Here is a 133,808-nt window from a genome sequence, read left to right as displayed (position 1 = left end):
GAGGCGAGCAGCTGGACAGCACGGCACCTCTGGTCCATCAGGCAACGGCAAGGTGCCAAGGGCTGTCCCGCTCCTCCGTTGGAACAGCTCCAACAGCTTGCTCACACCAGGGAGAAACCAGCCATCTCTAACCCTGCTTTGAACGAAAAGAGCTGAAAATTCCCCCCCAGGGAGCTCTAGGACCAGATAGCTCCAGCTGCTGCTTCTTCAGCCAAAGTTGACCAGATCTCACCCCCTTCCACCTCCAATTTACAGCACCCCACAAAACCCACCCAGGCATCTTGGTAGCCTGAGTTAAATGAGAGAATAAGAAGGTTTGGTTCTGTGCAGATGTCCTGGTTTTGTCTGGGACAGAATTAGTATCTCCTTTTAGCAGCTAGAAGAGCTCTGTGTTGTGGTGTTAGTCTGGGACTCCTTATGAGAAGAACGTTGATAGCGCACTGATGTTTATAGTTGGTGCTGAGACCTCAAGGACCTCTCAGCTTCCCGTGTTTTGCCAGTGTGCAGGAGCACGACAGGCTGGGGGAGAGCATGACCAGGACAAAGGGTCCACAACTCTCCCTGTGATTCAAACTTAGATTTAGGATTGAGGGCCAAATTGGCCAACGAAGCATTCCGTATCACGCAATGTCCAGCATCGTGCAATGCCCAGCATATAGATGAAGGTTGACAGAGAAGAAGAGCTTTTGCTCTTCCAGGAACTCTCTTCCAAGGGCTCTCTCGGAGTGCTCTCTCTCTCTCCTTCTCTTTTTGGGCCTCTTGCTCATCCAGGATTGTGGCGTTGGGACTTATCTGTTTTGGGATCGCTTGCCAGGACAGGACAGGCGTTAGTCACTGGGTGGTGAGCAATTATACTGAGCATCACTTGTTTGTATCTATTATTATACATATATGTATATATTAATATTTTGTTGTAATTATTACTTTTAATTTTATATTATTATTATTAATAAATCATTCTTATCTCAACCCATGGGTCTCCTTCCCTTTTCCTCTTTAATTATCTTCCCCATTCCCTGGGGTGGGGGAGGTTGAGCAAGTGGCTGTGTGGCATTTAGGTGCCAGCTGGGCTAAATCACGACAGCAGAAGAGTATGGAGAGCTGGGGTTCCTGCACACCAAGATCTCTGCAGTCCTTGGCCACGTCCCAGGAGGAGAGATGAGTTGTAGGGAGCTGCTGGCACATCCACTTCTGGAGAACTGCAGGCCTTGAGAGTACCAGCTGCTGAACATCCCCAGGTGAAACCTACAGGAGATGTGATTTGGTGCCACTGGTTTTCTTTCCAGCAGAGGACAAAGGGCTGAGGTTCTGTAAGCACTGTAACTGCCGTTGCAACACCCAAGATGAGCATCTCTCATGTGCTGCAAAACCCTGAGCAGTGCACTCATGAGACACCTCTGTACCAGACCCTGGCACCAACCTAAACAGCATCCAATACCTCACGGAATAATCCCAACTGCACCAAACATCACAGGTATCTGTCTCTGTGTATCTATCATTGTGTGTACATGTATAACCATATATAACTACATATGAACATTATACAAAAATCAGCTCCTAACAGGAAACTCCAGACAGGGAAAACGGTCTGGGCAGTATGAACTATACGAACGAAAGCAAATGCAAAATCCCTGTTTAGATACTGAAATTGAAACGTTTTGCCAGAGAAGCCAGTCTTGAATTTATCAGCCTCTTCTTGGACAAACTCTGAAGAAGCAGGAGACAATCACACCAGGACTGTCGCATCTCTCTCGACCCTGGTGCTTGAGCCAGTTCTCCTTGCAGGCAAAGAGCACCTGTAATTTGTGAGCTGCGCTTCCACGGCTACAACAGCAATTGCACGACAGCCTCTTCCTCCCCCTCTCCAGTTAACCAGAGTTTCTCACGTGGGGTTTTGTTTTGCAGGAGAAGACCAAGGCCTACCTCTGTCTTGTTCTCCTCTCTTCCAGTGGCAGCTCTATTTTTGGGGAACCTACAGCAGCAGCGGGATCTGCAGTGCTCCACCAGGCAGCAGAGAAAAGCACGCCGTGCTGGAAGTAGAGCAAAAGTAGAGCACAAACTCCCTTGTGATCCTGCCAGCGTTCCCTTGTCCGCCTCTACCTGTTTGGGTTGCTGAGAAGAAACCAGAGCCTATTATCAGGCTTGCTTCTTTGTCAGGTGTTCCTTTGATGTAAATTCAACCACGATCAAATGTGCTGATCGCAGCGAACAGCCGAGGAGTAGCAAACATGCAAACTGCTCGGTGACCTGCAGAGATTAGAGCAACCCAGGCTGTAGACAAATCGGGAAGATTAAACACAAACGAGCTCAGAAGTCTTGGGAGAAGTACCCAGGGAGACAAAAATAAGCAACACAGACAGAAAATAAGAGAATGAGGCAGACCAAAGATTGAACAGACCCTACTAGTGCATAAATCAAAGTCTTTCCCTGGCCTCCCAACGCTCCCGCTTTACCCTAATGCTTCTGCTCCGCGGAATTCGGCGCTAGACTCACTACAGGGAAGCAAGCTGAGAGAAACCCTTAATGCATCTTTGCTATATTCTGCCTGTCACATTGTTGTCGCTGCAGAACCAACTCAGCCTTTACAGAGGAAAAAACAGGCTTCCCTCTCCCCTCCTTTCCTTTTTTTTTTGTCCTTTTTTCTTTCTTTTTTAAAAACTTCCGGAGAGCTGCTGACCGGAGTTCCTTGCAATCAGAACCACCCTGCTAATCTCAGTGTCTGCAGAGTCCACCTTCCTTTACAGCCCTGCAAATTCAAGGAAAGCCTACCTGGAGCTAATGCACTATTGACATCTGTCTTCCAGCAGCGTCCCTTCCCCAAGTGCAGAAGATCAGGAGGCTTTGCAAGGCCAGAAAAATCACCTGCCCATATACAACATGATGCAATTCCATGGCTTTCCAGCTTCCCCTCTCGCTTTATGCTGGAGACACACGTGCTAAGGTACGGTCTGGAGTCCCTCACATGCCTCATGCTGTTCGAACACACCACAAATACGTGCCTGCAGCACAACAGCACTTCGAAAGGTTTCTTTTAAAATTTGGAGAGTAGGGCTATTATTTTAAAGGTGGAAATATTTAATTCGGGCAGCGTTACTTAATTTTTCAGCTGTTGCCAGTAGTGACGTCACCCTGCAAGCTCTCAGATTTGAGGACCATTGCTGATTTAGGGACCACTTAGCAGTATGATGGGTGGCAGAAGGGTATTAGACACCCAAATTGATGGAGAAAACAACAGAGCACCTGAGAAAGAAGTACTTTTTCTACTAACCAACCTTTCTGTAGCTAAATGAGACGTGCTGCCTTACTGCAGGCATATTTATCTTCCAAACCCCACAGCTGTAGCCAGCATTTTCTGTATCCCTCAAAAAATTAACTTCTCTAGCAGCAACGCTGGGAAATCTGTAAAATTCCTCCCGTAAACATGCTAAAATTCCCCTTGCCACTGCACATCACTGCTCTTTCCACCATCGCTTGTAAACCATGGCAGCAACATTGTGTTCGCACCTGCGAAACAAGACCGAATTTTCAACCCTGCTGATCAGAAGTGGCGGAATCAGCCTAAGATGTCAGCGAGGCAGATTTCTGCACAGAAGGCCTATGATTTGCTAATGAGATCTCAGCTGTGATCCTCCCCACTCCCATCTCCCAGATCCAAACACACTTCAGAGATCAGAACACTCAGAAGCGGGTTGGCAGCAAGTCCTTGGACTACCCTAACGCTGCGGTGCCACTAGGCTGGCCTGGGCAGTGCTAAACCTCACCTGTGCTAGTTAGGCTCTAGTCTAAGCGTGCATCAGTCCAACTCTGGTCTGACTATTTTTTTCCTGGGGGTTCAGTGCTATTTTCCAGCATGTATAAATGACACAACACAACCCAACGTGCAACACTCCAGCTTAGCAAAGCCACCATCCACATGTGGTTTACAGGAAAAACTGCAAGGGGAGAAGCATGCATTTTGGAAGGTGAAGGCAAATGTCATCTCATCTTTCTTGCCATGACTGAAGTAAGGTCTGCAAGTCCTGTGCCCACGGTCCCTATATGCAGGACCCCCGACTGCTTGGCAGAACTGCTCGTGAAGGCCAAGGGGAACTAGAGAATTAATAGCATCTGAGGGGCTGACCCCATCCAAAACCTGCTCAACTCAGAGGTTTAACCTGAGCAGGGCTCAATTAGAAAATCCAGATTTCCTTCCTACATCCACTCCCAGTCTCAGGGGAAGGCGGCTTTCACGAAGAGATGGGAATCCAAGTGTGCACACTGCAATGTTTCAGCGGTTTTCTGAGACAGGCTAACCTCCAAAGCACCAACATTGCACTGCATGAATGAAACACTGGGAATAGGAGCCTGTGCCAGCTGCAACGGTCCTACAAGCTGGAAAAGACCAAACTCCCTACCTCTTTGGTCCTGGACTGGGAGAGAATTGGCTCAGGCCACCTCCTGAATGAAAGAGCAGCTCTCCTAATGACTGAGCTCATACTGCCAGCCTGCTAAGGAGCTGCATTGATTTGAAACCTAAAGGACAGCTGTTTGTTCCTCCCTTTCCACCCTGCTTCTTCCTCCCCAGCCAAAGGAGGAGGAAAGTTGCCAGAACAGCCTTCATCTAGGTGGACAAGGGTAGAAAGAAAAGGAGAGGACACCCTTCAAAACAGAAAGGAGGGGAAATTGTACCCTTAAAGAGCACAAAGCAGCGATACAACTGCTCATTTTGCCATTGTCAGAGGAAGGCAGCTCAGTCCAAGAGAAAGTGGAATAACCTGCAATAGTCCCAACAGCTGCAAAACACCCGTCACCAGCTGCATGTTGATTCTTAACTCGCTTCAGCATTAACTAAACGACAAAAGGCTTTAGTGCTCCTAATGAAAACACAGTCCCTGCACTCTGTAAAATCACACAGCCATGGAAAAAAAGCCTTTTTGGGAGCAGAATTGGTGCGCAAAAAGGTGTCAGAATCAAGTTGCTGAGATTGGGACAAAACGATCGATGGGTTTGGGGCCGGGGAAGGAAAGGGAGGGTTTGAAGGTGTGTCTGTGGCAGGGACGCCTCATCTCTGCTTTCCATTTGGTTTCCAAACAGCCACGCTACCGTATTTGTGCTAAGGCTCCCTGCAGTTTAAAAGCCAAAATGTGATCAGAAAAGGCCTTATGGACCCTGAGTCAGCCTTTGCACTTCTGAAAGAGCCTGTTAGATACTTTCTACTCTTCTCTGAACTCCTATGGAAGCTCCTCCAGACTCTTCTGAGGCTGCTGTGAGGAGCTGAGAGGCCTTAGGAAGAGATCCAGCAAAACTTGTTGCCTCGTCTTCTGTAAATTCTTTGGACTTGTGAACACAAAGGAGTAAGGAAATCAGCAGTCCAACTACTCGTGGAGCATACGTTCACTTCTTCTTTACAGGCAGTCTCCTCACACCTTTCTTTTCCCCAGTTGAAAAAGACCTGAAAAAACAGCTCCAACCACAGAAAAAAATTACAATTCAGTCAGTATCACAGCTCTGCAGACCTGAGTGACAGCCCGAGGGGACAGCAGAATTGACACTAGACGGAGCCATGACCACACATGTGTCTTCTGCACATCCCACTGTATATCCTCAGACCATACAGCTGTCCACTGACTTTGGAAAAGCACACTGAGATGAAGTTGTATGGCAGGAGCAGCAGGACTGCCCTCCCTTCTCCTGTGTCACCATGGCCAAGTCTTGTCACTATTCCCAGAGTAGATCCTGACTAGCATGTTCTTTTGGATATTTATATGAACAGGCTGTAGTTAACAATTAGAAATATTACCAGGACTAGCACTGGAGAAGCCTATTTGTCTGTTTCTTTTACTACTAGAGTTGGACTCTGTTACAGATAAATTTCCCAAATTTATGACAAGGTGCTATCATGATGCCACTAGAAGTGGTAGAGGTGGGATGGGAAGGCTTGTTCTCCCCAAGCTACAAGTCTAAAAGTGGAGTCCACCAGAGTGGTCTTTAGGGTTTGTACCACAGCAAGGTTTGCCGTGCTCTCAGTATTATGATGCAAGGTCACAGCTACCTGAGGTGTGCTGGAGAAGTCCTTTTCCTATGAGGCATCCTCCTGAGCAGCTGGAGGCCAGTCAACAGATTAAGGTCTGATCCAAAGAACTTGCTTGTCTCTCCTTGTGTAATGCCTTCTGAAGACCAGCTCAGGCGAGGCAACACTTCCTGCCATTTATAAGATTAAGGCTGTCTTGAAAACCACACCTGGCTTCAGTAAGCTGCCCACACTGCGGTTCTTCGCTGAGGGAAACAAACACCAAGTGTTTTATCGCTCAAAGATTTAAAAAACAATCGAGACACGTTTCACTGGAAAAGCAGAGACAAAGGCACAGAGAAGGCTGCTGAGCTGAGCTGAAACCGTCCCTCTGCTTCCCCTCCCTCCCCATTTAATAACTTCATTGCTTTAAATATGAGAGGCAAGGCTCACACGACAACAACAATCCTAGCTGGAAACCCACTTGTATTACAAGGGGATTTGCTTGCTGGACCCTGTGTCAACCACGCAAACGCTCGCAGCACGGGACTGCGTGTGCATGCGTACTAACAAAGCCCTGACGGTCCACCCCTAACGAGTAAGGATCAGTCACAACAGCTGAACTGCCAGCATTGGCACAGGTGCAGCAGGTCAGCAGCAAGTGCCACCTTGGTCACCCAGGCAGTGAGGACACAGGTAGAAGGCCAGCAGAGCACCTCAGGGCATGTTGCCTGAGAGGGTCAGCTTCATTTTGATGCCTTAGTTCAGTTTATTGCACGCATGGGTACATATTCTAAACGTAGAAAACTATGCCAAAAAGATCATTAAGCACGGGGAAAACCATACCAGAAGGATCATTAAGTCTGCTTAGGCAAACATTCAAAACCATCTATGACACCTTAATTTGACTCTCCTTTGAATCAGTCTAGTTAGAGAGTCTCATTACTCTGTTTTCCACAGGACTGCAGTGTCTTTTAGGTCAATGGGAAGTATTTTTTTGCCCCTTCACATTCTACAAGTAGTCCCGAGCCCTATTCAAGGCACACAATCCAGTTCCTATATGGAGTAGAACATTAGGAATCTCTGCAGATATCTGCCCTAATGTTAGGTGGGTACGGTCCTGAAAAAGATCAGTGGACCTGCAGAGGAGGATTCAGAGCCCCTAAACTAGGACCATGCTCGTCTTTGGTGACGATACACTGAATCCAGACGTAAGACAGTGTCCTATGCCTTCCAGATGCGTGTGATACTTGTATCAGCTGAGTCCTCCTCAGATAGCGCTGCCCAAGTACAAAGAGGAGCACGGCCTTTCAAACAGAGCTGATCTTTGCAGCCCTGCGGTAACGCAGGGATAACGACACACATTACAGGTTTAAGAACAGGTTGACCGGACGAAAACCAAAGCTCCAGCAGTTTCAGATGCTTAGCACATGCACCTGAGCCCTGGTGTCTCAGAGCCCTGATTGCGTACGAAACAAGCAAAGCTCCTCACTGCTTAAGCTCCATCCTGGAGAAATTAGCATTTCTGCACATCCCAATCAGGCAACTCACTCTGGGCACCACATGACAGAAACGCCCAAGTGACCTCCTGCAAAAACGCTGGCATGGCCAGCTGCTTCCAGCCAGGAGAGCATCGCTCTCCTCTCTGCCTTCTCTGCAGCTTCCACATAAGGCATGTCCTTTCTTCATCTAGCTCAAGAGCTGTAGGAAGCAGGGGCCCTGCAGAGAAGAGTTTCACTGCACTATGTCGATTCAGAGAATAAATCTGCTCAGGACACGAGGCAAGGACTGGGTGAAGACAGGATGATCCGTAAGTAACGACTGTTACATTGCAGATGCATGACAGGACTGAAGCTGCAGTTCCAAATCACGGCAGCGGAGCTTAGCTTTCGAGGATTTGATTTGATACCTACAGTCTGGATTTATGATGTACCTCGTTATTTAAAAATAATTTTTAAAAAAGGTCTTCTAACATCTGGACTTGTATCAATGCTAAAACAGGCACCAGCAGCTGCATTTAAACCCCTTACGTCTGCAGTCCAGCTCTCTACCAAAAATAATTGATGGCAACAGCGGGCTGCTGCAACGCATGCCACTTTAAACTCACCTGATGGCTTTGGCACGTTTTCTCTGCAGTATAGTAACAGAGAGGCTTGGGTCTCTGAGGCTCAGTTCCAGATTTTGGAGAAAAGCAGCCAGTGGACACAGTGTGTGTGCCTGTAATCCATCCCAGGCTTTCTCTCCTCTCCAAATGCCCCTGCTCCTCATGCTTATATCCCACTTTCTCCACCACCTGCTCCTCCTATAGCTATCCCAGCTGCCTACACTCCCAGTCCTGCTTCACCTTCTTATTCCCCCTACTCAGAGCTTCTCCTGAGCTCTTGCTTTACATTTTCTTCCAGCTCCTTCTCATCCTGTTTTAGGTGCATCCTGTCCTATGAGGACAGGCTGAAAGAGTTGGGGCTGTTCAGCCTGGAGAAGAGGAGGCTCCGGGGTGACCTTATAGCGGTCTTCCAGTACCTCAAGGGGGCCTACAGGAAAGATGGGGAGAGGCTGTTCAGGATGGCCAGTTATGATAGGACAAGGGGTAATGGTTTTAAAATAGAGAGAGGTAGGTTCAGGTTGGATATTAGGAAAAAGTTTTTTACTATGAGAGTGGTAGAACACTGGAACAGGTTGCCCAGAGAGGTGGTGGATGCTCCATCCCTGGAGACGTTCAAGGCCAGGTTGGACAAGGCCCTGAGCAACCTGATCTAGTAGGAGATATCCCTGTTCCTTGCAGGGGGGTTGGACTAGATGACCTTTGAAGGTCCCTTCCAGCCCTAACCATTCTATGATTCTATGATTCTATGAAATTGAATGCATTGTTTCTCCCCGTCTCCTTTCATGCTCCAGGTTCACCTAAAGGAGCAGACCAAGCTGCTTGCTGCCTTTGGTGGCTGTGCTCTTCAGCACACAGACCAGATTATGAAAAACTTCTCGCTTTTGTAGCAGACACTCCTAGCAGGTGTCATGCAATTATTAGATGCCATATGCTTTTATAAATTATATTCAAGCATATTTTGCAACTATCCTGTATTTTCAGGCTGCTCTGAAATTCAAAAGATAATTGTGCAGAGGTACAGAGCTGGCACAAGAGAGTTACACCAGTTGGGCCAAGGCTGATCCATCTTACATGCACTCAGGTAAGTCTCCCTCGCGTCCTGTTGTCCTGGTTTTGGCTGGGACAGTTAGTTTTTCTTTTTAATAGTTACAAGAGCTCTGTGTTTTGGATTTAGTATGGGATTTGCTAGGAGAAGAATGCTGATAACACACTGATGTTTATAGTTGGTGCTGAGACATCAAGGACCTTGCCATCTTGTTGTGCCGTCAGAGGCACAACAGGCTGGTGAGGAGCAAGGCCAGGACAAATAACCCACAACTTCTAATGTATGATTTGGACTTATTCTTAGGATTGAAGGCCAAACTGGCCAATGGAGTATTCCATGTCATGCAACATCATGCCCAGTATATATATGAGGGTTGACTGGGAAGTTGGATTTGGTTCATTCTGTCTTCTGGACCTCAAGCTCTCAATCTCTTGGGAGTTCTATCTCTCTCTTGCTCTCTTTTCAGGCCTCTTGCTCACCCAGGATTGCAGTGTTGGGACTTAACTATTTTGGGACTGCTTGCCACCAGGTGGCAAGCAATTACACTGTGCATCACTTCTTTGCATATATTATTACCCTTATATATATATTTATATATTGTTATTATTATATTATCATTTTTACTTTTAATTTTGTGTTATCAAATTGTTCTTATCTCAACCCATGAGCCTCCTTCCCTTTTCCACTTTAATTTGCTTCCCCATTCCCCAGGGAGTGGGGGAGGCTGAACGAGGGGTTGCATGACGTTTAGTTGCCAGCTGGGTTAAACCACACCACCTATGAAGACTACTGGACTATAAAGACTACTAAATATTCAGCCCGAGTGCAGCAGTCTTGCAGTCCCACAACAAAACTTTCCACATGCCGATTTCATTAGCAGGTAAAATTCTGTACCACCACCCAGTGTGATGAAGGGTTAACTTCAGTACACGCTAATTGCATTTGAGGGCATCTACGTACATTATTTGTGAGCTTTATTTTCAGCATCTCAAAATGAATCTGTCAAGCTAAGGATATTCTGAGAAGGTCTTAACATTCCAAGTGCTGTGGGAAGTACCGCACTGCTAACACCTGCAGCAGGTGGTAATGCTTCTTATAAGTCAGCGCTGAGTCGCCGAGCATCAGAGTGTGGTCTTTTGGATAACACGAGCAGAGCCCAGCTCTTCTTAGCAGTCATTCAGGGGCCTGCAGCTCGCTTCACAGTGGGAGTTCTGGACTTTGCTTCATGGCCACGTTCCAACTCAGGCAATCGCATCTGAGCCGCGTGTCCTCTGCTGCTTCTGTCGGACGAGCGCAGAAGCGCCTCGCTATTCACTGGCACTAGTTCTCCAGCGAACGTGATTCACGTTGACATGTCTGATGACAATGCACAGCAACACGTATGTGCAGAAAGTATCAATTACCATCCTGCCCATAAACTTACTGGCAAGATCAAACTAGATAAGGCATGCCGTGTCAACGGGAACAGCATGGAAGGACAACCCTGACGCAGTGGGATCTGCTAGACAAAACTTTCTGCATAAGGAACAAAGCCGCCTGTACAGACAGGAGGAGAGAGCAGAGAAGCCTGCCTGTCCGTCTCACAATTGAGAAGAAGGATGGTGGCTCAAGCTAGGAGACAAAAAGCAATGCTACTGTTTAAGGCAAGCAGCATCCACCTCAAAAGGCTGAATTTAGATCAAAGACTTATGTCTTTTAGCAGCATGAAAGTCTGTGGGATGTAATTTTCTTAATTTTTTTTGTGAGGGCAGAAAGAACATAAAAACCCCACAAATATACTGTAGATAGTGCCAGGTTTCACAAAGTTTTAGATTGGTACATCAGTCACAATCGAAATTTCCTTTTCCCCCTCCCCCACCTACGGCGGGCCACCAGTACTGCACTCAGAGACTGGAAGACAAATGGGCAGCTGCCTCTAGAGGCAATTGTGAGAAGACTAAAGATCAACTTGCAGCTGGCACTTCCACCCCCACCTCTCCTTAATACTTCAGTCCACTCGCTGCCAGACAAGGATCATGAGTCAGCTCCTAAACATATTCGCCTTGAAACAATAGCTGTAGCTCTCTGCCGCAGCTATACCACTCCTCCGGCTCCGAGGGACACGCCGGTTCTGAGAACAAAAGGACCGATCCCAACCTACGGCAGCCCAACGCCAGAACTGAGCAATATAATAAGCATGCCCTAAGGAATACCACGCTAAACCTGTGAGATTAGTAAAGCTAATTTTGACATGAAACAGGCACGAAGTCGGTGCTGTAACAAAAAATCTGCGGAAGAAGCCCAAGTGTTTTTGGGGATACACAGTAAAGCAGCTGGGTTTTGCATAAAGCTTTTCAGCTACAACAAGGTGCAGCTTGTAGCACAGCATTGTATACTGCAGCGCTAATTGGAGGGCGAAGGAGCCCGTTTAGCCCTCACAAATCAGCTTTATCACAACCACAGGAGCAGCTCCCTCAATTGTGAGTGGTCACCACTCACCCAAACTCCTGCGTTCGCAAAGGTGGAACTCCAGCACTCATCTCGAGGACATTTCAAGAGGACTTCCTACAAGGAAAAAAAAAGCTCCCTTTTGCAAGGACGACATTTCAGCTTACCAGCTAATCACACCAAACTCAAACTAACTTTTCTCATCCAACTGCTGTCAGACGATAAAGAATTCAAAGAAAAGGTAAGAAAAGGCATTGGAGATTTCTCAGAACTAGATGTTAACTGACGAGTTGGTGGTGACTACCGAACACATAAGGAGCTATACACATAGTAAAGGTCAGACCTGGAGAGTCTATGCCCACGAAAAGCACCCTTAAACACCAGCACCCAGAGCATGCCTGACCTGCAGACTGTCCACCCATACTCTCTGAAGCGATGTTGCTGAGCGACAGTGCAAGCTAACATGTTAGGCAATTAAAAATGTACACGTAGCATTTGTTTAATTTCTAGTGAAGAAATAGGCAAAACTAGTTGTCCTTTCTCACCTCACCATAATTTGTGTATCTTACAGCTGAGTATTGCTAATTACCTTGAAGAAGTCTCTAACCCAAAACACCAACGTGTCTTCAGCCGCGCTGCTCTGCAAGCCAGAAGGCAAGTTGGAGACAGAAGTAAAAGACTACATCATAACACATTCAAAGAGACAGGACAATTAAAGAAAAGCCTGCTTCTCCTTCTGCAGGACCCTGACAGGTGTGTTTTGTGGGACTGTGCAGTACAAATCAGAAAGTTCTACTGTTAATGCCACGCATCGATTTTACCATCAACAGAAAGGTGAATGATGTACGCATTCTGTATAAAAAGATCGCAGACTACATACACACGTATCTTTTAAATTATTTTATTTTGTGTAAGCTAAAAGAAAATTTACACACTTAAATCTCAAAAGACCTTGGGCATGCACATTGACCTTTTTAGAGGTTCTTCTACATAGCTCTCTTTTTTCCATAGGAATTCCCAGACATTTACAACCCATAGTTTTTTACTGTATATACAGCCTAAAACCATAGCAATCTATGATTATGTCATTTTACACTGTGCAAAAATCAAACAGGAATAGTGGTACAACAGAACATAAAAAAAATTTTCAACAGGTAAATTTCATTGTAAGACATTCATATAGTTTTGGTCCTTCTTTTCCAAATCAAACTGATTAAAAGCAGACAACCTTCTAGTGATCAAAAAAAAAAAAAAAAAAATCAAGTGTTTAGACAGTGATCCATAACTGGAACAAGAAGTTACTGACAGCATACCTTTCAAAAGGCTATATAGTGACAGAGCTGTACTATTGAAGTTTAAGAACATAAAAATTGATCAGCCAACCAAAGAGGGGGAGAGGATGGGGGAGGAGAAAAAGAAAAACACATCTTAAGCTTGTTAAAACACAAAAAAGAAATTATTGCGTTTTAAAGAAACAACAATAACTGAAAACCCGCAAAGGGACTAAGTAACCTTTTGGGTTTTCCCAGCAACATGTATTTTAATATATGCAGGAAAGAAAAAAAACTGCTCAACGCAATCTGAAAACTTTTAAGGGGGACTTCACAGATTGTGAAGATTGAAGTTTTCATTATGTGTTTCTAGGATTATTTTTTATTTTTTTTAACTTTTTAAAGTTTTGTAAGAAGGACACCACCAGTGTATTTCACAAAGACATAAATGTATACACCCCAGCACAACAAAAAGAATAGATCTTCAAAAAGATTTACCCCCAATTATTTACATTTTTCTCTAATATAAATTTAGGACTCCAGTATGTAAATAAATATACATTACTATGTATACCTTTCTAGTGCTGCTTACCAACAAATCATCTGAACTCGATTTTTTTTTTTAATTAAAGCAAGATTGCTTTTTACGACCCACAGAGGGGGGAAAAAAAAAAAATCAATAGAAAACGTCCAATTCACATCACTTTAGTCTACCTTTTCTTGGCAGCTTGTTGAAGGTGTTAATGTGGCTGGGAACATCAACACCTTGGCATGCATGAACGTTAAGTCAGGAAGGCTAGAAATCACCTTGGCAGCCTCTTCACTAAGATGTTCTTCCTTTTTAGGCTTCCTGTTGAGAAGAAAAGAACAAAGTGCATTAATCCAGTACCTGATATCCCTTGGATCACTGAAAGAACCACTGATTGAAGCAATGTTCTCGCAGTTTGTCTCCCATTGACAGGCCCTTCTGTAAGCTACTCGAAGGTAGTCTAATCTTACAATACCTACCTGCCTACCAACAAAACATTAACGTAGAGAGTCAGTAAAATGTTCCTGAATATTGTTGCAATAAGGAAAAAAAAAAAGATTTCTTATTCAGCTGCTAAGTTCTATATTTTTTTCTTTTTTGGAAGGTTCCAGTGTGCCATTCTGGGACTACTCACTTGAAGAAACAGCCATGCCCGTATTCTAGGTACAAGACAATAGGAGCATTAGTTCTAAACTACCTAAATCCAGTATAATCTTTCAAAATAAAATGGGACAATCTTGAAAGGATATTAAGAAGTTCCTAAATTATTTCTTAATACTTTTAAAAGAAAAAGAAGGTATTTATGCTGTGTTTCCGACATGACCGTACTCAGATTCTACATCACACCGTTCCACATTGTGATCCACAAACCCTTTTTCCCCCTCTAGGGCTCATCGGCAGCAAAAGGTGGCTCACAACTTGTAGCTACTTGCTTTGAAGTGCAGTAGTACGTGTAGCCATAATGATACGTACGGCAGTCTGGGAATCGCTGGCGTTTACTTTGCCTTTTGCATTATTCACAAGAATTACTGAGTGCAAATGAACACAGAGATCTGAATCCCACATCGTTTGATTCTCACTATTAAGCAAGAAACTCATTTTTCCGAAGTAATATGACGACTGGCTCAGACTACTACAGAAGACCCCTCCTCCTCTGCCCAAACACACATAACTTTACAGATGTCTGGCTTATCTTGGAGAATGCTGCTTATTACTAGAAAAATGGAGTATTCCATCAAACGTTATTCCTGTTCCAAAAAAGCACCTGCTGCACCCTGTAACAACATTAGAAATTCTAGCTAAATAAGCTTCCCTATCTTTTGGGCGAAAAGCTGAGTCAGAAGGCTTGAACCAAATAAACTGCCTTTCCCTAGAACACTTCAGAAACGTCCTTTCTACATCTCATTTTAGCTATGAACTTTAAACCGAGCCCATGAGAGGGCAATCACCACTCTGATCACGAAGCAGCATGTACTTATGTTTTCTTTTGTCAGCACCCATCAGGATTGTTTCCTGAACCGATCAGAGATCAGGGGAAAGCAAGGGGCTACATGTTGGCTTCGGCAGCAGTCTTGGAATTTCTTAGCTAGGAGACGAAAAGAAAGAGCTGGAGTCAAACTCATCCTTGACATCACTGATCACGGTGTTGATGCTGAACTATCACTTTTGTTTGCTACTTGAAATCTCCACTTGATGAAAGATCTCTAGATGAGGCAGCCTAGATACTAAATCTGACTTTCCTTCACTAGAATAGCAATATTTTCTTTTCTCTGCTGCAGTGGAATTTCATGAGCTACTGACTAGGCAGATTACCAAATTCTGGAGGATAAACAAAGCTGTGTGCTGGATTTATTGAAGGAAGAAGCAGAGAGCCAATATGCGCCTCCTTCTCTAACAACTTCGCAGTCAGCTCTGTTTGCACTCGAAGGACTATCTCTGAGCTGTTGAAATGCGGTTGTCACCCACCACTGTATTATCAGTATCTGGTGCCACTATTAGTAATCACTTACCACAAGCCTCTTAAAGGTACAAACTCCTGGTGATCAAGGACTTACAGCTAACAAAGGAGTGTTTGACAGAGGAAGCCAGAGGAAGAGGGCTGACTCAGAGATCTGCATTAAAAGGAGTTCCTGTAATTGTTAATCAGGCACCGAGATGGAGCTCACACTCTCCTTGCTATTTATATGCCTCTTCCTCCTCTGCTCAACTGTGGCATGCTAAGAAATGCCACTGCTGGGTCCCAGAGGCAGCGCTGCGATTTTTGGGTGGTCATACGCAGGACCTTTCTTGCAGGACAACACTATTGCTCTCGCTGTACCAGCTGGTCTCTGCAACATCATCACAGAGCATGCACACCAGTGAGCGCAGCCAGATGTGAATCTCACCCAAATACTGAACGTTCCCTTTCTGGCTGGAAGCCCTTTGCAATAATTTATCTACGTAATGTGCTCTGTAAAAAGTATCTATAAAGGACAAGCTAACACACTTACACAGCAAACTTTTGACTATGTCCAGGTTACTGCTATAGATACGGTCACTTGTGAATGAGGCTCAAAAACTTTTTTTAAATCATCTCAGTGCAGAGAGGGATGAGACAGTCTACAGTCTCCATTCCTCAATGGAGAGCAGCAGGTTCCTCTGGAAGACAATAAAACTGGACACTACAAGTACCCTTTCTGGGTAACAGTCATCACCTTCGGTAGCAAATACCACCAGGGCAAACCCTAAAGAATTACTTGCTAACTCTCTAAACTTAAAAGACAAAGTAGCATTGTCATTGCAGATTGTTTTTACCCTTAGAACTTACCGAACTGCCTAATAACTGTGATGCCTTTTGATAGAGGCAAGAGGAATAACCATATCAGGTCCATTAATTTCAATCACCACTTTTGCTGAAGATGTTCCCGCTGTCAAGAGATTGTTTTGCTAAACCTTGGTCTATTCATGCACTCTTAATTTCTAGCTGCTGTGGCTTACAGAACAGACACCCAAGTGGATTGTCAGTGGCAGTTGTACTATGTCTGTCTGCCTGCTTTGGAACCAGAACTTTTGATTACTAAACCATTAAAGGACCCAGCCCTGTCTCAAAACAGGGTCTCTGCTTTTTCAGGTATTAAAACTACCTTTTGCAGAACACATTGTCCCCATCCATCTCTTTCCTTGCACTAAGCTACAGGTCCTCCCAAGACAGAGGGGATGCCCTTACCCAAGCAAATAATTGCAAATCTCTCTACCTGTTGTCAAGAAGTTTCCTTTTCAAAAGGCATGTTAACACTAAGCTGGAAGAAATTAGCCAAACTGACAGGCAGGAAAGTTGTTGGAAGAAAATTTAGCAAGAAATAGGAAATGCTTTGTCAATGCGTCACTGACACCTCACTCTTCTGTTTTGTGTTCCAACCCCTTCCTGCAGCACTCAAGCCTTTCAGGGCTTCAGTCAGCTCTCATGTTTGCAAAGGGTTTTGTGGATAGCACCAGCAAGGTCAGGCTCTAGTAGCAACAACGAGTTGTGAAACGCACTTTAAAAATCGCTCTGTAATTAAGAGCTAGCCTGCTCCATCCAACACTGCCCACAAGGAGTATTTCCAGTTTAAATGAGGGTTTCAGCCGTTTCTTGGAAAGGTATCAGTGCCCTGCTTTCCTTCAAAAAGACAGCAGATAAACTTTTGATCTCTGCCAGCTCTATGGAACTGGGCAAGACTGCAGAATCTCTGTCTCTCGGTGGAATGCTGCATGGATCCCTGACCTTCAACGCTTATTGCTGCCGTCGAGGTTTCAAGCTCGAGCTGTGGGGGAAGCTTCCCCTTCTGTCTCAACACTTTCTTTCTGAGAAACTGACTTTCCAGCTTCAAGAGATGGGTTTGCAAGCAAAAGATGGGGCTATTTCAGACGAAGACGAGTCTTCACATGGCTTCCTACAGTTGAAAAACGGTATTTTCACTCTAGACTTCATCCTCAAAGATCCTGAGTTCAGACAAGTTACAGACATGGGACAGCCTTAGCACAACTGAAGTTGATGCTGGCCACATCTTCCCTGATCAGCTGTCATGAACGGCTAACAGTCCATATTGCCAGGCTGGTGCATGAATGTCATCCTTGTTGAGCCGGCTGTACCCAGCCACTCCTATTTTAAACTCTCCAGTTAAGAAAGAATAAAAAAAAAAGTCAAAATAAAAACAATTTCACTAGAAAAAGCTAACATACTGCAAACATATTTTGCATACTGCTGAGATAAGACCTTCTCATATCTCTGAAGGTTTCTAGCTTGAAAAAACAGAAAAATAGACTGTTTTTCTTTTGGAGAGCATAAAATAAAAAAATTTGAAATATTTAAAATTCAGAGTTGACAGAAACATACAAAATGTATTGAACACAGAAAACAGCTGCTTTAAAACAGCTAATCCTTATGTGTGCCTGAACTTCATGGTCAAGTCTGAGGTCCCCAGCCTCTTCTTACAGACTGATATATTGCTACAGCACACATCTAGAACCTCTTCCTATCAGTAAGCAATGCTCTCCAGAACAGGGGAAGAACTCTGACATCTGGTTAAAGAGCTTTAACAGCACAAGTAAGAGCTTTCAAGGGCACAGTGGAAGCACCGGAAAAAACCCAAACCTCTCAAATCAAAAAACAACAATACAGAAAAATGAAGTAGACTCAAAGTAGACTCCCTTGTTCCTTTGTCAAGGAAAAGTAAGCTAAGACATCATGAGGCAAGCAAGCAGGTACAAACCTATGAGTGGAGATAAAACAATTTCTGAAGATACACTTGGAGTTTGTACATCCTGCTGTGAATTTGTGGTTACTTTTATATTAGACTTAGACTATATTACAAAAGTATTTCAACTGTAACTATATTTTCTAATTAGTGAATATGAAACTTTCCCACTAGTGTATCTTCAGAAAGAGTATATGGGCTTCACAGATAGAAAAATAGGCAATCCAAAAATCAGCACTGAAGTGTGGAGTTCCCTCTACTGGTTCTCCCTTGAAATTTCATAGTTTGTTGGTCTATTCAGTGTTCACTTTGAACATTTTCACTGCAGGAAAACTAGCAAAATCATTTTCTTAACGGAAGACACTGTTTCAAAAGAGCTCTTGAAAACTACGGTTTTAGTAACTTTAAGAAAGCCAGCTATGTTCATCACTATATTTGCCACAACTCTCGTCAACCATGCCTCCTCTCCAAGCGCTATGCTGCAAGGAAACACATACATTTAGTTTTAGAGTGCTGAATAAACCCTAAAGCTCACTTATGAGTTACGTTACTATCTGTTAGTTGCAAAGCAACTAATACTTGTCGCATGTTGAGGCATGCACTTCCTCAACAATAGAAACAATTTCATTTGGTAAGAATCACTCAGCGATTCTTTAATGGGCACAGACATTAATTACATGTTAAGACAGTCCAGGATCCTACTGCTAAGATACACAATTTAAAAAATAAACCCAATCAATATAAGCTTCTAAGTGGAGAGACTATCCTGTACCCATGCAACAGGCCAGACTTCAAGGAAGACATCTGACCTCTAAAGCCTTTTGCATAGACTCTACCCTTAAAAAAAAAGACCCCAAAAACACAGAACAACATCACATGAGCTCGGTGAAACAGAAAGGACATGCTAAACCAACTACACGCTTGTTCCTTCACTTGTAACAGCAAAATGAATCTGGTGTTTGGCCACTGAAGTTTCGACAGGTGCTGGAAATAGATGAGAAGGGACAAATATTGTCATAATTATTAGCCAGTTTTATCATTTTACTTGTGGAGCATTCTGTACCTATAAATTACACAGAGGACTGAGGAGAGTCTTCTGTCAAAGTCCTCAGCTGCTGAACTGCACAGTTCAGTTTACCCTTCCGTTCCTGGAGGTCAGCTCTGTTCTCCAGTTCCGTCTTTGGCTCTAGCTTTTCAACTTATGTCCTGGTGATCTTTTTCTTTCAGATAATGAACTGCTTCCCTTCTTATTTTAGAGTTCTATGATAATTTGAAATATGAACTACAGTACTATGAATTCCGTATTGTGCTGGTTTAGGCTGGGATAGAGTTGATTTTCCTCATAGTAGCTAGTATGGGGCTGTGTTTTGGATTTGTGCAGAAAAAAACATTGATAACAGATGTTTTCATTACTGCTGAGCAGTGCTTACACAGTGTCAAGGTCTTTTCTGTTTCTCACCCCACCCCACCAGCGAGGAGGCTGAGGATGCACAAAAGTTGGGAGGGGACACAGGTGACTCCAACTGACCAAAGGGATGTTCCATACCATATGATGTCATGCTTAGCATATAAAGCTCGTGAGAAGAAGGGGGGGACGTTAGGGGTGGCGTTTGTCTCCAAGTTACCGCTGGCTTGGAGAACATCTGCCTGACGATGGGCAGCAGGGAATGAATTCCTTGTTTTGCTTTGCTTGCATGCACAGCTTTTGCTTTACCTATTAAACTGTCTTCATCCCAGCCCACGAGTTTTCTCACTTTCACCCTTTCGATTCTCTCCTCCATCCCACTAAGAGAGGAGTGGGTGACAACTGGTGCTCAGTTGCCGGCTGGGGTTAAACGGCGACAGTCCTTTTTGGCACCCATCGTGGGGCTTGAAGGGATCAAGATAATGACAGACTTGTTTGGAATGTGCTAGATCAAATTTATAGCTGTTATTGCTGTTTAGCTACGAGGCTCCCATACTTGCCATAGGGCTTGCTTGCCTTACTGTATGTTAGAGTCCAGTGCTCGTTAGTGGCTGCTTTGTGCTCTTGCTGCTTGCTGCAGTGCTGTACTGCTTATCGTCTTACTCTGCTGTGCCTGGTCACGCTTTGATAACAGCAACGGCGACGTGTGTGGGCTGGCAGATGGCCAGAGCATCGCTTCTGTTTCTGTGCTGCTCTACTGGACAGGCTGCAACTCCAGTGTGAACTCAAGTCGAAGGGACTGTGGTCTGCGGATGAGTCCATGCAGGGATAGGACACCCCAAAGTGTCTGTGGATAAGCCCATGCCCAAAGCAGGCACATCTTGACATAACCATGTGGCCATGGTTATGTCTGTGCCGCAGCAGGTATACCTCTGAAAGGACTGTGGCCCATGGAGTAAGTCCCTGCTGGAGGAGGTACACCTTGAAGCCATCTGTGGCTGTGCATCAGGTCACGCTGGAACACACCAAAGCGTGTGGGCATGGATAAGCCCATGACAAAGCAGGTACACCCCTGGCGGGACTGTGGCCATGGGTAATGCCATGTTGGAGCAGGTTTACTTCTGAAGGGACTATGTCTGTGGGCAAGGCCATGCTGGAGCAGGTGTATCTCTGAAGGTATTGTGGCCCATGGAGAAGGCCATGCTGGAATAGGTGCACCTCAAAGTGACTGTGGCTGTAGGTTAAGTCTATGCTATAGCAGTTATACCCCTGAAGGGACCGTGGCTCATAGATAAGGCTCCTCTTGGAGCAGGTACACCCCTAAGAGACTGCAGTCTGTAGCTAAATCCAAGCCAGAGCAGAGTCAAGTGGAGGAGCCCATTGCAATGTTAAACCCTATGGTCTGGTTCAAAGGGACCAGAGGTTGAGATTATAATGGAAATACCTCGAAATTGTTGTAATCCATGATTTGAGTTGCATGTTATAGGAATTCCTATAGCAGGAACCACTTGAACCAATGGAGGACAAGCCCTACAAGAAGCAGTGCAAGTGCAGCAGTGACCCGACCTGAGCTGGCTTTGGTGTTCAGTAACTCCACAGAACACACCACCTCTCCTGTCCTGAGTGACCACCATAACAGATGAAGCCCAAAGTCATGGACCAAATGAACTCAGTGAACGTTTTACAGATATTTTCCTGTAAAATGTCTGTTCACGTTTTTTCCAAATTAACCGTTAGGCATGATGGAGCCTTGCTTTCCTGGAGATGGCTGAACATCTGCCTGCCAATGGGAAATAGGGAATGAATCCCTCATTTTCCTTTGCTTGAGTGCGCAACTTTTGCTTTATCTAATAAACTGTCTTTATCTCAACCCACAAATTTTCTTACTTTTACCCTTCTGATTCTTCCCCCCATCCCACCCAGAAGAGTGAGTGAGCAGCTGGGAGGTGCTTAGTTGCTGGCTGGGGTTGAACCACAACACATATTTAAATTTTAATTATTAAATTTAAGCCTTTTTATCATTGAAGAACTTCTGACCTAAAGTAGCACACACATCCACTCCTCACATTTCATGCCACCCTTAGAAAAAGAAGAAAAAAAGCACAACGAAGAGTATTTACCTTGTGGACGTGCTTGCCTTCTCCACTGTGGACATGAGCCTTGCAAACGCATCAGTCACTCTGTTGCTCGCGTTGGAAGTTTCCAGTTTTGAGGTTGTCAATTCATATAACTCAGGATCCACACCTTATAGTATAAAACGATAATCAGTGATGGTTGGAGGCAAGCATAGCCATAATTACCCACAGACCAACTTACTAGAGACTATTTTCTGTAAACATCTGAATCATTCATAATTTCAAGATACATGAAAAGAACATGACAGAACATGTCTGCGTTTTTGAAACATTGTCCTCTCTCTCCACCCTTTTTCAGTAGTTTTTATGGCTGTACCAGAAAACACACACACATTGGTTCAAGTCTGGCATAGGAGGTCTCAGTCTAAGAGTAAACAAAACAAATTTGATTTACCTTTTAGAGTGAAACACCTGCAAAAACATCAGCTGTGTTAAAATGGATTGTTTCAATTACACCCAACTGTTTGTGTTAAAAGAACACGGCATGTTAACAGGGACCAAGACTTTAACAGGAGATTACATATGACACTGGCATGCATTAGTGCATTCAGTATCTTGCTTTTCACAAAAGCTTGTGTTAAAAATTTTTTAAGTGAGGAAAAGCAGCTTTTATGATACATACAAGTGGAGTGGTATTAAAAAAACCTTACATGCTAATGTGTATAATGCTACCAAAACTTTTAGTCCATATTCCCTTTTCATCTTTCAAGTATTTATAAAGCATCAAGTATCTGGATGTTTCAGCCTTGATTTCTTAGCTTCAGATATCTTAAGTCAGATGTTACATTTTGACATCACATACGTTGCTAATGGAGCACAAATGTTATCAGCAGAGATCACTCTGAAAACAATGGAAACCTGCATCCAAAAAAATGCATATGTATGGATGCAATTCTAACTGTTTAATATCAAGCATCATATCTCAGTAGAAAGTAGCTCTAGAATTTCTAGATATTAAGTATGTTTTCTTTAAAAAAAAGTCTCTAGGAATTAGAATTATCAAAATAAATCATGAGGAAAGACTGTTACAACATATGTTGTTGCTCAGAAGCATTTTAAATTGGTGATATTCCTCTAGTTAGTTTCAGCTATTTTACACTTCGAGGGTCTAAATGAAGTACGCATACATGCCATCCACAATTATAAATATTTTTCAAAAACAGTATAAAATTTTTGTACAGAAGCATTGTGTTTTATAGACACCTGTGTTCTAAACAAGTGTAACTGCAAATACTTGGACACGATGGTCCCATGTAGCTACCTAACATAAAACCAGCATTTATAAACTGAAGTGCTGATGATTTTACCCAGTTTACTTGCCTGGATCAATACACTTTTAGAAGTACTCCTGAAGTACTGAAAGATTACTAAATTATTTTTTTTTAAATGCCTGTGCCTATTGTCCTGCCTTTTCCACCCAGTAACTGCAGTACTACATGCACAAATGGATGAGGTTAATAATCCTCATGCCTGCTTTGCATGAGCTCTCCCAAGGCAGCGTCTTGACCGTCTGTCATTTGTGCACGAGTTAAGTACCCTTTCATTGTTAGGGAACTAAGCTGACCAAAAAGTAAAATTAGGAAAATCATCTGGTTAAGCTGCAGGAGCTGGGGTGGGGGTGGGGGGAGATTTCCTCCATTTAATATGAGTTGACTAAAATTCTTTCAATCTAGATTTTTTAAGTCTGGATTTTGAAAGTTAATTTCATCCAGTTTCATGCAAAACATCAAAATATGTACTGTCCTGAGACCAGCATACCAAGACTTTAAGTATTGTCAGATGTTTACAGAACCTGGAAATAGGAAAAAGCCCAGCTATTCCATAAAATATTTGCTTTCAAAAAGGGAGAGGAAGACTCAAAGAAATACACTTTGACTTGCAGAAGCCTGCGAAATCCCATTAAGGTACAAATTGTAAAACTAATTGAAACAAGGAGTCCTTTGACATGCAACTCTGCAACAAATGTTAAATGCAATCTCATAAATTATATCATTTAGATATTCACATTTATGGTCCTGAATTCATTTTCATTGTAGTGCAATGTCACTACTCAATTTACCGTTGTTTAGGCACCTCTTACTCTGCTACGTTTATGTTAAACTATGCACATGGAAAATAAAACCATATACTAAATCTGTGGGAACATACGAGAAACGAGTAACTCCCTGTTCATGACATAAAATGCAAATTTTAATAAAAAGTGGTTTTGGCTGCTGATGAAATCAGACTGAGAATACAGCGTAGGTCCGTAGTATGTAAAATTAAGGTCTTCAGAGAAAGAACAAACTTCTATTAGTGATAAAAGTTTCTTCTCTAAACCAAAAGATCTAATAATTTGTCTTTCAATTATTTTAGTTAGTTTTAAGAGTTGCATATTCTCCATTTTATTCCAATGATTAGAGAATATTTAAGGAAAGCACTGCAAAACCTTAATGAGATATTGAAGGAGAGTTAGCCAACCAAATCCCACACAAAGCTCCTAAACACACACACAAAAACACACGAGCTGCAAGCCAAGAAACAAATGACTTTCCCAGAAACAAGTCAGGAGGAAAGAAAAGCCAAAACCAAAAATAGGCACTATAGGGCATACCAGGGAAGGTGATAATACCTGTAACTCGATGAAACAACAACATAAAAAACCAAACAAAAATAAAGGGAATAAAAGGGTAATAAGAGTATCCCTCCAGTAATCACTTCAAGTGTGCACACCATCAAGACACAAGAACATACCCGACTGCACGAGCAGTACATGTACCGGGTACTGACGATTTATGTTGATAGACCCGCACACATTTACACAAGAATCTGCAAGACTCAAGCATCTTGAATTTGCTATCTATCATTTCCATGACAAACCTGCCACCTTTCATCTGATAATGGCATTTTTCAAGAGCAGAACAAAAATACGTTTGGAATGAGACATCATAAAATTGCCTTCGGTGATCAGATTCGCAAAACTAAAAAAGCAGGTTTTTAAAAACAAAAAAATACAAAAACAATTATAAGCACTTCTTTTAAATGTGGGAAAACCCCAAACCTCTGAAAAATTGATTTTTAAAACTAAAATCACTAGAAGCAAAAAAAAAAACCCTTCCTACAAAGAAAGTGATTATCATGGCTTCAGGCATTATATTGAAAGAATATCTGATTTATCCGCTTAACGTATGCACTGGGATAAATCCCCAAATTGTTCCCTTAAATTCCTGCAGAAATTTACTCAAAGCGTAGGTTTTCACAAGCTCGCGTAAAATACTCAGAGCACGTCAAAACCATGCGATAAATGAATTCCATTACTCTCACGTATTATTCAATGGAGAGAGTGGTGTTTTAGTCTCCTTTTAAGGGCGTAAGTTGCAGATAAAGTGTTTTGGTTTTATAATTAACATTCGTGAACTTCTAGTGTCCCACAAACATGCAACTATCCTTGTTTTCCATTACGAATGTTGTTAAAACACTTTTTTCTCTTCATCATTAAGATCAGTAGTTCATACAAAGGAAAAATTTACAACCTCCTGGTAGCGGCAAACACCAGCGGGGTTGTGATGTGTTAAATCCCATAACTTTACATTCACACATAACTTCCAAATAACATCATAATCCTACAATTTGGAGACGCTTATTCAGAAGAAAGGACAAGCCTCATTTTTTGGGAATCATCACATCTACAGCATTTTTCAAATTTTCTTAGGTGCTTACAAAAGTTATCTTTCAAAATTTCTCATCTGAAACAAGTGTTTTAACTTCTGATTTGCAAGAGCATAAGAGCCATTCATTCCTCCAGCACGTGACAAGTACAGAACTGACAGTACCTTGTAAATACTTCGCGCTTGATACAAAACATCAGAAAAACAGAACGCGGATTAAAGGAAAAATGCAGTAGAAAGACACTTTAGAGAAACGCAACGAGAAATTTCTCCTTGTTTATAGGAAAGTCAAGTGATGTGCTCATGCTTTTAGTAAGTCGTTACAATATAACAGTTGTGGTTTTAACACTCTGCTGACCTGGGATTGTGGTGGTGCTGCTAGAGCTACTGTCATCCACGGGCCCAAAGAAATCAAGGTTCAGAAGAGTGGAACCTCCACTAGCTTGAAATTCAGTGACCGTGTTGGTAGGCAGCCATATAGAAGGTAAGCCAAGGGAGGGGTTTATGTGTAAAAAGGGGTAAGACACACACTTGAACATGCAAGTTATAATTAGTACTCAGTACGCAATTTAAAAATTGACATGAAAACAATGCTTACAGTATTAGTTTGTACCTTCTAAAATGTTAACAACTTAATTCAGTGCACATTTCCTCATGTACAATGCAGCAAGGAAATCAACACTAGGAACTTTAAAATAGATATATTTATTTCAATCTAAAAAATGAAAGAGAATCAGCACGACCCAGAGAGAAAGATGTGATCGGTTAAAGGGAAACAATATATAGGTCAATTGATAGTCAGAACATAGCAGGCTTTTTCTCCCCTCACTGAAATTGAAAGCCATTTTTTCATCAGGAAGACTTAGCAGATCCCCAAATAGCAAAGAACCAAAAAAACTTTAAAGATTTATTTAGCAGCTTTAAGCTATTATCATTATCTTAAAGCAGTGTGAACACAGGGTAACAAATGCCACTCTCATATCCAGTTCCTCACCAGTAAATTATACTGTTCCCCTTTAGTACTAAAGCAGAAATCAAACCAAGATACATTTTAAAGAAGTTGTTTGTTAAAAAGAAAGCATGATGATTGACTGAAGTAGTAAGACACCAGACAACAGCACAAGGGTCCATCCAGGCTTTCCTTCGGCACCATGATATCACTATCCAAACTCTTAACATCCTACATGTTCTGGAACAGCGTCGTGAGGCAACGCCAGCGCAGTAAGAGATGCAGTTTACTCTCGCCTGCTTTTGAACAACTTCTGTGTCATGAATTAATTGCTATCAGCAGGCTCCTCATAAAGGTATCAGTTTCTTTGCAGGTTTCTAGTCTGTCAAACAAGTTTCCAGAACTTGTTTTGTTTCCTTCGCATGCACTTACATTTCTGAGACTGGAAGCGGTGGCACAACTCACTTTGCTATTAAAATAGACATAGGTGAAGGGTCTTTTATGCCATATAACTATATACATTTACAGATACAAATAAGCCTGTAGCTACCTCTTTAATTTAATATATTAGATGTAATTAGCTCTTGAGTGTAAGCAAAAGTGTTAAGAGATGAAGCCACATTTTTGAAATATAAAATTATCTTTAAATCTGAAAACTTTCAGCTCAAGAAGTGTATCTTTTGCAAACAGTTTATGGATAAAACATTGTGCTTTGAAGTAGCCACTATACACAAGTTTGGCATTCAAAGGACATCTAAAGAGATAGTTCATTGGTGAAAAATACTTTAAAGTAGTAAAATTTGTCGATCTAAAATGTTCATTTGTTCAGAGTTTCATTATAATCTGCAGTTATGTATATAATGAAGTGCTAATATTGCCACTGTGTCATTAGCATATGGCAGGAACCTAAAATAATACTTAACTTGGTATTTTTCAGACTACGTAATACTTCACGAAGGGGCACAGTTAATCAGAAAGAAAGCCTGAATTTCCAAAGTTAGGAGTAAGAAATAAATATTATATATATTTATATATATATGTGTGTGTGTATATATTTAAAAAAAATAAATCAGCAGATAGATGTTTGTCTGAACTTTGTAGCTTTCTTATCTCTAGCTCTGGTGCTAGAGGCTCTACGGAGAGACGTACCATCTAAAGGGTTAGTAAGGCCACTGCTACTCCAGTCAAACTGGACAGGTGGTAGAGATTCCTAGAGTTGAAAAGTCAGAAATCAGATTTTATAGTCAGTTCAGGTTACAACAATGCAAAGCAGTTCAAATAACAGATTCTTTAGTGTCTAAATACTAAAAAGACAACTAAATGAGCAAGTCCCAACTTTTGGGAGGCGTATATTTTCATAATATGCACTAAAGATTCAAAGCAGATTTGTTCTACCGCAGGAAGTCTCATTAAATTCCGAACAGTAAGATTAGGTAACTTCTAACAGGATTTGCAAATTAACTAAAACATATGAATCGGATAAAAAACCTTAAGGCATAGTTGAAAGTTAAACTACTATTGCTTTCACAAAAGATCAGGCATTTTGCATAAAAAATTATGTATACACAACTATAGGGCAAGTTTAGAACAGGGTTATTAGTGAAAGCTCTCTGCATATCCATTCTTTGTCCCGATTATATATAAAATCAGTTATTTACCATCAAATAGCCCATGATTCTTTTGGTTTGTTTTGCTTTTGAGAGACATAATCCCTACATGTGAGGAACAAACTATCAACACTCTCCCCACTCCACCCCTTTTAAAAAAAAAAAATTAAACCTTTGACTTATTATCCTTTAACAATTAACTCATTCCAATATATAAACAAACCATTGGTAACAATGCTTGAACAAGAGAAGCATGGAAATGTTGACACCTGGGAGCCCATCCTTGCCTTTTCATTTCCTCTTGTTAAATCTTTTACACACACACAGGCAAATCAAGCGAGCAGCAGGGACGATGCTTTACAGGGAAAGTGTGTTCAGGTGCAGCGTAACTCCTAAGTGCTGTCCTGTATTCTCAGGACACAAACTGATGGGATGGTATCAGAAACGTCTGAAATAAGTTGTTCTTTCTACTTCTGTGCATTCCATTTCCACTTTCTCTCCACTGAAGTCAACTGTTAAGAAGTGCTGGGAAAGCATGTGCCCTCAACTTTAACAGAACAATCACACTAATGGAAGAAAAGCAATGGAAGTTCTCTGCAGCGTTATTCAAAAACGCGTCACTAGTTGTCAAGCTCCCAGTGGCTGAGACATACCTTCTCTTTGCTTTGCAGAAAATCAGGCTTTAATTTTTTTTTTTTTTTTACTTTCAACTATGCAACGCTGAAAAAATATGCAGATTCACAAATCAAGACTAGCAACCTGAGCTAGCTTTGTACAATTAAGCTAACTGTAAGAGACTTTTGCTAGGTGATAGATGTTTTCAGAAAGAAAAATGAAGGGAGCTAGAGATTTTGGTATTTACTTCTAGTATGTGCCTTGCCTAGGAAAGTCTTTCCTACCCAGTGACTTGAAAATATTTCCAGTACTGAGCAAAACTAGAATGCTATTCACTCCATGGATCTTTAAGGAGCTGCTGCTACACTTTTTACTCTGCTTTGGTAATGAAATTACTGGCATTGAAATAATTTTCATGGAAACAATGTTAGCAGTGTGGAAGCTACACCTGATGAAGTAATCATCACTATAATCAGTAGGCCGGTTTAAAGTCTGTCACATCTAAAATACACTAACATCAAAAGGAGTTTGGAAAAAAAAAAAAGTTGGTGAGTATGACAATTTAGTAGCTTTCTGCCCTGAGGAAAATGAACTCAAGTTGAAACAAAAGTGGCTTCCTACCAACTCTCATTTACCAAGGAAAACACCCACTACATTTTGTGTCAAAAGACTGAGTCAGAACTGATGAGTGTGACAGAACTGCATGGAAAAAGCAGTACCAATGGCTGCCTAAGCTTTTCCCTTTAATGATGACTTGATTCTCAAATTTGCCAAGGAAAGGACAAAGGATGCGATGAATTATGACTTCAACCACTTACAGAAGAGGAGAGTGGCAAGTAAAGAAGACCCCAGCTATACAGGATGCTGGCAAGACCTGGTCTACACAACAGCAAACGAAGTGAAAGGAGAGGGCAGAGGCAAAAGCCAATTATCCAGAAAGAAAGTTCTCTGTTTCTAGTGACCTCGGCCCTAAGAAAACTCACTATATTGGGACACCTGAACAGAGCACTGAGATCAGACAATGGGAACATGCCCTGTAAATGGGAATATAATGTTTTGTCTTTCAGAGATTACAAGGTTACTAGACTACTGCACTTACAACCATTATTTTGATAACATGCTTTAAGGAAAAGCACCCAGTCCAGAAGAATATTGAGAATCAGGGCAAACTGCTCTCACTCCTTCCTCCATCTTAGATTACAGAAATGAAAAAGTATACTCAGCTGTCAGAGTACTACTCTGAATGTCAAGGAAGTGAGAAAGAAGAAACTAAAATGCCTGCTGGTTTTACTGCATCGTATTTCACTTTGATAAAAGTGAGAGATGTTTTCACACAGTAATTTTAGAATGGTATTATGTAAGAGCTTTTATAATCCAAAGGAGTAAAATGTAAATGTTTGTCTCTGCCAATAATTACCCAAGGAAAATTAAACAAAGGAAAAAAAAAAGGAAATATTTTGCTGTCTTAAAGCTGGGGGAGAAAAATAGAAGGGCTTGTAATACAAATATAATATCAATATTTAGATAGATCCTACAAATGAGCATCATAAACATTTCAGAAAAAGGTTTACAAGGAAGCAGTTAATACATTTCCTTGTGTGTATTCATTGGCAAAACTACAACAGTTCTGAAAACTATTCTTCTCGGACACCACCTTTAAGTGACTGTTGGATCTGATAGAATAGCAAGTTCTGTGACATCTCTTACCTGCAAATCTTTCTTACTCTACCAACAAAGCTACATATATTCTTGGATCTTTCTCATATGTATAACTGGAGAGCAGTTCCATGATGGGGCCTTTGGCTGGTGGCCTATTGGGTAGCTTGCACCTGTCATTGTTAGAAGTCCTGATGGTCCCTCATGTAATTAAAAGTGTTTTTGAAGACTGTCACCTCATGGGGTTTAATTAAGGTTCAGTTCCTAATAGCCAGCAAGTGTAAGATACCTATTTCTATTATAACCTGATCTCTGATTCAGTGGCTTACATGCATGCAGATGTGCTGTAATGGGCATCCACAGAAAAGAATTACTGGTAATTTTCTTCTAGAAAAGTCTGGGTCACTGCAGATTTCTACTCCAATATAAAACTTCCTATGCAAAACTAGGCAGGTAAGAAATCCCAAAGTTATCCTGTAAGCTGGGACAAAGCTACAACTAAACTCTACCGAAGAAACATAGTTCCAAACAGAGAGGATGTTTTGAAGCAACAGTGAAAGAACAGAAATATCTAGATAACTTTTTGCAAGAAAGTCAAAGAGAATCAGGTAAATAAACTTTAAAACAACGTTAATCAGAGAAGAAGATCAAATCAAGAGAAAGCAGACAACGTGAAGTCCAGACAGCAACCTTTTTAACAAGCACTGGAATATATTTTAATTGCACTGCCTGAAGACGTGACCATGGTGTAGATGCCCACTATAGGAGATGGAGAAGGGAACTGTCTCAGGTGGCCTAATTGAGCAGCCATTCTCTTACACCTGATGTGCCTCGATAGAGCCTTTTACTTCAGACGTGTAAAATCTTCGAGACACCATGCTTAGACAAAGGCAATTAGGGGATTATTTCATATTCTGTTTACTGCCTTACAGTTACGAGCACAGAAGAACATAGAAATAAAGTCCCCAATTGTCAAAATAAGCAACAGATCTAAGAAGAACTTAGACACTACCTTCAAACATAAACCAGAACAAGTCTACAAAAGTCATCTTTATACAAAAAAATACTGGGTTAGATCAGTCAGTAACTTAACTTGCTTGAGAGGAGAAATCATAATGTCAAAAATCTGTCCTTACAGCTTAAATGGCTTAGATGGGAATTTGTCCACTGTATTTCCACAGCTTAACCAACCCATTGAGATCCTCTGCAGCAAATGAGGCCAAGACATAGAGTTTATATAATAACTAGGAAAAATTATTGCAGCTCATTTGCTGCTTTTTTCCTCATTCTTTTGATTTCTAATGCTCTCTATTTTAAATCTCTGCATACTTTCCTCTGTTCGCCTACAACCAAAAAACTAGGGAGGCATTTCCATGGGTTTTTTATCAATGTTCTTCCCACTCTTGCTTTCGTATCATCACGGTCTTTCTCCCAAAATGTTATTCCCTCAGCAGGAAGTCATAAACACATACAGGCACTGATCTGTACACAAGTCCCATAAATGCCAGGCTTTCAAAGGAGAACTCTCCTCTTTTCCTCAAGCACAGAATAAGAATCTGTTAATCAGAGCCTCTCTTTCCAACAAAAGAGACCGTATTATGAAGTTTCTGAATATAAGAATGACCCACCATTATCACCATCTGAAAATAAGGGCTTTAGAAGTTATAACTAAATAATTACACATTAACGGGTAAGCTTAAAGATACCTGAATTGTTGCACCTAAATTACGTGTGTTTAGAATAAGGAGTTTCAGGGTCCATTAAAATTGTCTATATTTCCATTGCATATTTATCAATGTTTATAGCACAGTTCCTAATGAAATGATTAGCAAAGTTTGGGCACATCATCTTAATATCACGACAATCTGGAATACTCCTAAGAGGCAGTTTGCACAATGTGAAGTGAAGCTGGATTTTCCCCAGAAACAAACAGAAGCCACCAAACATTAAGAGAAGATGAGGCCAAGAAAGCAACAAGGTCTCTGAGGTTGAGAATTGATTGTTCATGCCCTGAAACTTCCGAATGTCACTTAACTGTGACCTCTTAGTATTCGTAACAGTTAGAGCTCCAACTCATCTCTTCCCCAAAGGCTTATTCTAGTTATTTATCTTTTTTGAAAAAAAAAAAAAAATAACCTAAGGCCAGTAGTACAGACAGAGAGCATAGAAGCTTCTTGCATATATGCATGGACTACAACTACTGAACTGAGATGGTCTTGTCAGAACAAGCTATGGGACAAGATTATCAAACTGTGACAAGTAATGGGGAATTCTGCCACAGGAGTACCCAAAAGTACAAAATATTCATAATTAGAGAGAATAAAAAAGTAAGTAGGGGTTCTTATTTTCAGCACTAGGGCTGCCAGGCAACTGAGAGAATGGCACATCAGAGTTGCTGCTACACCCTACACTATAGGTTTTCACTATAGTGAAATTTTCCTACTTTGTTCATACACAGAAAACACACAAGTGATTTCTTCAGCTCAGACTGGCTGCAATAATCATCAGTTACCTTTTCTAATATCCAGTTCAGCTGCTCTATTCCACTATAGTATTCGTGAGAATCAGTATTGGAAGTATCACCAAATAGGTATATTCCTATACAAAACAACCTCAGTTCTGAGTCCACTGACATACTGCTACTCCAGAATGGAAAAAGTTTTCTCCTCTGGTACAAGCATGTCACAGTTAGAGCTCTGCACTGTGGCAGAGCAAAGAATGCAAAGAAATCACTACACTCAGAAGTAAAGTTATATGTAACACAAGGATGATTCATTCTGGAACACCTTTAATCAGAAGTTATAAGCAGAAAAGGTGACAAAAGATGCTGGCAGATTAAACAAGATCTGTGCTAAGGAAGGACAAAGTTGACTCTCTCTGAATACATGCTGAACACCACCGTGGTGCCATCGAAAATTAAATGTCTCTATCTCCCATTAGCTAGTTGCCAATCAGACACATTGCAACACACGTGGCATTTAAGTGGTTTTCTAATTTCAGAATATCAAAACAACAACAACCACCACAACAGCAACGCAGAATTCACAGAATTCAAAAGCTCACTCCTAAACTCCTCTAAACTCATTTTGTATCAGGCTTGAAAGACAGAGAATCCAGTGAAGCAACTTTGAGCTGTTCAACAGATAATCTTTCAATAAAATCTGGCATCGAGGGCCAGCAGAATTCACACACTCGAAAAGTCAGGAACTTATGCTAGTAATGATTGTATCCAGAATCTCTTTCCAGACAGCTGGGCTGCTTTTTGTGCTATCTCTGAAGGAGATAGGAAAGAGAAAAAGGAAAAGAGTAAGAATAGTATACATGTAATTATGATAATTCAGACAAAAACAAGAACTAACCAACAGGTGGAATGATCTCCTACAATAAGCTTCAGAAAAAGTAAAGATGAAGAGCCTTAGCCTGAGCAAGAAAAAGTCTAAAGTTACATCCAAAATTTATGGAAGTAACTGTCCACTGCCTTTTAAAGCAACTTGCTGCATAGCAGTAAATATCATCATGATTCTTAAACGCTGGCCACCAACTGCTACAGTCTTATCGTAGGGACTCCCATCCAGTCACACATGAAGAAGTAGATCCAAGAGCAGGACTTCAGTCTGACACAAGGAACACCTACCCTTTACATACTGGTGTCTTTGAACACACCATCTAGATACATTGAACATGAAGGAAGAGGCAAGGCGTCCCATTGTTTCCCCCATTCTTTCTTTTTCTCTTTTTCCTCCTCTCTATTTTTTACCTGGAACTGATCAGATGTACATGTGTTCATCTCTGGTGATACAGGAGGCGTCTGTCCTATTGAAGCTATTTTTTCTGCTGCAGATATTGGTTTCAAAGGTTCCTTGGTAGGCTCTAACATACCCTAAATAAAGAAATAAAAATCACAAAAGATCACATGCACTCACAGAGACACACAAAGGTAAAAACCACACTACTTGGTCCTCAACTAGAGGCTTAGGGGTAACCATACACCTCTGGGATACTTCCTGTGAAGGGGCAGAAACAGATGGGGCAGGGGAGAGAATCATCCTGGTTCCTTAGGCCTAAAAAACATTTAAAAGCCAATAACAGAAAACCAAGCTGCAGCTTGCTTTCAACTTTCAGTAATGTAATTTAAGCTAGAGGAAACAGTTACTTGATAAGGCGACATAATCTCTTCAGTTGTGTGCAGACTATTCCAGAAACATCAAACGCCCCATGACAAAAAGTACAAGTGCATTCATTCCATTTCAACAATTAAGTAATTCAGAAGAAATAAGTCAAATTATTAGTTTGTAGAATGATATCAAGAATAGTAGCAACTGACATGGAAATAAATGCATTTAAAAAAAAATAAAAAAAAATAAACCCACATTTTTAATTCTACACAAACTGTTAACAGCTAAACAGTACCATGAAAAATGTCTGAAATATCTGATGTTCCTGAATAAAACTGAGGGTGAGAAACATCTATAGAAAGACAAAAATTTGCACTGAGACATGCAAACCATCTCAGAACAATGAGGTATGAAAGAAAGAAAACCCTCAAATAAAACCATCGAACTTGTTAGTAACATATTTTAGTATAATTTCAGGAAATCAGTCACCAAGATCAGCTGTCCCGCAGATGTTTCTACAACTTGTTAGAGGAGCCTGGAATTTAACCACCAGTTAAATCAATTCTTGTGGACAGCAAAGAAACACATGAAGCAGGGTGGCAAAAGAAAGCCACTTTTACTCCTACCATCATCCCTATCCACAAGTATATAAACAATTTAGAAGATAATTAATCAGCAACAACAATCTGTTGCAAAAAATAACTGCACGTGTTACATACAAACATAATTTTATTTTGCTCACAAATATGTTACAGGAGGAAAACAGCAACTGCTACGAGATGTTTTACCTCTCTATCAGAACACCATGGTTACATCCAAAGAAGCGCATGAGCTGACCTTGATGCACTAGAAAACAACAGCTCTAGAAACTGACTGTAGAAGTCACCCTACAAAATTAACCTACAGATTAAATTGGTTTAATATATACCAAAGATATATTAATCCTTTTATATTCAATTTGTGAATGACTATACAGAAGTGTATATATACACACATATAGAGAGAGGTTTCCAGAAAAAAAAAACAACATTATTTGTTCTGCTCAGACGAGCAAATCTTATCTTCTGAATGTTTTTACTACTGCTGACCTTGCACAGAGTCCGAAACATCAAATAGGAATTACAGAGTATTGGCTTAAATGAAAACAGTTGACTTTAGACTGAAGGAAACCCAAGTAACCTAGTGTAGCACAGAAATCTAAATTATGCTTACTGGTTTTATTTAGCACTTGGGGCAACACAACAATACTGGCTACACAACACTTCTGGAATGCATAAATAGCTTAATATATAAATATAAGTCCTTTATTAATATGTCAGTAACACTGCAAAGCATAACCATGCATTTCTCTTGATCTAGGGGTACCGAGATGCACTCAGTGATTAATAAACAGTCTGTCAGAAATAGTTTCACAAAGAAGAATGCTCAAGAGAGCTGAGAAAACTTCCTACACACATTTAATGGAATACCGTAACTATCTAGCTGTTCTTAACCTTCCTTTGAAGCATCTGGTCTTAGCACCAGGGTTTCCCAAAACATCAATTCACTTCAGCAGATGTGATTAATTTTCATGTTCCTTTGTCATTTTGACAGCTATTTAATCATCTAGTTTCTCATGTCGAGTTTTAGTTGACATTTTCACATCTAAACTTTATATTTGATAGTTAAAATTCAACAAGAACTTTTTATTGCTGCATGAACATTAAACTGTTACTTGGATAAATTTTACCTTTTTCATAAAATGTCTCAAACTGAGCTTAGACTGGCTAGCCCTCACCTTGGCAGATAAATAGTTTGCTCTATGAAATAAGTAAATCAATACTTTCTTCATTTAAAATCAATTAAAATACCTGCTTGCACACATCACAAAAATTGTTTGATGATCCTTTTCTAGCATTTCGAGCGATGCCTAAGCCTTAACTGTACTTGTAAAAATATCTTTCAACATACTTGGTGCTCCATGTCATTTAATATATTTCATTCCATAGTGTTGTTGGAACTATAACAAAAAATAACACTAAAAAAAGCTTACCAGTCCTGCTGCATACATGGGTACTATAACAGGCTGTTTCTTGTTGCCTGTGAAGAGCTGACAAAACAACAAGAAAAAGAATTTACGTAAGAGTTTGCACCATTGATGATAATATTTCTTTCAATGTGATGTAACTTGTATAAGATTAATATCAAAGAATAAATACTTTGTTAAATGTAAACACGACAGTTAAAAACTAATGCAACTTCTACTATTAACAGGACCTATAAGAGGTTAAGCTGTCAGATGGTCTGTCATGAAAAGCCGTGTTCAGCGCAGCTATGCAATTAAGAGACAAGCATTCATACAGAAAGGCTTCCACCTGATTCCACATTTAAAGCAGCTCTACTATTTAGAAAGCAAGTTTTACTGACAGACTCACAATATTTCTTGTGTCGATTCCCAAGGAGCACAAAAGCTTTTTGTTGCTGTGGGAGCCACCCCACTGGTATCTCAGTCCATATGCATCATGGATATCCTGCAGCTCTGTCCACACATCCATCAGTTCCCTATACAACCCATCATAAATCAAGTTATCAACAGGAATAAGAGCTTAGCAGCCTTCAATATTTATTCCAGTTTTTAATGCAAGCGACTTATATGTTCCAATTAAACTTACGCCCAAGCACAACACCCAGAGGAACTAAAACTGCACAGTGTTCTCAGAACAATTATAGTTCAGACTTATTATTGGAAAATGATGTCCACAGCAGACAGGACAAGGCCTACTTAGACTTCATCATCATATGAATAAATAGAGCAATTAATATCAACTGTAACTAATACGACATATGCTGATTAACTCCAGAGACATCACTTAAAAGAAGATTATATGCTGCTGACTAAGTTGATATGCTAAGTGAAATAGTCCTGGTATATGTAGTCACTGAAAACAAATATTCTGCTAGATAGTTAATTTTTACTCAACAGTTTTTCACAACGCTTGAAGCAAACAACTCATTTTGAATTACTGCTATATGTTTTAACTTCCCAAAGACAACAAGCTTCTACTTCATTTTAAGTTTGTTGCATTGTGGCTTCTTACCCAGTATTTGCTAAGGTCTCCTCAGTTGTTATCTGCTTTTCACCTGCTTCCAACAAATCATTCAAGGAACTTATTTCTTCTTCAATTTCGAGAACAGGTATGGAAGGAAAACAGACTTCAAATATTCGTTCCAGACGACTTAGCAATGTTGTCTAGATCAAAGAGAAAATATTTTCGTCAAGTTTCGCTAACTGCTTTAAAGAAAAGAAGTCCAAAATTATAAAAATAAGTTAAGATGGAAACCAATACGTAGCTAATACAAAGTTTCACTTACCACAAAAACATACAGCTGTCAGAGGATCACAAGGCTTTTTATAAACACCAAGTACAGGCTGCTAGCTACTGAGAAACAGTAAGGATCTTGCCCTCTGCAAAGTGAGTTCTTACAAAAGAGTTCAGAACAGTTCTTACCAGAGTCACTCTTTGTTATAAACGAGCAGAAAACATGCGCAGTATTATGCTATATTTACCTAAGATGTGTTGAAGTCTCCAAATCCACGCATCCTAAGAGTTTTACTGAACACATTTTTTCAGCAAGCTCGGTACTGAACAGTATCATTTCATCTAATGATGATGCACTTCAATTCAAACTTGAGACATTATGTTGATTCAGAAGACAGCTTCGCTTCTCGTAAGATGCATGCAGTTAGAGGTCTCACAAAAATTAGTCTGATGGGCAACATGCTCATGGTGTGATAACAACTTTGAAAATGGTTAAGGAAAAACTATTTATAATCCAAAGACTTCACACTTCCTAAAAAAACTGTTAGTACCAATGACTCAGATGTAGGAAAACTCCAATCCCCAGCTTCATTTGCTACGGTTCATGTGATAGCCAGGTATAATGCAGAAGAGCCAAGACTAAGGCATTTAAACCTATCATTTGTCAAAAAGTATTTATGAGATTTGTTTGGTACTTCTCCAGACCAAAAAACTAACAAAGAAAAAGAATTACTTAATGCCTTAATTTCTTGCCTCGAAACCTATGTGTGTGTCTTTACACGTCAGAGGTGGTTTAATTTAAATAGAATTACTTTCCTCCAAGCAATTTTCCTTTCCTCCCATTCATGATTCAGACAGTCAATGCCAAACGCTGCGATTCTGCAGGGGTTAAAATCCAACCTTGGGAATGGTTCTATCCTAGTCAAATAACTTTAAAAAAAAACAGCAAAAAATCCCCACTAAATTTTATTTTAGCTGAACAAGGAGCCAGCTAGATAGCAGCACTGTGTGCACAACCACAACTTTATCTACGTTACTCTTGTCTGACCTTCTTTCTGCTGTCTTACATTAAAAACTCACACCAAAAGCATGTAAATGCAAACACTCAGAAGTTTTGCGGAAGGGCTGCAGATCTATATTCCCTGCTTTTGTTGAGACCAGGCAGGATTTCCTGCTTGTCACAATAGTTGCAACTGTGTCTTGATGTCACCATCACTTCGGTGTCCCTTGGGAGAAAGGAAACTTCAGCATCTGAGGAAGGCAGACAAGGTTCTTAAGTTTCATAACACAGCAAAGGTTGTCTGCTTTTCTCTCCACCAGTGCCACCATCACTGCTGTTGGGCAGGATAAGGTCTCAGCAATACAAACAGCACATATTGGTACTAATGGCTTCCAGGCATTTTAATTCCAGAGTATGCACTGGAGAATGCTCCCATTCTTGCCACTTGGGCATTGACAGCTGGATTTAATATTTTAAAAAACCCAAACATACCCAAACCCTCAAACAACCTCCTGTCCCACTGAAAACAATAACAACAACAATTTTTTTTTAAACAAGCTTAGTATGCTTTCTTCTTTTTAAGTTCTGCCTTCGCATTTCTCTGTTGTATTTCCATATAGCCTCGAATTTCAACTTTCTTATAGCTCTATGAACTGTCTCAGACATCAGACGTACCACTGACACAGAATATATGTTTTTTTCCCCCCACTTCAACTCATTAACAACAGATAACTGGCAATCTCTTAACATTTACTAAAAAGGACCAATTGCAAGGTATGCTAAAAAAATGAAATTAAAGCTTTTTTTTTTTTTTTCCCTCAATGTACTTGTTTGTAACAATAGCACCTGAATCTCTCTTCTTGCTAGAGGAAGGAGACAAGTCTGGCACAAAAGGAACGCTTCTATCCTTCTAGTTCATGGTTCTTCAACAGCTGCCTTTCCAATGCTCTGCTGGACCACAGGCAGGGCATCAGCCAGCAGCTCCAACACCCGCTTTTCTACTCAGGATATGGAAAAGAAACCGAGTAGGCGAAAATCCCAGGACCATCCCACAGTGTGTGGTAGCATAGCTATGCCAGCAGAGCCCTCCTGTGGAGATGCAGCATATTCCAGCAGCAATGCTGAATTTACTAACATAAACCTCAAACAGAGGGTTTTTTGTTACAACTGAAATGATTTAAGATTCAGAGAAGCAAGACTGATAGGTGGAAGTTACATATTTTAATTAGACCAACCAATACAGTTGGGACAATTCTTTATGTGCCAGAATATCTGCTTCACAATTATAACAGTTATCTACAACATTTCTCATTTGAATTTTTATCTGAAAGTTTGCCTTGTCTCAATTAAGCAAACCACTGACCATGTACATCAGCAACAATGATACAGGAAATGTAACACAGAGGCAAACACCATGTAATCAGAATATCTTGATTCTGTATTGGAGTCAGGATGATGAGGCAGGAAAACTAGCAACCAAGTCTGTTCAGTCTATTCTCGCTACTCAGCTGCTAACTGCAAAAAAGCAGGAAAATTAACTTGCTTAGAACATCAGCTCTTCAGTTTTGCTACCTGTGAAAGAAATGCCTGACAGAGACAGCCACCAGGTTCAGTTATTTGCAAAGCATAACATCAAAATGCCATACTTACTATATTATCAAAGGATCTGAATTACACAGCATACCTGACTCCTTTTTTTTTTTTCTTTTCCTCTTCATTATCTCACTGGTATATTCTGACTATAATGAGTCATGTTCTACAGTATATCATTCTCCTTTTAATCATGGTTTAATACCTAATCATTTTGGCCAAGCAGTAAGTTACAATACTTGTCACTCTACTTGTAGGCTGTTTTGTGTTTGTTGACCAGAACTAAGATACTAATTTACATTTTTAGGAAGTAAAACTTCCTAAAAACCCCTATGTTTCAGCATACAAAAACATGCTCTACTCAAGTTTTAAAACTTAACTTTGCCTACAATATCTCATTTGCCCTTATCTTACACAGACGGGTCATGCTTACTTTATTTCTGTAATACAGCCAGAATACATATGCCCAGTGAAAAAGAAGAGACAAATGAAAGGCATTGAATCATGAAAACAGCAAGGCATCACGTTTCTTGAAAAGAATCAACATTTGAGAACATGCTAGTGACTAAGAATATGCTTGCTTAGGTAACAAAAGAATTAACCCAAAGTCTTTAAGAACCAAGCAGCTTCTCAGTCAGCAACCAATTTCAAATCTGAGCTTAAGAATTGTGCCGAAATTTCAGGAACAGTTTAATTATAGCATTCTTTACACTTCCTTTCATCCTTTCTAAAGTTCCAGAAATGCTTAGCCTTTATTTATATATGATAGAGAAGAACCGTTTCCATAGCAAACCAGAGTAATTAATTCTGTGTATGCAAACGGACACAGGGACGAGCTTACAGACACACATCTCCCAGGCAGTGGCAATGTCCCCAAAGGAAGCAGATGAACTTATTCTTCTAATTGGTAACGAAATCCTGTGGTCACAGCTCCCAGGTATAAAGGGCATGACCAAGACTCTGAAATTAGTGGAAACATCCGTCTTCTAAAAACTTCAATCTATCGTTTGGACAAAATGGACCGTTAGAAAGTATTACTTCTGTCATACACAACAGTGGCATGTCTTTCAGGATGAAAAACCTTGGGGAAAAAAAAAAGGCAGCAAACAAAACAAGAACTTTTCATGTTACTGAAAATATTTGATACCTGAGTGTTCTGCACTGCTATTTGAGAAGAGCAATTCTTAAAGGCACATACTGAAGATGTGAAAGGCAGCTACAGCTGCCACTTTAAAAATTAACCATGATTCTCCAGTGACAAACTCAAAGCCCCATAGTTTCTAGGGAAGCATAAAAGTTCTTGATAAAAGCTTAACATACATGGTAATCATCACCTGAAAATACAAAAATATCACAGACAAAACGAAGACCTAAGAATAAATAAAACTAGTGTAATAGTTAAGACTTGAATATCTAAATATTCTCAATAATTTATCTAGATGATATAAAAACATAAGAGCATATGAAGGATCCAAGATGCTAAATGTATAATTTAGGAAAGGAATAAAGTCCATATGGACATGATCAGCTTCTAGTTAGAATTCAGAAGCCGAGTGAAAGCTCTCAAAAGAGAGCAGAACAAAGCTCAGTGGCCAGAAGCCAAGAAAAGAAATGATTAACTAGACAGATTTTATTTATTTATTTTAAATCATGAACTCACTGTTCCAGAGAGTGCCTAACACAGGTATTTATGAGCATTTTAACAAAATAAAGCAGAGGTTAAACAAGAAACTCCCTTTGCTGGGTTTTCTAAACACCAAACCATATTTTCCAGCAACACCTTTGCCTGTGTGGAGCCAAGTCACCGTATGCTTCTGTACCTTCACCATGAGTGGGGTTTTGGTGGGGTTTTTTGTTTGTATGTTGGTTTGGGCTTTTTTTTGTTTGTTTCATTAATTGGTTTGTTTGGGTGTTTTTTTTTCCTTTAAGAGCTAAACTATATGACTGTGCACATAGGGGAGCTGAGAAACTTTTCAATGGATACAACTACTATGGGGAACACACTAATGAACTTCAGTGGGTCTCAAAATCTTTTGGTTTCCAGCATGAAGAAACAAATGTGAACAGTTAACTAAATGCACATAAACAAATCACTAAGTTCCTACTTAAACGTAGATTCCCTTTGGAAAGGTTTACGGACTGCATAAACTAAGAATCAGTTTGCATTCCACATAGCAACAGCTTTATTTCTTTCTCTGCTGTGCAGGCTCTGCTTAGCAAACAGAGCACCTTCCCAGAAGCGATGGGGGAAGAGCTGGAGGCAGAAAAACTCCGAGTAAATAGGAGAAGCAAAGCTTACAAAGAACACCAGTTTAACATCTCATGATCCAAACGTGATGGCTTTTCTTCCCTTTCCCACCACACCCCCTCTCCCAAAAAAGCAGTTATATTTAGGATGGTGACATACATTTCCTAGAGGTAAAAAAGTGAATTGTTTCATTTTTATTCCGGAGGCAATTTATAACGGAAACACTGGTCCTAAACTGAGACTTACAAGCCAGCAAGAGGATACTATGTAGTTAGGCAATCAAGTATTATGCCACAAGAGTTAAAAATCCTCACCAATGAGAAATGAAGAGTAAAAATTTTTACAATAATTTAAAGAGGTATAAGACCATGATAGTTCTAAATATCCCCAAAAACATTTTTAAACAGTAAACTATAAAGATCTTGAGCTCGGCTGCAAAGCAAATCTGAAAATTTAGTGGCTTAAGAAGGAAGAACAGGACTTCTACGGTCTTTTCACTACCTGATACGGTTACAAACCACTGGGAAGCCCACTGTAGAAACGTGAAGTTGCCTCCCTCCTTGCTGGAAGGCTCATACATTTATTCTCCCTCAGCTGAAGAATGTACCAAATCTTGCATCTTCCATGCAGGCAAAGTGAAGTTTAACAGCTAATTTTCTAGACTACATAAAACTTACTTCCCATTTCAGTCAGTCATGTGATTATTATCTAGTGGTGGTGTACTAACTTCTCAGTCAGGCTTTGAAAGGAAGTATAGGAGACGAAACTTTTGTGTATGAAATTAAAAGTAATTTTGTTCTGTGATATATAAGCAGAAATTACAAAACAACTCCCTCTCAAACTACTTTCTTTTGCAAGATCCCCTTAGCCAGCCTGTTCTGAAATACAGGAATTATGGACTACTTTTAATGGTCTGGTTTTTACTGCTATTCAGCTGCACATACTTAAGAATTGTGCTATGGACTTTAAAAAAAACCTTTTCCAGACAGATATACTGACACTGCAAGTTGTTATCCAACTGTGTGAACTTAAATTAAGATAGTGTTGGCTAAATTATCTCAGTGAAGTGGGAGGTTGAAGTCTTTGGTCATAATTACTTTTTTCCCCAAGAGGATGACTTCGTTCACTACCCAAGACAAAGTACTCTCTAAGTGACAGTGATCCATGGTTTTCTTTGTCTTGATGCATACTTGTGGCTTAGTAACTGCACATCACTCACACTGATGAACCTGAAGAGGTAGAGCCTGTGAGCACAGGCTCTCTCACAAGTGGAGGACCTGAAACCCCACTCGGAAGACTGTTCAGGTTTCCCTTTCTCCCTTTCCAGGATTTGTTAGCTCTCAGCTAAATCAGGTAAGAGTTTTGGCCTTCCAACCAAGCCATCACTCATCTCCTCCTCTGCTAGAGATGCCTATACTCCTTCAACAGAGCTCGGCACAGCCCTATTACCCACCCACACGATTACCACAGGTAATAGCAAAGTACAAGAGCAGTTAAGTCCTATATATATTCTTAATGCACAATACAGCAGAGTAATCCCCTCAGCTGACTAACGTGCAACACTGTCTCATGGAAAAAGCTGTGCTACAAGCCTGACATTCCTTATAAACATAACTTAGTAGCATGCTATGTGATCACATAAAGGGCATTAATGCATATGGTACAGTGCAGGTTCACTCAAAACCTGTTAGGTCCAACAGTTCACCCACAACTACGTTCTAAATCAGTTTTAATGAACACAAAGGCGGATCTGTTTCTAATGCAAACCTGCAGCTATACTGAAACCAACTATTACATTTTTCAGCTGAAGACAGACATTAAATGATTAAGGTATACAATACTATTAATATGGGTTCAAATAATAGTCTGTGTATCTGTGTCCATCAGCCTTTGAAACTGGAACCTTTTCTAAGGGGTTACAAATTCTTTCAGCAGTTTTAACTGACTACCATATATCATGCCCTTTTTCTTCTCCCCTCCACACAGCACTACTAAATGGAAGAGGTCAGCATGTTACAAATACTACATTGCAGATCGTGTGCAGGATCCAGAGAGCCTTAGACCAAAGGCAGAGAAAAGACATAATGACCTTTTTGCCACTACATGTCACTATATAAGTTCACTTTTGTGACCTTTTCCCCTTAAGTTCTTCTTTTATACTCTGTATTTTGTAAGAAAAACTAGATTAATTAGTTGAAGTCAAGCAAAGCCTAACCTCTAATTAAACATTATACCAAATCCACAATCTTTAAAATAGTTTTCCTGACATATATCTTATGATATATGTCAGGAAACACTCAGAGAGAACAAAATTTTGCTGTCACTTTCACATCCAGAACACACAAACTAAGGAAACAGAAAGGAAAACATGCAAAGACCATTGGCAAGGGACCATGTGCTACTGGTAAATAACCTTCCTTTCATGTTGCATTCTGGATGGACGCGGAAATGATGTATGCAGCAATTTCCATTTAAACAGTAATGCTGCTGTTTAAGTATATACAAAAGCAGAAAAGCAAAGAGTAAAGAATTAAATTAGAGTCATTCAGTTTAGACATCATTCAAAATTATTTCACTACCACATTACAGTGACTCTCCTAGCCTCAACATTACAGATACCTCTGGTATCTTGTAAATGATCCCAGTTCACCTTTAGCCTGTGCTCAGGTCTCAATTTTCACATCTATCTCAAGTGTCTAACACACACAGTATTTCTCTCTTGCAGAGCCTGCCCCATTTAAGTTAGTACAGCAAGCGCTTTTTAAACCTGCCAGCAATACATTGATGCAAGTGATCTACTCCTCCCTATCTTTCTTCAGTCAGGGCAATAAAAACAACAACTTTGTTCACCTACCTCTCCCTAGCTTTATTTGGCATGCAAGCGTTTCTGCTTTTGCCTCAAACAGCTCCAGAACTCAGCTTTAATACATGCTTTAAAATGCTGTATTTCGTGGTTTGACCTCAGTGACAACCTCTTAAGGGAAAGTAGGGAAGTCGATCAAAATCTGAATTTAATTTATTAAGATTCTGCACTCAAAGTACAGGGACTGTCTGCTGGCTCACGTTAACTTGAATAACGTCAATGCTTCTAAAAGCAACTTGCTAAACTGTGGCTCAATGGATTAAAACTATAATTACTACTTCAGATTAAAACAAAGCATTTTTTTTAAATATAAAAAGTTTTCAATAGGTCCTTCCAAATCTTAAAGCACTTTACAGAATACAAAGTAAGTTCCGAAAATGTGTAACTATTGTTTCAAGAGTTAACTGAAAAAAAAAATTGTAGCAACTAACAGTCATTGCAAGGCTAAGGAAAGTATTGCAACACAGAAAAGGTATCCAGCTCAACTTCCTCTACAGCTTGTTTGTGTAAAACATTCTGAGCTGTACTTCCTCACTGGCAGGGGAGGTAGAACATCACTTTACATCCGAACAGTCACAACTGGCTGTAGTATAAAGAGAAGGAATGGAAAAAACATTTAAGTCTTAAACTTGCTTTACAATCTACCAAACTACTGTACAACTCCATGACATTATCACCGAAGAACTGCTGTAACCTGGTTTCATCTTTTGTTAAGGCAGACATGGGGAGGAGGGAAAAAAATCAATTACAGAACCTCTGAAGGTTCTGCTTTTATCAACATCTACATTCAGAAGTGTTTTCTATTGAAATTTCACCATAAAGTTGTGGAAAATTGTTAGTAAACAAATGTTTGAAATATTCAAACTATCCCTTAATAGCATGATTAACTAGAAAAACGGCTAATTAAACCAAATAATCTCCCCACCCCATTTCTTTGTCAAATTCTGGACAGTCTTTCAAGTGGCAACAGGAACAATTTAGATTAATGGCACTAATGACCTTAGTACTCTCCAATTTTATAGGTGAATGACCAACAGAACACGTAACAATAGATTCGTGCTTTCAACTTGAGAAATGGACCCACACATTCAGGTGACGACAAGCAAGGCTTTGCACAGATACAAAAACACACTTGCAGGTTCACTTGTGAGCCTTTTTTCGGCTCGTGAAGCCACTTTGAAATTTGCTGTGCTAGTCATTGCACAAAACAGCAAGAAGGAAGTGTCAGGAGCTGAGGCTCACACGTTTTAACGTGACAAGAAATCAGCACCAAGTCCCAAAAGCTCCATTGCATTTGCTGATGCTTGCAAGTCTCCAGCAGGTACAACCGTCTTCTGAAAAGCCATTTCATCCATCACTAGTAGTAAATGGAAATAGGCAGAGCTGTCACCAAGTCTACGCAAGGTCCTGGAAGGAGGGACTTACCTAATTTCCTTTTATTGCCAGAGAAGAGCCAAACCTTTTAGACATATTACCACTAACACCCTTCATTGCTGGTGTTGCTGCATGCTTCAAAAGACAGAGCATATTCTGAACTACTCACATGGGATGAAACCATTAAAAAGAACCACTGAAGAGAATCTTAAACTCAAATTGTTCTGCATTTTGTAAAGTAATATTAAAAAAATATCTTTGTATAAACAGGTACAGATCTCAGAGATGGCTGGTGAAAGACCTAGGAAGGAATTAGTTAGGAATTAATACATACTTAGCGACTAAGGTGGAAAAACCTAGGGGGTAAGAAATAAGCCTATTTACTTCACCCTCTCCAAAACTCCTAATTAGAAACAGCAGTAGCTTTAAGAAATCATCAGTCCTATATTTATGATGTTGCTATAACGTAAAGCTTCCTACAATTAATGTACAACAGAGACTTATTTTTAAATAACTTTTAAGTGGTTAACTTGCCAGGAGTTGGAATACCAGGGACATAACTCCACAGGTCACATTTTATCATGTTCTCTGCTCTAAGCAAATGAGTGTAGCTATTTACAAATCAAGTCATTATTTTAAATCAGAGTTTGAAATCATGATAGAGAATGGTGACAAAAAATTTTGGGAACCAGTAATCTCAGCTTCCAGCCACACCACTACTTCAGGAAAAGGCAACATCAGAGCACCCCTCCACCCAAGGCAGTAAACTATGAAGCAAAGGAAGAACTATCACAGGCTCTGAAACGTTTATGATGGCTTATTCCTTTGATCAGTTTATGTAAAGGACCACAAAATAATCATCAAAACAAATACATACAAGTTCCAGCATACCCTGCTCGTTTTCCTGCAGGAAGTAACACCGCAAAAGATACAAGATGCAAACACAGCACACTATTTCATACCAGCCCGTCTCACCCATCAGACTAAATCTCTCCTACAAGACAAACAAGGACTATCCAAACATTTGTTGTGTGCAGAAACAAGAACCAGGAAAAGCTGTATGCACAAGAGCAGAACAACACTGAACAAATAAAATCAAAAACGCCCTTACTTGAACTGAAGGTGCTGGCTCTTGAGATTGCTTACTGGTAGTTCCTTGGGAAGATGCTAAAGCAAAACTGTCTGTCTTTTGTAATATTGGACCATCAATCCTGGCAGATGCATCTGTCCTATGTGACTGCCACGTCTCTTTTCTGTGATGAGATTCACCAGCTTGCTCATCTCCAAAGGCAGCCCAAGAACAGCTGCCTTTTTGTTCATCTTCAAAAGCATTCCAGTCTGTAGCCTGGTTACAACCTGCTGAACTGAAGTCCGCAAAGTCGTCAGAGTCCTGAAAAGCAACACCCTCATCTTGAGGTTTTGGCACTGAATCAAAGTCTCCGAATTCACTATCATCACCATTTTCTACCTCAGTAGTATGTTGGAAGTCTAAGCCTGAAGTTTTACCGGTAGTGTCACATTCTAAAGTATCAGCAGTCTGATTTAGTTCAGCTTGATCCAACCTTGCTGGCTGCTGAGAAACAGTACTTGTGTCCCTGAATTCACCAAATTCATCATTAGGTTCCCTAATACATGCAGGCTGTTTGGAAGTTTCTTCTAAATCTACAGCATGTATAGATTCTTGAGTGTTAACGAAGGTGGGAGATGCACTGCTGACTGAACCAAAATCACCAAAATCGTCGTCCTGTGTGTCACTGCAAGCTACAACTTCAGTACTACTTCCACCATTCTTAAGATCTGGAGAATCACTCAATTTTTCCCCCGTAAGATCGCTGCTTAGACTTTGGATCTTATCAACCTTGATATCCTCTGTTCCCAAAGAGTCACCAGGTCTAGTAAAATCTTTGTCATTCTCTGTGCCGTGTTGTCTTCTCCTCCCACTGGGCCCTCCATTTTCAGTAGTGCATATTGAACTTCCAGTTGTTTGAGACGTACTAGAAATTGCAAATTCATTATCTTCCAGTGCTGAGGGACCCTGTTCACAACTAATTTCTGAAATGCAAACTTCCTCTTCTATACAAGCTACTCTGTTTATTCTGTTGTTCTCCTGAATGCTCAGAGAGTCTCTTTCATTAAGAACACTGTGTATTGTAGGTCCTGTTCCCTCTAAATGGAGTGGTTTTTTGTTTGAGAAAGTAGCAAAATCTGCAAAGTCTTCACCTGAGCTAGGCATTGAGTTCAAATTTTTCTCAGTACTATGAGCGCTAACAGTTTTCAGTCCCTTTGAGTCACCAATACCGTCTAGATCTTCTGTTCCCTGAGGACTTGCAGGGTCCAATGCTGCAAATCCGTTTGTTAGAATCTCTAGACATGGAAGTTTCTCACCATTACAAGCATCTATTTGCTCACCCTGGCTCTCAACTGCTACACCAGTTCGAACACGAGAAGAAAAACCCTCCAATTTCCCAGAGTTGTCTCTTTGTTCCCCTCTTTCATTGACATCTTCTAAAGCAGTACCTGAAGTTCTAAACTTAGATTTTTCTTTGCTGGTACTAGTAGCTGACGTATCAGAAAGTTCCTTAGCAAGAGTAGGAAGCTCTGCAATGCAGTCTTTATCTTTAACATTTTTAACAGATGTGAAAGTTGCAATGCCAGCTACATTGTCAGAATAATCATGAAGTGGGATGAAATGATTTGTGGGTATAAACTCCTCCTTTGGATGACTGTAGTCCGGTGTATCAAAATCAGCAAAAGCTACACCAGCAGTGCTTACACTAGAAAACCCTCCAAATTCTCCAAATTCATCCTCGTCATCCTCATCAGCTCCATTGTCTAGTGGTGGAGGGGATGAGGAGTACATTCGAATAATGTCTGGTTCCATTGTTTAGTTCCACTTCAAAGTTAATGTATTTCTGTAAAAGAGAAAAAAGCAATTAGAATTTAGCTAACTTTTGTCGTCTTCCGTATTTTTTTATTTATTGTTTCACATTTTATCTTAGAAGTGTGTGTAAGTCAATGTCCATATTAGATACAAGAAAGAAACATTTCCCAAACCCAAATTCTATTCTCTTGTTTTAGAAGTCACAAAGAATCTCCTGGGGATAGGCCCAGTCTCTTGTAAACCACTACACGATCATATTCTCAGCAGACCGTGCTGAAACGCCAGAACATGAAACACATTTGTCTTGAGCTGTTGTGCAACATACCAACACAACTAAATTGAGTTTTAACCCATCAGTTCTCTACTTCCTGTCACCAGCAATTCATAAAACAGCCAATGACCCTGGTCCGTCTTTTCCCACGCTCATTAGTGCACTCGGCTGACTGTGCAACAGAAATTAAGCCACTTGATGGACCACGCCTCAACAGTCACGTACTTAAGGCACCTTCAGGCAGCAGCTCTGAAGACTCCAAAAGATGCTTCCTTAAGCTCTGAAACAGTGAAGAAATGGAGGAAGGAACTGCTGTTACAATCACCAGCTATGATCTGCTGCTCTACTAAAGTTTCTTTCTACCAACTCATGGATTTCTGCTAGGTCTCTCTGTTCTTAGGATTTCACAACTGCGAGCTAACGTGCACCGTCTCCGCAGCCTGCTTTTATCTTAAAAACTGCCAGTTGGAAAATGTCATTATGAGCACCAGCAAAGCCTAGAGCAAAAGAAACTTCTCCATCAAAGCTTATTCTCAAAAGCAGAATGCAGCAAGATTATCCTTAAAATAGTTAAATGTAAATCACTAAGTCAGAGGGGGGAAAAAAAAAAGTATTCCCATGGCCTAGACAGAAACAGATTAAGGACTCCATCTTAACATTGCAAGCAAGGTATAGGTGGAAAATCTTCTTTCATAAAGAGTGATCTTGATTTTTTTCAATATTGTGTGTAATTAATGAAACAATAACTACTACTATTTATAGATTCACAACTGTACACATCACTTGACTAGATCATACCTTAGAGCCCCTTAAAGGGAAAGCTATGACCAAGCTCCTTCCATTTCAAATGACACTTGCCATGAATAAACTGTAACAACACACTACGCATTATCTACAGAAAAAGAATGGAAACAACCTACACATATTAGCAAATACTTGAATTTCTAACCACCATAATAAATGCAGACTTTACAACACTAGTTCTGAAACACAGATAAAACATGATCCTTACCTCCAACATCTTTAGCAAACAACTTTGTACATGCATGTACACAGCAGCTCAAAAAAGGGTGTAAGAACTGCAGAGCTTCATTTATTGTTGCTAAGCACAACATACCACAGCACTTGAGCCAAACAACTCTTGGTATCTGCCAGGAAGGTCTGGCATCTTTAAGGTGACTAATACACCCACAATTTTTTTTAAAGGCTATTTTGCAGTTAAAAAAACACCATCATGCTCATCAGATGAAACCATGAAGTAATTTGTAACATCACACACAAACTGAAGAAGACTGCAAACCAATTTTGTTTAGAATAAAGAATAAGTTGTCAACAAGCTCCCACATAGGCTTACTCAGCACCAGCTGCTTAACAAGGTATTTGAGAGAAGCGCTTCACTCTCTTATCTTAGAGGCCTCATCTCTCAAGAGCACTCTCCCTTTTACATCAAGGGCTGGCAATTGCAGTTCCATGTCATACAAGAATGCAAAGATCCTTTCCAAGATGTCTGTAGAGTGTGACTTTGAGTTCTCGCTGAGACGACTCCAACCTGTTTACCTTCCAAGCTTCTGGGTTTTCAATCCACTAAATATGATACCAGCATTTCTTCTTCATAACCATGAGAGCAGCCATTCCTTCTTTATATCCAAATTTCCATCATCTACTGGGGTCAACTATCAATGCTAAGATTAAACACCTAGTGTCTTCAAAATACAATGGCTTTCTGAATGTTTTGCTGCAGAGGAAGATCCATATGCTACACACAAAGACATGCCCTTGTAGGTAAAAGTGCTGGTTGTTCTTTTGTAGAAAAAAAGACCGGTTAGGTAGACATTGGTATATATTAACTATGCTTATCTTGAGGCACCTTATCTCAGGGATAGCACTATTTAAAGCTATTGGAGAGCTGGTTAAACAGCGAATGGCCCTGTGTCTGGAATTCACGACTCCTAGGGTCATGAATCAGTAGCGTTTTAGTAACATATGACATTTATGAAAAATTACAGAGAAAATCACATCAATTGGGATGGGACTCACTCTCCCCTCAACAATTCCTGGAAAGGGGAAAGGAATTTTTGGTTTCTTCTTTCAAATAAAAAGAAAAAGGGTGGGTTTATTTGGTTATAACAAATCAACCCTTGTAACTCAATTCGAGTTCACATGTCTCCAGATGAATCTCAGCAGACAGTAGCATAAATTTGTTATTAAACCTCCTGAAATTTAACAGGAGTTGTTACACCTGTTTGGAAAATTCAGTTGACACTATATTTATCATCTTACCCCACAGGATAGAAGCTGAAGAGACTGTAAAGACAAGAAACTATTTCTTGAAACAAACAAAAAAACCCTCAATAATATTTCAAGGACAGCACTGACTGGATATAAACCTTTATCATCCCAGAAGAAAAAGGAGCTTGAACAGAAATAATGAAATGGCTGGAAAAAAGGAAGGTGAAAACAAGAGTCCTACAAAAAACACCCCTAAATGGCTTCTGGGGAACAATATTGGAGAGTGGGATAAGCAGCTCCTTGACCAAGACCAAATACTATGATTGAAGCCACTGCAAACTCAACAGTAATTTTATCACATGATTAGATGTTCTATTTCTTATTAAGCAGAGATGTACAAGCCCTCTAAAACACATCTCTAAAGCCATATATAAAGAAAAGATTTTAAAATAGAAAATGACAGTTCTACAGCCTGTTGATTTACACTGGAAAGAAAAAAAAACATATAAGTAAACTCGTAGAAATTCAAAGCAGAAACCCAAATAAAATCCCTAAATATTTCAATTACTCTCAAACAGGCAGCCTATAAAACATCACATGCTTAAGGAAGCCAAATGCTTGTGTGGTGACACAACTTAAAGCTAGGAAGCTAACACGTTTGATTTTGAAACCAAGATAAGACCACAAGACCCAGTCTTGAAGCTTTCAGTGCACCACAAGAAGTAACAACGTAAGTTTAAAGCCAAAGGTTTTTATATGTATATATATAAAAATACAGCTATATATCAGATCTTTCTCATTTTGAAACAGTTTTAGAATAATCAAGTCACACAAGCAATTATATTTAAGTAAAAAGGAGACAAATCCAGGTAGACCAGCCTCCACTTTCCCAGAAACCTCATTTTTCTCGATGAGAAGTCATGAGATGGAGATTGACAAGCAGAAGACAGAAGCAACCTCAATTGTCTCCAGTTGGCAAATATATGAACTTTGCAGCTCAGTTCATAGATCTGTACTTAGACAATATTAAAGTATAGTTTTGCTGGTTCACTAGTAAAGCAAATTCACATTGTGCTCCTACAGCTTAAAGTTTTCTAAAATCTTGAGCAGTACTTCGATCAGCTGCCACTCTTTTTCTTGGATAAGAAGCTCTGCGAGCTCAGTGGCCTACCTAGACTCCATAGCTTTATGGAAAGGAATTAGACGCAGGATGATGTTGATGAGCTCCTAATTTCTGCATGATACAGGCCAATATTACTGAAACTACATAAAAAAAATTGCAGTCGTCATGACTCAGACTAAATAATAAAAAGTTCACTTTATCTTTAAGCTGTAGCTCAAAGAGATATCCTAACACTATGAATCAGAGGCCTTGAAAAAAACTTCTGAATCTTCCCATTAGAAAAAAAAAATTGTATTGGTTTCACCAAAAGCATGTGTATGTGGTTTTTATTTGAAAATCTTTTTAGATTTATAGGCTTACATAAGTTGCTTTTCACTTGAGTTATTTGAACTATCACATCCAGCTCTGTATTAGTAACTGCTCCACCACTTGACATCGGAAGATCTCATGCAAGAAACACTGACAAAGATTAATTCTTAACCTGCACTAGACATATTTCCATATATTATCCATCATAACAACTCCACCCATATTTTTGTTGACCATTTACTATATTATCCCAAACTCATTTAAAAATATATCATAAGAGAGTTGAGAAAATCCTTAGGGGCGAGGGTGATCTAAAAATATCCCAAGATGCAGCATTCAGAAAATAAACTGAATAATCAAGAATCACAGTCCAAGGGAGTTTACCCACAAGACTCCTTTTCTTTCCAGTTAACTTAAAAAAAGGAAGGCAAAGAATAAGAACAGTAGGGACAAGCACAGGACAAAGATAACATGAAGAGGCTGCATGGGGGGTGAAGCAGACTGTCAAAGTCCAAACACGTAGGAAGATCTCTGATCATCCAGAAATCCTCTCTCCTGCAATTTCTGCCATAGAGAAGAAAAAGCTTCCTTCAGTTTTTCATTTCAAAGCACTTAAAACATCACAGGGATCATTTACACAGCAGCAGCCCAGTAGCACAATACTCTGCTCCAGATGTGTTTCAGTAACAGTTGCCAAAACAGGATCTGCAAGGAACATTAATTGTGCATTTAAAAATCTGATCGTAGGTTTGATTGTCTGCTACACGTTTAATTAGTTTAACCCATAAGAACCAACTGCATAATCAATTGCATGGACTTGCATATAATTTTTTTTAAATGTCAGTTATTTCCTATGATGTTACAGATGCATTTTAAAAGTCAAAGTTTAAGAGCTCCAAAAAGTATGAATCTGTATTGTATGAGTATAAAGTTGTTACGTTAACACAATATAATTGTTGTTACGTTAGCATAATTTAATTGCAGTTTACAGAACTCAAAAGAATATCATATGAAAAGTGAAACAGAAGGAAAAAAGTCATACCAGTACTCCTCCTCCCTCTGACTAATTAGTGATAATTTTTTTTTTTTTTTAAATTGGGCATAATCCCGATTCTCCTTGCAAAATCAAAAACAGCATGGCAATTTCCAGCCCTGATGTGGTTTTCTTCAGAATGAATTTCATTATGATCCCCTTTCTTGACTTTCAAAAGTGTTCCACCTGCCAACCATAAACTATTGAATCAAATTCATTATCGTCCACCGGAACATTAACATGGTGAAAACCCGCAGGTCTGACACAACAACAACTTTGTTCATTAATTCATTTAGTTAATCCCTGCTTTGTCTGGCATCTCAAATAGGGGCTAAGAGCTGGAACTGTGGCTTCATCTTTTGTAGTACTTTATGTGAAACTCAGACATATTCTTGGTCATGACAGTAGGCTGTGTAATTTTGTAAACCCGGTATTTCAAGTGATTAACTCAAAACGTGACTTAACTCACAAAGCAGAATTTGAATAAATCTATGACCGATATGCAGATTATTTATCTTCCCTGTATTTTTGAGGGAATTGGCTCCCAAATAAGAAAGTCGGCTACAAAGTTAACGTGCACTTTTGCACCCATTTGTTTATTTAAAGGTTCTTGAAACATGCAAATCTTAAACAAATAGAAAGCATTGATTTTTCAGCACACTATATACTGAGGATTCTGCTTTGAGGGAAATTGTAACAGTTTTTACTAGCGCATAGAAGAGCAGCTACTTCCACGATTTTTAACACGCAACAACCAGGTTTCTGGCAGCAGACCTTATACCTTGAAGTGAAGAATCTGAAAGAGTTTAAGTGTTCATGTTTAGACTGGATTATTTTAGCCACAATGACAGGTTTACGTTGATAAGTGTCAGAAAGTTTTTCTGAATCACAATAGTTTATAATATTAGATTGGTGATGGATTTCCATCAATTCCTCATGACATGCAGTTGCCCAAGGTTTTCCAGAAAAAAAAAACTTAAAAAAATTGCATTCTCTTTCAGACGTCGTTTTCTGCAAACAGGTTTCAAAACAAAAACAAACCAAAAATATCCAGCTGAAAACATGAGTTTCTTGCTTTCCTTATATTTACTGATATTTGTTTGTGAAATGAAAGACCACTGCTAGAGTCAGGATATAAATGAAATTCATCAACACACTTAAAGTACATATTGACATTTTACTTTAAAGAAAAAAAAAACCCAACACATTGCTGGTTAATTTGGTCAGATTCAATTCTGTTACTGCAGCTCTTTGTTTAAGCCTTTTTCTAAGGTCACAAGCATTTAAGACTGTACCTCAGGTTAATTTGAAACACTCCAAAGAAGAGAGAAACAGAAATTGGTAATACTGGAAAAAGATGAGTTTTGAGAGGGCAAGACTTCATAAAGGTAAATGCATACTCTTTTATCTCAAGACACTAATCAGGTTTCTAAACCATTTACTATCAAACCAGGGTATCTTCTTATTCCCTGCATTAAACAGGGAAAAATATCTGCTTTCCTCATACACAGATCACATCCCTGTTCATTACCTTTTTGTAGAATAATAGTAACAGTCTAACAAAGACACGGCAGCAAAGAGAGCAATGTAATTACAACACACAAAAGGCAGGTATAAATAGTTCCTTCTCTGTGTATCTTCTAAGGCAAAACTTGAAATAGCATGTTTGGCTCTTACATAAGACCTAGAAAACTAGGAGGCCACAGACCAAGAGTATCTCTAAAGAAATATCCGAGACATGTAAATTGAAAAGCAGAAACTGCTCGGAGAGCAGAACATTCCCTTTAACTTCAGATGAATACTGGCAAAGCAATGGATAACCTCTCAACTGCGGATTATTCTGAAAGCACAGCCGAGTTAAGCAACCCATCACTTGAAGCACAAAGAAAACAAAATAATCAGAAATGGCATGATCAAGATCTCCACGACAGAAACGACATTACTGAAATGTCCTACAGTAAAAGCCTTGCGATGCCAAGGAGATGGATTCGAGTCATTAGCTGCTAGCATCTGATCTTTCCAAGAACATTTACCTCTTCTACTGCAAGGGAATTCCTCAAGCAGATACCAAAAATACTGCAGCAAGGATCAGATTTAGATTTCTCATTACAGCAAAATGTTGCCTTCCAGTAGGAAAATCTGTCCTCTTCTAACTTTACCTTTTCATTGGATTATGAACAATGAAAAATGGATTTACACTCTTTCTGCATCTGAGAATTTATTTCTAGAAGAGCCGTTGTAAACAAGGAGAGCTTGTCTACTAAACCAGCATTCCTACAACCCAAATCCACTCTGGAAAGAGTGACTATCCAGGCTGAAGTCAATATGTTCTTAAATTGCTTTAATAAGCTTACTTTTATTTTTGGAATAAGCTACCAGCAAACAAAATACAGCAAGAAAATGTTTACTTCATAAAGCCTCCAAGAAATCAATGTTTTCGATTTTGAACCTAATGCTGTTACAGCCAGAAGGTCCATTACCCAAAGCAGGAGTTTCAGAGCACTTTTTTTACTCTTGGACATGTATGAGTTGAGGAAAACAATGTTCTCCAGTTCCAATAAGGCAAGCATATCTTAACCTTATTTCTCATTACCTGACATTTGGAATTAATCAATACCACTGTACATTACTGTGGTTTCAACAAACACCGAATATGCTAGACACCTTCTATTAGAAAGTGCTGCATGTAAAATGAATAATAAAGTAACAAAACTCAGGAGACTTCCATCAGGATTCAGGCACTTATCTTGGGCAGCTCATTCTTCCGGTCCTCCTGCTCTCCCTAGGCCAGCAGTAAACACTAGGCATCTTCAGACAATCCAGCCTATAACAAGATCCAAACCTCTTTGACAGTGCTCCTCTTCCTCTCATCACTGACAACACAGGAAGACTAAGTTAGGTGGCACAAACATGAACTTTAAACAGATCTGGGATATAGATTTCTTCCTTTAAATCTTGATAGATGATACGAAGAAGAATCAAACACAAACTTTCGCAGTTGTGCTGTTTCACTTCTCCCTATTTCATTTTGGCTCAGCTGTGGAATCGGAGGAACATTTGAAAAATATTAATCTAAGCGTTGTGTTAGTTCATGAAACTTTTTTTAACCAAGAGTAGCATCACTTCCCCAAAACCAAAACACTAGGTTATTTTTATAAAGTTACTATAAGTAAAAAAATTTAATGTTTCAAATCAAAATCTACTGACTTGCTTTAACAGCTGCAGATAAAGACACTGTCTGTACCTAAACCTGTAAACAGCGGGGAAAACATTGCAAGAACAAGCACGTTTTTAATTCACATAGGCAAACACATCTGGCTGGGAACGTCAATCAGGTTTAAAATCTAGCTCTGTGGGAACACAATATTTGTGTCCAATGTACAGCACACATCCATACAATGTGTAAAGACAGATGTCGTCAGTAACACATAACTGGGATGGTTTCATTCTTCCCATTTCTTAAATTCCTTTTAAAACAGTGTTCAACTCAGGGAGAAAATTTATTTCTGGATGTTACCCTGAAATATGTTAGCTGGGAACCTGCTCTAAATTAAGATTTAAAATTAAGATGATGGATTAAAATTTGATTTAAAATTAAGATGATCCAAATTAAGATGATGGATTAGAAAGTATTAAAAAGAGACTACCTAAGGTCAACTGTTCTCAGACATTTATTTACTGAACAGTATGTTCTCCATCACATATAAACCCTTCAAACTTCACAGTGACTACAGTAAAGAGCAGATTACAACTTCCCAGAGGTTGCACAACTGCATTCTTACGTGAAAGGTTCTCTCACAGCTTGGCAGAGGAAATACAGTCGCATAGGGAGAACAACCATCCGTCTTCCTTCCATTACTGCACACTTTTGCTTATTTTTAAGTGAACAAGTATTTTCTTCAACATGCAGAGAATAAGTAGGTGGGGGGGGAGGGGAAAGGCAAATAAATATCTGACAGAAGCAAGTTAAACACAATTGGCAAGAACAGGCTTACATTATTCATCATTTATCCCACCTACAGACATTATCTCATATTAAAAACAGAATACAATACAAGAGCCACCTTATACTCCAAAGTATAAAAATCTATTTTCCATCACTTTTCAATAGACATATGAACTTGAGGTTTGACATTTCCTTCCCTCTGGTACGTACTTTCGAACGTACGAAAGTGAAGACAAGATTCGCCCTTCCTTGTGGTTCTTCCAAAACAAGACTCTTGGACTTGAAAAATCCTAATTTGCCTTTCAGAAGCAGACTCATTACATCATCTTGCAATGGGTACCAATATAGAAACATTCCTTGTTGTATCAATCCAAAATTTTAATCGTCAAAGACATTAGCATGGAAGAAAGTCTACTGGAAATGAGACTGTCAGTTTTCAAACAAGACACCTTTCAAGGCCTTTTTTTTTGTGTGCACAGGAGCAGCTTACATAGTGCGTATTCTGCACAAAGAAAAAAAAAAAAACAAAACAGACAAAAATTCTGAAACCCAGCAATGAGTAGGATCTAAGACAGTTCTCTGAAGAGGACTATCCAGAAAAGTTGAGTGTTTTGAATCCCCACGAAAAGGTTAGCATGTCTTTGCACTGAAAGGTTCACAAAGAGGTAGTTTAAATTGTCAAACAGTACAATAGCACAGAAAGGACTGAACGTTTTGTCAAAAAAGATAGAGTATCTGAAAGAAGATCATGCTGCCACGTATAGTGAAAACAACCAGATTCAGCATCAGTTTTCTTTACCTCTGGGTTTCCAACTGATACCACTACAGAGCTGCAAGGAGAGCTCTATGAATATTTCAAGAGGAAAGGGCAAAGAGTTGACAGAAGTCCGTCTAAGCTGCTCTATTATTTCCACTGAAAAGACTTATCTTTCACAAAGTCCTTAAAATTTCAAAACATTGTTTTATGTAAACAGGGTGTTAAAATGCATGCATTAACTTAGTAGCTTACTAAAGCAATATTTAAGTATAAATGGAAGACACGCTGTCTTCATCAATGGAAACATGTAACACAAATATGATTCCGTGTGTATAACTGAACTTTATAGACTGTTAAATCCTTTGCTAAACAAAACCATGATCTGAGCAAAAATGAAACAAAAAGAAAATAGCAATAATAATAAAAAAACAAACGGACAGCACCAACTGATCTATCGAGGCCAAGATCCTTCAACTGCTTACTTATAAACAAATTAAGGAAGTAAAAAGAAGAGGTCATACTTTCACATGACCTTAGAAGGTCACACAATATGTACTTTATGCAAACATCACGTGCAATGGAAACACCACAGCCACATTAGCTTTTCTGAAGTCCCTTTACTTTACCATGAATTAGTATTCTTAAGTTTAAATTCTCATATCCTCAGATTTATGCTATTTATTGTCACCAATATGAAAGGAATGTTTCAAAAAAAAAGACAAACCCAAAACCAACCCACAATCCCTCAGTAGCCACAGGCACTTCGCCTTTCTCCTGTCTCTCCCAATTAATACTACGTTCCTCTAGGAACAGCTCTAACTCCAGGAAGAGGAACTGCTACCTACACACCAGCTGTATCGAGCACGCATACAAACTTCTGCATGTGCTGACAATACAACCTAACATCTTTATGCTCAAAGTAGGCTAATTGGTTTTCCAAGCCTAGTTCATATGTCCAGAGAATATAACAAGGAAGAAATACTTTTAATTTCGTTCAACCTCCAAGGACCAGCCCAGTTAAAAAGCAACATCCATCAAATTCACTTTACTATGAACTCAACAGCTGCAGAAGTCAGTTCTAACGAAGCACATCACGCTGTACACCGTGCGCGAGAACAAAACTTCTACGACCAGCGCAGTACAGCCCGTCAATGATGCTTCTTCTACGCGCTCTCTTCATTTATCAACAGAGGGTTGCTTTCAAAGGAGCGTCAAACTTCTGAAGGTCTCAATTTCTGCGCTAAAGCTGAAGGGAAGGGGCTGTCACCATCAAGAAGCCAACTTACTTACGCTTTGAAGGAATCCCAAGGTTTAACCCTTGGTTTAAGGAATGGTCTTCTCTAAGGAAAAAAGCATGTGTTCATTCATCAGGCAGCTACATATAACAGCAAACTGAAGTGTCAGGACCTAATAAGCATTTCAGCAATTGTCTCATTTTAGAATGGTGTCACTTCTAAAAAACAATAAAGTAAAAACACAACTTTGCTTCAGCACGTCATCTTTAGATGTATTTAGCAACTGACACGCTTTAAGGCCCTTAAAACAGACAGCTTATCGAGAAAAACCGAACACACAGGGCAGCTTAACTCCCTGCGCCCTTACACCGAGCCCCCTCCTCCAGCTGCGGCCGCGCCGAACCCCGCAAACGCGCGGGGCGCTCGCCCCGGCCCGGCTGCCGCCCCACCCGGAGCCGCTACGGGAAACCCCCCGCTGCGAGGCGCGGCGTACCGGGGTGGGGGGGGTCATAACCCTCAGGGCCCGCCACCGGGGAACACCGCCGCCCGGCTCCCAGGCCGGCCCTGACGCGGCCCGCTCCCTCACTCCCGCCGCAGCGGGACGAGCCGCGGGAGAGCGCTCCAGCCCGGGGAGCGCCGCGGGGCTTCCCCCCGCCGCCCAGCCCTCCTGCCCGGCGGGGCGGCCCGGCCCCGCCGCCCTCCGCTACGGACGGAGGGAGCGATGCCCCGACAGGCCCCGGCCGCTGCAGGCCGCCGGGTGCAGCCCCGAGGGGTCCCCGCCCGCCGCCGCGGGGCAGGGGGTGTCCTTCCCCGGCCAGGCCCGGAGGAAGCGAACCGCCCCCCGCTCGGCAGTGGCGGCGACACCGTCTCTTACCTGCAGGCTGCGCGGGGGGCGGCGGCGCCCGGGCGGGCATGGCGGCGGGTAGGGAAGGAGGGAGGGGGAGAGGGGACGCGGCCGGTTATCTGAGGCCTCCCGCGGCAACCGCCATCGAGGGGGAACCCATGTCACGGCGACAGGAACCGCGTCGCTGCAGCCCGGCCCCCTCCCGGCGGCCACCGCCTCCTGCCCCGCCACCGCCCACTCGGCCTCCCGGCAGGCGCCGCACGGCCGCTCCCGCAGCCGCGTCACTTCCAGCGGCGGCCGGCGGAGCGGGCGCGTAAATAAATAAATAAATAAACAAACAAATGACTAACGCTGCTGAGGTGGTACCTGCCCTCCGCCGCCGTAGGTAGACGGTGGTTTAGCAGCGCCATCTTAAGTGTTGGCAAGCCGTCTTCCCCGCGGCAAGCCGGCCATCTTGGATGAAGAGTGAGGCGATGCCGGGGGTGACGCCGCGGCCGCCATATTGAGCTCGGGAGGAAGAGGGCAGCGCCAGTTTTGCGGTGTGTTCCATGCCCTGGCGTAGGCACTATGAGGTGTTTTAAATTTTTTTAGTTATTATTTTTTTTTCTTTTTCCCTCAGGGGTATCGTGTGGGCTGCGCCAGGTGAAGCCCTGCGCTGCGCTCGGTGTCAGGAATCCTGTCAGGGATCCCGCCACGGGGGGCCGGGGCCGTGCAGGCGTTTGCCCGCCGAGAGGCGCCGAAAACAGGCAGTGGCATTAAAAAACAAAAAAAAACCCGAAACCGTCCGAAATAGAAATGGGGAATTCGGGACGAATCCCTTCTGGCAGCTGGCCGGCGGTGCGGGGAGGTGGCGGGAGGAGAGGCGGGCAAAAGGCTGCGCTTGGCGGGGGGAGCAGCGCTGTGGTACCGGTAGCACCGGCCTGAGGACCGCATAGTCGTACGTAATACCCCGGTCTTGAGAATCGTGCTAGGACCTCTGCGGAGGAAATTGTTTACTGCAAAATTTCGCTACTTTGAAGTTCAGGGGAGAGTAGCCTGATCCCATATGTATGATCCCGCAGTCCACCTCTGGAACAGGCCACTAGCCTGTTGTCCCATATGTATGATTCTGCAGTCCACCTCTGGAACATACCGCTAGCCCACCTTTTATGTCTCGTTGTGACCTGTTTTCACTGTGCTGGTGAATATTGTCAGAACTACCAGCACATTAGGTTGTGAACAGAGCATGACAGGGTTTTAAATAATGCGGGGACCCACCATTCATCCTTCGATGGTAGTGAACTGAACACTGTACAGCAGTTACAAATTGCTGGCAAATTGCAATAATAAAATAGTGATCAAAGCGTAACGTTAAAGCTTTGTTCCTGCAGAGGCTTAAGCGGATATTTAAATGCAGTAGTTTGGCTGAGGAAGGCTTAAAACAAGGCTGCTCGCAGAACTTTTCATGTTTGAGATAGGTTTGTGGAACAAAAATGCCTCAAATGCATTTAAAAGTAATTATAATTAATCTGCTAATTTAATAAGCAGTATAAGGCCTTTGTGAAGCATGAGGAAATTGTGTTGTTAATACAATGTTCCTGTTACGTTAGGAATCCTGTTATAGTAGCTGAAGGTAATCATAGGTGACTTATTAATGAGGCTGCTCATACATTTTACATATTACGTTTCGCCGCCTGGTGGCTGTTTTCTTTTTTTCAGCTTAGTGTCAGAAACACGGTGTAAAGCTTGTGCTGACCTGGCAGGACAGAAGTGGTGAGGGGAACTGGAAGGTAGGGCAATTTAGCAGTTAAAGATCTTTAACCTCCACCCAATGTACAACAACGTGTTTTACAAATTGTAGGGGTGTGCAGAAGAATCTGTAAAAGCAGTGAAGTACTTTGTTGTTAAGCAACAGGCAAACTAGATCGTTTCTTCCCGTGTCTGGCAATAGCCATTGTGTTCCAGGGGCCCAAAATACACCTCAGCGTATAGTGTTACTCCATGAAGAATCGTTTCCCGTTCCAGCTGTGTTTAGTTGATGGTCATTGGCCATAAGTGTTAATCATCCTATGGCAACATTGTAAATAATATAATTAGAGGCAGTAATTTAATAATTATCTTCTCTTATACAGCTGATGCATCAATGATTTGAATGTGCATACAGAATAAACACACTGCCCATAAACTCCTCAGATGGCAACCTGAGCCCTAGCACCCTAAAAAAAAAGAAAAAAAGTAAAGCCCTTCTGTGGAAAATCCAAAGCCACAAGCACAGGGAGAGGGGCAGAAAGATCAACAGTGTCAGTAATTAGGTCTTAGAATAGAAGGAAATTTGTTAAGTAAAATTCCCAGATGATTTGAGGAAGTGACTCATATCCTAAGCTACAAAGAAATTCAGAAAATCCCTCCAAGTGGTCCCTGCCAGTTTGACCAGAGGGAAATTTCCTTCTCGGTGGTGTTCGGTAGTTTCTAGGACCAGAAGCTTTAATCGGTATGCACCTGTGAGTCTGTAAAATTCATTTAACTTGATTGCAGGATCGGACAAGAGGTAAGCGTCCCACATAAAAAAAAATGGAAGTGATCTTCACTTAGGCATAGTGTGAGTGATTGACAAGATGTGTAGGATTTCTTTAGTCAGTCGTGTGTAAGCTTTGCTGGTTGAAGGAGATTACATTGCTTACGAAGGCAGACTGACTCTTTATAATAGCATTAGCCATATTATGTATTAGTTCTGTGAAATGGAATCCATGGGTTACAACACTAATTTCAAGGTTGTATTTTCAACATATAAAAGTTTCCTTTACAGAACTGCATGGATCATAAACACTGCATGTTATCTGGAGATTATTCTAGAGTGGTATTCTACCGATTTTCAAACATATGGCTTTTTTTTTTTTTAAAGCATATACTTTAAAACAATTTATTTTCTTACAGCATAGGGAAAAAACATTGTAATTTTGAGATATCCGTCTTAATGTGAAGCCCCTCTGCACAGTGCGTTAGAGGTTTTAAATCAAGCAGGACTGAGCTTGCTAACTCTGAGGTCCAGCCTTGATTTGTTAGCTGCAGCAAAGCAGCTTTATCAATCACTGATGCCAACTCCTAAACTGTCAGGAGAGGGCGCAGCCTTCCTAAAAGTCTCGAATGGAAAAAGGTTCTCGTCGTGTGTCAAGATGATTCAGAAAGGCTGTCCAAAACCCCGCATGGTCTGGAGGCTCAGACAATACTTTTGGGTTGGGAATTGAGGATGGCAGGGAGAACTTGTTATGGTCTACATCTATGTCCTTCATAAAACTTAGTCATTCATAATTCTCAAGAAAATTTAATATTTATAGGGAAATAATTTAGCTTTTTATTTCTCATTTTGGAGTTTACAACCTGATTCCTGAATGTAACTTTTAGTTATACTATAAGCTGTACCATATATTGTGTAGTGTAATGCAGAATATCTTCTGAAAGATGTTGGATCGCTAGCAGTAGATAGTGCAGTTCTTTTACTTTTTTTTTTTTCCTTTTTAATTTTAATTTTCAAAATATGTACAGTACGACATGACTCTTGGAAGTGCAAGCTCTTTCTGGCTTCCCCACTCAATGTATGGGAAAGAAACTTGCTGTACTCAAAGACTAGATAAATCTTTAAACTGCAGGCAATTTGCTTCCCTCTCTGCTGAGTCTGGCAACGCTGCTGATCAGAAACTAGATAGTATATTTCCTGAGAAATGGTATTGCTTGATTTTTCCTTTTTTTTTTTTCCCTAATTCACAATGAAATTGGAGATTTGAAGATTTGAAATTATCCGTAGAATGATTTTTAAATGGTCTTTGGACCTACCAGATCATTTAATTTCACCAATGCCAAAAGCTTCCATTTGTGCTGTTGTCAATGCACTGCTAAATAATTTAAATTTTTCTGTGGAAACTGAATAGAAAAAAATCAAGCAAATTGGAAACAGGAGATGGAACCATTGCAATTTATCTTCACAGAATGTTGTGACTTTTTTCCATCCTGACATGAAACTGAATTGGCACGTTTCTCTGAAATGTTTTTAATTCAGTAAAACTGCATTTATCATCTACCGTCATAGCTGAAATAACCCCTACTACCTCATTATCAAGAGGAAAGAGCTCATCTGACTGAATTCACCAATCAACCTCAAAAATTTTACATTAAAATTGTTTGTGGCCGTGGTTTCATAAGGTGGGCATTATCAAAGCTGGCTGAATGAATAATATGCACTTTCCACTGGCTTCTAAATGAGCAACAGTTAGTAAAAGAAAAATTGTGCAGTTACTGTTAGCTAAAGTTAAACAAAGCTGTGGCTGAGCAAAGCATCAACTAAGCAGCCTGTTACCAAACTCCAGTGCTGATCTGTCCTTTGGCATGGCAAGGTGGTAAAACAGATCCATGAGCAGCTGGTGCTTGTTTCTCAGAGTGGTGGTTGGTGCCCTGAGCTCCATCCAGCATCAGTGCAGACTGCTTGGCTCTTCCACAGAGCACTGCGAAGATTCTTGTCTGTGTTAGAGTTGAGGGAGCCAGGATTGTCTCCTGATCTCAGGGCATTCCCTAACCGTATCAGGCACCCACTTGTGAAGAGCCCACCTGGGTCTGTGAGCTGGCCATGCAGCAAAGATCCTGTGAATTCCCATCCCCTGCAGTTCTAACAGTGTCTGAATTCATTCCAGCTCCTGTGGTCTTCACATGTCTCTCTGCTGGCAGTGAAAGGAACTTGCTGAGCCTGGCCTCTCCATGCTAGGTGTTATCCTTTATGACAACCCCTATGTGGTGGTCCCTGTTTCCTCTCCAATCCATTCAGAGGCATGAGGTAGTCTTCTGAACATCTCAAATGCCCACATCTTCTGCATTGCTGCATTGACCTCTGGCCATGCAGAATGTCCAGGCACTGGTTCCTCTTGTTTTGGGCATCCAACAAAGGTGTCAGCTTTTTCCAGCTCTTCAGGGAAGGGACTGTCTCCATTTGTTCTAGTTGCAATGGCTTTAAATAGAAAACATTGTAACATGTGTTTCAGATGCAACATATAAATCTTTGTTCGGAATGCAAGTTGGTTATTGTGTTATACAGATCTCCCCAGCCAGCTTTACTGGAGTCATAGTTAGGAAAGCTAGAAGGCAGGACTGCATCAGCAGCCCGTTCACTTGTGATTCACAAGCCATTAAAACTCCCAGAATTGTCCTTAAACAGTTCTAAATGTGTTAACTACAAGCAACCCTGTGTAGTTACAGAAAACAGATGAAATGGCAGTTGTTTTAGGTGTGTCTTAGAAATCTTCTACATCTGAAGGACGTGTAGGCTCTTCGATTTTCAGATCAGATTTACTTGGGCAACGATAGGGTTGCTGACACTCAACAGTTTTTGTTGGGAGGGTTTTTTGGTTTGTTTTGTTTGTTGGGAGGGTTTTTTGATTTTTGTTTGTTGTTTTTTCCTTCTAAGGAACTCCTTTCTGAGTCTGAACCACATTTGCAGCTGATTCGGAGCCTCTAATGAACACGCAGGCTCACATTCTTGCCGTATGAGGGCTACCCAGTGGATTAACCAGCTCATGAATGTCAGAACAGCCACATTTTTCCTGCTGTGGTCTAGACCACATCCTCGAAGTGGCAGAAATTAATGACCTCAGTGTGGCGATACTACGTGTACGCCTGGCCTCCACATATTTTTATACGTAACTTGTCAGCAGCATGTGCGAAGTGTATTTTAGTGTATCTACATTTTAATGACAGCAAGGCTTGTCAGCAGAGCCAACAGATAAACCAATGTAGCTGGCAAAAGCTGAGAAGCTGTTGGCAGTGCTGGTGTGTTCAGGTGTGAAGGAGATATAACAAACTTTAAGATGAGTGCAGACTGAAAACAATCTGACTTCAGCCCTAATTTAACTGTGTTACTCAGGCAAGCTGAGAGGAAAAAACAGCTGACAAGTGTTGCAGCCCAGCAAGCTATAGACAGCCAAAATGATGTACAGGCATCATGTACTGTTTCATCCCAGGACTGACAATACTTCCTTCTTCTAGAAGAAGGTATTTTGTGAGCACCTCAAGTGTCAGCAGGAAAGCAAGATTTCTAGCTCTCTATGTGGCAGAGCAAAACTTTCCAATGTGACTAATTGGTCTTGGTTTTTGTTTGTTTGTTTGTTTTCCAATACAGGCTTTAAATACAGAAAGCCAATAAGAAAAGAAATCCAAGTTATTAATTTAAAGACAGTCCCTTGCCTTTAAAGAGGCCTGGCTTGTGAGTTTTGTACATTCAAGATGAAAAGTGCTAAAAAATGGTTGAAGACCATTATTCTGATTTAATGGTCCAATTTATTTCTTGGACAAAGGTGAGTTGATTTCCGTAGCCATTCTCCTTCCTTGTGCATCAGCTCCTCTCTGTGATGAGAGGAGTCAAGAGCCACCAAACCCCCTTGTAGATCCGCTGGTAGGAAATTCTGAGGTACAAACTACTAACTCTGTGTATGTGATGGGCACTATTACAGCAGTCTCTTGCACACTGAGCTGTTCAGACTAACAAGGTATATCCCCATAATCTCTATTAACATCTATTTTAAGGCTTTTTAACTTCTAAGGCTTTTCAGAGGGCTTTGTGTTTTGGGATTTGGTTTGGTTTTGGTTTGGGGTTTTGTTGGGTTTTTTCTAGGAACACTGAAACTCTACAGTGTTTTTATATATATATATTATATATATATATGAAGACCTGCAATATCCTGTTGTAATTGCATAAGTTCATTTCACATCTATATGTCAACACAGTCACTGAAATTTGGGTGCCTGGTTTGAATGTTTTGAACAAGTTTTCCACACAAGCCATGTTGTGTGACTGGCAGTGATGCATATTAATAAAAATAATTTGAGATTTTTTTTCCCCAAAGATCATGCCCTTTTCTCTTTATAGTGAATGGCAAAATGTCCATTAAACTTAAGTAAGAGAAGGATTCAGTTCCAGGTTTTAAAATGGAAATGGCTGAAGTTTTTCAGGGTTAATGACAAGTTCTGTCTCACATGCAACTGCCATGCAAGGAAAGTGGTTCCTTTTGCAGATATTTTCCAAAATCCGTCTCATTGTCTTTCAGACTCATATCTGATGCTTGTTTTCAGTACCACATATGTCAATTTTATCCTCTGTCATATTTCTCTGCAATGGGTTTACTTTCTTGATCTGTGTTCACTGAGATGCAAAGCATCTGGGATGTAGGCACATAGCAAGGGTAGATCTCAGAAGAACGGAATTGCTTTCTGGAAAGCTCTTATATGAGGGATATGTGAGATTGGCCATATTTGATCCTAAACTACCTGACAGGGTTGTTGTCCTAGGTAAATTATAAACAAGAAGACAGAATCTAGAGAGAAAATACCATGTTCTAAATAGCCAAAATGTTTTTGAATGCTAACAGAAGTCCTGTCTGCCCAAGCTGCCCTGGAGTTCTGCAGCCTTTGGCTGCACCAGCAGTCAGACAGAAGGGATGAAACCCTCAGACAGAGGGATCTGTTGGTCTCTGTGTGGTCCCCTGCTGTTGTCTCACAAGCAGAAAGAAGCAAGACTGAACTCCTGACATTTATACCAAGAACAGGCAGAATGTGGGAAGGAGCAGGCAGAAGGGATTTGTGGAGAGATGGTCAGGGAGGGAAGCAGCAGGATGACAAAAGCACAAAGTGAGGCAGATGAGGTCCAGCCCCCACTCCTTCAATATACAAGATCAGTCAGAGATCTCTTGAGAGCAGCCAAACCAGCTCTGTTGCCACAGGAGAGCTAGGAAAGATGAGATTAGGTAAATCCAGGTGCCTGAGCAATCTGTTTAAATTGACCAGGCTCTAAGTAGGAACCCTCACTCTAAATCACGGCTAACTGGGTTTCAGTGCTAGGAAAAGGGTGCTGTCTCTGAGCCAGCTTGGTTCTAGTAAACGAGTGTGATCCCAGCAGGCTCCTGTGGTGTCACTGATGTGCTCTGCAGAAGCCCTTGCCAGGGAGCGCTTCCCTTTGCTGTTCCCTGCATCTCCCTGCACCAGCCGTCCGGTCTAAGTGCAGCCTGCGTTACTTCAAGGGAGATCCTGTGCGTCGTAGCAGTGAGTGTCAGCCGTCCCTTCTCTAACCTCACTGAAGTCAGGGGGTGTGCATCAGTGGTGAATTTGGCTCATGGTTTTCAGGTTTTTTAACCACTGAACTGAAAAAAAGGTTAGTAAGTGAAATAAACCTATAAATTTATAGGATCTAGCACTTGTTGCAAGGAGCCAACTGTATTCTGGGCTGCATCCAAAGCAGCGTGGCCAGCAGGTCGAGGGAGGGGATTCTGCCCCTCTGCTCTTGTGAGACCCCACCTGGAATACTGCATTCAGCTCTGGAGTCCCCAACACAAGAAGGACATGGAGCTGCTGGAGCGGGTCCAGAGGAGGGCCACGAAGATGATCCGAGGGCTCGAGCACCTCTCCTATGAAGACAGGCTGAGAGAGTTGGGGCTGTTCAGCCTGGAGAAGAGAAGGCTCCGGGGTGATCTTATTGCAGCCTTCCAGTACCTAAAGGGGCCTACAGGAAAACTGGAGAGAGACTTTTTATAAGGATATATAGTGATAAGACAAGGGGTAATGGCTTTAAATTGAAAGAGGGGAGATTTAGATTAGATATAAGGAAGAAATTTTTCACTCTGAGAGTCGTGAGGCACTGGAACAGGTTGCCCAGAGAAGTTGTGGCTGCCCCATCCCTGGCAGTGTTCAAGGCCAGGTTGGATGAGGCTTTGGGCAACCTGGTCTAGGGGAAGGTGTCCCTGCCTCTGGCAGGGGTGTTGGAACTAGATGATCTTTGAGGTCCCTTCCAACTCAAACCATTCTATTGTTGCTCACCAGCCTGGGCTGCGGCACCAAGGACACTATTGTTGCATCTTCCACAGCCAGAAGGAAATGGCCTGCCTCTTGTAGGCAGGATTGGTACCTTGAGTTGATTAGTTAATTAGTTCATTATATTCAACTCAATCCAGCTGGCTAATAATGACTGGATGCCATATTCTATGATTCTATGAGCTTCAATTCTCAGCATAGCTGAGAGAGGGCACCAGCTTGTGCTGTTTACCCTCATCTGGTCAAAGAGGGATCTGACATCAAATCTAGATGTTGAGGAATTCTCATACCCCTGTTATTCCATGTACCCAGTGCTAGTGAGTTGGAAACGCTGCTCCAAACAGTACCAAAAGCACCAAGACCCATCTTCCCAACACAGGCTGATTGCCAGATGTTTCAAAGGAGCAACTTTGTCTCAATTTCCCTGCATTTATGGAATTGTTTGTAGTGTAGACCACAGGGTATTTGCTGCCTGCTAGGCCAGATGCAAGTCAGCAGTTCAGTGGATTTAAGTGAAAGATTGATGGCGACTTACAATCGGTTCGCATGGAAATGGCATTGGTCCAGCTGCCCAGTTGTGGAATGTTATGTGAGCAGAGCAGATATAATTATTTCCAAATTTGGCCACAATCCATATTTTATCCATATTTATCCCTATTTTGCTGCAAAGGGCCCTTGTCTTCTTCGGCAAGAAATCCCCTGGGCAGAGCGCATGTTCTCAGTAACTCACTCTTTACCCTGTACTGGGTTGAGTTTCCAACAAATCCTTCTCTATGGAGGAGCTAAGATGCAGGACCTTTGCTAGTGGTGCAGCTATCACCCAAAATCAAACCTCTGTTTCCTCAGCAGCCTATCTCACTTAGGAACCGTTGCAACTTATGAGATCATTCACAGTTCTCTGAGCAGCAACTAATTCTTGATACAAAACCTGTTGGCAATAGCCTGGATTTTCCAAGGAGCAAAGACCTCTGTGCATATCATCACATGGTGGAGCAGGAGGGAGTTTCAGGAGCACTGCAGAGTTCTTTCGCCAGTCAGATGCTTATCCAAAGAGATGGTGGAAGGTGAACCAGCTTTCATTCAAAAATAACGTAGGCATTTTAGCACAGGACTGCTCCCCCTCTAGCATGACCTCTTGTACCTTCTGGGATCATTTTATCTCAATGGTGCTGATGTAGCTCTGCTGCTATCAGATAGCCCTTTGCAGGGTCACTTCAGGCATGAGGAAAGATGTAAATGGAACCTGCTGCAAAAGCTGTTGCAAACTGACTTATTCTTCTCTTGCTTGTAGCCAGCCAGTCAGGGATGGATGGTGCATCCGCTTCGTGGCTGCTGAGTCTTCTGATTTTTTTCCCTGTATAAATGTCTTCAGATGCAGTTTGGCAGCAGGTTACACTGAGAAGATTTTTCCACTCTGCAGTTCTACACCATCAAGATGAGCTTGAACTACCCTACAGGCTGCGCCTTCAGAGAGGCCCGTGTTACTTACACATCTCTGGTTTTGGCTGACAATTTATACGCCGTTCCTAGCTAGGCCACTTCTCTGGAGAGTCCCCCTTTCTCAGTCTGACAGAGATGCAGGCAGACAGACCTACAACTCTGTGCTACCTGAAATAACCCAGGGTGATAACCCTCTACGAAGCATGACAAAGAGTCACTGTGTGCTTGGGTTTGCCTTGGGGCTGGTTTGCTTCTACAGAGCTGGACCAGTTTCTCCTGAGTCAGATTCTGTTATATGCAAGCTATTGTGGTGCCTTTAATTCAGTTTAAGAGTGGATCAGATAGGTTTCTTCCCCCTTCACAATTATTGTCTTGTTACTGCTCTGTTTGTTAATGTGTATTCTGGTAGCATCGCACAGCTACAAGTGTGCCCCAGGGCCCAGTGCAGTAAGTGTCTGTGGTGTGTTTTTCTCTCTTGATTGTGTAGAAGGAGTCATCACTGCATTATAAACTTATCTCTATGACTTCTTGAGGCTCATTCTTGCCTGTGGGAAAGCTTCATGTGCGAAAAGTGTCAGGCCTGGCTTTCTGTCAGGTAGGCTGGACTGTTACACCCTGAGCTGAAAGGTGGCTTTCTTTTTCTGCACTGGGACTGACAGGAGGGAGCAGATAGCAGTAGGTGAAGAGCTGTCTTGGACCCCAGTCTAATGCAGGCCCTAGGTAAGGCTCTGCAGCGCTAAGTTTCCCTTGGAAGCCAAAACTTGGTTAGAGAAAATGTGATGGTGAATGAGTGAGTCTCATGAAGAACAGGAAATAATCTCTGTGGTTGTGGCAGCTAGTGCTAGTGTGTGGGAAATATACAGCATTTGTGTGAGTTTTTGAAGACCAGTTTTATTCCCGTGACTCTTTTTGGCTGATCTAACACCTTGATGTTGAATTCAACCATTTCACATTTCAGGAAGCAAACATTGCCACCACAGGACCTTTTCTGGTGCGTGAAGGTGCTGCTTTTGTTTCCCCTAGCACTGGCATTGCTCAGCTATTAAAAAACAGGCTCACTGTTTTACCAAGGCAACGGTTGCTAGAAGAGAGAGGTCTCCCAAGGGATTATAGGTGGTAAGTTGTTCTATTGGTAGAATGCAACAAGCTGCAGTGGTATCTGCCTAAAACACATATGTGAGCTTTGGACTCACTGGTGTTAAAAACATTTTGAAGGTCGGGAATAAATCTGTGTGTGACTGCCTGTATGTATCTACACTTTTCTTGCAAAGGCTGAAAAGAAAGTGATGCCTGCTTTTTTTGTGATGAATATTGTTTGTTTGCATGAAGATTGTTTTCTCTGAGGCTTTTGTGCATGGTTTTCTACAGCTAATGGGCTGCTCCTGTGTAAAATTCCTTCAGAGGATACTGCAGAGGAGCTAGCTGCAATCAAAACCCAGAAGACTGTGTCCCAGTCCTTCTTTCACATCTCCTTCTTTGACTTCCGTTATCTTTAAATTACATCCGTAGTGCTGTCACTCTGTCAGAGTTAGAACAGTCTTGCCTAGATCTTTCCCCATGGAAGGTTTAGTATAGCCCTAACCTAGTTAGGAATCTAAGAGTTTTCCCCTCATTTCCTTGGGGTGTATTAAAATGGATTATCCTGATATGAAGCATATAAAATAGGCAAAAGTGAAAAAAAAAAATATTCAGGCTCTGGATCTCTAAACTCCAAAGACCCCACATCCTGAACCCCACTGGCAATAAAAAATGCCTGTAAATGCAAAGTCTTGTATCTCCAAAGTCTTCGGGTTTAACAAAATAGATGAATTGTCCCTCTTTTGCTGCAGTCCACCGGAGTCTCTAGCTGCAGATCTTTGCTCAGTCTTCAGTTGGACAAAGTAGACAAGGAATTTGAAGTGAGTAAGAACACATCAGGACTCCTGAGTTTAGCTAAGACTGCATATAAAAATAATACTTATTTTCTTTAGAAAATGAAAAGCCCATGTCCTGCATCTGCTGAGCAAGGGGTTTCATGCCCACATTTTTGTCCTGCGCGCTGGCAGATTCCCAAAATGGGATGTGTCCTGACCGTGGCTAAATAAGCAGCTGGAGGGCTGTTGTCTCTGTGCAGGGACACGGGCCTGTTCCCTTTCTATTCTCAGGCGCTCTGCCCATTCCCCCTCCTTTGCAGAGGCTGCAGCCTTATGGGAGGGTGAGCATGAACATCGTAGTGTTGGTGCTAGCTGAGACTGAGCTCAACAAATTGTTTCTGTCCCGTTCCTCCAGAGGTGGCCACTTAATAATTAATACCTGGTATTTATACCTTTTGGTAGAGCACTCCGAAACACCTGGCAGGCTGACTCGGACTTTGTGTAGCCCGTCATCATTCACCCAGCCCTGGCGTTCAGCCATTCTGGAGTGGTAAAATGTAAGCTATGCACAAAACTGGCAACCCAAACCAGCTCGGGTCAGATTTGTTTGCTGCTGTAACCTCCTCCACATCAGTAGAGTACCAGCATTGTTTCCACTACGTTCAAGACAAGGAGACCATGAAGGAATGAAGGCTGAATACTGAAACATTTAGCATTCCCAGTGCTGTTTGCAAAGAAACCCATCAGGCAAGAGCTGTTTGGTAGCTTGGGTTCTGAGAAGATGCTTTTCTGTATCTTCTTTTATATGCTGGTGCTGAACAGTTCGAAAAGGACAGGGATAAAAAAATAACCCTGTTCAGTCTAAGCAAAACAATAAATCTGCTCTCTTGAAATGCGATTCTGCTTTGTCTGGTTTTGCTTTTGGTGGAAAGGGAGGCACACAGTGTTCTCCTATTGCCACCTGTCTCTGGCAATACAGGACCTTCTTGAAAGCCACTGAAAGTTTCTGTAACCAATAATTACTTTGGATCTGGCTAATAGGAGACTCTGCTCTCAGCAATATGGCAAGTAATTAAAAATAAATAAAGGTCACATGTTTATAGAGCCTTTTCCACATCATTTAGTGTTTCTAGTTGATAGAGTGTATTGTGTTTCTTACTCCTACATGTAGAAGATGTTTGCATCACCTGTGAGATACCAAAGAGGGATGTTGTGCAGGTGCTGCCCTAAGTGCCTCGGCTACTTCCAGGGCCTTTTGTTCAGATCTTTTTCCAAGCCTGGCAGGACAGGTAAACCTCTGTGGAAGCAGAATTGCAAGTGTTGTCTTTGTTGTGTGAGTGATGCATAACCCTCTGCCTTCAGCACTGAAAGCCTTTGCTGTTTTTCACTTTCTTAGGGTGGTAGTTTCCTTCCAATTAGCAGACACTTAAGGAAACATCTGGAGTCACCTATCTGTGGCCTGTTGTTTCCAGCTGTCCTTTTTTTAAAAAAAACCCAAACTTTAAACACAATATGTGTGTGTATGTGTGTAAGGGAGATCAGGTATCTACGTTTTGGTATTTATTAGAAGGCGAGTGTCCTCGAGGTCCCTGTATAAACATTGGAGCTAAGGCCTCTGGAAGACCATTCAGGGCATCAAAATTGACTCTGCTAAATCATCCTCTGGAGAAGTGTCTCTCTTTCCAGTGCCTATATAGGGAACCCGCAGAGACTAGACTGAATTACCACAGCTGAAATTAGATGCTGCAGAAGGTGGCATGAATACTCCTGCGGTTTCAGCTACTACTCATGCACTAAAAGGCTTCCAGTTTTCCCATTAACGTAGCCACTCAGCTGGCCTAAGCGAAAAAAAGCCGTCTTTGCGGAAAAATTGTGTATTAAGCATCAGTCTTTATTGCACCAAATAGGTCTTTTAAATCCTCACCCTGGGAAGCTGTTGACACATGCTTGAGTCACTCTACCACCTTCTCCCAATAAATGTGTGTGTAATTGTATTTGTGTATACTAGTTACATGTTGCTGTGGAAGTTTTGGCATGCTGATATATATCTGCATGCCAGCCGTCACAGCCTGTGGCTTCATGGCCGTATATGGAAGTTCACCTGTGAAGGTATCCAGAATTTCCCTTTGGATCTGTTTGAGGTCTAAACCAAGCAGCTCAGAAGAGGGCAAGCAGAGCTGCAACGTGCCTGAGATGGGTGGCAGTCTCTGGCAGTGAAAATTGTGGCCCCCTGTTTGAAACCTGACTGACATCACCCTGAATGCCATGAAGGACATTTCTTCCTGCTGTGCTCTCTCCAGAACAAGATGTTCCCTGTGGAGTGATATGCTCTGAGAGGCCAGATCTGGCTACTCCGTTCCAGCACTGCAGGTAGAAAAGGATGGCTTGAACATAAATGAAACCACAAAAATTGTTTGGAGGCTGGCCACAGGCAAGTGGGAACAGGCTGAGGAGATGGAGATCCATTTGGTCTGGTGCTGTAGCTGTGTAGATTCAGTGTCTAACATCCCTTGTGGGGAAAGAATGACATGGAGGGAGACATTCCCTGCAGTTAAGTGAGGAGGGTTCTGGAGGCCAGGTGTAGGAAAGCTTGAAAGCACACATTTCAGCATAATTAGAGGCTCTTCTGAAATGAAGATATAACTTGATATGCAAAGTCTGAACACTTGGATTCCGTGTTGCACTACACCCCCTGGAGCAGGCCTTTATCTTATGTTTACATCAGGGTGTTAGGCAATATACCACCACCTGCAATTTACTTTGACTCTGGTAACTGTTAATTCTTATAGCGTGGATCGAAGCTGTGTGCTAAAACGTTTTAGAAAATTTCCCGGTCTGGTATTTGGTCGTTAGGTTGAAAAGGACTGTGTGCCTTGAAGAAGGTAATAATAAACGTGGTGAAAGTGTATAGAAAGCCAAGTGACACTGAGGAGGTAGTTTAGGGTCTTCTCTTTATTCGTCCACCTAGTGAAGGATAAAAGGGCATATAATGAGACAGAAGGGTTGTACACTAAAGGCAGGCAGAGAGAAATTTTCTTTGCATGGAGTATATTGCCATTCATGAATAGTATCAGCCTGCATGAACATAACAGGATTTTGAAAAAGACTCGGCATTTAGTAGCCTCCAACACCACCGTGTCCTGTTGCAGTAATAAATACATAAAATTCAAGACTACTGAGTAAGTTTCAGGACAATTCTACTTAAAGAGAATTGAAAGGAAAATCTTACCTGGGGCAGGCTATGCTATATCTGTCTGCAACAGCACCCCTTGTGCTGTCCTCCAAAACACATTCCAGTCGGTGCAGTCAAAGACTGTGGACTACTTGGGCTGCCAGTTTTATCAAGTGTAATAGTCACCATGCCTCTGTGATGGTCTGATCATCAGTTTGTTTATCCTGAATACAGCAACAGTCTACTGGAAGATATCTGGCATTCTGACACCTACCTGAATGGCTGCTGAATGCTTCAAGTGTACATTAGTTGTTTCTTCTGCAAGGGAACCCATATTGTGCTCTACTTGGAGACGCTTGGGTTGGCTCTTAGTGGAAAGGTTCAGACCTTGATTGGTCCTGTACACGTCCTGTCTAAACCAGCCCAATGATTGGACCGTTAACCTGGCTGATATTCCCAGAGTCTGAAACAGCATCGTCTGCTTTACGAGACATCTAAATGCTTTACAAGACATACAAGCTCCCAACAGATGCTGCTGCACATCTGCTCTGCACATGCAGCTCCAGGTTCCCTCCAAACCAACTTTGCTTACAGGCAGCTTGGCCCTACCAACCGTGTGTCCACATCTGTACAGTTTTGTGACCAGCAAGAGGCCTTGCACTTCTGCAGTCTTGGTGAGGTTTAGTGAGCCAGTGACCTCTCCACCATGCCCCGTCGTGTAACAAGTTACCCCAAACACTGCCCGCTGGCAGCTGACACCCAGAACTGAGCCCTTGAGGGATGTCTACAGAAGGCCATCAGTTCTCTTTAGTGGTACAGAGATGTAATCTCATGTGTTATGGGACCATGTAAGGCAAGAGAGATATGGAGGCTCTGACCTGCAAAGGCACCATCTCTTCATCCAGAAAAGTGAGATTCTGCTTTTCATCAGTTTCCTTTCCACACTGGCTAATGTGAGCCACACAGCTCTCAGAGGACACTCTTAGAGGAAAATATGTGCTAGTCAGTTGTTGAACTTCTGAGCTGTTCGTTTCTGCTCTTCTCTCCAACCTCAAACAGGGAAATGTTTGCTGGCACTGTCCAGGAATTCATCTGATGGCATTTTAATATGCATGTGTACGATCATCCAATTGCTACAATTACACTGTGGGAATCTTGTTTCTAAAAATACACCCATCTCTGCTGCTCTCCAACACTAGCATGAGATAATGTATCATGTTCCCTAGTTGCCAGTGACACGCAGGATGAAGGTAATCAATACAGCTGGTAATACATAATGACAACGACAATTATAATTACAACTGATTTCCCTTTCACTTAAAAACATCATCTTGTAGCCCACATTGTCACAGCTTCAGCTGTGCAATGCATTAAAACAATCATGTGCTTTCCTATGCTAGATAGAATCCCATTATTTTTGCCTGACAGCATCTTTTGAATAGCTTGAAGAGGTTAGGTTTATTAGGGGAACCCTAAACCAGTTCATACTCCAGCAGGTGCCCAGTTGCTATCGATCAGTGTGCTTCCACCGAAATCGAGAGAGATCTACCTTTTTGCATCACTCAGGATGCGATTGCTCTGTTTTGGCTAGGAAAATGTGTGTGCACATCATCTTTTCAATTCAAGGTGCAGCGAACAACTCTCTGCTAAGAAATCTGACCTGTGTTTCAGCTCCCCTTCGGTGTTACTTAAATTGCAGGTGAAAGCGCTGTGAGCCAGTGGAGGCTGCAAGAAATCGACGGAATGCCATTCAACTTTTACTATTTAAAAAAACATATTTCCATATTTTGGAAGAATTTTGCATTACAAATAGGCCCTCTGATCCCGGAGGAGCTACTCAGTGTATGGCATTGCTCAACCTTACTGTCCTATATTCTGGCCCAAAATAACATGTCTGCCTGGTGAGTGAAGGAGGGGTCTTGGGAGCCTGAACATCAATGTTGTAGCCAAAAGCCACAGTGATGAGACATTTAAGTGTGTGCAAATCAGTATATTCCAAATTACAGTGCTGATTGCTGAGAAGCTGTTGCTACGTCTCTGTTCTTCCCTCTCCCTGCCCATATAATAACAGCAGTCATACTAGAAGTGGCAAGGACCTTTCACGAATTGTAAAGTTTGTCAGTGCTTGGAAGTTCTTCGGTGAGTGGCACTTAATAAAGTACATCTTGGTCGGTGTCTGTAGAGGACATACAAAGCTCTGAAGCCATAGGAGAATTCTTCTGGCTGTGGGGTTTCCAGCACGATTCTCTCTTGTGGAGAGGACCTGTCACCCCTGAGAAAAGGCAGTGGAATGGAGGGGACTGGATGTGGAAGCTGTGTTCTGCACCCACACCATAATCCAGAGCTGCTCCCAGCTTTTCCCAAGTCTGTTTTGTAGCCACTGTAGCTCATTGTATCTTTCTTCCAAAAATGGGATGTAAAAGGAAGCCCACTATCCTCATTGCAGCTTTTGTACTTCTAAATTAAATATTTTGTTTTACCCTGGAGATTGTAGTGAATCTGCTGCTTTCCCAAGAATGTTTCTTCCACCTAGAGCCATATTCTGTCCTTACGTCTGGTCTGGATCTCTTCTGGGCAGTGATTATCTTTCCCATTGAACAGAAAATTTCTTAGAGAGCAGCCAGGAAAGAATCCTCTTTGCCTTTTTGAGCACGCAGTGCAGGAGCTGCTACTGGAGCTTGTCATACATTACAGTACTGTCAGCACTGGCTTTTCTCCCATCACGAGTGTTTTTGGAGCCAGGCGAAGGCAGAGCCACTGAGCACTACTGGAAACCTCCAGCATCTCCATCAGCGCTTGTCGACAGGCTGCTCCATAGCATGGAGCTCTGCCTCTCTGCTCCATCAAAGCAACACCTGCCCACCGCCTCTGGGCACCAAGAGAGCGCGGCTTTTTGCTGTTAGTGTCAGATTACCTAATACTGAAATCCTCCTCTTCGCTGCTGAGATTTACTGTTCAGCTTCAGTGACGTTTTTCTAATTAACCAGGCTTTTGTTCATACCATTCAGAGCTGCAAGGAAGCCCCGTTCTGCAAACCAGGAGGCAGCGTAGCTCTGTTTCACTGTTGCTTCTGACTGCTGAGGGAGACTTTCAGGTCGCCTTCCGCCTGCTGGGAAGAGAGCTGCTGAAAGACACCTCCTTCTCACGATCTTTCACGGAATGACCCCCCCCAGCATCACAGCCCTGGTCTAGCAAGGCACCAGTGTGGAAACTGAAGCCTCAAAACCCGAACAGGATGAGAAACGTGTAACCTTTGGAGAATGCTGGAGCCGACGTGATGTTTCAGAGCCAGCCTCTATTCTTAGGAGAGTGGTGAAAGTCATAATTTAAAAATAAGATCCAGTGCAGTGCTAGCAAAGAGTCTTATTCGCGGTATTCCTGTGAGTAAATCCTTCTACATGAATTGGCTTGACTTCAAGCTCAGAAACACTCCACCAAAATAAGGCCCAGCTGTGAGGCATCCGTACTACTGATCGGAATGGGAAAGAAGCACACACGGCACTTGCTACATTGGGTGCTCTCAACGGGGTGAGCGACCACTTCCCTTCCCGCCCCCCAAAACTCATGCCTGTAGTTTAGTGTTGCAGGTTGAACCACAGCTTTGACTCCATAGCAGTTCAAGGGCCTCTACAGGAGTCAGCCAGTGCAAGGGGTGAAATTGAATATGTATGTTCTCCCTTTTGAAAATCCCCCCCAGGCACTTACACGGGCTGCTGCTGTTCTGCTGTCTGGTGGGGACTAGATGCTGCTTTTGTACAATTTACAGCCATCTCTGGCTGTTGTGTGTATTTACCTCTGTCCTCCTCGTTTCTGGTTTACGTCTAGGTTACCTAATACTGTGATTTAGCTAGGAATCTCTGGGTGTCTTAAGACATCCCCTTTTAGGACTGTGTGTAGTAAGCAAAGAGCCAATTTCAGTCTGGCTTTGAGCAGGCCTGGCCACAGATCCATGCTCATGTGTTAGAGCTAGGATGAACTGCGTGGGGAGCATCTAATTCATAGTCATTTTTTTTGGAGAAAAACCACAGAGCTAGCTGTATTCAAATCCTGTTCATCTGCTGCTCCAGTGCTGTTTGGATTTTGAGGTTTCCCTCAGAAACCTCTCTTATTTTTTTGGCCACAATTGGATGTAGGGCATAATCCTTTCCCGTTCGGGTCATGCAGAATTTTTCCAATAGCTTTAACTGGAAGAAGCTGAGACCTTAAAGTTTCCTCTTGCGCTTACTCAGGTCAATGTGAACCTTTGTATGATCCTTGTTAGGATCATACCAACAAGGAAACACTGGGTCTCATAATAACATGTCTCTGGAGCTGATCTGGTTGTTTTACTCACCGTGTCACCTTCATCCATGAATCTAGTCCCACCAGAGTGAACTGGAGCACGTGTATGAGTTGCACTGCTGACGGGCTGTTTTATCCTATGCAAAAGCGATCAGCCATCTGTGTCTCATGTCCTGGCCCTGAGGCCTGAGTCGTGCCTGTTAACTCCTGAGGCTTACACTGCCCAGTGATGTCAGCAGGAGTCTTGCATGAGTAAACAAGCTAATCTTTCCTCTAATGAACTTACTTGATTGTTCTGTGTAGTGCATTGTCATGGTTTAACTAAACACCACGCAGCCCAGCCGCTTGCTCACCCTCTCCCACCCCTGGGGGACGGGGAAGAGAATCAAAGGGGAAAAGGGAAGGAGACCTGTGGGTTGAGATAAGAACAATTTAATAATTGAAATAAAATAAATCTAAAAGTAGTAATGATAAGAATAATGATAAAAATAATATCTACAAACAAGTGATGCGCAGTGTAATTGCTCACTACCCACCGACCAACGCCTGTCCCATCCTGGCTAGCAATCCTGAAACAGAGAACTCTGGAAACCGCAATCCTGGAAGAGCAAGAGCCCTGAAGAGAGATCCGGAGAGAACGAGCCAGCGAGCCAAAACTTCCCAGCTGAGTTTCATCCATATACTGAGCGTGACGCCGCACAGTATGGAATATTGTATTGGCCAATTTGGGCCTCAATCCTAAGCCTTATGCTCAAATGCTAAGCTAGGAGTTGTGGGTCCGTTGCTCCGGCTGTGCTCCCTCCCAGCTTCTTATGCACTTGCACACTGGCAAAACATGGGAAGCTGAAAAGTCCTTGATGTCTTAGCAACAACTATAAACATGAGTGTGTTATCAACATTCTTCTCTTAACAAATCCCACACTAAATCCAAACCACAGCGCTATTCCAGCTACTAAAACCAAAAACTAACCGTCCCAGACGAAACCAGGACACGCATTTAAACTGTAAAGGAGTTTTACACAAGCTGCTACCAAAGCCACGCATCTCACCCCAAAATTTCACACTACAGTTTTAGGAGGGGAAGAGCTAGCTAGATCTGAAAAACAGTCAGAAGATAAAAGAAGCCAGAAGTTAAAGAAGTCAAGAGGGTGGGTAAGGAGCATTAATAATTCAGAGTAAAGACAGAACAACCTCTTGAAGATTTCACATTTTATTGTTATTAAAAGTTCATTATGAAATTGGCACAACACATAAAAATAGATCTGTGGTGAATGATACATAATACTATTATTGCGCGGTCGTTTTGTGCACACCCTCACATTCGAAAATCAGATGGTAACAAACATAAGACATTTCATCGGCTAACTGTGAAACCAGTGTTACTGCAGCAGGGAGAGGCTGTGCTTTCTGATGACTCTATCGAATGGATAAAGCAGACAGAAATAGTCCTCTATTCATACTTAAAAATAAACTCAGGAGAACGAAAGAACAGATTTTTAGAGTATGCCCCAGCTGAAAATAACTGGAGAGGGAGAGCTAGAAATACCCCTTTTCTTATGGACCTAATTCCATGAAACTCAAAGGAATTTTTACCATGGATTTTAAAACCAGCAGGATATAGTTAGTTGTTGACAGACAGATGGAGGGGCCGAGCAACAGAAGCTAGGGAGGGCCCGTGGCAAAGCGTGAGTTTATTATTTTGATCTTGCACATGCTGCTGAACCTCCTTATTGTAGTAATTGTGTATGTTCGTAACAGCAGTGATTGCTGGGAGGAGCTGGGAGGGTGTATCAAAGCCAGATAAAGCGACTGCAGCTCATTTTTTTTTCTCCCTGTTTGGGTTGGCCTTGGTTCTAACCCCACACAGCATTCACTGCAAAGTGACTTTTACCTGTACGCTTTCCGATCCACATGAGAAAATCAGAACAATACCCATGGTTACAAAAAAATCTCACCAGGTCACTGACTGTTCCTAGACATGTGTAGCTTTTCTTCCTGACTTCTGTGCTTATCATCGTGTTTAGGGCTGCCCTCAGCCTGACTCCTGTTCCTCATACTGTCATATCAGTTCCAGGGGTGCTGGGAGGTTGCTTAGAGCTGCCACTAACTAACTGGATCAGCAAAACTGCAGTTCTGCAGTTTTCTGCAGGGAAGGGTCACTGTAACCAGCCTCAGTGCAGAAAGCAGCACTGTAGATTTCTACAGGGAGCACTTTGTGTGGATGGGAGGCGAGATGAGCCCCACATCAGATACACTGCTTGAATGCCTGTGGGGAAAAAAAATACCTTAGTGGCATGGCTACTACTAAATTTTCCTATTATTTATTTGAGAGGCTCTTTTAAAGAAGTAGGAACATGAACCCATTTGTATCTTCCAAACTTGTAAGCAACGCTATTTTTTTGCTGGGTGTCCTGGTATGGGGTTGCAGAAGGTGGCAGCTAATGACGTGGCATTCCCAGTTTCTCTGGGAAACTGTCACACAGCTCCACAGCCTGTGCTTTTGGCTGGCTCTGAACTGCCCACTACCTCCCTCTGAACTCACGCCCTGTTAGGACTACAGCACGTCGTGCTACTCCAATCCTACTACCAAGCTTGAGAACGCTGCGGCTACTCTGTTCTTGTTTCCTCCACTGTGAATAGTTTTAAATCCCAGAAGATTAAGTTCTCAGTGCTGCTCTCTTACATTAAAATCTCAGGGCTCCAGTCTCAGCCTCACAGCAGGAGAGTGACAGGAGTGGAAAGCTGGCACAGCAGAATGGTGAATCAGGCTCTCCCTTTGGTTTTCAGGCTGTTTACTCAAAACAGCCCTTGAGAAAGATGCTATGCCTCAAGCAGCTGTCACATTCAACCGGTTTAGCAATATTACACCTATTTCTTCTCAAGCTTGTCAAGGAGGGCAGGGAGAATATTATATACGTTAGTGCAAGTTCACATAGACAACGTATGAATATTTAGTACAAAATGTTCTTTCAAGGTGGGGCAAACATTTCTAATTGTGACAGAAAAAGAAGTTATTTTGTAACATTTTTAACAACTTGGCTGTGAAAAAGCATTTATGTGAAATATGTTTAGACACAGACTACCTCACATGATACCGAAGTATTTCAAGGCTCTTTCTGAGTAGGCAATAACCTCTTTTATTTATTTTTTTTTTTAAATTAAATCAACTTTATCACAGCCAATTCCAAATGTAACTAAATAATTTGGTCATTTTTTTTAATTTATATTTTGCTTTTTCCTCTTTGGAAAAAATAAAGCTATGCTAAGTTGAGGGATTCCACTCCACATGGGTTTTACCCATTCAAGGCTTCTTTAATTTCAGAATTAATTTCCTCATTCAGAGGAAACCACAGAAATATTCAGCTCATAAATTCTAGGATAAGATTTCAAAAGTTAGTTCACGCACTTCTGAAGAAGTGTGGCTTCCAAGAAGCTCACAGACTACTTGTCTCTACTGAAAAACATTTTGAAAACCTCGCCCAATTTGGAAACACTCTTTTTTCAGGTGTGGTAGGGTATATATCCAAAATGAAGATCTGAATAATCCCTAGATTGTGGAGAGCAAAGAATTCAGATATAAATTTTGGATTTGGCTCAAAGTCCAACTGAGCAGAAAAGTTTAAGGCCTCAGTTTTCTCTGACTTACACTGCACATTGCAGCGTTCAGCAGTCGCTTCTGAACGTGGTTGGCCAATGTAAACCAAGCAGGCATGCAGCAGCCTTTGGATACGTAGACATTGTCCTTCCTTAGCCTGGTACTCTCCAAGAGCAAAAGAAAAATAAAAAGGCTTCCAAACTGTTGTTAGACAGACAAATAGGTGCGGAAGCCATAACTGTGACTTTCTGCCCTTTCCTGAGCTCTCCGCCAAACCACGACCCATCAGAAGCGGGTTCACAGCCCTTCTTCGCCTCGAAGCCTGGCTCAGAAGCCACAACAGGGCAGAACCAGGTGGTGGGCGCTGCGGTTGGTGGAGTTATGCAAAGGCAAAACCAGAATCGCGTTCAAAAAAGCTTTTTCCCGAGACAGAAAAACTACTGGAGCAGGAACAAATGGGAGCACCCAGCACAGCAGGTGGGAACAGAGGCAAGGCAGTATCACTGGGCCCTTGCTCCTGACAGAGACACCACTGACAAGGCGGTGCATCGAGTTTGTCCCGGCATCCCTGGCATAGGCACTGTGCTGTGCCGAGCCCGTGCAGGATAGGAAAAGTCTGAGGGTTGTGCTGATCTACCAGGAATCCCAAGCGGCTGAAAATTCAAGTCAGCCAAATTGCTTTTTCTGGGCTATAGTAAAGGCATGGAGGGGAAATCTCCACTGGCGTGGGATTTCCCTTTTGGTTTTGTGCTACTGTAGAGTCATGGTGCCACTTACTCTCTCCAGCCTCCTACTTCTGGCCCACTGGACTAGCAGGACAGCCTCAGGCAATGGCACTGCATCAGCAAACCTGGCTTTATGTATCTAGTTGGTGAGTGCGCCAGGCAGGAAGGGTGCCAAATATCTCTCCAAACAGAATTCATCTTCTGCCTGCATCTGCTTTGGAACCATAGAGCATGTCCAAGCTGGAGAAAAATCCAAACACGTCGTGTAGAAGCACCTTTCCCTTGGATTTTTATTATCATCATCATCTTTAAGAATATATTTTGTACCGAAACACTGTCAGCATTCTTTATACAATGGAAAATGACACAGTCATCATGTATCATGTAAAAGAGTAAAAACAGAGCAAGACAGTAACGTTTAATATTCAAGATTCAACTGGAGTACAAATAGAATCTGATGTACAACTTAAAAGCCACACACCAGATAAAAAGATCATCTGGAAAACAACTGGTTCTCTCTTAATTTGGAAAAAGGAAGAAAAGTCAGGGAAAGTCAATATTAAGGCTAAAAATCCCATTTTAAACTTGCATTTTATAGGTGGCAGCCTGATTCTTAACTTGTCTACAGCAGCAGCAACACCCCCCTGGCTTTACAAAGAGATTTGCACTTGCATGAAATAAGAATCAGGCTTCTATGCTTGGAGGACTCTGATTGACCTCAACAGGCTTTGGACTAGAGCCACAGTTGGAATTTCAGCTTGCAGTCTAAGGCTTCTTAACTGCAGGCCAAATTAGCGCAAAATGAGGCTTTGCAACTGGCATTCCACCCTTAACTTTGGATATTCCAGTTCTGGTTGCTTTAAACCACAGTTTTATTGCAGGTTTAACATAGTTCTGTTTGTGAGATTCTTCTCTCTCTCTTTTTTTTTTTTTTTTAAAATACTGTGCTACAAAGGATGTTTTTGTATTCTGTGTCTTAGAGAGTCCCTATATTACATGTTTTCAAAATTGCCTAAATATATGTTTACATCATGATTATAACTACTCAGAAAGACCTGCTACAGTCTATTGTGAGCAGCCAAGGGAAAAAAGTGTATTTAGTCCTAAAGAAGTCAAGAAAAGTGGCTGTGTTCATTTATAGTGTAGCGCAACGACGGTGTTTATACAGCTATACCTACTATTTAAAAAGCTACTTGAAAAGTTATTATTCATGTGCAGTAGCTGATTTTCAAGCATTAATAACTTGGCTGTCTAGACAAGTTTTAATTGTCATATCAAAGGCCGAATATGTTCCCAAACAAGTGCAAAAAAAATCTCCCATCTCGCCTGGAAAGAGGCTGGTTCTCTTTCTGAACTAAGAGGCTGCCAAATTTAACTTTTTCTCAGGTTATAAAAGCACAGTTAAACCCACAAATTTGCTGTTGAAGTTTTTAAAACGGATCGACTTTAACTCAAACCTATCCTGTGCAGCAAAGTTAGTAAGCCCTGAAAAACAGTTTCTAGTGAATATGCAAAGAGTTCCCCCCACCCCCACCAACTACCATGCCCACGTTTTCCCAGGGCCTAGAGGGCTCCATTAAAATGTAACTAAATGTTCGATAAGAAACATGATTCTTCAAGAATGATATGTAAAGTCTCCCCAAAGAACCTAAGACATTTTGTACATTCAAAATGTTTACACTTTGCTGTTCTTAACCATCAGTAAGATTGTTTGTTTTTACTAATAATACATACAATGAGTATAAATAAATAAACTACAGATAAGCTTTAAAAATTGTATTAACAATACATTGTGCAAAAACTCGTAACGATCTACATTCTATGCAAATACCCTGACTAAAATATACACGCTGTGTCCTCACACCCTCGTTCAGTTTTTGCACAGTCCTTGGGCCAACTCAGTGGCTGGGAGCAATCAGCAAAATTCCATTGCAAGCCGTGGAAGTAACGCTGATTTACACCAGCAGAAGAGCTGGCTCCCAGGCGTGTGCAAAAATCCCATAGAAATCAGTGGGAATTGTGCTTGACTAAGGACTAGACAGTTTGATTGTACCCCGTTAAAGTGAGTGGGAGTTTTGCCATTGATTTCCACGGAACCAGGCTCAGGCCCCGGGTAAGGACGTCAGCACGTGGCCCTATGTTGTGCTACACTACTCCACTTCAGTGCAGAAACAATATTTGCAAAAGAAAAACTTTTTTGTTGTTGTTGTCACTGCTGTCCAGTAACCAGTTTTAGCTCTGCATTTCAGAAATTGCCTTTCTGTGAGATTTGAAACAAGACTGCAAGTCTTTGTGAATCTATTCCAATTTGATTATCCAGCACAGGTGGGCTATTTTGATCCAAGAAAAATGGCTCAATGTCTATTAACCAACAGTGTTCTTCATTAGGATAAACAACAGCCCGGTTCATCGGCACAGGAGTGAAGAACTGCATGCGGAAAAGGACCGGGGCAGCCTTCCTACCATAGCTGTGTCCAGAGCCGGCTGTCACTTCTCCAAACGGACGATGGCACCTGAGCCGGTTTGGAATCTGCAGTCCTAACGAGCTCAGCCAAGTTTTGTAAGCTGAAGATCTCCGTTTATCTTTATTGTGTCAATTGCTGACAGTGTTTCAATACGGTGGTAAAAATCAAAGAGCTGATGTCCATCCACAAATATTCTAAAACGGGGATGCTCGCAAAGTATCTCAACCTGTAAAAAATAAAACGATGAAGCACGTTGTTCACAGCATAACTGGGAAGTTATTTCACAGAATACCAAGAGCGCTCCATTAGCCTTTAAGAAGTGTTGGTGTGGTTACATGTTTTGCTGCTTATGTGCCATGTAACAGCCAGGGCTGAGACCAGTTTGCCCCCATGACACCAGTTACACTACCATGGATCTGCTCTTACTTCACAGGAACGTTAATCCAATCTTACACTGTTGTGGCGGGAAGGACTCTGGAACCCACTCCCACTGCCATCAGGGAGGTTTTGCCTCTTGGAATAATGCCAGACTCAAACTGCTAATTACAGGGGAAAGAAATTGTATCTCCAACCCAAATCTTGCATTCCTTGCTACAGATTTTTTTTTTTTTTCCTGCAGAATGAGGGGGCAGTTCCCCCTGCAATGCTTTCCATGCTTCCGTTAATTTATTGGAAGAGACCGAACACGGGAGGAGGGATAGGTTTGCCCTGTGCTCCCACACATACTCACAGCTGCCGCCAAACTAGAAAACCTTCACTGTTGTGGCTGCAGACAGCCCATACTCCCTGTTGGACTAGACTCCATACTGGGGCTGCAGCGAGGGAAACACAGCGCAGGATGGCTTGAATTCAGCTAGACAGCTCGCACGAGGCACAAACAGGATCAGGGAGGGACACGGCTCATCCCTCCTCCTAGAGCCCTGCAGAAACCCTCTGGAAAAGCAACAAAGCCTGGAGCTGAACAGGCTTGGACAAGTCGGGAGATTCCTGATGTTAGGGGTGGCTTGAGAGGGTGCCCTGTAGTTAAGCTTCGCTGGAGCTGTCCTGGCAGGAAGCAGGGATATGAGGGCACAGAACGTGCGCTTCTCATACAGGCCCTCGGAGACCTCCAGGTCCAGACAGTCTAAGAAGAAAATCTGCAGGGAAGCCACATGTAAATCCTGGGTCATTTCAAGAGGCTGGTAGTCTGGAGGGAAGTGCTGCTTCCAGGCACTTGACTCTGCTGCTATTACAGCATATAAAAACGGGAATGCAGCCAGCGATAAACTGAGTGAGTCAAGGCCCGACTGACTCAGGGCACTTCTCCCAGGTTGCAGCGGGAGAAGTGGCAGCAGACAGTCCAGGAGAGCTTAAGCTCCTGGGGACCTGGTAGGGCACCATGTAACAGGGAAGTGCCCGTGTTGTTGCGTGGCTCCCGTGTCACTGCGGCAGGTGCATCCAGCCTTAGGCCTTGTTATGTAAAAGATATGGTTAGCCTCAACGCTGCTTACGATCTGTTTTTTTCAGATCACCCTGGGCCACACCAGAACGGTAATTGGACTGGATCATGAGTAATTGGCGAGAACACTTAATAGTCTAATTCATTCACCAAGAAGGAGACTATCAAAGGTACAAAGTCAATTGGGAGCCTAAATTCCATTTGTCCATTTGGGGAAAAAAAAGATGAAAAAGAACAACAACTCCCTTTCTACAGTATCTCATGCCAAACGTGCAATATTGCTGTCCTCTAACGTCAACTGTCATTAGCAGGACACCCATGAAACATGCTCTGGGTAATTTGTCTGGCTCGTCTGAGAGCCCAGCCACCACCCACTGCAGCAGGTAGCATAACCCTCTGAGCCAGAGCAGGACCAAGCCTCCAAGCCCTTCCGAGTGTATCTCCCACATGCACCGAAGGGTGTTGCCAGTTCTGATGGGAGAGTTCGTAGAAGCAAGTAGAGCGCAACCAATTTGCAGCAAAACCAGTCATAAACACCCTCTCAAAGCCCAAGCAAGCATCTGGGGAGACAGTGAGGTTTTGGGGTTGGGGGAGATTATCTTGGGGGCAAGAAGGATTAAGAGAGTTTGGCAGCTGGTCAGAACACTGGCATTTAGCAGAGGGGCCAGCGAGGTTTCATAAGAGGGGTGGGAGGAGGAGGAAGGTTTTTCTGGGTCAGCCGCACAGAGAAGGCATGCAGCCTTTTTTCCTCAACATAGTGAAGCCGCTGAGAGAGAAGCAGCCCTCTGCAGCTGCATACTTTGTTAGTCCTGATTTGCAAAGACATCTTCACATGACCATAAACACTACAGATGGGAATCTGCTTCTAGGTCAATCCAGTCCATCCCTTGCACCACAGCATTTCCACGTACACCATTTTCAAGTGACTACAGACTTTAATTTGACAGGAGATTAAATCCCAAGGTTCAGGAAAGAACACCACTATCGCTTAGCTGTTTAATCTGCTAACACGAAGGGCTACGGTCGACCTCGGCGTAACACCCCTGGAGACAAAGGATGAACAACATCCTTATTAGCTGCGCTAAATTGCAAACCCTATGTCTATTAAAAAAACCATCAAAACATACAGCAGTCCCACAGAGTATTTACATTCTCCAGTAATAACTTGTAACACACTAATAACATAGAGGTACTTTTTAATTTATAGCTATAAAACTAAGCTCAGGAAGTGCACTTCATCACACTGTATTCCAGCGTCCGACTTGTCATAGCACCCTGGTGAGGTGTTCACAGCTCCATCTGAATTGCCTGCAGTTGTACGCGGCAGCGGGATCTCCGCGCGATCTCCGCGCGACTTCTGATCAATACAAACAATCCGGCAACCCACATCTCAACCGGGCTACGCTGTGATTTCACAAGAGGCAAGTCAGGTTCTGCTGCGACTCTGATCACACTACGCTTTATCAGATACGGCGCATGCCGCTGTCATCCGGTACTCACCCTAAAAGGCTGGTCCGGTATAAACGGAAAGTAAGGAATAGACGATTGCTCTTCTCCCCATTCTCCGGCTACGCAAGAGTTTCTGACAAACTGTCTGTCTGTAAACACGGCTTTCAGTTCAATAGCTACATCCGCAGGAGGATCTTCTGACTCCCCGCAAGTCAGACTGATGCCAAAGCTGCAACACAAACCGAATGGCTCTCGTTCAGCCAGAAACGAGCAAATAAGCCCCAAACGCCACCCGTCTCATTTCTCAGCTTATTAAAGCCACTGACGGCTCAGCTCACTCAGGGAATGCTCCGAAAGCTCAGCAGGGACAGTAACATAGTTATAGCACATATATATGTGTGCATGTGCATTGTGCATGTATGTGTATAGATATGGATATACATATGCTCTATATGCTCCTTTACCCCCTAGTGAAATGTTGGGAAACAGGATTCCTTAAAGAAATGCCCCCTCTATGGGTCAAAGGAGAAATCAGCACGCTATATTTAAAATGATAAAAATAATCCCTTTCCAGAAAGGAGGGATCCGTTTGTATGCGTGTTTGTGTGTGTGCGTGTGGCCTCTCCCCCTCGCCCCCTCCCCAGGCTCAGCGCCCCCGGGTGCCACCCCTGCCCGGGTGTCACCCCTGCCCAGGTGTTACCTCTCGGGATTGAGGTCCACTATGCCCATAACTAAGATCTTCTTTCCCGGCCTCATTCCTCCTTTGATGTGCCCACAGAAGGGGACGATCTGGAAAGGACAGGGGAGAGGGTGGCGAGGGTCAGCTCGGCATCAGCAGCGGCCGCCGTTGTGCAGCCGGGGGACGGGGGGGGGGGGCGCGTAAAGGCGTTAAAAAAACCAACCCAACCCCCCCGAAAAACCCAAATAAAGGTGATTTACCAGGCGAGGAAAGTACACATCAGCTTGCACCGGGGATCCCAAGGAGTTGTTTAAATGCCCGTCCTCTATTTTCTGCAGGTAGAAAGGAGAGCGCTAAGGCAGGGGCAGGCGGAGCCCCTCCCGGCGCCCCCCCGCTCCGCTCCGCAGGTGCCCGCCGTGAGGGGCTGCCCTGCCCCGCCCGGCCCCCCCCAGCCGCGTCCCGGTCCGTGTCCCAGCGCCCCAGGGAGGGGGCAAAGCAGCACTCACCAGCGCGTCCCGCTCGGCCACGGTCCCCGCCATCTTGTGGAAGCGGCGGCAGCGCTGGGGACGGGGCGGAGGGGGACCGGCGGGGGCGGGGGAGAGGGAGGGCGGTGGGTTGTGCGGCAGCCCCGGTGGCCGAGGGGCAGCGGCGGAGCCGAAGCTGGAGCGAAGCTGGTGCAGAAGTAGGAAGGCGAGGAGGAGGAGGAGGAGAAAGAGGAGGAGGAGTGGGGGGGGAGGCGGTTGGCTTTGCCTCGCCCGGCGGGGAGCCCAGCCCCTGGCCCGAGGGGGAGCCGGGCAGGGCGGGGGCTGCTGCCGCTTCCTCCGCTCCGCAGCCTGCCCCGCGGCGGGGCCGCGCTGGAGGGGCCGCGGGGCCCGGCCCTGGACGGGGAGATTCCGGCCCGGCGGGAGGGGGGGGCGGGGGACCCCCTCACCCGGGGCCCGCAGGTGATGAGCGCCTGGATAGAGGCCGCGAGGGCCCCGCGCCCCGTATTTCAGGGAGCACCTTTATTTTTCCGCTTGGACACCCCGGCGGAGAGGCGGAGCCGGGAGTCCTGGGTAACTCCCCATCTCCAGGGGTGGAGCGGACGGCTCAGGCCCCCCCAAAAACGAGCCGTCATCCCGCTCCCCTCCGTGCCGGCGCGCCCCGCCCCGCGGCGGGGACCCTCGGGGGGCGCCGAGTCCCGGAGCGGCCGCGTCGGTGGGACACATCCGCCGGCGCGGGCGGCGGCAGCGGGCGGCTGCGGCAGCGGGCGGCTGCGGAACCTGCTGCCGGGCAAATTGCGGCCTCTCTCTCGGCCGAGCCGGGCAGCAGCTCCTTTGAAATCCTCCCCGCCACCCTCCCCTAATGAGGCGCGGTAATTGCATAAGTCGGTCGGAGAGCGGGAGCTCCCATTTGCATGCGGTGCCCGTAGTTATGCAACGTGGCGGTGGCCGTGGGTGTCCCGCTCTGCCGGGAGCGCGGCGGAGCTCCGGCCGAGGCCACCAGCACTGACGTGCCAGGAATCCCACGCCTGTCCCGCAGCCAGAGTGACTTGTCCCAGCAAGCATGTCCTGTTGACGAGTTTAGGGTCCTGGGGGAGTGGGAATTGCGGAAGGCTTCCTTCTCGCTTCCTCACCACTGGGATTTGGTGGCATGAACATCTCTTTAGCAACGTGACACAGCGGCTGGGCTTGGCCTGCTTTCTGCAGGACCTCGCACGGGTTGCTTGGCTCTTCGTGCCGTTTACCTGCACGTTGGACTGGGTTGGTGAATGTCGCTGTCCTTCCTCCTCTGAGGCGCTGTGAGGGTTAATTCCTGATGTTGAGTAAAGTGGAGTGGAAGAAGCTAAGTCACTGCAATATTTAGGGTTTCGTTTCAATATGACTGTGTGTGTCCGTTGGGAAACGCGTGCAATCAGTAGGTGATGCCATGTGAGAAATCAAGAGCTGCTGAGAGTAAGTACAGGTTGTGCAAGTGTTTCGACGCTTGGTTACTTTTCAGTAGTGTCCACTAATTTGGAGATGTTTTCATCCCTGGATGCCCAGCTGAAGGTGGCTCATAGAAGCTTGTGTTTGTGCACACAGCTCTACTGGAAGTCACGTGCTGAAGTCAGGCTGCTTCAGTTGTACCAGCACAGCTGGACACGAGGGCAACAAGCATCGCTGTGGCCCAGGTCTCGGCATGGGAAAACCACTGGACTGTTTTCTTCATGCCAAAACATTGGGTGTCAGCCATCACTGCGTGGAAAAGCAGCTTCCTCAAATACCACCAGGAGACCGAATTCGTAACCAGTGCAGTAACATGAAACCATGCACATTAGTGACAGTTGGCTTTGGAGTGGTGAGTTGAGCGCCTTCACAAGTTCATCACAGTGATGAACTGGAGTTAGCTTGATGGTTTTGTCAGCTCCCGTGTGCTGCTCACCTCACCGATGCTGATGCTAGCTGTGTTACGCTTTTTCTTTTGTTGGCCTAAGAAAGAGCAGAAATCGCCCTAAGCTTTTTATTTTTATCTAGTGGTACAGTGTTACACGATGCCCAAAGAGCCCTTTTCAGAACACTTCGTCTTTTTCTCTGCTGTACAGGGAACCACTTTATTGGATGAGATTAAATTTATTGGACATAAAATCAGGCCAGCCAGTTTGTGCCAAAGCATGAATTCTTGTGAGGAGAGAGGTCATAGTTATGTCTTTGTTTTGTAGCTGGTTTTAATTGAACTTTGTCATTTTGAAATAATTAAATAGCAAGACTTGGCCATTTGGCTAGCTGCTTTGCCTTGTGTTTGTCTTTTTTGGCCTCTTTTCTGAAAACCAGCACAAATGCAGCATTTGTTTTGTTGGCCATGGAAAAAACGACTGGAACAACCTGTAGTGTGAATGATGATGAGGGAGGACAGTCACATGTTTTTAAGGTGCTGATGGTCTATGCCCTTCTGTTTTTATGCCACGTTCTCCTCTCACCCCATAACAGCCCAGGAGGACATTGAAAATCCTGTTTGCACCACAAACAACGTGAGGGAGCCAGAGCAGGAGCTTTGCCTCTGTGTGATGGCTCCTCCTGTGGTTTCTCCTAGGGAGGTGTCCTCTAGCAGAAGAGGAGATGCCCAGTGGTCTGTGGAGCAGGGTTGAATTTCTGGGCAGTGCTGTGCCTCTCGCTCACAAAGGAGCTTCCTTGAGACTCATCTTCCTAGCAGATTCCCCTCTGCAAAGGGCTGCAGGGTGAGTGCTGCCATCTACTTCTACACTTGTGAAAAAGGGAGAGGTCTGAGCCAAATCTGTTCCCTCACCCATGCTGTCCTTGTTAAATCATCTGCACAAAATGGGCTCCGTTAAGTATCTGTACCAGCCTTCCCGAAAGGGAAGCTCTTGAGGTTTCATGCTTGAGGGCCTGAGCTTGATACCTGGTGGTAGTAGCTGGAGCAACACGATAAATATTTGTGCTCCACTGCAGTAATACAGAGATACAAGTTACTGAACTTGACTCATTGACCAAGTACAAAAAACCTCGTGGATAGGTATTGTCTTCCGTTTCTGGGTTCGTACAGCCCCTCGCTTAGTGGCAGCCTGGGACTCTTGAAATACTGAGAATTCTATAAAGATTAAAAAGAAGTGGGATGGCTTGAACACCATTTGGGAACAGTTAATGACATGCCCAGCCCAGCCACCAAAGCCATTGCTGAGAACTGGCAAAGCCATTGCTGAGAACTGGCAAACCCAGAACTTCATCTTAATCCCAGCACCTTGTATCTTGCAGCCACTCCCTTTGATGATTTAAAAAGGTGTATCTAATTCTTAGCCGGCCTTCACCAGAAAGGAATGCGGCACGATCGCAATTTTGGTGTGGTATAATTACCCTGCTTTTCTTGCCCCATTACCACTGACACTGCTCTCCTCATGCCCGGGTTTATAGGCTGACTTGTACAACCTCTCTGGTTTGTTTTGCTTTTTTAATGACATTGGTGAGAAGATGGGAGGTGTTCGCTGGTTTCGTGGAAGCTTCCTTTGGTTTCTGGGTGGCAAGGCACCAGAGTCTTGGTTTTTGTAAGACTCGGAAAAAGCTGAGTAATGCGATAAAGGAAGAAGCCTGGGAATAAGTTTGATTCGGTGGTTAGAGCCAAGTGTATAATAGTTGAGAGGAATTCCTCCTTTTCAGAATGACTGCAGTAAAACCGCAGTGCTGATAAACGATTATTCGGGTTGGGTGGGGGTTTTTTGACCTTTGTAGATTTGCAACTGCGAATCCTCAGGTGGAAGTCTGGGAGACCAAACCCAACCTGGGAGAGGATAGTGCTGACAACGTGTCGCAAGGGACTGGAGAGCAGAGTGGGAGATGTTGTACTTGCCCTCTTGCTGTGTGGCTTCAAAGTGTCCTGAGGACGGATTCCCCTGGCACTGCGTACCGAGTCTAAAGTGCGGGGTGCCACGTACCTGTGGAAACGTTCATAAGCCTGCCCTCCCACGCTCACCTGTGGGAAAGACAAGTGACAGATATCGGTACGGACAGCGTGGGGAGGGTGCTCAGCATGCCTGGGTGCTTTCAAGGCTAGAGCTCTCATGCCTTCATGGATGGAGGAGGGAATCCGGAGCCATGAGCAGCACCTCCCTCTTGACATTTATTTCATGTGGCTTCCTTGCTTCTTGTTGCCCCCTGAATTATTCTGGTCTGAGTCTTGCCCTTAAGGATTCAAGCTTTGGCTGCGCATAAATCCAGTGGAGAAGTCAGTTTTCTGGGGCTGTCAGTAACAGAGATTGTGTACACTAGTGTTTAAGGAGATGGTCCTGGTGAGTGAGTCATTCAGTCGCGCACGGAACGGCCTGTGCGTCTGGTGCAGAGCACGTGCGTATCAGAAGTGTTTGTCTTGCAGATGGTTTACTGGAGTCTGCACCAGGAACCAAGGGTATGTACATAAAGGCACGTCAGATAAAGCATTAGTCGCTGGTTGAGGGCTGTTTGTGTTCCGGAATTTTCAGCTCTTCCAGTCTCTTCCATAGAGAATTGGTGTCCAAAGACGTGGGGCAGGCAGAGGTAATACCTGCAAAGTTGTGGTGGGAGGTGCAGGCATCCAGGGGGAACAGATGATATTTTTATGACTCAGAGGTTGGTCTTTCCTGATGTGTCTTATTTGGGGCTTCTTTAGTATTATCGTTATCGTAGCTTAACAATTTTATCATGTATCTCATGATGTTGGCTCTTTTTTTCTTTCAGTTTCAGTTTGGAGGTCCTTGTCCTTTCATAAGTACCTGACTTTTATTTTATTCAGACATTTATTTTTTCTAAAGAAGCAATTTCTAGCCTTTTTTTTTTCAAAGAACGAATTCTAGCAATTTGAGAATGTGGCCACTTTCCTAAAAACTGAAGTCTAGCAGCAAATAAAAAGGACATTTATTTATTTATTTATTTATTTATTCATTCATTTATTTATCAAAATATTGTGATTTTCAGACCAACCTCATGAATTTAAAGGTGAGGATTCATAACAACGATGCATCATTCCTGTATACATCTGCCAGAGGATGCGGAAGACGACGACAAAGCGTCTTTTACCCATAAGTATCAGCATGTCAAAAGGTCTTTCTATGTACATTTTTGAATTGTTAGTGACTTCTGTCCATCCTCTTTCTCCATGTCTCCTAACGAGAGGTGACCATCCTGTTTTGGAAACAGAAAAGATGCACTTGTAATCTTCATCGCAGTGGCCTAGGAAGACCCACAGACACAAGGTGGGACTGATTGTGAATGCCCCAGACATGGGCAGGAGGAATCCAGGGAAAGCCACACACACTGCTGACCAAGGCACGGTGGCCTAGGGACCTTCTTACTAAGCAGGTGGCAGCACTGCATTGCTGCTGATTGGAGATCCAGGCCACTGCTTCCCAACTAAACTACTGACAGAGAAGTGAAGACTATAGCTGCTGAGCATCATAAGACAGGACTGAGCACAGAGCAATGCAGTAAAAACACTTGCGATGCCCAGTTCCCCATGGCCACAAGAACTCCTTATACGGTCATATTTTTAGGGAATTATTTTTCTCCCCCTTAAAACTCTCTTGAACTTCACTAGGCTATGCCTGTGCTTCAGGCTGGTCTAGATTCTTCCAGTCCTCCTGGGGCAAGACCAGCCTAGCAAGACCAGCATTCAGATATCCCAGGCTCTGGAGACATGGAGGAAAGGCTGGAGCAAAAAGCAGGTACCCTTAGTGCAAGAGGATCTAGTAGGATCAGGTGGCAGAAGATGAGATTAGAGCACAGTCAAGCAAAGTGAAGATACACAAGTTGTTGATGGGCCTTGCTGGGGTGCACCCTCAAGAGCTGAGAGAGCTGGCAGATGGCCTTGTGAGGCTGCTCCAAAAGAGAGATGTGCCTGAGGACTGGAAGAAGGCAACCACCGCATGGGCTGATGAGCAGTGCAGTGGATGGAAAACTGGCTTAGTGGTTGTGCCCAGAGGTGTGGTGGCCAGTGGCACTAAGTCTAGTTGGAGGCCAGGAACCAGCAGTGAATCCCAAATTGAGGGGCACTGCCAGCAGGTGGAGGGAGGTGGTCCTTTCCTTCTGCTGTGTCCTGCTCTGGGCTCCGCAGTGCAAGACAGGCATGACCCCTCCCCAGTGCTCCACCAGGGTCCCCCCAGTTTCCACTGGGGTCAGTGTTGATCAGTTGGAGCCAACAGCCACCAGAGATGGCAGGATGGAGCTGTGCTGGCACGGAGCAGCGCTGGGAGGAGGCAGGGTCTGGCCAAGCAGTGCTGCCCCGGTACTGGCACCCCGCTTCCTATCCTCACTGTCACTGTCTGGGTCATGTCCTTGGTGCATGGTAAGGGTCCTCCTTTCCTGGGCGGGATGGGCCAGGCCAACTGATGCTGTGGCTCCAGGTGAGTTTCCACCGTGGCTTGGGGATACATGGGCACAGCTGAGCCCAACAACAGCAGCCTTTCTCATACCCGCTGCTCTCTGCTCTGCAGGGAGGCTCTCACTAATGCCAAGCTGGTGCTGAGTGTGGATGTGCAGCTGAGTCGGGTGTTGTGGTTTTTGGACTGAGGGTCGAGACAAGAACCAAGAGGGAGCACCCACCAACCATGGTCCTGGGCAAAACATGACTCAGGCTTTCTTCTTAAAACAAAACAATTTATTAACAGTTACTTAACAAGAGACACAAGGGAACGAAACCGGTTACTTGAGAGGAGAAAGAGAAAACACGGCCAGATCTTAAAACAACACCTCCCCACCACCTATTTCCTTTCGTTCCTGGCTCTACCTCCCCCCCGGCGGCGCAGGGGGACAGGGAATGGGGGAGTGCAGGTCAGTTCATCCATGTTGTTAACTGCCGCTCCTTTCTTAAAGGAGGAGGAGTCTTTACACCATTTTTCCCTTGCTTCGGTGGATCCCCTACTCACGAGGAAAAAAGTCCCCAAACTTTTCCAACGTGAGTCCTGCCCGCAGGATTGCAATCCTTCCCCATGGATTGCACCAGTTCAGGCTTTACCAGTCTCGGCCTCTTAGGGAGCTGCTGCCACTCGCGTCGGCGTGGGTCGTCCCACGGACTCCAGATGCCTCCACGACCTCGTCGTGCATTCCATGCCCATTATTCACAGTACCTCGTCGTGCATCCCCTGCTCCACGACCTCTCCTGGGCTCAGGCATCTCTTTCCCGACGTGGGTTTCTCCACGGGCCACAAGTGGGTCTCTGCTCCGCCGTGTACACCCTGGCTGCAGGGGGGCCGCCTGCCATCTCACACCGATTGCAAGGGAAACCTCAGCTCCAGTACCCCTCCTCCTGCTCCATCTTTGCTGACCCGGTCGTTGTGGTTGTTTTCTCTTAGATCTTAATCCTCTCTGGGGGAGCTCGGCCCGGCGGGCACTCCGGGAGCGGGGCGCTTCCCGAGCCCCCCATGCGGCTCCCCCGGCGCCATCTTGAGCACGTGGCCCCGGCCCGGGAGCCGGGAGCGAGGGCCGTGCCCTCCTGCTCTCTCCTCACTCCTGAGCAAAAGACCCCTTCCCGTCCCTTTGTCTCAACTTAAATAGGGCAATTCGCAGAGGGCCAATTTGTCTCAACCCCCCGAGGGGGATGGGACTCAGATCTGGTGGCACAGGGAGCAAATCCCCTCTCCTGCCACCAGAACACCCCCACACACATCAAACTATCACACCGGGGCTGCAAGAGGAGCGAGAGATGCCTTCTCTTCCCTCCAAGAGGAACTGGTGACCACCAGGTTGCAGTAAGACCCTCTGAGCCCAGCTGCCTTTCCCCCAGTCCTGGCCCTGGGACCAGGGCAGAAACGCACTGATACCAGCCCCAAGCCCTGGGATCTTGGTGCTAGATGCACCGATGTCCATCCCAAGGGCAAGTGGGGTCAGGGCTTTGCACAGAGGTACCCCAAGGAGGCCACCTCCAGCTCACTGTCTGCCTCTCCTCTCTGCAGACGTGGCACCACCATGCACCCACAGCTCCCCCTGGTCCTGGGCCAGCTGTGGGTGCTGAGCAGCAGGAAGGAGGCAGTGGAGGAGGAAGAAGAGGGAGAGGAAGGCAGCGATGAGGACAGGACCTCCCTCATCTTCATCTGGCCCACCAGCTTCTGTGTTGCCAATTTTGAGTCAGTCGTGGTGCCACGTCCCATGACCGGGCAGGAGAGGTTCCCAACCAAGCCCATGCCATCATGTGCGTGTCCTCTGCCCCCCATGCAGAGCCTGGGCAGGGAGCGGGCAGCACGCTGGCAGAGAGGGATGAGGGATCTATGTCCCGCCTCCCCTGGTCACCCTGTGGTCCCCAGAAGGGAAGGGCAAATGCAGCTGCCGTGGCAGGATAGAGGGAGTGAGGGCGTGGGCAGCACCTCTGTCCTGTCCCATGGGGCTTCATCCTGCCCCTGTTTCCTTCCCCATGGGGCAGGGCTGTGCAGGCACCCGCCTCTGCCTATGGGCTGGGGGCAGTGGGGCCTGACACTCTTTCTCCTCTTTCTGCAGCTCTCAGGCACTGAAGGAGCTGTGGCTGGGCACACTGCTGGGGTAAGCTGAGGAGATACTCCAGGCACAGCCCAATGGAGGAACAGCTGGGAGAGGTGCCCCCACAGCTGTTGGCAGCTCTTGGACAGGGCTGTCTGACAAGAGAGAAGAGGCGGCTTGGGGCTCACCCAGTTCTCTGCCTCTCCCTTCCCGGTGCTGGAGTAGCTCCTGGCTGGCCTGGAGTGTTCAAAGGCTCAGCTAGAGCCCGTGGCCTTGCAGGCCCTCCAAGCTCCTCGTGACCAGCCTCTATGAGGATTGGGTGCTGTGATGCAGAAGACCAGCAAGGAAGAGAAGATTGAAGAGCTGGAAGCCTAAGTGTGGGCAGCAGCCTGCCTGTTGAGCAGGAGCCCTTGACCGCTGGATGAGTGCCTCTGGAAAGCTGTGCAACACAGCCACTGGTTCCCAGGCAAGCCTGGGGAACAGCTGTGGGCAACACCTGCTTTCTTAACCTTGTGTTCCTGTTCCTTCAGAGTGCCTGAGAAGTTGCCTGCAGCCCATCTTATCCTCCTGAAGTGGCTGCTGTCCCTCCTCCAGCATGTCGGCCAACAATACAGCCACCAGCAGGATGAGCTGCAGCTACCTGGCCATCTGCCTTGGGCTTAACCTGCTGAGCCCGCCCAACGAGGACCTGCTCCTGCTGGAGGCCATGCTGGAGGTGACTGAGAAGGTATTGACCTGCTGACTGCAGCCTTCCTGGCCCGTCAGAGCTTGGCTGCTCAGAGGTCTCTGGATGCCTCCTTCCTTCAGCAAATGCTGGTGGGGTGGCCACCCGGAAGAACAGCCCCACAGCCATGGCCTTCTGTGCAGAGGCAAGGATCAGGAGTGGGAAAGGTGGCGTGGTCCATTTTCAGGCAGCTAGGTTGAGACCAAGGGCCTGATGTGTGCTGGTGGAGTTTCTGATGGAGAACTGCAGGGAACTTTGGGGAGGAGACAAGTGAGCTTTCCTGTCCAGCAGCCAAGGAGTCACCAGCACCCATGGAGAGATCCAGAGGTAGGAGGAGGGACTGAGGGTTGTCACAGGCTGGGGCTTGGCTTGCCAGAAACCTCAGTGTCATTTCTGGTGGGATTGGGCATTGAGTGTTGTCCATTCAGCCCCGCTTGTCCCATGGCCTCTGTTTGGCCATTGCCTCTCGGGGCATGAATGCTTTGCTCTGCAAGATGAGCTGAAGCCTGCAGACAGGGCATCAGAGGGCTGAAAACACGAGTGGTATAGGGCTTTGGGTGGGTTTGCTTGGACTGTTTTTTACTTCCAAGAAGTCACTTTGCTGCATGTGCTTTTTCTTTCTAGATCTGCATTTGGAAGAGCAAAGTGCCCCTGCAGTCACCGCAGACACCAAGTGTCAGGCAGGAGCCTTGCCACACGCGCCCCACTCTCTGCTCGGTGTCCTCAAAGATGCTGGCAGAGATACGGTGGTGGAGTCTGAAACGTGAGAGGTATGTCAGGTCCCCAAACACAGTGACAGCGTGTCTTGTGTAGAAGGGGAGTTTCTGATGAGGCCAAGTCACTGCTGTGCCTCTGCCTGGCAGGAGAGCTGGTGCGTGTTTGGGTTATTCCTGCACCCACTGGCACGAGACATAGTAAGGAAAACTGGCAAGGTTGTTCCTCAAATGGACTAGGCATGTGCTTAATCAAACAAAATGTCTACAAAATGCCTACAAAAAGACTGAGGGGAGTAGCTGTCAACTTTGGAGGGGTTTTGCTCAGGTCCTACTTCAAGTAGGAGCTTTATCAAGTCGGGGCAATCCCAAGCACAAGTACAGACTGGGTGGAGAATGGGTTGAGAGAAGCCCTGAGGAAAAGGACTTGGGGGTGCTGGTTGATGAGAAGCTCAACATGAGCTGGCAACATGCTGCGGCCTCCCAGAAAGCCAATCGTATCCTGGGCTGTATCCAAAGAAGCGTGGCCAGCAGGTTGAGGGAGGTGATTCTGCCCCTCTGCTCTTGTGAGATCCCACCTACAGTACTGCATTCAGCTCTGGGGACCCCAACCTAAGAAGGACATGGAGCTGTTGGAGCAGGTCCAGAGGAGGGCCACAAAGATGATCCGGGCTGGAGCACCTCTGCTATGAAGACAGGCTGAGAGAGTTGGGGCTGTTCAGCCTGGAGAAGAGAAGGCTCCAGGGAGACCTTCTAGCAGCCTTCCAGTACCTGAAGAGGCCCTACAGGAAAGCTGGAGAGGGACTTTTTACAAGGGCATGTAGTGATAGGACAAGGGGCAATGGCTTTAAACTGAAAGAGGTGAGATTTAGGTTAGATCTAAGGAAGAAATTCTTCCTCCTGAGGGTGGTGAGGCACTGGAAGAGGTTGCCCAGAGAAGTTGTGGGTGTCCCATCCCTGGAAGTGTTCAAGGCCAGGTTGGGTGAGGCTTTGAGCAACCTGATCTAGGGGAAGATATCCCTGCCTAGGGCAGGGGTGTTGGAACTAGATGATCTTTAAGGTCCCTTCCAACTGAAACCATTCTATGATTCTCTTTTAGTGGGGTGGGGGAATATGCAAAATGTGGCTGATGCAAACCAGCCAATGGGATCTCCTCTGGAGAGCTAAGGTAGCAATTCGGCGAACAGTCACTTACTGCTCCAGGTCATCTCTTGCCACCTGCCAACTCTGATATTTCTGTTGTAGGCACCTCCAGCTTTGCCTCCAACCACCCCTGAGTGCGCAGCAGACTCCCTGAGGCACCCAGAAGAACTAGCAAGCCTTTCAGAGGACAAAAGTTAAAATGAGCTTGCTTCGGTTAAAATCAGAACTGACTCCAGTGGATCATGGCTTTCCCTAATACCACTGTGGGATGGAAAGATTTGCTTGCTCTCCCTGGGACAAAGAAAATGGAAGAAACTGAAAGAGAAAACAGGCCTAGGGAGAAAAGAGTGAAAGCTGTGTGGAGAAGAAGAGGAGGAAGAGAGAAAAAGTTTTGGGGGATGGACCAACGGAAAGATGCAGGAAGGTGCAGAAGGTCAGGAGGTGCAGGTGTGTACCGCTTTCCGTCTTTCTCAACTCAGCACTGCTCTAAGCCAGTCCAGCTTGCTGGCAAGGGACGGCGAGGGATGGTGCTGCGCAGGGTTTGGAAAGAACTCCATGGCAGGTCCACAGGATCTCCCGATCGAGCGCTGCTGCGTGGCACAGGGACACTGTGCATCTCTGCACACGGACAGGTCTCTAAGGGCATTGCCCAGGGGGATACGGTGCCAGAGCCATCCCATAGCCAATGCCAGCAGCAGCTCTCTCTTCTGGACCATGAACAATTACTTGTAAATGGTGTTCCCCAGAAGAAAAGGGAACAAAACCCTGCCTCTTCCTGCCTTTGTGGTTTTCTTGGAGCTTTCTGACTCTTTTGTTGCAAGTGCCGATTTACTTTCACCAACTGAATCTCTGTGACTGCTGGGCCCCCACAGTTGATGTCCACAATAAAATGATTTTTTCTCTCTTCTGACTGTGTCTGCCATAGGATATTGTGGAGTCGGGGGGAGGAGTGTGGGATTGTCCCTTGTCCCAGCATCCTTTTCAGCAGGCGTCAGGGCTGAGTTTAGGTGCGTTAGGAGTGAAACCAAAGCACATAGTCACACAGGAGCGTGGAGGCTGGAAGGGACCTGTGGACGTCATCTGGTCCAACATCTGCTCAAGCAGGATCACCTAGATCAGGTTCCCAAGGACCATGTCCTGGTGAGTTTTGAGTATGTCTTTGAACAGCACTGTGAGGTCAGAGCGATGGCAAGACGTAGGCAGGGCACAGTGGCCGGGAAGGACTAAAGGTCTTCATGCAGACACCGTCATGTGCAGCTTGCTGTCCCCTGCAGCCATCCTCCTGGCATGCTGATTGTCAAGCAGTTTCCTCAGACGCCCCTACCTCATGGCAATGGTAGAGATTAACTTCCACGCTGGATGGTGTAAACACCATTGCAGCTCACCCAAAAAGCTTTTGAAGTGACTCCAACAGCAGCCGGATTGCTGAGGCTTTCGTGCATCCCAATGTGACCCAGGGAACATCCGCACTGTGAGGAGGAGGAAGGATGAGGACTCACAAGTTGAGTAAGTAAGTGCACAAGTTGTGAGTTACAGATTGCCAGTTTTGAGTTAGAGAACTTGTGAGTTTGAAACCTCATGAATAAAGCGGTGAAGGAGAGAATTCACGTGTTAGACTGGTCTGTGCAAAGGGGATTGAGACGTTGTTTCTCTTTTTTTCTTTCTTTGTTTTCCTAATGAGCTCATAAAATAAAGTTGAATTTATAGAGTATATTGTCCTGTAAATAGAGTATGTTGTCCTGTAAGTTTGAGATCATAGAATCATAGAATGGTTTGGGTTGGAAGGGACCTTATAGATCATCTGGTTCCAACCCCCCTTTAGGGGCAGGGACACCTTCCACTAGGCCAGGTCGCTCAAAGCCTCATCCAACCTGGCTTTGAACATTTCCAGGGATGGGACACCCACAACTTCTCTGGGCAACCTGTTCCAGTGCCTCACCACCCTCAGGAGAAAGAATTTCTTCCTTAGGTCTAATCTAAATCTCCCCTCTTTCAGTTTAATTTCCCCTCTTCCATTGCCCCTTGTCCCATCACCACATGCCCTTGTAAAAAGTCCCTCTCCGGCTTTCTTGTGGAGTTTCCTTTAAGTACTGGAAGGCTGCTGGAAGGTCTCCCTGGAGCCTTCTCATCTCCAGGCTGAACAGCCCCAACTCTCTCAGCCTGTCTTCGTAGGAGAGGTGCTCCAGCCCCTGGATCATCTTTGTGGCCCTCCTCTGGACCTGCTCCAACAGGTCTGCGTCCTCCTTATGTTGGGGCCCCAGAGCTGAATGCAGTATTCCAGGTGGGGTCTCATGAGAGCAGAGTAGAGGGGCAGAATCACCTCCCTCAACCTGCTGGCCACGCTTCTTTGGATACAGCCCAGGGTACTGCTTAGTCCAGAAGAGGCTTCCTGGTGCTTTGCGTGGTCTGTAGGACAGGCTGGGGGCTGTTTACTGTTTCGAGAAGCTCTACAGAAAATATTCTTCAACTGCAAGTTAAAAGACTTGCCTTAATGTTTCAACAACGCCTTCAGAAGACCCTGGCTCATTTGGCACATCCTCCCAGGCCGGGAACGAGGCTGTTCCTGAGAAGAAATGGTCAGATGGAAAGTGCTCTGGACGGCCCATCAAGCCAAGATTTCATTGCCTGTGCACATCAGTTTCAGGCACTGTATTCTCACTCAGGACTTGTTGCAGCCTGAACTCGTCTTCCCGCCTGGATCATAAGAGATATCTTCCATTAGTGGCACTTTGCTCTGACAAGCGTCCTGCTGTGCATTGCAGCAGTTCGGAGCTAAATAATTTATTTGGAAGCATGTTTTGTACGCGACTTAGAAAATGGAAGAGACCAGGAGTATTGCAACAGCGAACTGTGGGACGGACAAATATGTTCTGCCCAGTAGTTTCTAAGCATTGCATTTTGCCATCCATTGTTTCAAAATTGCTTTCTCTCCCATAATTATCTTCAAAAGAGAAGGCTGATCCAAAGTGTTTTCTTTTTTTTTTTTTTTCCGGGGTGGTTCATTGATTTCCATTTTTAATAATAAAGATGGGTAAACAAATGCAAGAAAACAACACAATGATGTATTACCTAACATTTAAAATAGAGAGAACGCGGATATGTGCCACAGCACACTTCATCTGTGGACATCAAAGTGTCTCACAGAGGTCATAGTCCTCATTTCAAAGACGAGGAAATGGAGGTGTTGAGAGAGAAAGTGGCTTAGCAGGTCAGTGGCAAAGCGGGGCGAGAGTCTCCCGAGCCTGTACCGCAGGCAGAGATGAGGGAGCAGGGGAGAACAAACCCGTTCTCACCTAATCAGGACAGCCCAGGTCCCAAGTGCAATGAAGGCACAGTGACACTGCAGGGAGAGCAGGAAATCATGCCACAAACCATGGAGCCAGGGAAGCCTGGTTTCCTCCTGTTTTGTGTCTAAAGGGCAGTCCGGGGTTGTCTGATGTTGGCCTTTGATGGTGCAATCACGAGGTGCCACTGTGGCCTTTCCCTCACCAAGGGCACTGGTGGAGTCTGGCTCCTCAGCTTTGTTGTCTGTTTTCCCAAAACTTTTGGGTACTTGAGAATTTTTGAGCGTTTCTGTCAGATGTGATCATCGTGAGCTGGTGGAGTCACAAAGAACACGTCCTCGCACATGCACACACAGACATGTCTGTCTTGGCATTACAATATAGGGGGTGCCTCATCCTATGGAACTATGCAATCAGCCAACATTTTAACCTTCTAGATCTGTGGTTTTGAACTTTTTTTCTCTATAATAAAGTTCTGAAAGTGGATGAAGGCTGGTAAAGCAAGAATGTTCATGATGTTGATTCAGTAGCCGCTATCATTTAATCTTACGGGAAAACTCTTCCCAAGGGGAGACACAAAATTGGAGTTCCAACTCTGTAGCTGCATCTTTGAGCCCTGGGAGACTCGCTATGAAGTGAGACTCATTCAGGTTATTCATTTGATGAACCACTTGAGTGAGGAGACTCTTTTATGCCTGCAGCCATGCCGCCTTGGGTCATGGTCCTGTCATATCTCGTTACCCAGAGAGGGAGAGGTTGAATGAGAATTTTGGTGTCAAATTCTGAAGTAGTGATTTTCAAGCTTCCTTGATTTGTGAACTCTGAAAATACTTCGAGGGGCTGTTCAGCCTCCTTGATGGTAAATTGAAACCTACTGATAAGAGGTAGGTTTTCTTAGCTTTAACGGACGCGTTAAAGGTAGGCCATGGATGCCACAGGTCTGCTGCCCGAAATCTGAAAACAATTGCTCTAAAGAACACCCCTGGTATTTCAGGACTGCTCCTCATGGCTCAGGAGAGAGCATCTTTCCCTCTGAAGAGTAGAAGATAGCCATTCCATAAGTGTATAGAGTTTCATAGCATGATGTGGCCATGAGTTATTTGAAGATCTTCAAGTGTTTTTCATACAGGGATCTGCCTCTGAAAGGTAGACACAATTTGGGGGATTCTCCTTCTCTACTCACATTATTGGAAGCAGCAAAATCAATGGGAGCCAGGACCTAGGATCCTGGCTCTATCTGTAGGAGAGCATCCATGCTTTGGTTGTGCATGCATAAAGATGTCTTGTCTAGGCTCACTCCTCACGTCTGTACGTGCACAGGGTGCTGCTGGACGTGCTGTCCTCGGGAGGTCAGCTCTTGGCTCAGGGAACAGGCTGTCTACCTTTGCTGCAAGCTGTGCTGCACAACTGGTAGTTACTATTCATGATAACCGCTTTGAAACGGCTTGCAGTGTGACCTTCTGTTTAACAGTGCATCCCTGGTTGTTCTCTGCTTCTTCAGACGAGAGTGACAAAAGGTGGGTAGCAGGGGAAAGTTGTCTCGTCTAGCTTTGACAGTCACTCTCTTTGACCTTCAGCTTTTTTTTCATGATGAAGTCCATGTTACCCATCAATTAAAAAGACACAGCGTTGTTCTTAGCCCACAGGAGGGTTGTGAGGGTTTTAGTAATAAACTCTTCTGCATCATCAAGTGAAATGTGCTATATAAATGCAGGTTGGTGTTACTGGAAAGCCTGGAGGTTCTTTGCCTTGTGTGTCTCTTCTGTGGTGTCTACCAGCAGACCTGAATACATTTGCTGCTCAGATTGCTAATCTCAGGTGTAATATATCAACTGAACAGACTTTTTTTCTTTATGTTTTAAATATTACAGTGGATTGTATCATGCAACCTATGATAATACTGTTTAGCATCTCTGTTATTAGAGCATCTCTTCATACTTTTGTTGTTACATGTCTCAGAGGCATTGTTTATGGGCAGACCTCAAAGACCTGGTATTACTTCAGTTTTCCAGATAGGAAAACCGATGCACATTTTCCAAGCAAAAACTCTGAGCCCAGTGGTGTAGAAACTGGGTCTCCTACCTCTCACATGCTTTGTTTCCAAGTGCTGAGAAACTGTGCTTTCAAAAGCACTGAAGACTATAAATTACAGGACCGCAACACGGAGTTTGCAAGTGAAAGTAAGTTTGCTGAGCAGAATTTTTTTCTCCCTCCGCGTGCTGTGAGTGACACTTCCACTGGGAGCTGCAGTGAGTGGGATCCCTGTGTGTCTGGTTACTCTTGGTGAGATAATTTAGCTGGAGGGGAGAGCCCTAATCTATTAGCAATGGTTCCTATTCTACTGGTTGGATATTGAATGTGTTACATCCACAGATGCTTCACTAATACTCTGATCTTAATAGCGGGTCTTTTTGCTGGTTACCAGTATGTTCCTCAGGCCAGCAAGGCTTTACAGGCTGTTGTTCAAGAAAAGTTATTTGGAGCACATACACAAATGGTGGTGGAGAAGAGAAACCTGAAGATCCCTCTACTTCATACCTTACCAGGAGAATATCCTTATTACTGGTCTAGGTGGTCGTGGTTCTCCATCTTTTCTGTTTCATGAACCTGACATTCCTTGCTGCTCAGTGGTCTGATGTCAAGACGAGCCAAGACATATTTCTCTCCCACCAGCCAATGTGGGTGCTTTGAAAGGAGGCGCTGGCTTGATCTCTGTTAGACTGAAGATAGCATTTCCATGTCCGCCTCTCCTTTGAGGAATGTCCTGGTCCCCTTGATTGATGCATTGGACCTTGGCGTGGCGATGTGAGAGGTAAAGGAAGGAACAATCCTCTTTTGTGCCCACATACCAGTGGGATAGGAGGCAGGGGACCCATTTCTTTAGCTTTCCTTATTGGCCATTTTAGGTGTTAATTGGAATTACCCAGCAATTATGGCACCTCATATTGGAAGTGTAGATGAGTAGCTGGGGTTTGGACATTTCGCTGCTGGAGCCTGGCACCTGGAAGGGAGGTGTGGGAGTTGCTGTCACCACACCTAAACTCTTTGTCAATCTGGGGCCGGAGCGCCCAAGGTGACTAATTGTTATTGATGGAGGAGCTGCCTTGTTTGTCCACTGAATAAATAAAGAAGATTTTCCAACTGTTCCTTCCTCCAAGTATCTCCCAGCTCCTTCCAACTTGCCCACATCACTCCCTTTTCCTAATCTCCCCATCTTTTCTCTGTGGCTTCTTCCTGCAGTTTCACTTCTGGCGGGCAACTCCCAGGGTAGTATGTCCTTCCCAGCTGAAAAGGGGCTTTCCAAAGCCAACCTGAATGTCCCGAATGGTTGCCTGTACAACCCTCTTCCCAAAACCATCTCTGTCAAAAAGTGATGTTTTTGCCGTGTGTTGCAATGATGATATTTAAGTGTTAGTTAAATATCGAGGTCACCAGCCACTCCTATTCCTAAAGAAGCACTATGCCTTTTAAACAAGCAGTGCTGGAGGGCAAAGGCATTTACTGACCAAACCATCTGCAGAAGAGCTGACCTTTCCATTTGCCCTTCAAAGCCAGGGTTGCCCTATTTTCCCAGAACCTGTGACCTGAACAGCAAGTTAATATCCTGCTAGGGTGGCTGGTCCTGAGGTGCCCATGTTTCCTGCCACTTCTTTCAGTAACTGCACTGATTTCAGCATCCTTATGAAAAATAATTCAGATGATCCATCAAGACTTTCTGAAAGCAGAAACACAGCACGATGGGACACACCAAAACTCATTTCAAAAGTAGTACAGTAGTTAAATGGGCAGACCCTGCGGATGCTCTGGGTCAATATATAATAACGGCGGTGCTGTACGAAGCTTTCATTCCATCAGAGCAGCTCTATCACATTGATTGGTGCCAGAGAATAGCTGGGTAGCTTTTTATGTGTAAATCCATTTCCTACCCTGGCAGGCTTTACAGTACAAAAGTGTCAGCAAGATATTGGTGTTTGTTTCTTCCATGTGTTCTGACAGGGATGTGTATCTGGTCCTCTCTGCCAAGGGTACAGCTCCTTTAGAAATGCTTTTTGTGGAAGAGCTTTACTTGGGGAAAGAGTTATTTTTAATGACAGTTTTGTGCTGTTCATATGTTAAAGTCTTTGCATAGCAGAGGTACATGCGGTTATTCTAGCATAAAAATGCGTATGTTTGCATGGTTCTGGGAATCAGTATAAATTATGCTAGCAAGAACATGTTTTTTGTTTATATGTTGGGAAAGCCAGTACTGTAGTTGAATATAACTCTAAACAAAATAAGCCTGGTGCTATTTTTCATTCACAAGCCACCCAACTGAAAGATATCCTCACCGCCACTGTATCGACAAGGGCAACTATGAGGAGTCATAGTTGAGGGGTGAGTTGGAGTTGGACTCACCTCACTACCTTTAGCTGACCAACCCCAGCACCAACAACTCAATACTGGGGACTCTCTGTATCGAGGATTTTAAGATGGGATGAACTGTAGTCTAGAATAATCTGTTTCTATCTGCTGGGTTATGAAGGAGCACAGATCTGCAGTTTACAGTGTAAATATCCAGTATCAGTAGATAAATCCCGTGTTTGACCCCTGAGATTCTCAGTAGGTCTCCAGACTGCCAGTCTTGCCTCCCACTCACCTGGGCACAGAGCCCACTGCAGGTATATGGCACCAGTCCTTGCTTAGCCTGTCTTAATTAAAAACAGCTTCATTATTTAGTAGGTACCGACAGAGTATAACCCGCAACACAGAAGGCTCCTGCCCTGAGGATGTTTCCCCATAAACAGACGGCAAGCAAAAAACATGCCAGAAAAGCTCTGCCTTGGAAGGTTTGCGATTCCTTTACCCTTCAGACATAGCATGCCTGCTGCCGATGTGGGCTCCGGTTACAGAAGAGGTCTTGGAGGCTAAGGCAGCGTGGAAAGCCTGCAAGGGAAAAACATGAAACCAAAGGAGGGAAAAGACCCAACCAATTGACGTTCGCTGGTGGGGATTTTATTTCAGTCCGTCTCTCTCCCTCCGTGCTTAGAGCTGTAGGTATTCACCTTGTAGGAGAGCTGGGAGGCGTCGCATCCACACGGGCAGGAGAAGGGGTGGGGGCCAGCACGTACGTGGCTCAATTTTACAGACTCGAAATGGATTTCACCAGCTGACGTCATGACTTGTACGAGGTTGGCGGGGATGTCGGCGGCAGAGACGGTAATTAAACCCCTGGCATTCCAGCCAGAGGCACGGTCATGTCCTGCTTCATCTGAAGCAGAGTTGGTCTGACACAGCAGAAGCCTTACGTAACCAGGCCAGATTTTTGTTTTCGGAGTGCCAGTTTCAGAAGAACTACATATTTGCCATGTATAAGCTGGAGAAGGACCAAACATCTGTCTTGCACTTCGTTAGGTGGCACGCACGTTGGGGAATGCGGTCTCATCTTCCAGCTAACCACGCAAGGCTTTCCTTGGTGTTCCCTCTTCATTTTGTGTTGGGATAGCAGAGGGTTGCGCTAACACATGAGGCATTTTCTTATAGCCTGTCTACAACCGCAGCCGCCTTTCGGCAGCGTTTTGGCACGTCGCCCCGTTGGCAGCCACCCGTCGCGGCAGCTTCTCAGGCTGAAACGTTTTTGTTGCGATGCTTATTGCACGAGGTTTTCCTTTTCCTCTCGTCTCTTTTGGCCGTATCAGGCGACGTGAACCCTTTCGAAAGAATCTTTAATCTTTTCCAAGTGGGCCTGAATGAACACTTTTTAGGGAAAAACTTAATGGGAACGACTTAGTGTGTTTCTTGGCTTGTTACTCTGGCTGACACAATCTCTTGCAGACGCGGTGTTACAATAGCAGTAGCGCAGCAATACACTTAACGATAGCGTGGTGCGTGCAAGCCACGATTGTTTGTAGTGGTAAGGATCACACCAACGTGCCTGCCAGCCCCTGATGTGTTCATTGCCTATCCTACGAGCGTGCTTTTCTTGTAGACACGCTCACCCCGCGGTTTCCTAGAAAACAGAGGCTTAAAACTTATAGGCCTTTTCTATCCCCACCTGAATAACACTTAAAACTGTGGGATAATTAAGGTCAAAGCGCTTTAATCCATCAATTCTCTTTTCAGGTAAAGCCGTTCATTCAACCAGAGTAAAGACAACAGATGACTACCCGTGAGTACATCGGCTGTAAATCTAGGGTGTAAAGTAAAATAAACACATCATAAAACTTCTGCCTTGTTTCTTCCCACCTATTCTTTAGACTATTCATCTGGTTTGGAAAGCTTATTAGTTCAAGACTTTAAAATCAGGGACTACGCATGAGGAGCAAGTATGACTTGCAACATGGAGGAGACCGAGGGCTTGATCTGAAGCAGGGGTGGGAAAGGCAAGATGTTGGCATCCTTGGTGAGGGATGAAGTGAGATAGAGAGTGGGAAGCTGAGGGGTAGGGCATGCATGGTTTGGGGATCCCTGCCTAAGTTCAAAGCACTTATGCAGATACTTGCCTGTAATTATGTACTTAAACCGAGACCCAAAGCAGTTAAATACCTACACAAATGTGGAACTCTGAAACTCATATCACTGGTATCACCTACACATGTGGCTCCGTGAGCTGCTGAGTCAAAGCCTGCACAGTGAGGTGGGTTATGGCAAGAGGATTCCTGGTCTATGGGCTTCCACTGGCTGGGGCTAGCAGGTCAGAGCCAGAGTATGTTGTAGAAACTCAGCTTCGAATGTCAAAGTCTGTAGAAGCACAGTCTCCAATTAACTTCTTTAATCTTATTATCTCAAGCCTTTTATCTTCAAATTCTCTTGGCTGTTTGTTTGTTTTCTTTAGATTTGTTTACATATACCGAACTGAAAGTTTTTCTGGAAATGCTGGTACGGCTTTTAACTGTAGGAATGATTCACTGGGAATAATTAATTCAAAGATCTTGGCATCTCTTTTCCTTGTAATCCAGTGGTGGATATTCTGTGATTTTCTTGGAAGGTTTTTCCCCCTGAATGTGCATGTTTACACTCACGCCCACACAGACTCACACACATTTGCAAATGCAGACACTTCCCTCTTCTACTTTTGGGGCTTTTAAGTTCTGGAGCAGCACAGTTGACCTGTACCATTAACCATTTCTGCTACGTATCTCCTTTATTTGAGTCCAAAAGCACGACACAGCCTTTGAGGTTTGTAGGACCCATCCTATAGGTTTTTATCCATACCATGAGCCCCCATCAGCTTCCAGTGCAGAGCAGGCACACACAAACTGCATCTCAAGAAAGATCTGTGCTCTGTGCTAACTCCTGCAGTTGTTCAGGCTTAATGTGGGAGACTATTCACTAGCCTGGGTCAAACCAGGCATTTTTCTAAGGAATTAAATAGCACAGATGTACTTCCAGGGCTCAGGATTGTTCCCCAGCCTTGTTTAATTCATTAAATGTTGTTGTTGATATAGAGGTTACAGCTCGCCCACATTTTAGTATGTATTAGCAGCAAAAGCAGCGAGTTCTGCCTCAGACTTTGTAAGCCCTGGGGAGTATTACTTACGTAGAAAATTAAGCCCAGATCCTGCAGTGTGTGGCACAAGCTCATACAGAGTGTAAGGGGTAAAATTTCCCTACAGGCCCTGTACATGAAGTCTCTCATGAAACTTGAAGTGGTTCATCCCTGTAAACATCAGTACCATAGAATCACAGAATGGTTTGGGTTGGAAGGAACCTTCAAGATCATCTAGGGACACCTTCTACTAGATCAGGTTGCTCAAAGCCTCATCTGACCTGGACTGGAACACTTCCAGGGATGGGGCATCCACAACTTCTCTGGGCAACCTGTTCTAGTGCAGAGTGAAGAATTTCTTCCTTAGATCTAATCAAAATCTACCCTCTTTCGTTTTAAAGCCATGGTAGTACTCAAACTGTTTGCTTTGTAGAGCTCACAGTTTCACTTGAAATTTAGGCACTAAAGAGAAATCAAGATACTAAAAACCTTTGAAGAACAATATAGTATTTTTTCCCCTGGTTCTGAAAAAGGTCATTATGCAATGCCAGAATCCCTGTAGCTTAGTACTTTGAGCTGTTATTTCAGAAGTTAAAAGCTATTATGATGCTTTTTAATCACCGGCACAGCGTGACGAAAATCCTAGTTGCTTTGCAATGATGGTCATGTCATTGCAATACTGGCAGCTCCCTTGGGACCTGTGCAAGGTAACCAGCAGGCTGTAGGTGAGCTGGATTTAGCCAAATAAATGCAATGTAAGGAGCCTGCAGCAGAATATGGAGTCACTCTGTAATTATGTTCCTGTTTTTTCTGTCTTGTCTATGAAACAGAGCCACTGGAACAAGACAACTTTTATAAATCCAGGGAGGGTCAAAATTATTGTAACTAACTATAACAACACTTGGCTCTTTGAAGGCTTTTATCCAAATGTCTCCAAGCCCTTGCTCTTCACAAAGAGAGATAAATGCAATTATCACAGTTCTGAAGTGGGGAAACTAAGGCTTAATTAACTGCTTATGGATATGCAGCAAATCAGTAGCAGAGATGAGAAGAGAAACCAGTTTTCCTGACTCCCATTCGTGCCCTAGTCACTGGATCCTGGTGCCATCTCCATCAGGTAGCAACCACAGCAGGATAAACTTGACAAAAATTCCCAATAGGATAAAACTGAGGGTGGCCTGAAGAGTACCCAGACAGTCCCATGGCCAGCTGAAGTGGCTCTGGGATACACCTATTGCCTATGGTAGATGCCCCATCCCTGGAAGTGTTCAAGGCCAGGCTGGATGAGGCTTTGGGCAGCCTGATGTAGTGGAGAGTTTCCCTGCCCATGGCAGGGGGATTGGAACTAGATGATCTTTGAGGTCCCTTCCAATGCAAACCATTCTATGATTCAATGATTCTATGGTCTGACATCTAGTGAACCTGGACCGGCATGAAGAACCTGCACGTTGTATGCGTGAGAGTATTAATCCTAGAGTTTGCTTGCGGGCAAGGGCTCCTGCTGCAGCATCTCCCACCCAGCTGCTCTCTGCCTCTCTGCTCTCTACCACTGCAGCTGTGTTAACCTGGGACTCCTGGCTTTATCCCAGTCGGGAAAGTCAGTGGTCTAGGATGAAGCCACAGTGATGTACACCCTATGCCATCCGCTTAGGCTTCTCTTGCTTTCCAACCTGAGTTGCTTTTGTTCCAACCTGCCCCCCACCATCCACGCAGGCTTAGCTGAGACCTGTGGCCACCAAGACCTGCAGTTAGCGTCTCCTTGTTCCTGAAAGCCGAGCCACGCGCCTGGAAGAAAAACACTGTCCTAAGAGGTGTAGAGATGAGATAAGCCAGGCACTGATCTCTCAAAGGCAGCATTTAGCCCTTGTTCTCCCAAAAGGCTGACGATGGAGAAGGAGAGCCTTAAAATGTTCTGTTCTGAATAAACTGTGTCAAAGCAGAGAAAAGGATCTCACTATCACCCCTCTGGCTGACTCCAGGCCAGGTATATTCAAACTCTCTGGTTCCTCAATGCCTACAGAGCTTGGGCCCAGAGCGATGCTGAGCTGTGTCCTCCTTATGCACCGCCTGCAATCGTAACAGCTTTGGAAGCTGAGGTGCTCACGGCATCTCTGCAGGCTTTCTGGAGGTCTCGCCACCTGCCTGACTTACCTTTTTTTTTTTTTTTTTTAAATACAGTCCTGTTAGAAGTTGTCTCTGCAAATGAGGAGAATTCTTTGCTACACAAGCGACCTCCTTTTCCTGTTTTTGGTCAAAAGGTAACCTTGAGCTTTTGCAATAGATCAGATCCTCTCTCTGTGGTTCCCTGAGCACAGTGGCATGTGTCTGCAGCCATTTATCCATCTCCTGGAAGGAAATCAACTTAAAATGACCAGAATGAGATTTTTCTAGCATTTACTGATGACTTACTACCTTGCAGCAAAGTGAGGCTTTCAAAACAGGAAGGCATTTCCGCCCATGGCTGTAATAACATGCTGTAGCACAGCCAGCAGGTAGCTTGCTGCTCACAGCCTGGGCAATACCTGCTTTTGCTGAGAGTGGAAGCAGGTACAACTTCACTCTGAGGGTGGTGAAACACTGGAACATGTTGCCCAGAGGAGTTGTGGATGCCTCATCCCTGGAAGTGTTCAAGGCCAAGTTGGATGAGGCTTTGAGCAACCTGATCTAGTAGAAGGTGTCTCTGCCCATGGCAGGGGTGTTGGAACTAGATGATCTTTAAGGTTCCTTCCAACCCTAACCATTCCATGACTCTACAGCAATGGCAAGGGATGACTCTGATGGCAGAGAGAAACCTGTGAGTAGGAATCGTAATTTTTGCTTCCAGCCACGAGCAGAAGACCCATTTAGCATTTGCTCAGCTTACTACAAGACAATATAGTTGTCATTTTTATCCCACTAAAGCTTAAGAGTGAGCAGCGATGGTGCTCCAGCCAGGCCCTGTACTGCAGGAGGAACACAGCCCCTGCCCCAAAGGCTTCCTCAGGAGAAACGTGGGATGGGGCAAAGGCACTAGCAGGAGCACTGCAACACGAGCGCAGAAAATAGGCAAGTGCTGCCGTGCAGGGAATTACAAAATGATGGAAAAAAAGGGAATTTGCTGTCTGTAGCAAGTTAGAAAAAGGTCAGAGGAGGACCGGAGCAGAGACCCAGGTTAGAAAGGAAGATCTCTGAGGCCACATCTATTCTGGTAAATTAATTGCACCAGGGCTTTTCTCTGGTGCTGAGGCCAAATTGGGTCCATACCATTAAACTCTTCCAGCTGTCAGAAGATGATGGCTGACTCCACATGGACTGTGAGGAGCTCTCCCTGGCTTTTGCTAATTCCAAAGTCATGCCCAGAAACCTTCTGGATAAGCATTAATTTGTACAAGCCAGAAACCTGCCAGGGACAAGCCCGACAATTGAATTTCAGTGCCCAGGTCCGATATTGGTCTATGCTCGTGCAGCCAAAGTCTTTGCTTGGCCTTTGCTGTGGCTTTCCCTGCCTGGATCTGATTAACTCCTTCCTGCAAGCAGCTGCCAGCGGCTCCGAGCCACAGCCATGGGAAGAGGCACCACGGGGATGCCTGTTTCGAGGGAGGCATGGGTTGGGTGTACACAGCTGAGGGTGGATTTCCCTGTGCAGGTCTGGCAAGGGAGGGCTTCTGGCGTCAAGAAAGGGTGGACTTGGTCAGGCCAAGCAGTGAGCGTAGGCTACTCATTGCTGATGGAGAACAATTGTGAAAGCCCTGGAAGCTGTACTGGCTGGTATTGGTCAAGGTAAAGAAGCCCTTTGCTGCAGCATCACTCCCTTCTGCCCGTTTTGCCAGCCAAAGCAGTAAGCCAAGCTCTCATGGGTTCTCCACCCCAGTCCCTCTTTCTGCTCCTGGCTGAATTCCAAAGGCAGCAACGATCGGTTCTGCCTCTATAGCGGACAAGCCATGAGTTGTGTCTGGTTATGTCACCGTAACGTTGCCCAGGACAGAAATACGTGTCGTAGACACCTTCTGTTCCTGGTTAAAACGTATCTTTGAAAACTTGCTGTCTTAGTTATGTTGAGGTGAAGTGGTTGTTGACATTTTTGGATGCTACATACATATACATTCATGTACGTATACGTATGTCTTATTTAAGATTCTCCAGCATAACTTTATATTAATGGCTTTCAGCTCAGGTGGCACTTAAAGATATCCATGTGCTGTTTTTTCGCCTCAAGTGCTTAAAGAGAGAAGTGGAGACTCTGGCTCCTTCTTCTGGTGGTGGCCTGATCCGTCGCTCAGCTACCTCCTTCGGAGGAGAAATCTCAGAAGAGCTTCAGAAGTGGCATCCAGTAAAGGTGCTTACTTGTGAAAAACAACCTGTAGAGTGAAGGAAGGCAGCAGCTGTCGTCTGAAGGTGCTACAAGTGGAGATGCCACCACAGCCCCCCTCTGCACTCCCTTCCACCCTGCAGATGCCAACAGCTGTAAGAAGAGCCCTGAGTGTAGCACGGATTTCGCTGGCATCTTCAAATCCAGGAGCTATTCTTGGACACCACCTACTGGCATTTTTCCTATTAACTGTTCTCAAGACAGCAGTCCTGCAGGATTTTGGCAGCATCCCAAGCCTGGAAATGAAGAGAAAAATTTGACCTGCTCAGACCTTTTTGGTGAACATCTGCTTGTTTTTTCTAAGAGAAGAGAGTTGCCCTGGGACCTTGTGAAAAGCTCCCTTAGGTAAGGGAGGGATTCTTATATGGAACTGGGAAAAGGGATGCCGATACCAAAAGAAGTGGTATGAATGGAAGCAGGTGAAAGAAACAAGAAAAAAAAAGGTAAAAGAGGGAGAAAAATTCTGCAGGCACTAGTAAGGAATAAACTGGAGGTGTCCCCTACCACAGCTTTGAGGGAGGGGGCATTTTATACCTATCAAGCGTCAGTTTGGGTAGCCCTTCAATACACAGAACATTTAAATCCACAGTATTTCCTCTTTTCATCAAGGTTTATGTGGCACTGAGAAAAAATAGTTTTCATTTTTGGATGCAGCATTTTAAATCGGAGAGGAAGAGGAGGTACGGCTTCTGACCGCTTTGCCTTTCGGCGCCAATACCAAAAACCATAGTGCTGATGCTTGTAATTCCTGGCAGACACGACAGACGGACAAAAAAAAAAAAAAAGAACAAGGGACCGCAGTGGTCAGCCATCTCCATTGGCACAGCACCTCTGCGTGGTGCTGCTGCATGCAACGGGAAGAAGCCTCCCAGCTGTGATTGCTCCTTGTGGAGGACACAGTCCTGCTCTTCCTCCAGCTCCCTGGCTGTGACCTGCTGCAGCTGAGGGGCTTCAATAACAAAAGCCAACAAGCTCCCAGCACAGCCATGGGTCCTAATTTCTCTGAGCAGCCTCAGCTATAGCCTCCACCCACACTCTCTGCCCAGCAGCTCTACTTAAGCTCAACCTTAGGTCTTGTTGTAGGTGGTTTGCTCTTTATGCCTGGGCTCCTTTGGTTATGTGCTGTATTTGTCTCCAGACCCCTTCCCTGGATGAACTCTGGACTTGGTGTGCTCCTTTGCTTCTGATGGACTCTGCTACCAGCATCCAGCTCTGCTCAGGTACTGTGGATGAGGACCTGCAGAGATCCTGCTGGCATCTATGGATAGCCTCCTGCTGGTGGTCAGGATGGTGTAGGTAGAGAGTCTGCTGAAACTTCAAGGGGTTTTGTTTGGTTTTAAATACTGATTTCCTTTTCTGTTGAATGTAGAAGTTAACGTACAAAAGATGTACCTGTCAGGTTGAGCAGCCTTTGGAAGCGGAGCTTCTTCAGTATGGTGTACATAGGGTGTGAACCCATAGTGTCATGGCTTTTAATACTGAGTTTTATGATGCAATCATAAGAGAGGCCTCTTCCTCCAGCGAAGCTGAAATTCTCTTCCTTCAAACGCTTCCACTTTCTGTTGTATATTGCAAAAGAAGGCTTTCATTGCTGTGCCATATCACCCAGGGCTCTCCTTTCAGATTAATCCTGCCAAGTGAGAGATGTGTTCCAGGAAAACACTTGCATGTCTTGGAAGGATATCTCTGGCTCAATAGCTTTCTCTGATTGGGCAAATGCTCTTTTTATGGTGAGTAAAATCCAGGGAGATTTATAGCCTACACTGATATAATGTGATTCAGCCATGGTAGATGGTTCTTTCATCGTAATGAATGATGGATCTAGTTGTTATTACTCTGTTTTATTACTGTAACAGGTAGTTTTGAACTCTGCTTGCCACAAAGGATGAGTGCTGTAGGCTGGAAAGGAAACACCAGAGCTGGTGTGGTTCAAACTCACTTAAGAAGGAAAGCCGTCTTGCATGTTAGGTGTGGACTGTTTTATGTTGCCAAAAACCCTTACTGTTAGGGTTTGTTCTTCCTCAGTGTGTTTCCTATTTTAATTCATGCGTTCTTCTCATGTTGTTGGCAAGGTCTCTGAGCAAGTCTTTTCATAGTTAATACTAGCCTTGATTATACTTGATTCCTGATTGTTTACAGGTAGTCGTTCAAGGTGGATCTTATCGGCTGGTATTTATACATAGGAGATTTATGGGGCCACATGGTAGACTGGCAGATTATGTAGCCTATAAATGGTCTGTTTTGCAGTAATAACCTTTCTGTATCTGTAAAATAGAAATGCTTGGTGAGGATGATGCTGTGTAACACTCATTTCCACAGACTTTAAACCAAAATAAGTCAAAACATGCCTAAACTTGTGATAGTTTGAGCTTCTGATACTGAGGGAAGAGGTGTGGGGATTGACTGGCCGGCCAGCCACTTGTGTTATATGGCCCACCTTACATGCCTGTAATATGCCTTAGACTGTGGGATGATCGAAGCCCTGTGCTGATGGCACTTTCAGATACCTGGAAGTCTTAACAGAGAGGAAAAGGATGCTATTGTGTTACCTGGAGAGCTGGCAGTTCAACTAGCTTCCCAGGCACGAGAGCAAGCCTGTAGTGATGGCACTAAGTCTTTGTGGATTTTGACTCCTGACAAGCCTCAACAGAATAACTGGACTAAAACTGCTCACACCATATGTTTCACTAAAAATTAATTAGTAGGAAGAAGAGGAGGAAGGGCAGGCACTGCTTTGAAGACAGAGTTGCAAAAAGTAACACGGTGATAACCCTGAAGGGTATTTGGATTAAGACAACATGAATTTCTGCCTTCAGTGGAAAATATGGCAAGAGGCTGATGTTACAGGATTGATGCTGCCACCTCAAGTTGCACAGTACTGGGGCTCTTGTTGGCTTTTTCTGACATCCTGGGAGCTCGATCCTTATCAGTCTGCTAGTGACCTTCAAAAGAGGTGGCTGAACTTGCTGCTGACCTTTCTGGATTCTTTAGACACCTTCTGATGCTCCCTGAAGAAAGAGCTCCTGTCTCTCCAAAGAACAAGCTTTTCTAAGGCATCTCAAGTCTGAAACAGAGGTTACCCTAAATCACTAGATGCACTGGGAGTAGGTCCTCATCTACACCTGCAGGAGCAGGTAGATCTCAAATGGTGTGTGATGGGGTTTGAGAATGTTTGTAGGTTGAAGAAAAGCTTCTGCAACCAGCTGTGTTTCACCTCCCTGAGATGTAAAGCCTCTGTTTTCAGCTGGTGTTCCATGGGCTGGCTTGGTCTCCAGTTTGAATGACCAGAAAAAATGATCTATTGTGTGACCCTGGCAAGGCTGCAAAGTGCTCTGTGAACATCTAGATATATGCACACCCATATATGTGTTTTTGTTAATAAATGCATTTGCTATAGGTAAAAATGACTATATTCTTTGCAGTTAATAGCTTGCTTATGCTTCCTGCTAGAGCTCCCTTTTGTCACTTCTGGCTTAACCAAGGTTTTTTCTTTGGTTTCAGTTTTCCCTTCTTGCTGCCATTTTTCCATTGTGTTTTGCTTGCCTCAGGCTTGGCTTTTTTTCTGAGAAGTTATAGTACAAAAGGTCTAGCTGTTTTTGACTAAGTTTAGGAGGAAACCGATGTTTTGTCTTAAATTTCTGACTGAAATAGCTGACTGATTATTTTAACTCTTCCATATTCTGAAAGGCAGCCTGGGAATTTGCCTGGAAGATCAACCTGGAGCAAAGGATGTGCTTTTTTTGCCTTTGCGAAAAGAAGACAAATAGTTTTGTCAAGTTATAAGTCTGAAAAACATTATTCACATCCTTGTTGTGGGAGAGGAGAGCCTCTGGAAATGGTATTTTCCCTAAGAGAAAGGAATGATGGGTACTGAGGCAGGTGGGTGGATGTATGAGCAAGGACAAGGCATGTGGGAAAGAGGGTGATGAAGCTTGTATAGTAACATGTACATAAGAGAACCAGTTAGAGAGACTGCTGCCTAAAATTTTCAACGATATACAGAGACTTATAACCTCTACGTTTCTATGTGGCCAGACAAAAGCTGTGTAACTTGTTGCCAAAGTTGTCCCTTGCCCTGGCCCACAGAAAGTTAAGTTTTCAGCTTGTTAGCTGTGCCAGGACCTCATCTGTTTAAGACCTGTCTAATGTAGAGGTTTTTAACAGAAATACTAATGTTGGTGTAAATGGAAATGCATGGCTGAAGATACCAGAAAAACAGCAGATGAAGGGTTAAAGGAATGACACATTAATTGCTGCAGAGCTGCCCCAGGTTTCACCTAAGTTTCACCCAAATAACCAGAGGACAAAGAACAAACAGAAGCCTTAGAGATAAGGTGACAAGATGAAGACCAACTATACTGAAGGGGTGAAATACCTAGATAAGGATAACAAAAGACTCAATTTTGCCTGAAACTCTTGAGGGACCGGGCAAGACAATGAGGCACAAGACCAAAATGTCCACTGCTAAAGGGTATAAAAGCATAGAATCATGGAATGGTTTGGGTTGGAAGGGACCTTAAAGATCACCTAGTTCCAACCCCCCTGCCATGGGCAGGGACACCCTAGGGACACCCTCCCCTAGATCAGGTTGTTCAAAGCCTCATCTGACCTGACCTTGAACACTTCCAGGAATGGGGCAGTCACAACTTCTCTGGGCAACCTATTTCAGTGCCTCACTACCCTCAGAGGGAAGAACTTCGTTATATCTAATTGAAATCTCCCCCCTTTCAGTTTAAAGCCATTATTTCTTGTCTTATCACTACATGTCCCTGGAAGAAGTCCCTCTCCAGCTTTCTGTAGGGCCCCTTTAGGTCCTGGAAGGATAAAAGGCACAGCTAAAAATCAGTTTGCAGTTACCAGTCAGGAGAAACCCAGGAGATGCAGTGAGGCCATGATGGTTTTGTCCCATGTGCTTCTTGTTGCACACAGGTGATCCTGGCCAGACCGATGCATACAGCTCTGGGCATGTGAGTATGTTGATGAGAGAGTGGGAGTGGGTAGAATCAATTTATTGGATTCTTTTGAAGAACTGCCTTCTCTGTCTGTAAGGTCTTGCAGTGAGTTTTTTTCCCCTAATTTCCCCCAGTGATGGAACTAAATGTTCCAGTTCTCCTAATGATTCATGTAGGAGGTGATATATATCCATGTGATGGCATTATATATATATATTCCAGTTGCCTTTAAAAAAATCTAGGTAATTAAATTGCAAAATTGCTATGTTAAAGGAGTATCCAATTCTCAGCAGCTGAGTGACTGACTTCAGCATGAAGTTGTCTGTTTAAGCTTCATGCTGCTCTCTTGTAGGAAAGGTACTACAATCAAAATATTTGCTGTGTTTATTGCTTTTTAGATGGTTAGCTTGAGGTGTGTGTTGCCTGTTTGGAAGATGCATTGAATGCTGTCAATTATAGGTGCCACTACTGCATTTAAACATATAAAGTGCCACAAAAATGCTATAAAGAAAATCAGGCCACCCAAGTTAGAGTGGAGGATGTGGGAGGCTCTTGCTGACTGGGATGCTGCAGCTATAAAATGAAGGCAGCTCTCTGCTCTTCCAGAGGTCAGAAAAACTTGTGCTCTGGCTGCAATCCAGGTGCTTTTTCTCCCTTCCTATCCTATCTGTCCCTGCTCCTGCCCATGCTGCATGGCCATATAAGACCTCAGAGGGTATGGATATCACTATCTGCTGTGCTGCTGTCAGTGCAAGGAGTTTTTCCTGGGTGCCTCTTGCTATTTCTCATGGAATTGTAAGGAGGAAAAGAAAATGCTTGTGAAGCATTTGTGGGGGGAATAGCGATGAGGGTGGAGAAAAGTTGACCAAGAGGCTAATATATCCGTATTCCGAAACTCAGTGAGGATGCAGAAGTGATGCTGGTGAAACAAAGAATTGAATGGCTGCTTTGGTTGTGTGTCCCTCCTTCAGTGACAGAAGAGGACGTGGCAGGGGTCCTGTGAGCAGCATTAGTGCTGTGTGATAGAACAAAATAAAAATTCACAAAATGAAGACATCCAGCCATATAAATGTGTCTTTGTTCATCCTAGCTTAACTTTGCTGTCTTGTTTTTTTTTCTGATCCAGCCTGTCCAAAGGGGTGGGTGGCACAGATGAATTTCTGGTGTCTCCTACCTATATTCTGCCTGCCAGCTCCAGAAAATGCTGCCTGCGGCAGTGCTCCTGGTTTGACACTGTGGATGCTGCCTGCCAGATGCTGCTGCAGGGTCTTGGGCTGCCCTTGAAGTCAGCAAACTTACCAATGCTCAACCAGTAAGTGAAAACATCTGGGGAAAACATTTTCTGATTTTTTTTTTCTCATGCAGTTTAGCTTAAAGGCAGAAGTGCATTGTCTTTTTTGCTTCTTTCCCTCACAAGAGCAGAGCAGGGGTGAGTTTGGAGTTACTTAAATGTTTAAAGCAATGTCCTTTATCCAGAGTTCAAGGGAGATGATTTGGTGGACATGAGGCAATGAATTTTAGCATGGGAGCTGCCGTAAAGTCTGGTTGAAAAATAAGTGGGTAGTGGGATTCCTACTACTATTCTTGCTTCCCCAAACCTGGGGAGATTTCCCTGCTGCCAAAGGGTGGGTCTGTTCTGTTCTCCAACAATGAAAAGCAGATGACTTTCCTTCTTAGAATACCCAAAGGGGATTGCTAACACAGATCCTCTTCCCTGTGTGCCCATACTAGTGTGCCTGGTCAAGTCCCATCCCTTTGAGCGGCACAGAAAGGCTAATCCCTGGCATTGAAGGCACCCAGATTAACCCACTGGAGGATTACGATGCTTGAGCTCTTCTTAGAAGATTAGTATATTTGGTTCTCAATGTTTGCTGAACTTGGCCTAAAAATGGTTTCTGATGAGTTTGCTGGCTCTTTGGTGCCGGTTTGCCTGGCACATTAGGAAAGGCTGGAGTTAAAACAAGTAGTTGTAAAGATTAAACTGGAGCTCTGAGTGTGCAGATTGAATTTTGGATTTAAATCCATCATCACTGTTAATGGGGACAAAAGGCTTTGGTGGTCTGGTCCAGAGCTGCTGAGCTCCTGCCTGGCTGGGGAGGTGGTCAGGGTAACTGTAATCTGTCTTCGAGTTGAGTGTGGGTCAGGGGAAGGAGAGTTTCTGACTTGACTCAGGGATCCCTGCTGGTGGCTGTGTCTGGGACAAGGACTTGTGTCAGTTGTCTCACATCTGCATTTGGGACTCGTGCAGAGCTGCTTTTCAGGTCAGCTCTTCCCTGCCCTTGCACGTCCTTTGATGTTGAGATCTTCTCTTCTACATAGCCTATTTTATTTTGAGCTGCTTGGCTGGAAGTGAATATAACCACTACCCTGGCACTAGTTTTGTTCAACTATTTGTGCTGGTCTCTAGATAAGAGATAAAAACCCCTTTCCTAGATGACATTAGAGTCTTCCTTGGTGAGGAAGAGTGACTGTTAACTGCCTTTTCTAGTGCTTTGCTTTCTGGAGTTTCCTGTTAATGACACTGTGCCATTAAGTGGGTGAGCTGCACACAAGTGAACTTGTCTCAGTTCCCGCACGGTGCAAAATGAGTTTATTTTGAGGACAAGGCCTCCACAGTGGTACCCTCAGGTAGAAAGCAATTAACTTCCACTTTCTGGACATGGTTCCGTGTTCAAGCAGATGCTGATGAGTGCTGTTCCTCAAGAGCTGGTATTGGCGCTGGCACAGTTGAACACCTTTGTTGGTGACATGGACAGTGGGATTGAGTGCACCCTCAGCAAGTCTGCAGATGACACCAAGTTGTGTGGTGTTGTGGACATGCTGGGGGGAAGGGATGCTATCTAGAGGGACCTTGACAGGCTGGAGAGATGGGCCTGTGAGAACCTTATGAAGTTCAACAAGGCCAAGTGCAAGGTCCTGCACACAGGTTGGGGCAATCCCAAGCACAAGTACAGGCTGGGAGGAGAACAGATTGAGAGCAGCCCGGAGGAAAAGGACTTGGGAATGCGGGTGGATGAGAAGCTCAACATGAGCTGGTAATGTGTGCTGGCAGCCCAGAAAGCCAACCGTGTCCTGGGCCGCATCAAAAGAAACATGGCCAGCAGGTTGAGGGAGGTGATTCTGTCCCTCCACTGTACTCTAGTGAGACCTCACCTGGAGTACTGTGTTGAGCTCTGGAGTCCCCAGCACAAGAAGGACATGGAGCTGCTGGAGCAGGTCCAGAGGCAGGCCACAAAAATAATCCAAGGGCTGGAGCACCTCTCCTATGCAGACAAGTTGGGAGAGTTGGGGTTGTTCAGCTCGGAGAAGAGAAGGCTCCAGGGAGACCTAGCAGCTTTGCAGTACTCAAAGAAACTCTGCAAGGTAGCTGGAGAGGCTTTTGACAAGGACATGTGGTGGTAAGACAAGGGGCAATGGATTTAAACTGAAAGAGGGGAGATTTCAATTAGAGTTGAGGAAGAAATTCTTCACTCTGAGGGTGGTGAGGCACTGGAACAGGTTGGCCAGAGAAGTTGTGGATGCCCCGTCCCTAGAAGTGTTCAAGGCCAGGTTGGATGAGGCTTTGAGCAACCTGATCTAGAAGACAGTGTCCCTGCCCATGGCAGGAGGGTTGGAACTAGGTGATCTATAAGGTCTCTTAAAACCCAAATTGTTCTATGATTCTGTGCTGTGACTCAAACTGTCTGTGTTCATAATGTCTTATTTCAGCTACTAGCAGGAAGATTCATATTTTTGAAAAAAGGGAGCTTCCATTTACCACGAGGGCATTAATTCCAGCACAAAGCCCACTCGTGCTAGCTCAGCACCTTGTAAATGCTTACGCTGCTTTTTAGTGCAGGGGGAGTGACAGCAGAGCCGTGGTCCCATTGCAACCTGTCCTGCTGTTGTGTGTGAACTGGTGTCTGAGGTGCTCTGATGTGAGTGGAACACACCGTGGTGCTGCAGGGAGTGTGTGTGGGGAGGGATGGGCATGGTCCATCTCTCCTTCTTGAAAAGCAACTTTTTTCCTTTTTTTTTTCCTCTGGGAAATTACAAATGAGGGCTCTAAAGATAGACCCTCCTTTAAAGATTTTTTGGTGGTATGGATAGAGAGTGTGTATATTCCTCTGCTTGTCAGTGGAAAACTGCTATGAGAGTAAAATAACTGTTAATAACTAAAATAACTATTTTTAGTAAAATAACTATTAATAACTATTATTTTAATGTATGAAATAACCGATAACTGAAACTATTTTCCTCTATCACGACCCAGGTGAACACAAACTTACATTTGATTCAAAGCAACTTGTCTTGAAAAGTGCTGAACATTGGCTGTGTTGTGGAATTGGTTCTGGTGGTTTCATTCAGCATTGCGGCTGAGTATGTTGATTTCCAGACACATCCTTTTGTGAATGTGCAGAGTACCACGCACACAAACATTCACAGCCATTTCTTGGCTGAGATGTATACAACTACATTTGTTGCTCATCTGACAATATAATTTTTCCTCCTCAACAGGCCAGCAAGGATATTCAACTGAAACACACGTGGAAGACGTAAGTCCAAGAGGTCTATTGGTGAAGATACACTGAAAGAAAGGTAGGTCCTGTCCATGAATGCTCCCTCAAGTTTTACACTGGTATCTTAAAGCTGTAGCTGTACTGAGCGTTCCCACTTCTGGTGATGCTGTGCAACCTAGTGAAGTGAGAGCCATTCAGTTTTAACACATTTACAAGCACTAAGTACATTCCTCTGTACTTTACAAACATACTTTAGGGGATTTCTGTAGAGCTGTATGATAAAATAATTTGAATATTTTATCCAAGGCCTGTGTTGCAGTTTATTCTGAAAAAAATAACTTTTGAAACTCAGATCATGGGCCTAAAGTTTCTGCCTGGCTTACTGGGACACCACTATGGTGGCCTTGCTTCCAATTGTCTCACTGCAATTGAGACAGATGCATCACAAAATAACTAGCAAAAACACGAGACAGCAAAGCATGTGTTTGTTCTCCTGCTTGGCCAATGTTTCCCACATGTAGAACCTGCCCTGAATTTAGATCATTGTGGGCCTTGCTGATCAGCTGTGCCTAACAGGTGTGTGTAAGATAAAGTTGTCTGTACAAAGAACTTCAAACCGCCCATTTGTTGGATGAAAATGTGATGTCTGATGTCGTGCTGAGGTCATTTGGGCTATGTGAGGAGTGAAAAATATATATATTCCTATATTCACTAAAATATACATAGAGTGGACCATAAATAAGACATGGTCCAGTGTGGAAAAAGTGCATTGTAGATCTTAATATACTAAGAGGGCTGTATGGTGCACATAATGGTTCTGCCTGTGTTTCAGCCCATACTTGCTGTAACGCTGCTTTTAAACTTGTAACTCAACGGCAGTTTCTAGGACATGGGGAGAGTCTCTGTGTACATGTCTGAGAGGATACACAAAGTGAAAAAAGGACAGAAAGATGGTGATGCCACCACGCTGTGAGCTCAGGCCTTGGTTTTATTGAAGGAATAGGTTATGTACAAGCAGTTCTTGTTTGTGATCAGTGTGTAGAGCATACTGTATTGTCTGGTTGATATGAAATAATCATACTTAAGCCACTGGTTTCCTCATCAGAATACCTTCAAAGGGTGGACCTCAGACCTACACTGATAAGGTAGATAACAGCAGTGCTGGCTGGAGGACCTGCCCTTCCCCACAGCTGGCAAATCCATGTTCATGTAGGCTTTGTCCCCCTATCCCAAAGGCTGAGGAAGCCCCAGGAAGATTCTTTCCCAGCCCTGTGATGTTGCTTCTGATGGGTGAGGATAGGTGCTAGTTTATTCACTGTCTTTATATTTGACATGGGGGAGTCCCTAGTAGGACTGCTTGTGGGCACTGTACTTGCACAAGATAAATAACATTTTGACACTGAAAGATGTTTTTAATTGGCTATAGTAGTTTAAATTTGAGGGTAAACAAGAAGAAATATAAAATGAAAGGATTGGATGTGGTGAGACCGCAGTCCTGAAGCAAGCAGAGATGCAGGCAGGGATTGGCTAATGTGGCTTGCTCTGCTTCTGTAGGATCAGCTTGCAATAAGGGGTGGGAGCCTTTTCTACATCTGTGAACAAAAATTTACTTGTGCAATATGCTTGAAACAATCTTAAACAAAAAATCTTGGAAAAGTTCATTTAGTGCTTCAGGTTTGGGGTTATCTTCTCACCTGCCCTTCCTCTCTGGTTCTGACATCAGGAAGGTTCTCGCTGGGGTTTCTAGACTCCTTCAGATCTAGGAATTACTAAAAGCACCAGCTTTGAGGCCAGGTTCAGGGATTTTCAGCAGAGAATGCGTTGCACTGCAAGGAATAGATGTGAAGTGTGAAAATGCAGGATTATGATACACGTGCTTGCTGTGCAAGAGAAGTTACTTGTATCTATACAATATTTAACACCATAAAATGTCCCCTGAGTGCCAAGTCCTGAGAGGACTGCAGCTTTCAGTTCCCTCTGGGGCTATAGGAAGATCTATAGCTGCTCCCAGCATCCAGACCTTGCTATATGTTACGCCTCCAGCTTCCCCAGACCCCAAATCCAGGCTCTTTCTGCAGCCACCCCTGCAAACGTCCCCACTCCAATGCAGGGGTGCTGCCTTAGCTATGGTTTTGAGACAGGATGTTTTGCACTGGAGCCCTTGGTTTCCCTCCTCAGGGCAGGGATAGGGAAGGATGAAGCAGGCAAGAGCCTGAGAGCCTGCACTCATTGACTTTTCCCTGTCAACAAGTAGGGAGCGTGTGTTACTCTGACTGTTATAAAAGGCCCTCGTTAAGTAACCACGTTTCTCTTGCATAAGTGCTTGTTTTTCAAAGGCTTTAGCCAATTGGAGGCTGCAGACAGACAGAAAGCACATCTAACTACTGTGATTTTTTTATTATTAAATAATGCATGATTATTCAGCTGCTGAAAGTTGTATAAAATCTCTTTAGATAAGATTGAGCAGCAGATACTCCCCGGCGCTGGTGGCAGCTGAACCACATCTGTAAGACGCTGCCAAAAAGCCTGTGCGGATCCTTGTGAGTAACGTTTCTGATTCTTCTAAAGGGGATTTGTGGCTGATAACTGCAGGCAGGGAAATATTGCAGACATTTATTGCCAGCAATAAATTAGAGGGAGGCAGGAGGTGAGAGACAGTAGTGAAACTATTGAGCGGTTTTAAAATAAAGCTTTCCTCCTAAGCTTCTGTAAGCAAGTGTGGGTTTCTCTGAAGCTGTGTAATCAAGTCTCTTTCGAATATGCTAATAAAACAGAAATGTGGTGCTGAACTCAATTGCAGGGCTGTCAGAAGAACATAGATTTGGCCTAACAGGGAGATCAAAGGACCATCCAGTCCCACGTACTGGTTTGTTGTGGCCAAAAGTTGATGTTCAAGGAAAGAATATAAAAAATAGGACAAGTGTACAGTGATATTTCTTCTCCTATACTTTCCTGGCTTTCAGAAAACTACAGGTCAGTTCTCGAGTCAGAAATTATATTTTTAACAGTATAAGTGAATTTTTCTTTTCAGAATTTGATAATTCAGAGTATCTGTTAAAGACAATACTTTGTTTTGGGATTTGACTGACATAAATCTAATTGGGCTTTGATATCTTGAGTTAAATGAGTTCTTCCACATATGCTTTTTACTTTAAAAAAAAAAAGGGTGGTTTAGATGGAACTGAAAAGAGAAAAGTTTGTACGGATTTACAGAAACCAGAATTTCCCCTCCCACTTCCTTATGATGTATCTGGATGTAGCTCAGTCCACAGACAAAGCCTGGAATTGTAAAACAATCCACTGAAGTGGGAAATGGAATTTATTAGTTCAATGCTGAGCAACTTGGAACAACTAGGTTATTATTCCTGTCAACCCTGGAAGGCATTGAATTGCCATTTTATAGAGAAGGTAGCTCAAGTGCTGTCGCCTATAGCATGGATATGTGTATGCTCTTTCTTGTGGATGGTGCAAAACTTTTCCTTGATAGAATAAAAGCTGGACTAATGGAGATCACTTGGGAGAGCTCAAATCACTGCTTATAAACCTTGGGGGGGAAAAAACATAGTATGTAGATTTTTACAGTCTATAAAGTTCTTGAGACCTACTAAAGCATTTAAATCTTATTTGCAGCTGGTAAATGAGGAGGTAATACCACCATGAAAAGAAGTTATTATTCTGTAGGAGTTATAGGATTAGAGGTAAATGTGGAAAGCTATAGTGAACTGAAAGACACTTGGCTGTGAAGCCAAGTATTTAATGTTTTCATATTTCCTTCCCAGAGCAGGCAAAATTTGATTTGCTTTGCTTCAGTAAGACTGCAATAGTGATGTAAGAAACTGGAATCACTTTTACTCTTGCTCACTAATTATTTAGACCTTAAAACCTTTGCAATGGGTTTGGGGTGGGTGGTGGGGGAGCAGGCTAGGCACTCTGTGGCTTCCCATTTCAGTTCTGCAACCTATTAAGGCCTCTTTGCCTCTGTGGGTCAGGGTTGTCCAGAATCCAGGCAGCCCTCCCAGGTGTTCATACTGTTCTTTCTCCATCTGAAACTTGTATGGGGGTCTTCAGCCGTTACAGTACTAGGGGCTGGTAGGAGTTGTTAACAGAACCTCAGACATCATGACAGGTTTTCCCCAGATCATTGGATTACTTCAAGGATCTGGAGAGTTTACAGTCTTAAAACCCCATGAGAGTCCACTAAAGACACTACTAGAAATCCTTGAGCTGCTGGAAGAGTATTCTGGGGAAGTATCAGTTGCTTGCCCTGGTTTTGGGCTATTTTCTGGGCTGCTGACACTGACTGCTGTCAAGAGGATGCTAGTTCCAACAAAGATGCTCCTAGCCCATGCAAAGCCTTTTTAGTTCTGATGAAAACACCACAAATAAGTCTGCAGTCAGAACTAGGGAATTTACATTATTTCTAAAACAGTCTCTGGGACATGGAACAAATCCAGGCATACATTAGGACAGCCAAACAATATCTCTAATTTATTGCAGGGTAAAATGGCTACTATACACAAGCTGAAGATTTTAGTGATGTTTCTATCTCTGGCTACTTTCATAATCATGGTGATACTGAATGCTGGAAATGCTACTGGAATATTCAAAGGTAATGTAAGCAAATTGTCTTTGTTCAGAGGTGGATTTCAGGTGTGGTATCATCTAATGATGCAAGGTGCCTTAGATGGGGTAGATCTGTTTGTTACCTCACTGCTACTCCAAATACATCTTGGTCTGTGAAAGATGGAAGTAGCTGGTGCATCTTTCAGGTGTTACAGCCAAGTGCCTGAGGCTCATCCAGTTCCTTGAAATCCAAGTAAATGGTCTTGTCCCTGGTCAACATGGATCTAGTGGAGGGTGAAAGGCAGCCTTTGCATACACTGTCCTTGTATCTCTGCTGGAAGCAGTTCAGGTGGCTGCTGCTGTGGATTTACAGAAGGCAGTGGCTCTTGGTTTGAATGCTACCCAGCTGAATCTGTCAGAAATGGACATTGTGCTTCTCTCTGGCTTTCACAGGCAACTGGCTTTTTCTGGTTCTGTGCAAGAGGGAAGGTGCTCAGGGTTCCCCATAGGGACGGTGATCCCATAATGGGTGGATAAAGGCAAGCCAACTGCAGCACATGGCTTGTTTTCACCAAGGGCGTCTTCTCATCTCCCTCAGACCTGCTGAGGTGTGGGCTAAGCCTTGAGGAAGATTGCAAAGTGAGGGAAATCAGCAGTCTTTCCCCATCCTTGGTATGTAGTAACACTTTTGCCTTTAATAACACTCACTGCTGCAGGTCTGTTCAGGACGACCCCTGGCAACATCTCAGCCAAGTACAACACTGACTTCACACCGGCTGGCTGGACTTTCCTCATCTGGAATGTCATCTATGCCTGGCAGCTTGCTTGGCTTCTCTACGCCTTGTCAGGGATCTGTCGAAGGTATTTTTATCTGCTTATGGTACAGATGAGGGACAGTGGCTCTTCCCTTCTGTAGCTCAGTCTCTTACACCACTTTCCAGGGTTTCTAGTTAGAGTAAAACCACTGCCATTCATCTTGATGCGATGAAACTCTGCTGCTGGAGCATTTTTTAGGTTCAGCATCCAAAGCTGGGAAGCAGTTTGGGGATGTATACGAACTGCTCTAATGTGTGGACAGCTTACAAAGCATGTAACTGTTCTGTAAGTCCTGGTTTCCACTGATTCATTGGATCTGACAGTTACCCAGTGGCAGCATTTACCCACTGCTAGATGCTGAGAATCCATAGGGGCAGAATTAATGAATTATGGAGCTAATGCTTTGAGCTTACTTGCTGTTAGAGATCAGAGAATTGGCATTGGGAAGTCTCTTGGGCCATTGAACTGGACTTGAAGGTTTTCCTGGGGCTGTGAGATCAATAGCTGCCTCATGCAGTACCATGCAATGTCTGTACTATTCTGTGATGTCTTCTGTGGGATAGAAGGGGGACCATGGACTGCTTAGTTCAAGTCTTGTGTACCTGCTGTTTTCACATGACTTGTAAGAAGTTGCTTAGTTGGTACTGGCCAACACTGAAGGTTGAGGGAAGAATGGAGTATGTATTTGTACAAGAGTGATCAAGTTCATATGCATGTATGTGCACATAAAATACATATATTACATATGCAGTCACATTATGATCCCATAAGCCTTTTTTTTCCCCAGGAACAGGGCTAAAATTCCATGATCATGTCACTGCTATGACCACCAGTGGCACAAGCTTTGCAGCACCTGTGAAGCAGTCCTTAGCACCCACTGAATTTGTGGTGGTGCAGAGACCAGCAAGACATTCTATACTGTGAGATAACGTCCTGATGGGGACAGCCACAGGGACTATATTGTGCCAGAAGGATGCAGAGGAGAAATAGTCTGATTTAAGCCAAAATATTTAACTCCAGTGTAGAGTCTCTGTTAATATGACGAAAATGAGGGCAGGAAAATTTGGTAAATGCAGGCATTGTTTTCCTTTCTCCATACCTACTTTTTCCTGACAGGAATGAACTTGGATGTGTCTACATAAAGCCAGACTTGCTGCCAATACCTTTTTACGTGGCATGGATTCTGAATAATAGCCTCAATGTTGGGTGGCTGTTTCTGTGGGACCGAGAGTAAGTCACCTTCTGTTACAAGCACTTTCTAACC

At 43.7% G+C, this 133,808-nt stretch overlaps 3 protein-coding genes across 7 annotated transcripts in view; 1 reads left to right on the top strand and 2 right to left on the bottom strand.

The window, feature by feature from the left end:
• Nucleotides 1–12,476: 12,476 nt before the first annotated feature.
• Nucleotides 12,477–61,597, bottom strand: AFTPH (aftiphilin). Of its 4 annotated transcripts, none has more exons than XM_086631860.1 (10): nt 61,562–61,597; nt 47,695–49,495; nt 37,287–37,438; nt 36,624–36,750; nt 36,242–36,298; nt 33,852–33,974; nt 27,366–27,426; nt 25,626–25,709; nt 21,606–21,729; nt 12,477–13,686 (listed from the first exon to the last, which is right to left on the bottom strand). In XM_086631860.1, exons 2-10 carry the CDS (start codon nt 49,462–49,464, stop codon nt 13,542–13,544), a joined length of 2,643 nt encoding a protein of 880 aa, XP_086487986.1. In that variant the 5' UTR covers nt 49,465–49,495; nt 61,562–61,597; the 3' UTR covers nt 12,477–13,541. The 4 variants fall into 4 exon arrangements, with proteins under 4 accessions (XP_086487986.1, XP_086487983.1, XP_086487984.1 ...); XM_086631857.1 differs by lacking the exon at nt 61,562–61,597 and adding an exon at nt 61,242–61,344; XM_086631858.1 differs by lacking the exons at nt 25,626–25,709; nt 61,562–61,597 and adding an exon at nt 61,242–61,344.
• Nucleotides 61,598–87,558: 25,961 nt separating this feature from the next.
• LGALSL (galectin like) lies at nt 87,559–91,667 on the bottom strand. Of its 2 annotated transcripts, none has more exons than XM_086631028.1 (5): nt 91,635–91,667; nt 91,389–91,481; nt 91,150–91,238; nt 90,501–90,678; nt 87,559–87,788 (listed from the first exon to the last, which is right to left on the bottom strand). In XM_086631028.1, the coding sequence occupies exons 1-5, from the start codon at nt 91,665–91,667 to the stop codon at nt 87,645–87,647; spliced, it is 537 nt and encodes a 178-aa protein (XP_086487154.1). In that variant the 3' UTR covers nt 87,559–87,644. The 2 variants fall into 2 exon arrangements, with proteins under 2 accessions (XP_086487154.1, XP_086487162.1); XM_086631036.1 differs by having other exon boundaries at nt 91,389–91,460.
• A 40,001-nt stretch (nt 91,668–131,668) lies between these two features.
• Nucleotides 131,669–133,808, top strand: part of LOC104381046 (uncharacterized) — a 6,484-nt gene continuing 4,344 nt past the window's right edge. Inside the window, exons 1-3 of the mRNA XM_086626447.1 lie at nt 131,669–131,774; nt 132,445–132,589; nt 133,661–133,774. Of these exons, the coding sequence (XP_086482573.1) occupies nt 131,669–131,774; nt 132,445–132,589; nt 133,661–133,774 (365 nt within the window). The remainder of the gene's footprint in view (nt 131,775–132,444; nt 132,590–133,660; nt 133,775–133,808) is intronic.

This window comes from Tauraco erythrolophus, chromosome 2 (genome assembly GCF_009769465.1).
Source record: "Tauraco erythrolophus isolate bTauEry1 chromosome 2, bTauEry1.pri, whole genome shotgun sequence".
NCBI classification, from domain to species: domain Eukaryota; kingdom Metazoa; phylum Chordata; class Aves; order Musophagiformes; family Musophagidae; genus Tauraco; species Tauraco erythrolophus.
Note: the sequence above shows the minus strand (reverse complement) of the source record. Positions and strands in the feature narration are given on the sequence as shown.

Coding starts and splice junctions, on each gene's coding strand:
- AFTPH (XM_086631860.1), bottom strand. CDS start 49,464: ATGGAACCAGACATTATTCGAATGTACTCCTCATCCCCTCCACCACTA. Junction 37,439..47,694: donor AGCCAGCACCTTCAGTTCAA/GTAAGGGCGTTT, acceptor TCTTTGATCTAG/ACAACATTGCTAAGTCGTCT. Junction 36,751..37,286: donor GAGACCTTAGCAAATACTGG/GTAAGAAGCCAC, acceptor TGGGTTGTATAG/GGAACTGATGGATGTGTGGA.
- LGALSL (XM_086631028.1), bottom strand. CDS start 91,667: ATGGCGGGGACCGTGGCCGAGCGGGACGCGCTG. Junction 90,679..91,149: donor GTGGACCTCAATCCCGAGAG/GTAACACCTGGG, acceptor TTTGTGTTGCAG/CTTTGGCATCAGTCTGACTT. Junction 87,789..90,500: donor TACCGGACCAGCCTTTTAGG/GTGAGTACCGGA, acceptor TATTTTTTACAG/GTTGAGATACTTTGCGAGCA.